Source organism: Melanerpes formicivorus, unplaced genomic scaffold (genome assembly GCF_026170545.1).
Source record: "Melanerpes formicivorus ecotype bairdi unplaced genomic scaffold, bMelFor1.0.p_v2 SCAF_109, whole genome shotgun sequence".
Classification (NCBI taxonomy): domain Eukaryota; kingdom Metazoa; phylum Chordata; class Aves; order Piciformes; family Picidae; genus Melanerpes; species Melanerpes formicivorus.
Genome location: NW_027142461.1, coordinates 1,204,199 through 1,348,377, shown reverse-complemented (window position 1 = coordinate 1,348,377; position 144,179 = coordinate 1,204,199). Strand labels below are relative to the sequence as shown.

General features: G+C 45.6%; 1 protein-coding gene and 1 long non-coding RNA gene across 2 annotated transcripts; both read right to left on the bottom strand.

The window, feature by feature from the left end:
* Positions 1-20,947: 20,947 nt before the first annotated feature.
* Positions 20,948-36,509, bottom strand: TMEM170B (transmembrane protein 170B). The gene is made up of 3 exons (XM_068166874.1): positions 36,306-36,509; positions 30,905-31,075; positions 20,948-23,114 (listed from the first exon to the last, which is right to left on the bottom strand). Exons 1-3 carry the CDS (start codon positions 36,400-36,402, stop codon positions 22,984-22,986), a joined length of 399 nt encoding a protein of 132 aa, XP_068022975.1. The 5' UTR covers positions 36,403-36,509; the 3' UTR covers positions 20,948-22,983.
* An 11,693-nt stretch (positions 36,510-48,202) lies between these two features.
* On the bottom strand, positions 48,203-139,027 carry LOC137455781 (uncharacterized). The gene is made up of 3 exons (XR_010990907.1): positions 138,955-139,027; positions 117,853-118,015; positions 48,203-48,288 (listed from the first exon to the last, which is right to left on the bottom strand). It is a non-coding gene; the product is annotated as an uncharacterized lncRNA (long non-coding RNA).
* Positions 139,028-144,179: the final 5,152 nt, after the last annotated feature.

Here is a 144,179-nt window from a genome sequence, read left to right as displayed (position 1 = left end):
AACCAGTGCAAATAATTCCATTTTTCTTCATTTTCAAATAACAAGGACAATTTTTTTAAGACACAAAATTGTTACCAAAGGTTTCCAGCAACATTTTATGTAGGGTTGTTTTGCTTAGGGTTTTTTCTGGTTTGTTTGTTTTTGTTGTGTTTACAGCCTTCAATTCAGCAGGCACATAAAAATGTCATAAGAGATTAGAAAAGCAACAACAAACTTCAAACCACATCCATTAAACATTTCCCTAGAGGGAAAAGGCATTACTGACATTTTCATTGTTTTGTTTTTAATAGGAAGAAAGCACAGCAGCTTTGTTTCAAGAGTGAGTTCTGAGGACTTGTCAGAGCAAACATTATGATGTAATAACAGTATCACAGTATAACTCAGGTTGGAAGAGACCTCAAGGATCATCGAGTCCAACCTATCACCACAGACCTCATGACTAGACCATGGCACCAAGTGCCACGTCCAATCTCCTCTTGAACGTCTCCAGGGATGGTGACTCAACCACCTCTCTGGGCAGCCCGTTCCAATGAGGAATGACTCGCTCGGTGAAGGACTTTCTCCTCACCTCGAGTCTAAACCTCCCCTGGCGCAGGTATGTGGCAATAAGTGACTGCAATTAGATACAAGCATTCCTACCTGAAGACCTTAGTGTGCAATCAATGCAAACCTACATGGTTAAACAAAATATCAAAGGATTAACGTAAAAATCTGCACAGGAGCATATAACCATGTTAGACCAGAGCCTTACTACGTCCCTGGCTTTCAGTATCCTAGGAATAATGTCAAGAATGGAGCTCTTGAGAAAGGTGAAGAGGCTTCCCTGGCTTCAGCTTGACATGCAGCAGCAACAGGATGGCCTTCAAGGATAAAACCAAGGGAAGATTTCACAGTTTTAAGGTCTTCTCCCACCCCAAAACCTGCCCATCACCATCAAGGCTGCATTCAGTCCTAAAACATGCTGAGTAGCAGGAGGGAGTTGGTCTCTTCTCTCAAGCAACCAGAACCAGAACAAGAGGACACAGTCTCAAGCTGCACCAGGGGAAGTTTAGGCTCGAGGTGAGGAGAAAGTTCTTCACTGAGAGAGTCATTTGTCATTGGAATGTGCTGCCCAGGGAGGTGGTGGAGTCGCTGTCCCTGGAGGTGTTCAAGAGGGGATTGGACGTGGCACTTGGTGCCATGGTCTAGTCATGAGATCTGTGGTGACAGGTTGGACTTGATGATCTTTGAGGTCTCTTCCAACCTTGGTGATACTGTGAAGACTGAAAAAGCACATACCTGGGGACGTAAGCCTCAGGCTCTTGGTATCAGCTTTGTCAGTGCTGGAGATAAATATCTGAAGAGAGCAAGATTTATAGTTTGGAATATTTCTTGCATTAAAATGATAAAGGAAAAAACTCCTGCAGTCAAATGACTTTTTTTTTAGTCACTAATAAGATTCAAATTGCCTTAAAAGCTTAGCTGGGGAAAGGCTTCATTTCAAAGACAGACCAGGGTATGAACTTTTACCCAGGCTCTGAGGGAGGTGGGGGAGTTTTTTTTATCATCATCATCATCATCACTTTGTTATTGTCTTGAGATTAGCCTTAACAACAAGAGCTATTTTTGAAACCGAGTCGCAAGTGAAAAATGCCTGGGAGGTGAGCCGAGGTTTCCTTGGGCACAGGTCCTTAACTGGGCTTTCAAACATATAAAACACACTTTAATAAAAAAGGTTTTGATTTTTAATCATTTTTCTTTGAACAAGATACACTGTTAGCTGCAGTGCCACACTCTTTGAACGAGCTCAATTATACCAGGGGGAAGATGCACATTTGCAAAAGGATGCAGACGTGGCATAGAGTCGTAGAATGTTTTGGGTTGGAAGGATTCTTTGAAGGTCATCTAGTCCAACGCTCTCACAGTGAGTAGAGACATCTTTGACTAGAGCAGGCCCCAAACAACCTGACCTGGAGCGTTTCCAGGGATCATAGAATCACCCAGGTTGGAAAAGACCTGAGAGATCATCAAGTCCAACCTATTACCTAATACCTCCTGACAATTGAACCATGACTTCAAGTGCCACATCCAATCCTTTTTTGAACACTTCCAGGGACGGTGACTCCACCACCTCCCTGGGCAGCACATTCCAATGACCAATTACTCTGTGAAGAACTTTCTTCTCACCTCGAGCCTAAACTTCCCCCAGCGCAGTTTGAGACTGTGTCCTCTTGTTCTGGTGCTGGCTGCCTGAGAGAAGAGACCAAGCCCCACCTGTCAACAACCTCCTTTCGGGTCGTTGTAGACAGCAATAAGGTCACCCCTAAGTCTCCTCTTCTCCAGGCTAAGCAACCCCAGCCTCTCCTCATAGGGCTTGTGTTCCAAACCCCTCACCAGCTTTGTTGCACTTCTCTGGACATGTTCCAGCAAGTCAACATCTTTCCTAAACTGAGAGGCCCAGAACTGGACACAGGACTCAAGGTGTGGCCTAACCAGTGCAGTGTACAGGGGCAGAATGACCTCCCTGCTCCTGCTGGAGAGGAGACAGTGAGCACCTGCTCCTAAAAATCCTAACAGCTTTGTGTGCTCAGTTAAGATAATTGTGTATTGGATTACAAATGTTTCTGTAGGGACCCTGCCAAGCCTACAAATATCTTCATGTCTACAGTCTTACAACTCCAAGATGGTTGGAAAAACAGTTCCTAAAAAGGGATTACTTCTTTTCTTTTCTCTCAAAACTGAATTCTTAAAAATAAAAAGGCACACACACACACAAAAAAAACCCTAACCCCTGGCATCTGCCCAACTGTATGCTGGAAATACATGATGAGTTTGCAAAATGCAAACTCAGCCTGTGTTGTGGAAGCTGGAGTTTAACGCCTTGCCCTGTGCGTGACGCTAGGCCCTTCTGCACCTGTTTCATACTGTACATACTTGGAATTTTTCTGTATTCTTCATCATTTCAAAGACAGGAACACAAACATCTCTGCTTTTCCTGAGATGACTGTGTTTGTGTGTGTGTGTGTGTACATGCATCACTGAAACTTCCTAGACTTAAGTGCTGTTTTCTCTCGCCAGACACCCCTGTGAGTCTTCCTGAACAGCAGGCACTTTTCAATAGCAACTCGGAGATACTGAGGGAGAATAGAAGGTCATTCTCTAAGACAGGATGCCAAGAGGACAGGAATTGAATGGTGCTGGCTGGCCACGAGACGCCATGCAAATCAAGAATGCAGCATGGTCCCCAGGAAATAGTTCATGAGCCTGGAGTATATGATAAACCTGCAAGCAAAGCCGCCTTAGGCAACTGCGATAACAATGTGTCACATTCCAGAGGAGTCAAAAACAAAGGTTGCAAAATCCTTGCAAAAGCAGCATGCCCTCAGACATCTGTGCTTTCAAGGAAAAGGAAAGATTTGGCAAGTTTTGTCACTTCTGGCTATTTTCTGAAAACAAAACAGAACAGTTTTGGGGAGTCTGCCCCCAAAGCCTTAAATAGCAGCAGAAAGTAGTTCTAAGGATCTGTAACTGGTTTAAAAAAATATATATTAAATATGCATGTGTTTATATTGCAAATAAAGTAAATCCCACAATAAGAAGGTGGTAAATGGATATTTCCACAGTATACTACAGATAACTACCAGAATATAGTATTAGCCACTAGCTAGGAAGATTAAACCCATCTCTTGAAACTGCCTTTCTCACCCTTTTCAACTAAAGCATTGATAAGCAGTCACTTCATTGCTGCCCATAAATCAAGCATAAACAGTCCAAGATACTTCTCCTATTTGTCATTGCTCAGTGACCAGACTGTGCAAAGAGATTATGAAATAACTGCAGTGATTATTTGTTACTCAATGTTAATTATTGATGTTGCCTGACCGGCCAAATGCCACAGGCTGTGGGAGAGGATGGGAAGGAATGGGACACCAAAGAAAACATCCTCGCTAAGGTGACAGAAAATTCTCTGTCAAAGTATGTGATGCAGAATGAGACTTCACAAGAGAAATATAACTCAGAGTGTCCTTCTGAGAACCAAGGAAGGAAAGATCAACAGGGCCTCAGAATTCAGAAAGCAACGAGACCGCACTTTTGGAGCTGGTTCAAGCTTAATACATCAGCCTGATTTCAACCTTGGAGTTTGCTGCTTCTCTGTCAGATCTGAGGCACCCAAGAGCTCATGTGCTTCTTCATTCCAGATATTCCTGTCAATAGCAGTACAAACAGCACAGATCTTACAAAGCAACACCACAAAGAATTCTTTGATACCATCAAAGATCACTTCTCTATAGCAGAGCATCACAGTGCACCTCATGACACACCCTTTCAAGTAGGGGGATGAAGGCCTCTGTGTCAAGGCCTAAAGCCAGGGATGAATTAGCTGAATTGTAACAAGCAAACAAAGCACAAGAGCAGAACAAATACTCTGGAAAAAGGCACCCAAATTACTCCATGCCAGGTAGGAAAGCTACACACCGAAAAAGAATGTGCTGAGAAGGCTGCCAAGACAACTGTCAAGCTGTCTGTATAAAGGTTATGTCTTTCACAGGGAACACCAAGAGCAGTTCAGTCAGGATAGGGTAGGCACAGTCTTCTTATTTCTCAAAGGCATCCAGAATATATGCACAGGTGAGTACAAAACACACATCCACAGCTGAAAACATCTATAAAGAGAGCCTCTAGAAAAGAGGCTCTGCAAGGGTGTAGTGCCATATGACCAAAAACCCATCAAGGTTTGAGTACAAGTAGGTGTCCTGTACAATAGCTTTCACTTCTTAGGGCACATTTCTGCCTCTGTTTGTAACTCCAGTTGCATGATGACCTCTCACAGACCTCAGAAGGCACTACCTAGAACATCACAATTTAAAAACTAAAGGTTACCAAGTTACTAGTCATTCTCACCTTGCAAGGACAGAGAACTATTCTCAAGCACTCCAGCAGCTTCTAATTAAGAGTACATAAAGTATCAACCTGATCAGAGGGAGTGCTAGAAAGCAGTTTAACAAGTGCAATTTGCTTGTATAACTCTCTCCTAAGGAAAAACTCAAAGGTTCCTACTAATCTTGCTTTATATTTTCAGAAGTGCATTTAAAACAATCAGCTCTTGGCTTCACTGGTTATCACATACTAACAAAGCTTTCCTCTGGTCCTCATCTGTGCTACAGAGATGCCATCGAAACAAAGAAAAGTTGCAATGTCAGTAGCTTGCTCTCATAGCTGTCAGTGGACAGTTATGAGCAGTAGATGCTTGGGAAGTCAGGACATTTTGTTATTTCCATCACTAGGTCCTTCTGAGCACCTAAGTGCAAGACTCACTGGTGTCTCTATCTCCATCCCATGACAACGCCACAGCTCCTGGTCAGTCAGCTGATTTTCCACCAAAGTTCCAATCTCCAGGTGATTCTTTCTGTCAGTCTCACATTCACCAGAGATGGATATGAATACTGGGTTGGCAGCCTGAATTTTTGCCAGCATTCAGAGTTACTCACATCTAATTTTCCAGTTTAGGCTCACCTGTAGAGATCAATACATTTGGGGAAACCAATAAAAGCATGTTGAAATGGTGATATAAAGCCTGTAAACATAATTAGGACAATTTCTCATGCAGACACTGCTTGCAGAATCAGAAGAGTTGAAAGAGGTTTAAGATCATCAAGTCCAACCATTATTAACCCAGCACCGCACAGTCAACACTAAACCAAGTCCCTCAGCACCACATGGCTTTTAAATCTGCCCAGGGATAAGGATTCCATCACTTCCTGGGGGGTCTGTTCCAGGGCTTGACAACCCTTTCAGGGAAGAAATTGCTCCTAATGTCCAACCTAAACCTCCCCTGGCAGCCACTTTCTCTTGCGCTCAGCACCTCAGCATCCTCCTTGCAGTGAGGGGCCCAAAAGTGAACACAGTATTGAAGATGCAGCCTCAGCAGTGCTGAGTACAGGGGGATGATCACTGGCCTAATCCTGCTGGTCACACAACTTAAAGCTGAACTTGTACATTTATCACAAATCTGTTTTAAACCTGACTCTTGATTTCTGCTTCCTCATACTCAAAAGCCTCATATGCAACTATTTCCTATATGACTCTTTCCTTCCTACCCACTCCAGCCACTGCCCTTCCTGGTAGTGTGCCAGTTTTGTTACTGCTCAGAGGTGAAAAACAAAATCTGTCCAAGGAATTCACCCCAGCAAAGCCTACCATAAAATGATGAATTTGAGCAGAATAAAATGGCCCAATGCAGGGGGCTCTGCTCCCTAACAGGGCACAGAAAGCCTTTCTGCTCTGACAGAGATGAGTCTTGCAAGTCCAGAAAGCCGATCACATTCAAGGAAGTTAAAATACACACACACTTAGACTTATGATTAAGTTCCAGGCACATAATAATGAGGATGCCACAAGGATGCTCTAGGGTTTGAGAATAAAAAAAGGAGGGTGAGCCATTCAGTCATGAAGGGAAGCAATGCTTCCCTCCCACACAGCTAAAGGTTTCCTCCGTTTACACAATTTGTGAACCAACCTGACTAGGCATCCAGATCGCCCTGGGGGCAACCTCCAGCTTCTGTAAAGCCACCTACGAAACCCAGCTGAAAAATGAAGCTCTGATTATTTGCACCAACTGCAGACTCGCTTCCCTGAGGCTTATAGGCACTCTAAAAATGTCCCTGTTGAAATTCAGCAGTTCCCTTTTCGGCTCACCAGATCAACACCCCTGGTGATTTGTTTTATTATCATTTGCTTCTAAGAAAACAAGAGGCCACTACCTGTCAGTGAATCAGCCTTCATTCAAAACATGTTTTGCAAAAGGTTTGATCCCATCCAGTGCCAACCAGGAGACAGTCAGCAATCTTGTTTTTGAAGGCTGGATCTATTGTCTAGGTTTAATTAGCTGATTATTAAGACTTCCCATTTGTGTTATTGCAGATCATTAATTCTTTTCCTAACATGATGTGCTCTAACAAATATTTTCCAAAGAAAGCAGAAGACATTTCTATTTGTCCTCATTGTTCAGGAAATTAAAACTGGCCAATTTTTTCCCAGCTAATTAGCGTGAAGTACCTTGCTCTCCCTGCCAGAACCGACCTGTAACATCTTTCTCACTCTCTCTAAATCACCAACTGCTTCTTTTGCATCCTATGTCACTCATCAACGTTTTCCACAGGCCATTTCCTCTCACCAGTTGTTCATTTGCCCATAAGAAAACATCTCCTAATGGACACCCTGAGCTTTTTTTTTCCTCTCCAGATATTGACACAGCATAACTACTGTTGACAGCAGGAGTCCCTTCTGGAGGAACAGAAGGTGACGCGTCATGGAGGTGCAGGGCAGTAGGGATGTGCATTGTGCCACCATGCTGCAGGCACAGGTAGGTAGGATCACAGAATGTTAGGGGCTGGAAGGGACCTCGAGAGATCATCTAGTCCAACCTCCCTGCCAGAGCAGGATCATCTACACCAGATCACACAGGAACTCATCCAGGCAGGTTTGGAGTATCCCCAGAGAAGGAGAATCCACAGCCCCCCTGGGCAGCCTGTTCTTTTCCTCCTGTTTCCATGGAACTTCCTATGTCTCAACTTCCACCCATTGCCACTTGTCCTGTCATTAGGCATCACCAAGCAGAGCCTGACTCCATCCTCTTGGCACTCAGCCTTTACATATTTATAAACATGAATGAGGTCATTCCTCAGTCTCCTGTTCTCCAAGCTGAAGAGCCCCAGCTCCCTCAGTCTGTCCTCACAAGAAAGGTGTTCCACTCCCTTAATCGCTTTTGTGGCCCTGACTGGACTCTCTCAAGCAGTTCAGGATGCTGAAAAGGTACTATATTTTCACTGGATTCTTAAAATACTGTGATTGTAGGGAGAAGAAAAAAGGTTACACCTTTTAAGACTTTGTCATTGCAGCTTTAGGCAGTAATTAGTGTGATCAACTACTTTTTGGAAGTCATCTGTATCTATGGATAATTCTGTCTGTACCATTATATATATATATATAAAAATTATACATATGTATATACACACATGGCCTGAAGAAGACAAGGAGCTGGGGAGACCTAATAGCTGCCTTCTAGTACCTGAAGGGGGCTTACAGGAAGGATAGAGAAAAACTATTTACAAAGGACAAGGGGCAAGGGCTTCAAACTTGAGAAGAGCAGATTTGGGACTCAACCACCTCCCTGGGCAGTACATTCCAATGCCTGACCACTCTTGCTGTGAAAAAACTTCCTAATGTCCAGTCTAAACCTACCCAGTCATAACTTGAAGCTGTTTCCTCTTGTCCTATCACTAATCATCTGTGAGAAGAGACCAGCACCAGCCTCTCTACTACATCCTTTAAGGTAGCTGTAGACAGCAATGAGGTCTCCCCTCAGCCTCCTCCTTTTCAAACTAAACAGCCCCAGCTCCTTCAGTCACTCTTCATAAGGTTTATTCTCCAAGCCCTTCACAGTTTCTCTGCCCTCCTCTGCACTGGCTCCAGCACTCCAATATCTCTCTTGTACTGAGGTGCCCAAAACTGGACACAATACTTGAGTGGTGGTCTCAACCCTCCTACACAGCGTTTCTGATACAAGCCAGGATGCCATTGGCTTTCTTGGCCACCTGGGCACACTGCTTGCTCATATCCAGCTACTTTTTGATTGAAACCCCCAGGTCCCTTTCTGCTAGACAGCTTTCCAGCCACACTTCCCCAAGCCTGTAGTGTTGCTTGGGGTTGTTGTGACCCAAGTGCAGGGCCTGGCATTTGGCCTTATTGAAGCTCATCCCATTAACATTGGCCCATTGAACCAATCTATCCAAGTCCCTCTGTAGAGCCTCCCTAGCCTGGTGCAGATCAACATTCCCACCTAACTTGGTGTCATCTGCAAATTTACTGATGACACACTCTGTCTTCATCAAGGTCATCAATAAAGATGCTAAACAGAAGTGGTCCCAACACTGAGCCGTAGGGAACACCACTTGTGACCAGCCACCAGCTGGATTTTAACTCCATTGACCACCACTCTTTGGGCCCCTTCACCCAGCCAGTGCTTTGTCCAACAGAGCCTGTGCACATCCAAGCCATGAGCAGCCAGTTTGTCCACAAGAATTCTGTGGGAAACAGTGCCAAAGGCTTTTTGAAAGTCTAGGTAGACAATATCCACAGCCTTTCCCTCATCTAATAGTCAGGTCATCTCATCATAGAAGGAGATTAGGCTCATAATACCACTGCCTTGGAGGGTAATGAATGCTCACAGGAAGAAGGAAAAGATAAACAATGGGAATCTGCCCTGGTGAGGCTGCACCTGGAATATTGTGTCCAGTTCTGGGCTCCTCAGTTCAAGAAGGACAGTGAGCTGCTTGAAAGAGCCTGGTGCAGAACCACAAAAGTGATTAAGGGAGTGGAACATCTTCCTTATGAGGAGAAACTGAGTGAGCTCTTTAATTTGGAGGAGACTAAGGGGTGACCTCATTCATGTTTATAAATATATAAAGGGTGAGTGCCAAGAGGATGGAGTCAGGCTCTGCTTGGTGTTGCCCAATGACAGGGCAAGGGGCAATGGGTGGAAGTTGAGGCATAGGAAGTTCCATGGAAACAGGAGGAAAAGTTATTTCACTGTGAGGGTGACAGAACACTGGAACAGGCTGCCCAGGGGGGCTGTGGAGTCTCCCTCTCTGGGGATACTCAAAGCCTGCCTGGATGAGTTCCTGTGTGATCTGGTGTAGGTGGATCCTGCTCTGGCAGGGGGGTTGGACTGGATGATCTTCAAGGTCCCTTCCAGCCCCTAGCATTCTGTGACTCTGTGTAATCTTCTGTCACTTCTGTGTTAGTTTTTTGACAGCAGGAACAATGGCCCATGATACAATCTCTTGCTTTTAATAAACACTTACTTTACTCTCTCTGTTTAATTAGTGGAGTAATAAATCTCTCCCTTAAGGTTTATTTAAAGGACCTTTCAAAGACATGATCCACGTGCTCATTGTCCATGCTCAGAGGCCCCTCATCAAAAGCAAGAACATTCAACTATTGCTTTGTGAGCTTACCAGAAAACTCATTCCTCAGACTGATGGCAGAGTATTGCTGTTGTTGGCATTGTAGAAAGTTTACAACAGGGACTCAGCATTTATTTTTTCAACTGGAAGTTTCCACAGGATATCATGAAGATGTTTATAGCTTAGACTGAACAGATTTCACCCTGCTGATATTAAGTAGTTGGTGACATGGTTAGAAGCACTTCAAAGACTGTTTGGTCTCACTGGGAAAAAAAAAAGCCCAACCCAACAAACACAAACCAAACAACAAACAAAAATCCCCCACACTTTTTAAATTCAGTCATCTGAAGTCTTCTTTATATTATTAATCTACCTGAAATCTGTACTCAGCAGCTGACAAACAGAGGAGTGACTGTCTTCATGATACAAAGAGTTCACTTTAAATGCAAAGGGCTGCCAAAGTTCTTTCTTCCTCCTCAATTCTTTATAGGATAACACACTATAATGAAATAAATAAAGGGAGCATGACCAAACTTGTCTGCTGTGTTAATACTACACCATACCATACTTCTCTAGCAAAATATCAAGATACAAGCGCTGCTATTTCTGTTGTGATAGTGGCAAGATATTTCAATAAAGACTGCAAGTGAACCTTTGTACATCAGTTATTCTGAGGCACTGATCTAGCCAGAATAGAATAGAATTAACCAAGTTGGAAAAGACCTTTGAGATGAAGTCCAACCCATCACCCAATACCATCTGATCAGCTAAACCATGGCACCAAGTGCCTCATCCAGTCTCCTCTTAAACACCTCCAGTGATGGTGACTCCACCACCTCCCTGGGCAGCATATTCCAATGGCCAATCACTCTATGAAGAATTTCTTCCTAACATCCAGCCTAAACCTCCCCTGGCACAGCTTGAGACTGTGTCCTCTCCTTCTGACACAGGTTGTCTGGGAGAAGAGACCAACCCCCACCTGGCTACAACCTCCCTTCAGGTAGTTGTAGACAGCAATAAGGTCTGCCCTGAATCTCCTCTTCTCTAGGCAAAGCAACCCCAGCTCCCTCAGCCTCTCCTGATAGGTCTTGTGCATAAAGTCAGGTACATAAGATTCCAGAAGGAACTTAATTGAAACCAAAACATTCAAAGGATAGGAGGAAAGGGTCAGCAGAGTTGTAGCTTGAAATTTTCCTTTAAGTTCCTAGACTTTTTGTTCACAGTGTTTTCTTCTGCAGCCAAATGCATCTACACCAAGCTGAAGAACTAGAATTTGAGCTTTGTTCATATCTCTGAAATCACACTTTTGTAAACGCTTCATATTTAGAGCCAGAGGAAGCTAATTAGAAAGCCAAAGGGGGTGTTCTGTTCCAAGCCACAAAATGAAATGGTAGCAAGTGTCAATTCAATGGTTGTGCACTACAAAAGTGAGGTCAACATTGGCCTGCGGGAGTCTGAGCCTCAATTTGCACTAGCAAGGCAAAACTGTTACACGTTCCTGCAAATGTCTCTCTTGCCCAGTCTACTCTGTGGGCCTATAAAAGGTGTTGAATTTGACCTCCACTGCACAGAAAGAAAGTGTACCAAAGAAAGCACTCCTTGCAGCAAGTCAAATAGAAGTCAAGCCTCAAGGAGAGACACTTCTGTCCCAGTTTGTTGCCCACTCCCACTTCTATTCTTTCTATACTGTCACCAGGCAAGTGTTTTTGCCCTGGATTCCCAAACCAACATACTACTGCCCTATTGCTGTATTCTAAAAGCCCATTTCTCCTGCTAGTCATCTAAAAAGTAATTTAACCTGCAAGTGCTCCTCTGCTCCTGCAGTTTTTATATTGACTGTTAAGAAGTCATGTTATATAGCGTGACATCAAGCATGCTATCAGCCATAAAGAATAACTAATCCTTTGAGTACCAGACATCAGGAGCAAAGATAAAGCTGAGAAGAAAAATATATGAGAACAAATAGTTTGACTGCCCCAAGCCTTTAAACGTCGAGATTTTTTTTACCTTTGTAGACATAACATTCAGAAGCAACATGAAAACAGGATTATCACTGTAGTCATGATCTCGAAGCAGTGTGGGAGGAAAGAGGGAGAAGGAAGCAGGAGAGCAGCCTGCACAGGCCAAGATCACCATCTAGCGGCCGACCTTTTACTATGCAGATGGTTTTCTTGGACAAGTCACCGTGCCAAAGAAACAATCCTTTTACAACAATAATAATAATAATCCTCTAACATAAGGATTATATATTCCTTCAAGGTTAGGGAAAAATCCAGAGCATACAACCTGGTATTTAATACTTGTCTAGTTGTGTTGAAATGCACTACCTGTTAAGTAGGAAGCTATACACTCCATGGAAGCTATATGCTCAGATGACTGATGACTCTGGATCCCTTCCTGCTGATAAAATTCTGAGCTGCTGTCCTACAACAATATTTTCATTCAGCTTTTAAAGGCTTTAAGAGCCCTGCTACTGCCAATATCTATCCTGCCTGGCATGTCAGTAATCAGTGCTGTTCTGTAATGTGTCAGTGCAGCTGGGCTGATGCATGTCATAATTGAATTTGGACCAAAGGAACATATTTGAAAGAAAAATCAGGTCTTCAAGCTCCCTGAATAATTTAAACAGTTGAACAAGCTCCACCTCCTCTGTTCTTCTGTGCCCCAGCTTACTCAAAATACTTGAATAGGTGCCATGGGTTAGTTGTTTAGGTGGGTTGGATTGGTTGATAGGTTGGACGTGATGATCTTGAAGGTCTCTTCCAACCTGGTTTGGTTTATTCTAAATAAAGCTTTATTCTAAGTTTATGCTAAAAATAAAGGGCAAAATTCCCCATTATTTATACAAGTATATCCAGTATGAGTTCAGCTAAACATGATCATACAGATAAAAGTCTGTATTACAAATCATAGAATCACAGAATTGTTAGGGTTGGAAGATCATCTAGTTCCTACAGATATGCATGTAGACATTTTATCTTTTACAATGCATATTAATGTGGAGTTTTAGCCTTTTAATTAATAGAGACTAAGTCATTTTACTATTAAAAAGATGCAACTTTCTCTTGCATGTCAGGAAGAGTGAATCAGATCCAAAACCCTTCCTGTGAAGCAATGCTGGATGCAGCGGCTGAACACCATTCCCTGAAACTGAGCTTCCCAAAAAGCAAGCTAATCTGCTCCTGAGGAGAAAAATATGTTAAAAATAACCACATCTTACTTTTAAGGAAGCAAAACAAATGCCCAGACTAGTGCTGCATGAGCTATTGTGGCATACTAGCAATGACATTTGGACATAATTCTTCCTGTAGAGAGGGCTTCAGTTTTTTAGTGTAGATGACTTACCTTGGAGCAGCTCCAGTGCTTGTGGCTCCTGCTGTCCCACCCCTGGCTCCTGATGAGGACACAGCTCTTTTCCACAGATGTTTCTGAGATGGTAGAAAGCACTGCTGTGTGAGGCATCCCTGCTGTGGTCTGTAGTGCATGTCAGAGGTACCCTGCTGTTCTTCAGAAGCAGTTTGTCCATGCAGGTCACCAAACTGAAGTAGCCACTTGCTTCTGACAGTTCCTTTTTAAAGGCACCCAGCTCAAACTGGGACACCCTGATAGCTTAATCTTTCACACAATACTGCATTGTACCTTAGACAAATTCCTCCAGAGTTTATAGTCAGAAGATTGAGGTATTTTGAATCTTTCCTTCCAAATCAATTTCCCTTCTTCTGCCTCCAGCATTTGCAATAAGAAAATCATCTTGAAAGCTACTTTAATTTACAATTTTAAAATACAAAACACCAACAAAACACCAAAACAAACAAATACCTCAAATGCACTCAACAAAGAAACCCCAACCCATCACTACTTCAAGACAGAAACCTGTGTTTATATTCTCTAAGCCCTTAAGCACTTCATGCAAAGTTGGTGTGATGCCTTCTCTAAAAGCAGTATATTCAGTCTGCATGGAAGAGATGCAGATTTACTGGGTGAATGCTCTCAGACTGATTTAATGAAAGATAAAGGCAATAAAACTGCAGCTTTGGTTTAAAGCAAGCAATATAAAGTGTGCTAACAGTTGGAATTAATGATCTTGAAGGTCTTTTCCAACCTAATCAATTCTATGATTACACATTGCCAATGTGGTATCTCCAGGAGGTCATGACTAATATAACCACAGAATTATAGGTGTAAAGAGACCCTTAAGATTGAGTCCAACCATTAGCCCAGCATGGAAAGATCACCTCTGAAGTACATCCCTCAGCACCACATCTACATGGCTGTTAAATCCCTCCAGGGATAGTGACTTCATCACTATGCTGGGCAGCCTGGTCCAGAGCTTGACAACCTTTTCAGTGTACCAACAGTCATGGTGACTTAAGATTTCCTTGAAAGCAAAGCATGTGATGAAAGCAGGAATAAATTGTATCTACACAGCTCAGCAGCTCAACAACAAAAAACTAGATGAAAGCATTTACATCATGTTGACTCTGCCTATTTTCCCCCAGTGGCTTAACTTGATGAACTAAGTCAATTCAGTTTTCATTTCTGCAAACAACTTGTTTTCTAAACTATGCATCTACAGTTGCACAAACAAATCCTTATTTTAACCACAGAAGCAACTGCCTCAGTTTTTGTTGCAGCTAGTCATTTGCATAGGTGTCATTCACTCAGGCATTTTTTCCCCCACATGCCACAATTGAAGTATCAGAAACAGAGACCAGAGATATTAAAACAATGGGTGAAAGGAGAAATCAAAATCTCACCCACACCACACTTCAGTCTTGTGCCAACACAGGTCCCACTGAGGGTTTTTTCCTACCTATAAAACAGAAATAAGATGCTGACAGGAACACACCACTACAGACTGGAAGGAAAGTGCATCATTAATAATGAATTTTAGCTTTATTTTACATGTACATTTGCAAATTTCCATCAGGTTCACGAAATGCTAAACTTTTATTGGAGTATTTCATACTGAGGACAATGCAGGGTTTTATGATTACTTAGAACATGCAGCAAGATACAGAAAGTCCATGAAAATATTTCAACAGAAACTTTTAATCAAATAAATGAGCATGAGAAACTGTGTTTGACTTGTAAATCCTGTATATAAGCTACTACAAAACATTTCCTGTCACAAAATCAGACAAACACTACTTAAAAGACTCTTGAGATCCTTAACAGTTGGGACTGGTGTTCCACTGTGTCTCTGCTGTAAAGCACACAGGTGGAAGTTGTGCAGAAAAAGGTTTTCCTTTAAAAAACTATCCAGCTGTTATTGCTGCTTTTTGAAGAACCTGAAAGCATACAGTGAGAACTTGGGACTGAAACAGCAAGTCAAATGTAAAAAATAGCTACAGAAGTTTCTCCAAATGCTGTGGTTTTGGTTTTCAGATGTACACAGGGAACTGTATGCCAACAGGGAAATAAAAAAGTTGCTTAAGAAAAAAAGATAGATAACAATATACAGTATTTACAGCTTCAGTATCACCCTTTCCTCTTTTAGCTGGGGCTAGTCTCTTACATGGACATGCAGTACACCAACTCAAAGAGAGTAACTTTTCCACAGTGGAATACAGTCCTGTACAAAGCATAAATCAACTGTATGATAAAGCACTCTCTGCCATTACTGCTCTTGCTATCTTTGAGTATCATAACCTCCAGATCACAATCCTTCAGCTCAGGGAACTTCAAGTGAAAAGAAGAACATTTATTTCCACTACAAATTCACAGAACACATACTATCCTCAAGACATTTTACAGAGAGATATTATGCTGCATTCACAGAATCACAGAACCATTCATTTGGAAAAGACCCTCAGGATCACCAAGTCCAACCAATAACCCTACTCTACAAGGTTCACCTCTAACCATATCCCCAAGCACCACATCCACATGACCTTTAAACACATCCAGGGTTGGTGACTGCACCACCTCCCTGGGCAGCACATTCCAAAGCCTGACCACTCTTGCTGTGAAAAAAATTTTCCTAATGTCCTGTCTAAACCTACCCAGCCACAGCTTGAGGCCATTCCCTCTTGTTCTATCACTAAACACCTGTGACAAGAGACCAGCACCAGCCTCTTCACCACATCCTTTCAGGTAGCTGCAGAGAGCAATGAGGTCTCCCCTCAGCCTCTTCTTTTTCCAACTAACCATCCCCAGCTCCCTCAGTTGGTCTTAATCAGATTTATTCTCCAGGCCCTTCTCCAGCTTGGTTGCCCTTCTCATTGTGTATAAGTAATTCTTCAAGTCATGTTTTGGAAATAGGGCACTGGAAGGGCACAATTTTGTCAGTGGACTAGCAGATACTTTTGGCCTTTTCCATTTATAAAGATTTTTCAGAGTCCCTTTTTTCCCCTCCCCTCCTTTGCTCAGCCAAGTAATACTGATTGTATCTGTAAAGTCTACAGTGCAGTGCTTCTAGCTATCAATACAGATTCAAAGAATGGTTTAGATTGGAAGGGACCTTAAGGATCATTTAGTTTCAAGCCCCTTTCATGGGTAGGGACACCTTGCACTACACCAGGGTGCTCAAGGCCTCATCCAACTTGGTCTCGAATACTTCCAGGGAGCGGTGTAACGGTTTAGGGCCTAGGTGCCTCTAAACCACAAAGTTACAGACCTCCAGGAGGTCCAGGATGTCCATGAGGGGAACTGGAAAGTGATTTTCACTCCCATAGGTCCTGCATCCCTACCAAACTGGCTGCAGATGCAGTTTTCTTCCCTTTTCCCTCCCTCTCTCCTTCTGAGAGGACGCACAGGCTGTTACCTCTTGTGTCAGGCTCGGCAATGCTGCCAATTAGGCTCGGAGCAGCCTAACCAAGGCCTGCAGCTGCCAAGCTGGATTTTTGCTGTGTCACCAAGGCATGGCATGAGGGGTAGAGGCCTGGTAGCACAGAGCATGAGGGCTTGGGTTTGTTGGCCCTGCTCCTCACCTGCCTGACTTTTTTTTGGCCATTGGAATGGGCTGCCCAGAGAGGTGGTGGAGTCACCGTCCCTGGAGGTGTTCAAAAAGGGACTGGATGTGGCACTTGGTGCCATGGTTTAGTAGTCCTGAGGTGTTGGGTGACAGGTTGGACTTTTGATGATCTTTGAGGTCTCTTCCAACCTTATTGATTCTATGAGTCTATGAATTTGGAATGCACACCAACACTGCCCAGCTGCAGATTTCACTGCTGTAACAGAGAATCCTTTTCTCACTGACCTTAAAGGTTGTGATGGTAGTGACCAGGGTGTGATCTGACTTCTAACCCAATTCAAATGTTCAGCTGTGTTAAATTCACCTGTACACAAAGAGAGTTATTCCTTTTGAAGCAACTGCTGAGGATTTAAGCAGTTTTTTTCCACCCCAGGCTGCTCCCAGCCTAAAGGCTAAACAAAGGAAATAATTCAAGAGGTACTCTGTCAATATGCTGATGCAGTTGGATGCTGAATTCTGGTAACACTGAAACAAAATTACATTCAAGCAACAGAAACCATTATAATTTCTGATTAAAATTCAGAATTCCCTGGACTTGGATTAGGTTTCAGCTGTGATTTTACCAAGAAATCTCTTGAAATACAGATATCATGGAAAAAGCATGTCTCTGAAAACATTCTCATGTTCACAATTGTTTCTTGAAGTCATATGCCTTTTCTTAGCCACACTTCACTACACCTAAGAATAGGTCTAAAGGACTTAGGACACCTAGGAATTACATCTGAACAAGCAAATTAACTGCTTATGTGCAATTGCACATGTGATGTTGGATGACTGCATACAAAACCCATGCAGCTTAATATACTCATGATATAATATCGAGATTTAATGCATTAAAGGCATTATTATACCAGGCTTAGTGCACACAATACATAAATTAAACAGGAAAATAAGAATTAAATCAGTTCTTACAGTTATTAGAGCTCGGACTCCATTAAATCTTCTGCTCAAATAGCATTATAGATGTCCCCCCTAAAGAAGAACTCAAACACAATCAAAATAATCCAGGTGCAATCTGTTGAGGAGGGAATATTATTTCCTTTAAAGCAACAAAACCAGTGTACTTCAAAAATACAAAGCTACTTTACACAAAATCAGGCCTACTGTCTTTGGTCCACATTGCATGTTCCAAAATGATGAAATTATTGTTTTCATCCATAAAATGTCAACATCAAACTTCAAATTCTGTTTGTCATGGTTCCCAGATGAGTTTAATAAACTGAGAATTACCCACAAAATGAAAGTAAGTAATTCAGAGTATTATTTTTCTTTCCCTGCAGTACAGCTAGGAGGTTTGAGAATCACAGTTTTGATCTAGGGGATAAACCACACCAACCAAAGCACTGACAAATGTTCCTTAGGGGCCTCTCATGGTGAAAACCAGACCAACCACCTCAAGCATATCTATGCCAATGCATGCAGCCTGGGGAACAAACAGGGGGAATTGGAGTTCCACCCCTAGCCAGAAAATTATGTTACCACAGGAATCACTAAATCATGGCAGGGCAACTGACATGGCTGGAGGATTGTGATGGATGGACACAGGCTGTTTTGTATAAACAGTTAGGGACAAGAGCAAGAGTCATCATGCTCTGTGGCATGGAGAACCTTCGATGCATTAGAAGTCAACTATGGTTATTATAGAAGCCCTATTGAATGAATGTCTCTGGGTCAAGACCAGAGGGGGTGTCTCCAAGTGGAATCTTACAGTAGGCATCTGTTAAAACCTCCAAATAAAGACAATGGGGCCACAGAATTAATAGCTGGATCACTTAAGCAAGCTTTGGGTCAATATAATGTGGTTCTTATGGATGATTAAAGCACCCAGGCCTTTGTTGGAAGAACAATAAGCAGCTCACATGTTATCCATCAAGTTTCTGGGATCTGTGGAAGACTGCTTCCTCACACAAGTGTTAGGTGTACCAGCCAGGAATGAGGCACTGCTGGACTTGCTACTCACAAACCAAGAAAACCTGCTTTGTAGTACCAGACAGCAATAACCTTGGCTGCAGTCATCAGAGCACTGTGGAGTTTGGGATCTAGCTGAGCACAATGACAGGTAATAACAAGATAAAGGGTTTAGATTTTAGAAGAATGAATTTCAGCTGGTTCAGAACTCAGCTGGGAAGGATTCCATGAGAAACTTCCATGAAGGATGAAGAAGCTATTGAGTGCTGGGAGTTTTTAATGAATACTCTTCCCAGAAGCACAAGAATCAGTTCATCCCCTTTAAAAATATGGGTAGTAGGTAAAGCAGGAGACTCCCTTGGCTTAACTACAAACTTCTGAGTCTGTTCAAAACCAAAAGACAAGCATACCAGAGATGGAAAAGCAGACAAATACATTGAGAACTACAAGAGCATTGCCAGGGTGTGCAGAGATGCAGACAGAAAAGCAAGAACTCAGTTTGAATTTGAATTGGCCAGATGTCAAAAAGTACAAGAAATTGATCTTTAGACACATAACAGGCAGAAACAGAAGGAAAATAATGGCACACTGTTGAACAGGAGAGGTGAATTAGTGGCTTGCAGCATTTAAAGGAGGGGCTACAAAGAAGGTGGAGGCTCCCTTTTTATAAAGGGGTCACATGGAAAAGCAAGGGATAATAAGTACAAGTTACTTAAGAAAACATTTTCACAATGAGAAGCATTTGCCATCGGAATAATCTCCCCAGCAAAATGGTAGATTTCCCAGTGTTGGGCACTTTCAAGACTGAGCTGGACCATCTCCTCTAGACCATGCTTTTGCCAAGAAAGGTTTGGACTAGATGATCATTGAGTTCCCTTCCAACCTGGTATTCTACATTGCTATGCTCACTCCATGAAATTGGAAGTGTGTGGAGTGTTTCTAACAAAGCAATAAAAGCTTCTTTACATTAAATCTTATATTCAGTGCTCTTCCCTCCTCCATAGATTCAGTTGTGTTGATGTATTATTAGTTTTCCAGTAGAAATTAATAGTTAATAAGATAGAATGTGCCCAGTGATAGAATGTAGAGACAGGCAGAGCTATTTGAAGGCAGTGCTAAAAGATCCTCTGAGGACATCTGCACAATACTGTATTGTCCAAAGGGAACCAAAGTACCATCAGTGCCATTCACACACAAGACATCTTTGTAGCCCTAATAACAAGGGGGGGGGGGGGGGGGAGGATATGTGAAGTAATTGTGTCTTGGAAAAGGTATTTCAATTGTTATTATGTGCAAGGTATAGAACATATGCCCAAACCATCACACCCATATATATATCTATGCACACACACATGCACACATTGCACTGAACATCTTAACTTCAACAATGCTGTTTCTAAGGATGTGGCATAAAACTTCAACACTTCACAGACTTAAGGCCACTTAGACTCTCCCTGCAAGAGTTAGTCTGTAGTAAGTTCATGCTCTGAGCAAAGAATGTTTCTTGGGCTATTTGTCTTCATACTCCTCACAAGAAAAAGATAACAACAATTTCCTATCAAATGCATACCTTTGTCTCTGCTGAGCCACTCCAGCATTGTATTATCTGCCTATTAGCTGTTGCCAGGCAATAATGCCATATAAAGCAGAGACAATTAAGCACCTAGCAATGGTTTAAAAGTGATTACCACGATCTCCACAATAACAATGATTTGGAGGAAGGAAACATCTGCAAAGACACCTCCTTGTCAAAGGAGAAAGGTTAGAGCAACAACAATTTCACTGGCACTGCAGTTAAAATGGTGAATGGAGTGAAATCAATGAAGGGTTTATGTGCATTTCATAATTTAGCAGTAGGCTGTAACTTAGTAAAGGACAGCAAGCCACTGATTGGTGATAGCATAATAGCCTCATACAATAAAGAAGAATCAGGAAGCTAAAGGAGGTGGGGAAACTAGGAAGAAGCTTCAGTGTAAGGTGAAGTCATGAGACAACCTACAGTAGTTCATGAAACCTTTGGGTTTGATTCAGACAGGTGTTTCTAGGCTGTCAAACAGAAATATTTTAATGTCTGTTAAGAAAGAGACTGTATCAAATAACCAAATCAATTAGAAACAGAAGTGCAACAAGAATGAAGAAACTAGTTGTTAAAAATCCCCTCTGCTAAAAACACACAGAACAAGGCACATTAGGAGAAATATCTTCAAATATTTTATTATTCAACTTGACTTTAATACCTGAAACCAGTTCTCATCATTTAAGACATTGGGGGGGAAAGTTTTAATTGCCTTTTACAGATGTCATAATTTCATTATCTAAAGTGCAATGCTTGTTATACTAACAAGTATCAGCAGAAAGTAAAACCCACAAGACAGACAAACCCCAGCCTGTGAAGAATAAATAAGTTTCTGAAGACATTCAGAATAATGAGAACATATTCAACCACAGTTTAAAGCAATTCAAAGCCAAAAAACATAACAGAGAAATGGTGTATAGACCTGTATTTTACCTTGTTCCCTGCAAAGCCTGTGACTTCACACTTTTCCCCAAACAAGACATGTACCTTTAAACAAATATCAGCCTCCTTAACACTTAAAAAATGTCACCAGTTTATGTGGAATAAAATAAAGGCAGACAAGTTAATTCTATTTTTTCTGAAGCAATGACTGGATTGTAAGTTGTATTTTCACCATATTTTTTGGCTGTGCAGTAGGTGCCCAGGGTTTTCCACAGTCCTGAAAGTCTTCTTGACATCTTAACAGCAAAACCTTTGAGCAATTTACTCTTCCTGTCAGCATTAAAAGCCAGCTGCTGAAAAGCATTCAGTTGAAGGATGTAAAAAGTTCTTCACTCCTCACACAGAAATTGTTGTGCCCTTTAAATTTTGCATTTCATAAATAGCAATTAAGACTTAAAATGTATATTCACTCCAAAACATTCACATTTAAGACACTTCACATGCACAACACTACCGTCCCTTTTGAACTAGAAAAGCACAAGTTCTACTGAAAGCTAAGTTATTTCAAAGTTCCAAGTACCTTAATCTGTCCAAAGATACAAAGTGTTCAGAAAAAAAAGGTAGTAAATACATCAGTGCTGCCCCACTTCCAAACTTTTGGAGTATAGTTACAATGATGAGACTCGACATTTTTGTTTGCTAGAAAACCAGTATGTTGTATTTTTATATCCCTTTCCATTTTCCTCATAGGTATGTTCTCCTGAAGTCTGTGAGATTTGTGTGTTCTTGAAAGAATATGCATAGGGTTAAGAGTCCTCTCAGTGCTTAAATAAATATAGAGAGCTTATTTGCAATGAGCAAACCCTTTCTGAGGTTTTCAGAAGGGCTGGTAACCATCTGTGTGTTTAAGACAAAATAATTTCAAGGAAAGCATCAATTTAAGATTTGTTTGTGAATACACACCAGATTGTACTTAGCCCTCATACAGCTTCCTTAAACAACTGATTTCTGCTGAGCTAAACCCAGGAATAAACGATGTGCTGAGCTTCAGAAAACTGCCATGAGCCATTCTACACATCGTGCTAATTATAATTACATCAGAGTTGTTAAAACTGTGGTTCTTAAGCCCCCTCAAGATTCAGCTACACTTGGAAACAGACTGAACAGTTGGCTTGAATAAAAATATTCAGCACTCAGCAAGACTTTGCTAATACAAAAGACAGCTATCCGGCTACTTCACCCAAATTCAGACAGAGTGTATGCTCGCAGCACCCTTCTAGAATTACCATTTCAAAGCTCACCCAGCCAACTAACCACCAGGTTTGGCACGTACAGCAATTTCCAGCAGTGTCCCTTTATTTCATTACAACACTGTTAAGAACAATAATACCATCAACCAAGCATTAACTGGCAGCTACTCAAGGTGCTTTGTCTCAGCTTTGACACACGAGTTGAACCTTGCCTATGACTGAGGCACATCAGGCGCAGTGCAGAAGTATGACAGTTCAGACACTAGAGGACAATCTACTCATTTGACTGAGCCTCTAGGTTTGTAGTGCATGTTCCACATACCTTCCTTTCTCTTGCACTAGAATTCAAGTTTGTAGCTGATGAATCCACTCTTGGCAAGTTTCTTTCCAGAGAAATGATTTCTTTAAACTAGTTGATGGGTTTTTTTTCCTCCTTGTATGCAAGTCTCAAAGTGTTGCAAGAATCCTTGAAAACGAGATAATTAGCGTCAGTACTGTCTGTCCAACACCAAAGACAAGGGCTTCTAGGGGAGCCATATTCTTTCCTGCTACTCTGTAAATTCCAGCTACTGCAGCACCTGAGAACCACAAGAAGAAAAAGAAAAGAACAACTATCAAACCACAGAAAAGGCCAAGGCTGAAAGAGATGACAAATTATTTACAGTTTCTATACAACAGCTGTTTACAGAACATTTCCAAGTACCACATTGCTTTATGACACTATCAAATTATTACCCTTGCTTGTATTCTTTAAGTTAACTAAGCCTTTCAGCAATAATTTTTCCCAACAGAACTGGATCAACTCTTTCAACACCAGTTTGATTTAAGGAAAATTAAACCTTGCTATTTACCTGTAGAAAAATATTTTGGCTTCTATTGTCTATGGTTTTGTTGTTGTTGGTTTGTTTGTGGGTTATTTTGTGGGGTTTTTGGTTGGTTTGTTGTTTGGGGGTTTTTGTTTATTTTTATCATTTTTGCCTCCTTATTTGACAAGCTAGCAAAAAAAAACAAACCCAAACCTCTAAAAATTCACTGAGTCCAAAGGGTAGTTTAAGAGTGCTTGTACAGGGAGAAAGCAGCAACAGCAAAATTGCTACTGCCTGCAAAATAACTGTAAGCACTTACACCACAGGCTGGGGTCAGAGCGGCTGGAGAGCAGTCAGGCAGAGAGAGACCTGGGGGTGCTGGTCGATGGTAGAATGAACATGAGCCTGCAGTGTGCCCAGGCAGCCAAGAGGGCCAATGGCATCCTGGCCTGCATCAGGAACAGTGTGGCCAGCAGGAGCAGGGAGGTCATTCTGTCCCTGTACACTGCACTGGTTAGGCCGCACCTCGAGTCCTGTGTCCAGTTCTGGGCGCCTCAGTTTAGGAAGGAGGTTGAGCTGCTGGAACGAGTCCAGAGAAGGGCAACGAAGTTGGTGAGGGGTTTGGAACACAGCCCTGTGAGGAGAGGCTGAGGGAGCTGGGGCTGCTTAGCCTGGAGAAGAGGAGGCTCAGGGGAGACCTTATTGCTCTCTACAACTACCTGAAGGGAGGTTGTGGATAGGTGGAGGTTGATCATTTCTCCCAGCCAACCAGCACCAGAACAAGAGGACACAGTCTCAAGCTGTGCCAGGGGAGGTTTAGGCTGGATATTATGAAGAAATTCTTCATAGAGAGAGTGATTGGCCATTGGAATGGGCTGCCTGGGGAGGTGGTGGAGTCACCATCATTGGAGGTGTTTAGGAGGAGACTGGATGGGGTGCTTGGTGCCATGGTTTAGTTAATTAGATGGTGTTGGATGATAGGTTGGACACTATGATCTTGCAGGTCTCTTCCAAACTGGTTTATTCTATTCTACACATCTCTCAGCTTCATTTAATATTTCACTTCAATAACCTGGGCATGTTTTATCAATTTACTTCTGACTTAAAGCACTAAATTGTTAACAATTGTCGAGCAAATCAAGCAAAACATGAACAAGTTCAAAGCACTGGATTGTCGTCCATGAATGTGTACAAGAGGAAATTTCTAACCCACATGATGGCATTTTGGGCTGCAAGTTAAAAATTAAGACCATAATCATGTGCAAATTCCCATTTGAAGTATAATGTCAAACAGCCAAGATAAAGCAGGCACAAAATACCACACTGAAAAGACAAGACAGGTGCAACTGAACTCCCTTCTGCTGCTGTCTTTCAAATACTGGATTTATCACACATTTGAAGAACAAAGGTCCCAGAGCAAATGTAAAGCTGTGATGTCTTTGAGCAAATTCCTGTGAAAAAGCTTAAGTCTCTGTATGAATCAGCCAAAAAAAAAAAAACCATGCTAATGATGAGTAACATTTTCTGCTCACCTTCTGAGCTTTGAAAGGAAACTAAAATGTTCATTAGAACAAGAAAAACAGGCTTCGATACAGCTGTGTTCTGAAGTAAAGAAACAAAAAGGTGCTCAATCTTACCTCAGATGTTCACCTAGAGTGAAGCTTTTATTCAATACTTTCTGACCTGGTATTTTCTACACAGTGCATCTTGCCTTGACTGAAGAAGAAACATTGCTTATGGTCCTTTATTCAGAGGTTTTCATGAATACAAAAAAAACCCCTCTCCCAGATTTATAGCCTCTCAGTATGTATCATAGTAGTATCATAGTATCAGTCAGGGTTGGAAGGGACCACAAGGATCATCTAGTTCCAACCCCCCTGCCATGGGCAGGGACACCCCACACTAGATCAGGCTGGACAGAGCCTCATCCAGCCTGCTCTTAAACACTTCCAGGGACAGGGCCTCAACCACCTCCCTAGACAATCCATTCCAGGGTTTCACCACTCTCATGGTGAAGAACTTCCTCCTCACATCCAGCCTGAATCTCCCCACCTCCAGCTTCATTCCATTCTCCCTAGTCCTATCACTACCTGAGATCCTGAGAAGTCCTTCCCCAGCCTTCCTGTAGGCCCCCTTCAGATACTGGAAGGCCACAATTAGGTCACCTCGGAGCCTTCTCTTCTCCAGACTGAACAGCCCCAACTCCTTCAGTCTGTCCTCATAGGAGAGGTGCTCCAGCCCTCTGATCATCCTCGTGGCCTTTCTCTGGACACCTTCCAGCACCTCCAAATCCCTCTTGTAATAGGGGCTCCAGAACTGGACACAGTACTCCAGGTGGGGTCTCACCAGAGCTGAGTAGAGGGGGAGGATCACCTCCCTCGACCTGCTGGCCACACTTCTCCTGCTGCAGCCCAGGATCTAATTAGTTTTGCGGGCTGCAAGTGCACACTGAGAGCTCATGTTGAGCTTTTTGTCCACCAGCACCCCCAAGTCTCTCTCCTCAGGGCTACTTTCCAGCCAGTCACTGCCCAGCCTGGATTTGTGCCTGGGATTGCCTCGACCCAGATGCAGGAACCTGAACTATGGTCTCAGATGCTATCTAATCATAACTAAGCACTTTCAGGGATCACAGAGTCTTTTTTCAGGCTCAAGGGAAAGTGAAAAAACACCACAATTCTTTATTTTTCAATAATAAGGAAGGGTTAAAAACAAATACAGAATTTTCTTGGTTGGGCACAGTCACTAACAGGAACAGTCTGCTGAGGGGATCAAAAAGTCATCAGGAACATGGAAATACATTTAAGGGCCAACATGTTTTCTGCAAGTACAACCTGTATCTGAACCATGTGACATCTAAAAAATGCAACCCTTAAAGTAAAAGGGGGGAAAAAATAGGAACAGCATTGAGAAACAACTAATTTATGTTGTGTTTCAAACTGTTCTTTAAAACAGAAAAAACATTCTGTGAAGTACATTTTGTCAGAGATGTCTCACCAGAAGGCCAGCCTTCTGCTGTTACACCCAGCTACCTGGCATAAGCTTTTCCATTTATCCCTTGACTATCTGCTGTCCAAAGCTGAGAGATCCTTTAATCAAGCTCAGTACTGACATTAAGATTATGTTAGGATTGAACTCTAGAGTAAATTCAAACCAGGTAAGTGAGACAGCAGAATTTCACAGAATGCCACCATGGTGAGGGTTGGAAAGGACCTCTGGAGGTACGTGTCCAGAGGAGGGCAACAAAGCTGGTGAGAGGTTTGGAGCACAAGCCCTATGAGGAGAGACTGAGGGAGCTGGGGTTGCTTAGCCTGGAGAAGAGGAGGCTCAGGGGAGACCTTATTGCTCTCTACAACTAACTGAAGGGAGGTTGTAGCCAGGTGGGTACTGGTCTCTTCACCCAGGCAACCAGCACCAGAACAAGAGGGGACAGTCTCAAGTGTGCCAGGGGAGATTTAGGCTGGATGTTAGGAAGAAATTCTTCATAGAGAGTGATTGCCCGTTGGCTGCCTGGGGAGGTGGTGGAGTCACCATCATTGGAGGTGTTTAGGAGGAGACTTGATGGAGTGCTTGGTGCCATGGTTTAGTTGATTAGATGGCGTTGAATGATGGGTTGGACATGATCTTGAAGGTCTCTTCCAACCTGGTTTATTGTATTCTATTCTATAATCTAGTCCAACTGTCCTGTTAAAACAGGGTCACCCAGAGCAGGTTACCCAGGATCACTTCCAGGCAGGTTTGGAATCTCTCCAGAGGAGGAGACTCCACAACCTCTCTGGGCAGCCAGGTCCAGTGTTCAGCCACCCCTCACAGCAAAGTCATTTTTCCTTATGTTTAGGACAAAGATTTGATGCTAGTAGTTGATCAAGAAGCAGATTACTTCTGTTTCCCGGGGAAAACAGCGAGATATTTGTCAAGCTACCAAATGTTTGGGTTTATTATCAATGTTTTCTAGAATGTGTATTTATACTCAAATAGCAGGGCACAATACGACCTGTAATGCATAACCCAGCACAGCTGGAACAGAGCCACAGTGTACCACAATAGGCTGCCAAGGAGGGAAATGAGAACATAGCACCAAAAAAGACTGTGCTTGGGGAGAGAAGGAAGAACAGACCCTTCTGGATGAAATAGAGCTAAAATGCCTGACATTTGTCTGCTCTTGATTAATTTGTTTGGTTTGTTTTAGACAGTCTCCAGTGCTATTTAGTCAATCTTTTATAACTTTTATGTAACCATCAAGTTCTGTGTTTTTGGTTTTTTTCAAAGCCTAGAAATTGAGATGCTTCCTGCTTTTCTCTGTGCTGTTAAAAGGATTCCAGAAGGCCAGAAAATTTGAAAGATGGCATTGTTTAATGATCTCTGTTGTATTCATTCACCTACACAAATGATGCAGGGGACTGGAAATACAAAGTGGAAGTTGAAGTTAGTTTTCTATTTCAATTTCTTCCCCACTAGACCAGGGATATCTACATAACAAAATCCTTCAACTTGCAGTGCAATAGCTATTAAAAACCCTCTCTTTCATAATTTATCACCATAATTTGTCTTCAGAAGCTCCCCACAGAATCTCTTTCAGTATGAAACAACCCAGTGCTGTCCAGAAATAAAAATACCTGATAGTAAAATGATTTGGCTAAGCAAACTGCAATGCTCTGTGCAAAGCCTTTGGGAACATTATAACAAGTCTAAAGGCTAAGGCTGGAGAAATTCTCAGGTGAATTTACACAAAACCAGGACTGCTTATTTGTTAAGTGTTTTAGCCTACAAAACTGAATGCCAAAAATACATCTGTGTTGCTCCTCTTTTTTATGCATAGATAAAAGACACGAAGTCCTTTCATCTGAGAAGCACTGAGCCTGACCCTTTCTCACCACAGAATGGCATAAAAGTCTCTGCTTGGATATTCCAGCATCACATTTCCTATCTTTAGTTCTTCAGGAATGCTGATGCACAATTGCCCTTGTAAAAGGACCACTGGCATTGTAATCTTGGAACAAAAAGCAGCAGAACGTGTAACATAAGGCACTCCACTGGTTTCATCTCACCTTGGCTAAAAAAAAGGATGGGTTACACTGAACTACACTGTGTTGAATGACAGAATTCTAAGCTGAGAAATACATGGCAATTAAAACAGACTTTTGAGGGAAGGCTTAATGAAACTTCTCATGACATTAGCATTTTCATTTAACCTTGAAAAGCAACAAGATGGACTTTCAGTAGTAATAAGAAATTATCTGACACAGATTACCCGTGAGTGTGTCCGAAGCTGTGGTAACAGCATCATTTTGCTATCTGAGCAGTGCATGGAAAAATGGAAATGAACAGCAGAAAGCCTTGCCTACAGACTCTTCAATGGTTGCTGGATTCACAGTTCCTTACCCTCAAATGCCTTTCAGATTAGAACATCTTGTCAACAACTTGTTTGTGTTAGAACAGAACTAATTCTGGCCAGTGATTTTAATATTCAGCTCAGATTCTTCTCACTGAAGTTGACAGCATGTTTTCACAGATAGCATCTGCTTCCAGCAGTGATAACTCTGATGTTCACAGCTACTACAAAGGGCTGGGGTGCAGAAAGGCTTATACTTGCTCCTATGCAGACCAAGGTCACTGCTAAATCTTGGGTGCCACACTGGGGCACAGAATGTAAAAGGCTGCACCTGCAGAGAGGAACAATGACCCTAACCAGACCATCTATGTCATGGTCAGCATAAAGCTGAGGGATCATGAAGGGTCAAGCCTCTTCTTCAATGGCTGGCATCAGAGGACGACTCGGTCCATACTGCCTTTGATCCCCATCCATATGTTCCTGATTCCAGTTGCAGGATTAAGCTCCTGAATCTGATTCCTGTCTGCCACTGAGTCCAGTCTGGGACTTCCGCAGTGCCTGCGCCCAGCACCAGTTGCAATAGTGACATAATTGGCACCAGGAGGTTGGGTTTGATACTGCTTTGTATCTGTTTCATGTTATTTTTATTATTTTGATCAAAGCTGCTTTAGTTTTCTTTTCCAACACATCAGTCCCTCTCCCTTATGCCCTTTGTCTTCTCTTTGGGAAGGAAAAAGGTTTATAAGAGAGCATCTGCCACTGATATTAGTGACTAGCCAAGACTTAACACTGAAGATCTTTAGGCAGCAAGTACTGCTCAGGTTTACATGAACTTCATTCAACCCACTGATGTTCATGTCAGCTTTCCCATAAAAATAATATTCACTATTTCTCTTTCCCCTCCCAAATAGAAAACTCACTGTGTTCTCATTCGCTTGGCAAAGCCACTGCAGTCTGTAAGTCAGGTAAAAGTAGCTGCATATGACACAGCCAAAGACTGAATAAAGTGTCCTACTGCTCTCATGGCACATTTTTCAGTATTGACACAGATAATGGAATTACTTAGGAAAGATGGGAACCCAGTTTCTGATACCAGTAGCTCTAGATGAAAACAGTGAGGTAACACTTCCTCAAAATGCCCTTGGTGACACCACTTCTGTGCCACATTTGGTGAAGTGCAGCACTTCTGCACTTTACCACACACAATAATCTTGCTTCCTGCAACATTCTAATGAGGAGTATAGGTTTTAACTCTAGTTCTGTGAACCTGTCAGCATGCTGCTTTAAGAGGGAAAAATGGTTAGGATCTTATCTATGGATACAATGACAAGTCATAAAAGAAAAGGTATAAAATACGTCTTGAGTGGTAGGCATTAGACTAATACCATAAGAAACTGCAACAGATGGCCCAGCCAAAGAGCATTTTACCTAGAACAGCAGCATTTTTTTTTTTCCCCCTCCAAAAACTTAAGCTATGTCTAATGGCCTTCCTCCCCATCCCAAATAAAATAGCATCATGCCCAAGCCAAGAATTGAAAGTTCTTTCAAAATCATGAGCCAAGTGTAACTTCCACAAACAAACAAATTTTCTTAGCTATAAATAATTCCCTGCATTGCATTTCTTTTAGAAGAGCTACATCCTGTCCAGGTGTAATTTAGAAAACACCAGTAGACCAAAGGAGAGGAGCAGGAAGTCAACCTTGCAACCAATGGAATCAGGGCCTCATTTCCAAAAGGGAAGGCTTTTAGGGTACTAAGAGGTGATCTCAGTCAGAAACCTTTGGCAAAAACATCTGTGAGAAGTATGGTAGGACAGGATTGCTCTTCCTGAGTCCAAAAAGCTGTTGCCTGTTGAGTGTACACACCTTTTGAATGGCTTGATGTTGAGTGTACACACCTTTTGAATGGCTTGATGTTGAGTGTACACACCTTTTGAATGCCTTGATGTTGAGTGTACACACCTTTTGAATGGCTTGATGTTGAGTGTACACACCTTTTGAATGGCTTGGTATTTCTGTCTAACTCTGACAATTTATAGTGGCTTTATCTTTACATAATAGAAGAGCAACTCAGCTGTCATTATTAACTACATAACTAAGGCAAAGCCCTTAACAACCAGTCCCTAAGAAAAAGTTGTTTGTTTGGGTTTTTTTTAATGCTTTTATTATTTTAGAAAGTAGATGTAAAATAAGAAAGAAAAAGAAATCAAAGAAAAAAACCAAGACAGACTTACTGGTTATCATTGCTCCAGTTACAGAACCCAGAAATCCAATGCTGACCACAATGACAGAAATCAGCCTCCCCTGCCTATGCCTCTGCAGCATCACAAACATTAGTACTCCCACAGCACCATGGACAAAGAGAGAGGAGAAGAGAGCCCAGAGGAAAACCCAGTACCACATCTCTGAAAGAAAGCAGTCAAACAAAGGGTTAATATTTCTGAGACCAGAACTTCATAAGTAAGAAACTTTCAAACAGAACATATAATCAGCAGCAAGAGGAAAGCAACACTGATTTGCATCTTAAAAAGAATCAATGTGACTGCACTGGCACATGCTCAAGACTCTCTCCCTCTTCTAGCAGTCCATCATGAAGGAATAACTCTATAATGATAAAAAAGAATTATACACAAAGGATCCTGGCACAATTCTTAATTCAGATGTGCTATTATGAGAAATTCATCATTCTTTTATTGGTTTCTTTAAACAACACTGATTGCAATTTCTTACTGGGCATTGTAACTATTCCTCCATAATGAGATATTATCTGAAACAAAGAATTGTTTGGGAGTTTGATTCTGGGTTTGTCTTGTTGATACGTTTTTTTTCCCCACAACAAACAGCACCAGGAAACATCAAATGGGAGGAAAACTAACATGAAAGACTTCAGTTTATTTACCCAGGAGTTGCAGTAGTGTTTTCCATTGCATTTCCATTTCAAAGGCACAAATAAATACAGGACAATGTCCACAAGAAATTTTAAACACATCTACCTCCTTGCTTCTAATTGCTCAGCACAGAGCTTCACAGAGGCAGCTAGCCACTATTTTTGAGATTACTAAGAAGGAACAAGAGTTCTTGAGAATGTGTGAGTACCCATATTTCTGTGAGGAAAAGCAGACATCATCATCATTGAAAAGATCAGGATCCATCCACGAATCAACATAACAATTAAAAGAACCTTTATCCCTTGGCAATCTTCTAAAAACATTTACTGAAACTCAAAAAAAGGGTTAGATGAGATGGTTCTTTTGCTGTGATTTTCAAAATGACTATGAAGTAATCAGGAATGAATTAAAACTGAGGACAGTGAGTGATATTTTCCCCCTCTGTGCAGGGGATATTTTCACAGAATCAACAAGGTTGGAAGAGACCTCAAAGATCATCAAGTCCAACCTGTCACCCAACACCTCATGACTAAACCATGGCACCAAGTGCCACGTCCAATCCCCTCCTGAACACCTCCAGGGATGGTGACTCCACCACTTCCCTGGGCAGCCCATTCCAATGGCTAACAACTCTCTCAGTGAAGAACTTTCTCCTCACCTCAAGCCTAAACTTCCCCTGGCACAGCTTGGAAATGCAACAGGAAATCCCAGGAAATGCAACAGAAGGGGGAAAAAATAATTCAGCAAATTGGGGCACACTTTTCTGACATATCCCCTGAAACTGTCACTAATTGGAGTTTTTGCTGATCCCCCTCAAAAAACCCCACAAAGTACAGCTTCCTTACAACAGCAGGATACTTTGCTCTTGAGGCAAACCTGTCATTTTACAGCTCGCCATACATCGGTCATAGGAGCTAAAATATGACCCAATAAATGAGCTTTAATAATGTTTAGCAGCTCAAACAACAGAGTGGTGAAAGGATTCTGAGAAAGAATGTTTGCTACAGAATAACCATGGTACTTTGACTCAAGAGCCAATATTGTTTGTACATCCACAGCATGAACACAGTTTAAGCTTTTTCCTTTACCATCGCTTTGAGAGCAGACTCAACCCTTTCCTTTTCCCAAAAGCATGAAAGGCAACACTGTCTCCTAGGGCTTACAACTCTGAAACATTTAAAAACCAAGCTTCTAGAAGGTGTGCTCTGCTGGATACTGAATTCAGGCAGGTGTCAGGCAGGTTTGTAAAACTGCATTAGCCCAAGAACAGAAGACTCAGGTGAGAGGGGATCTGTAATTACAGCAGCCTGTTCAGCAGTGAACAGCCAACATTTAGATATGCTATGGAGAGGAGAAGTGAAGTTCTTGGTAGTCTCCCTCTGAATAAGTCTGAAGCACAGTCCCTGGATGCTGAGAGCTGCACTTTCAGTCATTCTCCCCTAAAATGCCATTGCAGCTAAAAATCTTGTAACTCAACCAAGAAAATCTGTGGGAACCTGACTCTGTTAGACACAATCATTCCCTGTAGTTCCCATGGGGTTCACTAAGCACTGCATCACCTGTTTGGAAATCAGTCTTTGTGGTCATCACTGCCCCTCACCAAGCAGAAAAGACAACTGATTTCCACTCTTAGGAAGACTCACTGGGATGACTGTATTTTCAGGAGAAAAGGAAAGATTATGTGAAGGCTAACTTACTCCCCTGTAATTAAGAAACCAAAAATGTTGACAAACCCTTCCACAACAAAATAGCTGCATAGTGAGCAACTAGCTCAGGTTTTATTTACGTCCCAAATAAGACTCAAAGAAAATTAGCTTTACATTTAGGGCAGGAGACCTGAGAATAGAAACAGCCTCAAAAGGCCTGTTGTGTAAAAGAACACTTTTTTCTTCTTCTCCATAAGAGCAACACACACTGAATCCATCCTAACTGACATTAGACAACTGTGATGGTCCTCCTTCCAGAAGGCAGACAGCAGGATGAAGGACAATGGCAAACAGCGCAAATAACTTCCAGATCATCCTCTACCTGGAGCTGCTTTTTATTTAAGCAACTCCAGCAAGTACATAGGCTCTAGATTATCTACTCTCCACCAACTCACACACCTGAATTAGTTAAATGAAAACATCTGAAGAGCTTTTCTTTACCAAGTTACTAGACAAGATATGAGCAGAGAGACCAGGAGCAGTGGGTTTTGTCCTTCCCCGCCCCTCACACACAGTCTTGTAAAAGATTCTCACCTGCTGTAAGAAGAAATGGGTTTAAAAAAGTGGAATGAAAGGTAAAGTGTCCCTGAAGAGGGAATAAAGTACAACTCTGCCACTTCCTTTTGTGCCTGGAACCATTCTAGCATACCTCCTTAGTAAGAGGATGCCTCTCATTTCCTAGTGATTAATTATGAGGTTTTTATTCTTTAATGGTTGCAATAACATATACTGTTGTATCCTGACACAAAATAAGGGAAATTGAATAATCACACATATATGGTAGAAAAAGAACAGTTCAGCTTAATTTCAAGGGGAAAAAGCCCAACAAAATGAAACCATTGAGGTTTGAAGCATTCCTGGGTTAGGCTGGAGCTCATATCAGGCTCCTGCTGAAAGTTGTGGAAAACAAGGGTATTTTCAAGCAGAGCGCTGATAAAATGTTACGACTCTGCACAAACACAACCAGCAGTGTTTAGATGGAGAAGATAAATTTTTACTTGGGCAACCTAAAAGCCACATCCAGACCACAACTTTGAAGTCCAAAAGTAAACACAAAGCAGTGATAAAGAAGATTTTAAATCCAGTTCAAGTTATTAACTGCCAACAGCCCTTAAGAACATTGAGTGCAGGAGCTTAGGGCTTTAAGGGCAACCTGTGTTTAAGCATCAATTCACAAACCACTGTGCAACTACAACTGCCACAGACACACTCTCTACTAATTCTACAATGGGTAATTGATTGCTTTTATTATTAAACTAAAAAGGAAATCCATTCCACACGAACAACTTCTTGTGTAACCCCTGCTCATGTTGCAAAAGCACCAAGGAACAAACTGGTTTGCTTACTTAACACTCAGCACTGAATTTCATAAGAAACACCTCTGTTGCATAAGGCTCTAAGAAAAACTTCCTAGGGGACACTGTCATGGAGAACAGTTAAATCCATCATGAACTTTTCCATCTAAGAGCACAAGATGTATTTTTGCAGTAACTATGCAAAAATAACTACAAGGGGAAAAAAAATTAGTTGTATTAATGTGTCACCACTTTTAATGTCTGGACAATATAATCAGCAGACATACATCTTTAGGCAAAATGATTCAGAGATAAGCTTTTCATTACATTTATAAAAGTATCCTGGAAGTTAAATGAATAAGAATGACAATAAAGCCTAAGATGATCACTTTGTTTGCTACAGCTTCCACTTCAGCTACACCACTACTTCCCCATCACACTTCTTCCACCTTGAATGGATTTTAAAAGTAAAGCTAGCAATCATCACTACACAAGAGAGGAAAAGGTAACATAATTTTCACAGATACTAGAAGATTGTCACAAATACCTGAAACAAATCCCCTGCACTCCATTTTCCACTAATCACTCACCGCCCCTCTACCAAGCAGAATTGATTTACTCAGTCACATCTCTGCTACTGACATCAAATTCCTGTTTATTCAAAGGTGGGAGCTTAGGCTTTTCCTTACACGTGGACAGAAAGGAGAATCAGCAGAAACACCTCTCCTGCCCTGGGTCTTGCAGTAACCCACACCCCTTTTTCAGCATGAGCTTGAGCAGAAAAAAACAGCCAGTTCCTGCCAAAACTAGCTAAAGCTTCCACCTCCTAACACAAAATGAAGACCTGAACTCGACTTGGGCTCACAGAATTTTTTCAGAACAGCTCAGTCTTCAAGAATCCCTGATGCTTAAGATTATGTCTATTTGTCAGGAAAAAATTGACACCTCAACTCCCACAGTGATCTTGTCCAGGAGTATACTTGGGGTGGGAAGTCTTCAATTCTCACATTCCATTTCTTTGCCTTTTTATGTTTTCTATAGCTGGATATATAAGATATGTGAGCTTATACCCACGGGGATAAAAAAAACAGGCAAAACCCAAACCATGCCTCCAAACATACTCCAGTCTTCCATATATATTTACATATTCACACACTTTCTACAACCCTTTACTCACACTGGGGTACCCATCAAATTCGCTCATACTCTACACCACTAACCTTTTTTTACGTACATGGGTACAATAGTGAGCAAACACATCCATCGCTCCTTCACTCATCCAGATACCAGACACACACACACACACACCAGTCCCCCCAGCACCTAACCCGCACAACCCCTCTGGTTTCTCCGGACGTACCATCCCCACAGCCTGGCTCTGCCTGCACACTCAGACACGATATAGGTGCTTACGGAAGCAGATACGCACACACACAGACTCTGGAACACCAACACCAGCCCTCCGCAGGTGTAACACACCGGGAAACCACCCCAGCCCCGCGCCCACGTCCTCCATTGTGCACCGCGGGTGTGCGATCTCCACCCGGAGCGGTAGAAGCCCCGAGCTCCCGCACCGGCGGCACTACTCCTTCACTACCTCCACACAGGGGTGGCACATGCGTAACCCCACAACTCGCCCCCACCCCCGGCAGCTCGCCCTGCCGCCTCCATGCGTGGGCCGGGGCCCGCCCGCCTTCCTCCTCCTCCTCCTCCCGGCACACCCACGCCCAGCTGCCGCCCGGTTACCGGTGAGGTTGCGGAGGACGGTGCCGTGAGCCCAGAGACTCAGCACTTGCTGCACCGACAGGTTGATCATGGAGTTGTCTCCCGCTTCCACCTTCATGGTGGCGAGTGGTCCAGCGGCCTCCGCCGCTCCTCAGCCGGGCGGGACAGGGGATGGGCGGCAGCTACAGCCTGACAACGGCAGGCCGGACGCCTCTCGCCACCAGATCGCGGGGCGGGAGGGCTGCGGCAACGAGGAGCAAAAGGGCGGGGAAGCGGCGAAGGAGCCTTCGCGCCGCGAGGGAGACATCGAGAACCGAGGGGGTGAGATGGCGGCCGGGGGCGGGCGGGGAGAAGCTGAGCGGTCAGGCCGGCCACTGGCGCTTCCCCGCAGCTCAGGGGCACGGCAGGGCGGCCCCGAGGTGCGAGCCAGCGGCGAGAACGGACGAGCAGGCCCACTCAGACCCCATCTCCATGCCCTCCTTCTCCATGGGGCACGGCAGCCACCGCCTCGCCAGCGGCGTCGTCACCCCGGTCACCGGCATCACCTGGGGCATGGGCGGGGCGCCGGCCAGGCTCCGCCCTCCCTCAGGCGGGTAGCCCCGTGCTCATCTCGGTGGGCGGGACAAAGAGGGCGGGGTTCCAGTGACCGATAAGCGGTGCGCGAGCTGCACCCCTCTCCCTGATTGGCTCTCGCAGTAGGGACTGGCTTACCCCGCGTGACCGTGGCTCCGCCTCCGCTCTCGGGGGGTTCCTCGCCGTTCAGCGGGTGCGGAGCGGCAGCTGGGGCATCGTACTCCCGTCCGGGAGGGGCCTGCCCGCTCCCCGGGGTGCCGAGCAGAAATGGGACTGGCTTCTGCGCGCGGCGTCAAAACTTTGTTAGCAGCGTAGCAGGCCGAGGCTCTCCGGACGGCCGACGCTGGCCGTTGTGGGGGAATGGAGATACTGCGGGTGAGAAGACAGCGATGAGCTCCGAGAGGGGACGGGGGCAGAGGTAGATGTGCTTGGGAAGGCCGCAGCTGTCTGAATTCGGGTGGCAGCAGTTCGTGGAGCAGAAGGCTTTCATCCAGAGGTAGCACCCAGGCAGTGCTGTGTAACACAATCCCTGCATGCTTGGGGGGAACATTTGGGGACCATCTAGTTCAATCCTTCTGCTAAAGCAGCGCCGCCCAGAGCAGTTTCCTCAGGACTGCAGTGTCCGGGTGAGTGCTGAATGTTTCCAGAGTAGCAGGCTCAATAGTCTCTCTGGGTAGCCTTCTCAGTGCTCTGACACTCTCACAAGAAAGAAGTTTTTGCTTATGTGCAGGTGGAGCTTACATGTCTAGTTTGTGCCCCTTGGCCCTTGTCCTGTTGCTGGACACTGCTGAAAAGAGTCCGTCCCCATCCTCTTCATACATGCTCTTTAGATACTGATAAGTATCGAGGAGATCCCCTCTCAGTCTTCTTCAGGCTAAACAACCCCATGTTTTGCAGCCTTTCTTCATGAGAAAGATGTTCCAGTTCACTCAGCATCTTCAGAGCCCCTGCTGGAGCCTCTGCAGTAGTTCTCTTTTCACTCTTGAACACCCAGAACTGGACTCAGCACTCTAGATGTGGCTTCTCTAAGGCAGAGTAATAGTTCTGCCTGTTCCTTTGAACCCAAGAGCTCTGCACTCTGTACTGCTGCAGAGTCAAGCCCTTGAAAGTTGCAAAACAATGCTTCAACAGATCTTAATTCTGTAACCGTGCTTAGTGCTTCTATCTTTTAAGATGAACATTGCCTCTTTCAGAGCACAGGGTGCATGATGCTCGCTGACTTAAATGGCTGCAGCTGCTCCCCCCCTTCATAAAGATATATTTATGCCATATTCAGTGCCACGTTTCCTCACTGGCTTATCTTCAGTAGTGCTTGCTATGGTGCTTCATAAACATAATTTTATGTCTGCGTTCTTTGATGTATGGGGTTGAAGAGGTAATTTGCAATTTATAGATGAAGAGCCATGACACACAAATCAGCTAGCATCCTGCTTGATGCCAATGACCTGATTTTCTTTTTATTTTTTTTAGATAGACTATTGTGGGATGCTTGATTCAGTGGACTGCTCCCAAAGCCTTTTCTTTGCAACTGAAAACACTTGGCATTTCTACAAATAGGTACCAAGCCAGGCAACAGACACTCACAGTGAAGGACTCCCCAGAGGACTCTGGCTTCTACTGATTAAGCGTAGGATCATCATGATGGAGAAAGGACCCAGCTGCTGGGTCAGGTCCCTGTTCTATGATCATAGAAATATGAAGGGTCAGGGTTGGGACAGCCACTAAAGGAGTGACAGACACTCTCTCTTAACCCCTCTTCCTTCCCAAAGAGAAGGGCAATAAAGGAGAGAAACTGATGGCTTGGGAAAGAAAACAGCTTAATGAAAATAACAACAGTAAAATGAAATAGATACAGGTATATACAAAAACAACATGGATGCCAAGCCCTGATGGCAATTACGTCACCGTCACCACTGATGTTCTGGGCAGGCACTGAGAAAGTCCCAGGTGGGACTCAGTGGCAGATGGGAACTGGATTGAGGAATACATGAATTGGGATCAAAGGCAGAACAGACAGTCCTCCTTGGACACTGGCCATTGGAGAAGGAGGTTAACCTCTTAGGATCCTTCAGCTTTATACTGAATGTGGCATAGATGGGATGGAATCCCTAATTGGCCGGTTTAGGGTCTCCTATTATCCTCCTCCCTGCAGGTGCCAGGTCTTACTTACTGCATCCCAATGTGGCACATAGGTTTCAGCAGTGACCTTGGTCTGCACAGGAGGAAGTCTAAAGAAGAGCCTTTCTGCACCCTAGTCCTTGGCAGTATCTCCAAACATCCAGAGAAGGACCATGAAAATGATCAGGGGTTGGAGCACCTGTGCTGTGAGATCAAGCTGAGGGAGCTGGGGTTGTTCAGCCTGGAGAAGAGAAAGCTCCAGGGAGACCTAATAGCAGCCTTCCAGTACCTGAAGGGGGCCTACAAGAAGGCTGGAGAGAGACTGTTTACAAAGGCCTGTGGTGATAGGATGTTTTGTTGACAGTGCAGAAATGACAAAGGGGCAGAGACTCACCTTACAAGGGGACATAATTTATCTCATTTTATTCAATTTAGTCCTCAGTCCATCATCCACCAGGTAAGCTGGGTACAAATTTGAAACACTTCTGTCACATAAATACAAGGCTCCCTGGATCATCAAGGAAAATACTGTTATTCACCTTAAAGCAAAAAAATGGTGCATGGTGTCATGGTTTAACCCCAGCTGGCAACTAAACCCCACACAGCTGCTCATTCACTCTCCCCTGGTGGGATGGGTGAGAGAGTTGGAAGGGGGAAAAAAATGTGACTGCTTGAGGTTAAAAACAGTTTAAGGCAAAAGCCACATAAACAGGCAAAGCACAACAAGAAATTCATTCACCACTTCCCATCTCTAGGCAGGTGCTCAGCCATCTCCAGGAAAGCTGGGCTCCATCATGTGTAATGGTGACTTGAGAAGACCCTTTTCCTTCTTCCCCAGCTTTATACGCAGAGCATGAGGCCATACAGTCTCATACATCCCTTTGGTCAGTTGGAGTCACTTGTCCAAGCTGCGTACCCTCCCATCTTGTACTTCCCAAGCCTACTCACGGGTGGGGTGGTATGAGGAGCAGAAAAGGCAAGCACTGCTCAGTGATAGCTAAAACATCCCTGTGTTATCAACACTTTTCATTACAAATTCAAAACAGCCCCATAGAAGCTACTATGGAGAAGATCAGCTGTACTGCAACAAAACCCAGCACACATAGCTATGACATTTCCCAACAACACTGGGAGAACCATGCTGGAGGAAAAGAGTGCCTTGAATGAAGCAGCAGAAGCAGCCAAAATTTATTCCTCCCTACTGTAACTTCATACCAGCAGGGACTTGGGGGCCAGTGTTTTGTCCTCATCAAGATCTCACACCCGGGAGGGGTTGCCATGGAAGGCCTGAGAGCATTAACTCCCTGTGGGGATTATGGTGAGCTTTGTAGACAGCTACATACATAGCAACAGCAATGACATCAAGGTCAACCTCCGATGTTTACGTACAGATAAAACCAACATTTCCACTCCAGTGTGATGTGGCAGGGGCCAGAGTACAGGTCTTGCCATGTGAGGTCCTCTTCATTGAGGGTGGCACCCAATGGCCACCCCTCCTCACAGCTGGAGGCACCAGGGCCAAGCTAAACATGGACTGTCTGAAAACCAGCACTTAGCCTTTACAGCCTTCGGGCAGCCCTTAGCAGTTCAAGCACACCAATGAAGATGTTCATGAGGAACACCTGAAAACTTACACATGGAGTAATGCTTATTCCAGACAATCTCGCTTTCCTCCCAGTATAACTCCTGCTGCCTGTTTCCCTCACAGTAGCTGGGAGATCGCTGCCTGAATGTGAAGCACTGCAAGGAGCCGGCTGTAAACCCTGATTTTGGTCAAAATAAATTCGTTTTACAGGTGGAAAAGTAGGGTCAGCTTAATTTCTCTGCCCCATGAAAGATTAGAATATGTCTACACAAGCTTGTATAATAAGTTCTCTTACTGCTTTCAGGACTTGAAATAATGATAAATGGGATTGAAGAGCCCTTGGCTGAATCATTTTCCACTTGTAAAGTGGAACCAATTCCTTAAGTCATGTCTTTTTAGGAAAACAAACAACATTAAACTTCCTGCAACAGTACATTTTGAAACAAGGAGTTAATTTTTTTTTTCCATCATAAAATCAGCTTTTTTTGGCATAGTGGAAAAGTCAAAATGCAAACAACCTATTTTGATCCCCCTGAAGAACGAAATTTCCACTTGTGGTTTTCTAAGCAGCGCTAGCCATGCAGGTGGACTGGCACTGCAGCTAAAGGGCTGTTCAAGATCTGGTTGTACTGAATGGATAATCCCAGCACTGTTCAAATATCCAGACATTTTGTCCCTGCTTCAAAGGTTTCTCTTTTTTTTTTTTTTTATAGCCCATGATTCAAGTCACTGACAAGGCATTACCAAGTGCAGATAGTAAATTAATACCTCAGATGTTAGCAATAGATTTCTGTGTGCTTGTCCCCCTTCTCAACCATCGTTTTACAGCCAGAAGTTACTATTCAATCAGAAGAATTGGCAACCACAGCTAGCTGTGGTTTGAGAACTGGGTCACTCAGAGATCTTTGGTCTCGTAATCCCAGCTCTTAAAAGGCTGAAACGTGATCTCAGCCCCAAGTCTTGGTGATGGATGAAGACGCCTTGACAGTTATGTACGAGAGGAAGGAAGTAAGGTGATATCATGGGCTAAATATCACCACTCTCCTCAGCGTGAAAGCAGCCTCACAGGTTGATCTAAGATACACACACACACAAAAACATTCAGAACCTTCTTCCCAGGCTGCCGGAGGTGGAGGTGCCCAAGAGCATTCTCCTACGCACCAGTAGATGGAGCGCTGTGGTGCTGAAGATCTGGTCGGCTGCACTCTGCAAACAGGACTTCGGCGGTGACAGGTGGCATCTCCCTCATGCTATCGTGGCTTTGTTATTTCAGCACAGTATTTGTGGATACTTAGAATCCACAGTCATAATCTTTTTAACTAAAGCTTTGAATGGAAATTCTGCTTAGTAGCGTCAGAATAGCCCTCTGAAAAAGACACCTCTAACCAGCAGCTCTCATGTCTTAAAAAGCCTTAAAATTATCAAAGTATCATAGTATCATTCAGGGTTGGAATGGACCACAAGGATCATCTAGTTCCAACCCCCCTGCCATGGGCAGGGGCACCCCACACTAGATCAGGCTGGCCAGAGCCTCATCCAGCCTGGCCTTAAACACCTCCAGGGACGGGGCCTCGACCACCTCCCTGGACAACCCATTCCAGGGCTTCACCACTCTCATGGGGAAGAACCTCCTCCTCACATCCAGCCTGAATCTCCCCACCTCCAGCTTCATTCCATTCTCCCTAGTCCTATCACTACCTGAGATCCTGAGAAGTCCTCCCCAGCCTTCCTGTAGGCCCCCTTCAGATACTGGAAGGCCACAATTAGGTCACCTCGGAGCCTTCTCTTCTCCAGACTGAACAGCCCCAACTCCTTCAGTCTGTCCTCATAGGAGAGGTGCTCCAGCCCTCTGATCATCCTCGTGGCCCTTCTCTGGACACCTTCCAGCACCTCCATATCCCTCTTGTAATAGGGGCTCCAGAACTGGAGGCAGTACTCCAGGTGGGGTCTCACCAGAGCTGAGTAGAGGGGGAGGATCACCTCCCTCGACCTGCTGGCCACACTTCTCCTGATGCAGCCCAGGATCTGATTGGCTTTGCAGGCTGCAAGTGCACACTGAGAGCTCATGTTGAGCTTTTTGTCCACCAGCACCCCCAAGTCTCTCTCCTCAGGGCTACTTTCCAGCCAGTCACTGCCCAGCCTGTATTTGTGCCTGGGATTGCCTCGATCCAGATGCAGGACCCTGCACTTGCTCTTATTGAACTTCATGAGGTTGGCTTGTGCCCACCTCTCCAGTCTGTCAAGGTCCCTCTGGATGGCCTCCCTTCCCCCCAGTGTGTCTGCTGCACCACACAGCTTGGTGTCATCAGCAAACTTGCTGAGGGTGCACTCAATGCCACTGTCCATGTCACCCACAAAGATGTTGAACAAGACAGGTCCCAGGGCTGATCCCTGAGGGACTCCGCTTGTCACTGGCCTCCACTGGGACATGGAGCCATTGACAGCCACTCTTTGGGTGCAGCCATCAAGCCAGTTCCTTATCCATCTAGTGGTCCACCCATCAAACCCATGGGTTTGATGGACCCATCTTGAGGAAACTGACTACTCTAAAAAGCCTTATGAAGTGCTGTCATAAATAAGCTCTCGCCCAAAGATCTCTAAAGTGGGATCTAAGTTTGTGCCTTTGGCATTTAAGTCTGCAGTGCTAAAAAGACCAAGACCAAGGCAGGTATTTGTTTTAAACAGTATCACCAGGCAGAAAAATAGAGCTTTCTTCTGCCCTCTTCACAAACACACCTGCACTCCTACACACAGCAGTTTTAAGTCAAGGCTACTGTTAACATCAACTATGCTGCTATTTACAGAAGGAATATTTTACTCTTTGAACACATCTAAAGGAAGCTTTTCTTATGATTGAGAACATTATCAAGGTTCACATGAAGTCTAAATTGTCTAAGTTGTTGTCATTATTATTATTCTTAATTATTACCTGTGTTTCCCCTTTTAAGCTGGTGGAAAGCAGGAAATTACCTGTGAAAACTGTCATTAGAAAACATTTGGAATAGGCTGGGAGAAAAAAAACCTGTCTTTCAAACCATGGAAGAAACTAGTTTCACTGTTCCCCTCAGGAGTTAGGAGTAAAGTTAAAGTGGGAAACAACCCTTGTCCCTTTGTTCTCTTCAGTGCAGTGTTCAAAACCATTGTTTTGCTAAAAAGTAAAAAGCTTACTTGATGCATGATGGCCACATCAGGTTTCTTATATGCTCAGGGCTGGGGTTGGAGTGGCTGGAGAGCTGCCAAACAGAAAGGTACCTGGGGGTGCTGATTGACAGCTGCCTGAACATGAGCCAGCAGTGTGCCCAAGTGGCCAAGAAGGCTAATGGAATCCTGGCCTGGTATCAAGAATAGTGTGGCGAGCAGGGAAGTCATTGTGCCCCTGTACTCTGCACTGGTTAGGCCACACCTTGAGTACTGTGTCCAGTTCTGAGCCCCTCAGTTTAAGAAGGACATTGAGACTCTTGAACATGTCCAGAGAAGGGCAGTGAGGCTGCTGAGAGGCCTTGAGCACAAGCCCTATGAGGAGAGGCTGAGGGAGCTGGGATTGTTTAGCCTGGAGAAGAGGAGGCTCAGGGGAGACCTTCTTGCTGTCTACAACTGCCTGAAGGGTGGTTGTAGCCAGGATGGGGTTGGTCTCTTCTCCCAGGCAACCAGCACCAGAACAAGAGCACACAGTCTCAAGCTGCACCAGGAGAAATTTAGGCTTGAGGTGAGGAGAAAGTTCTTCACTGAGAGAGTTGTTTGCCATTGGAATGTGCTGCCTGGGGAGGTGGTGGAGTCACCACCCCTGGAGGTGTTCAAGCGGGGACTGGATGTGGCACTTGGTGCTGTGGTTCAGTCATGAGGTCTGTGGTGACAGGTTGGATTTGGTGATCTTTGAGGTCTCTTCCAACCTTGGTGATTCTGAGGAAGGGCATTGTCAAGTTACTAATTTGGAAATACCCTATTTTAATTTGTTTGTTTGAAGTCACTGAAACTTTGGTAGAGAAGTCTGCTCATTAAACTAGTTCTATTTAACTCTCACATAAGTATGTTACTTTCCAGACAGTATACAGGCTTAGCTTGTATACACAGTCCTAAGCACTGGGATGTCTGACTTGCAATAAATGTTTGCATTTCTTGTATACTTCAGCATTTAGGAAAAATCATCTTCAAAATACCTGAATTTTGTTGAAATAGCTGTAATCCCAGCCTGCACAGTTAGCAATACCTGCAAGTAATGTTAACACTGAGCTCCATCTCTCCACAGAATCACAGCATGGTTGGGGTTGGAATGGATCTCTGGAGATCATCTAGTTCAAGCCACCTAGTAAAACAGGTACACTCAGAGCAGGTTGCCCAGAATCACTTCCAGGAAGGTTTGGAATATCACCAGAGACTCCATAACCTTTCTGGGCAGCCTGTTCCAGGGCTCTGACACCCTCACAGGAAACAAGTTTTTTCTTATGTTTATTTGGAATTTCCTGTGTTCTAGTTGATGTCCACTGCCCCTTGTTTTGTCACTGGGCCATGCTGAAAAGAGACTGGCTCCACCCTCTTGACCCTGACCCTTTAGAGAATGATAATCATTGAGAAGATCCCCGCTTGGTCTTCTCTGGGCTAAACAGCCCCAGGTCTCTCAGCCTTTCCTCCAGTCCCCTAATTATCTTAATAGCCCTCCACTGGACTCCTTCCAGTAGTTCCTTGTCTAACTCCCCATGGGAGTCCAGAAGTGGACACAGTATTCCAGATGTGGCCTCACTAGGGCAGAGTAGAGGGAGAAGAGAACATCACTTAATTTTGCTCCTCAGTCAGTGTGCAGAGATGAGGTGACCATCAGCACCACAAAGCATGACATTTCCTCACAACTCCTTGTTCTTCCCCCAGGGCAGCTGATCTGCTCACAAATCATTCCTCTGCTTTGCAATACCACAGTCAGTTCCTAAGCAGGTTCTTCCCTCACTGACCAGTTGAAGTAACCTGGAAATAAGTCACTGATTTCAGTGGACCTCACATCAGTGATGAATGATGAAATTATCTGACCTGATTTTATCTTCTATCCAATCTGACAACTATCATTATGATTTGCAGAACTGTTTCTTCTCGCCTTAGGGAAGAAATGGTCCCTTTCTGTCAGCACAGGCCATTCATATGTATTTTTGTTCCTCTATAGTAGAGGCCAGTTTTATCTCATCTTACTCAGTTCTCAATTACCCCTACATGTTTGTAGTGCTGATTTGTATAGCCTGATTGTCCATTTCATCAGTACAGCCTACTTCAGACAGCACCTCTGAGGGCATCTCCTTTCCTTCTTTAAAAAGCACAACTGTGTTGCCATCATTTTTTAATGTCCCCTGGTTCCTCCAGCCCTGATACAACACTCTGACATTCTAAAGTTGATTCCTGTCTTGGTTTTGATTTACTGGTTAATTGGCAGGATTTGCTATGTGAGGTTCCCACCTGAATTCCTGGAATTTTCAAGATGCTTGAACAAGCCTCTGAATTCTTGTCACTCCCTTTAGATTTTTCCTCTCCTGGTTCACAGTTGGAGCCAATCATATACACATAGAATCATAGAACTGTTTTGGCTGGAAAAGGCCTGTAAGATCACCAAGTCCAACTGTTACCTAACTCTGCCATGCCTGGTGTTAAACCATGTCCCTTAGCATCATGTCTGTGCTCTTTTAAACATCTCTGGGGATGGTGGCTCAGCCACATCTCTTTGGAGCCTCTTCCAATGTTTGATAACTGTTTTGGGGAAGAACTTTCTTGTAATATCCAACCTAAACCTCTCCTGGTGCAACCTGAGGCTGTTTCCTGTCCTCATATCACTTGTTACTAGGGAGAAGAGACCTATGTGGCACTTGGTGCCATGGTTTAGTAGTCATGAGGTGTTGGGTGACAGGTTGGACTTGATGATCTTTGAGGTCTTTTCCAGCCTTACTGATTCTACGATACATACACCTCACTACAGTCCCCTTTCAGGTAGTTGTAGGGAGTGAGAAGGTCCCCCCTGTGTCCCCTTTTTACCAGACTATGCAACCTCAGTTCCCTCAGCTGCTCCTCACAAGATTTGTTCTCCTGATCCCTCACCAGCTTTGTTGCCTTTCTCTGGACCCACTCCAGCACCTCAACATCTTCTTTGTAGCAAGAGCCCCAAAACAACACTGCTGAGTTCACCTAACTATACCACACAATGATGCTTTCCAAAAGTATCCACCTGTGGGTTGCTGAAGAAAATTACTTAGGGTAGAGAAAGCAGGGGGGAAAAAATCTGCTCATGCCTACAGCAAGGGGATCCCACTGCTCTGAGGAAAAGAAAACTAAGGTCATGTGGAATCACTGGTAGTTACAATTGCTAAAGCAGCACATATGCAGAGTCTTGCATTTATTTTGGATCAGGCCTTGTTACCTCAGAAAATTCTCTGTGTGTGATCCAATCACACCCCAAAGTTCTTCTGAGGGCTTGTTTGTACTGTCTTCAGTACTACCTGACTCTTCCACAGCACTACTTCTAAAGAGAGAAAAAGCCAGCAGTGTAACTGCAGCACACAACCAACAATCAGGACATACAGCATCTCTGTCCATTTCAACCTCATGTTACAAGGTAAGTGACACAGCCACATTCACGTGAGACAGCACCATGCTCTGTGAATACTCCTCTTGTCTTCAGTGGATCCCAGGGCTTGAGTAGTGCTCAAAAGACAAAGAAGTCTCCAAATTCTATTTATAACCCCTTTGGTTTTCGGTTTCTCCAAGTGGAAAAGAGAGATAACCTTACTTGCAAAGTTTTGTTCACCCAGTTTAAAATACACTGAAAGATTCTGTGTGTTTTAAGATAGTCAGCAATGAGAAATACAAAGTATTGCCAGCAAGAAACACTTCCAAGGTGGCTTTGTTATTTTTCTGGCTACCTTCCTACACTGCTTTGCATGCAATTTAATATGATCAGTAGGAGAAATATTTGATTTACTAAATTTGTAAGCTCTAGCTGACTAAAAAACCTAAGCTGGGGGGGGAAGGGAGGGGGGAAAAGAGAAAAACAAAGTAAAACAAAGAAGTATTTGACTGAGCCAGTATTTAATACCCCATTGAGAAGAATTCTTCTGGTGCCTTCTAAATGGGCTGCTGCTCAATGGTTTTAGAAGTAAGGGAAAAGATTCAGGTGAGAATGGGAAGTGTGTTCTCCCACTCAAAGGATGACCTTAGTCACTGTGTCTGGGCTCAGCTTCCTTCTGTGATCTGCTGTAAGGAACCTCCTTCGTTCAGGAAGGGAATGTTTTACTGTTTGGATGTATAGAGCACCTAGCTGATAGAGGCTTGAGAAGACCACACAGTGCTACACCATCTTGCCTGGGTCTGGAAGCAGTGTGGCCACATTTGCACAGAGCTGTGTTAGAGAGAGCTCTGCCTCCTGCTTTTCATCTTCCTGCACTCCCATTTCAGGGATTAGTGCACACTGAACTGCAGGGAAATGCTCTGCACCTCTCCATGGAAATGCCTTAGGCCAGAGAAATTTTGCAAGCAAACATAGTGACACCAGTGTAGTAAGCTGAATGGTCTGGACCGTACCTGCAATGTTGTGTACAGCTCTGGAATCCTCAGCACAGGAGAGACGTGGAGTGGTCCAGAGAAGGCCCCAAAAATGATCATAGGACAGGAAAACCTCTTCCATGAAGATAAGCTGAGAGAGTTGGGGTTGATCATCTTGGAGAAAAGAAGGCTCCAGGGGTTTCAGTACTCAAAAGGGGCCTAGAAGAAAGATAGAACAGACTTTTTAACAGGTCTCTTGTGACAGGACAAAGGGTGATGATTTTAAATTAAAAGAGGGGTGATATAGACTAGATAAAAGGAAGAAATGTTTTCCAGTGAGGGTGGTGAAACACTGGCCTAGGTTGCCCCATCCCTGGATACATTTCAGGTCAGGATGTTTGGGGCTCTGAGCAACCTAATCTAATTGAAGATGACCCTGCTCACTGCTGGGGAGTGGATTAGGTTATATTTAAAGGATCCTTCCAACCCAAATCACTCTATGCCTTCCAACCCAAACCATTCTATGATGCCATGTTTCTAATGTACCTGTCAGAGAAGGAGGGAAGGAGTATTAAGGTGGCAGGATTCTTTTACAATTGTAGACAGATCTGTACACAAGTGTGTCATAAGTCCTTGCATCATGTGCTAATAGGGGAAGGAAAAGAAAGTAATACAGACTTATGCATACTAAGAAAGGCAAGATCTGACCCAAAGTGGCCAAGAATGCAATGGCAATACTCCCAGCTTACATGAGGTCAGCTTTTGACTGCATTTTCTGTGGAGTAGTCCTAAAAATAATTCAAGTCCTGATAAGAAGATAAAGATCATCTCACAAACATTTTCCTTACCTTATGCTTGCTTGGTAAGGAACAGGAAGAGTAGAATTAGTGTGTTCAAGTGGCAGTCATCACAGGAATTATTAAAAGAAAAAATAATACATAAGGAAAATAATCATCCCAAAGACATCTGGATTTAAACAGGTTTGCTTGCAATGTGCACTGAATAATAAACCTGCTTTTAAGCAATAAACCTTTGTTTAGAATAAACCAAACCAGGTTGGAAGAGACCTTCAAGATCATCGCGTCCAACCCATCAACCAATCCAACCCACCCAAACAACTAACCCATGGCACCAAGCACCCCATCAAGTCTCCTTCTGAACACCTCCAATGACGGCGACTCCACCACCTCCTTGGGCAGCCCATTCCAATGGGCAATCACTCTCTCTGTAGAGAACTTCTTCCTAACATCCAACCTAAACCTCCCCTGGTGCAGCCTGAGACTGTGTCCTCTTGTTCTGGTGCTGGCTGCCTGGGAGAAGAGACCATCATCCGCCTGTCTACAACCTCCCTTCAGGTAGTTGTAGAGAGTGATAAGGTCTCCCCTGAGCCTCCTCCTCTCCAGGCTAAGCAACCCCAGCTCCCTCAGTCTTTCTTCATAGGGCTTGTGTTCCAAACCCCTCACCAACTTCGTTGCCATTCTCTGGACTTGTTCCAGCAAGTCAACATCCTTCCTAAACTGAGGGGCCCAGAACTGGACACAGGACTCCAGGTGTGGCCTAACCAGTGCAGTATACAGGGGCAGAATGACCTCCCTGCTCCTGCTGGCCACACTGTTCCTGATGCAGGCCAGGATGCCACTGGTCCTCTTGGCTGCCTGGGCACACTGCAGGCTCATGTTCAGCCTACCATCGACCAGTACCCCCAGGTCCCTCTCTGCCTGGCTGCTCTCCAGCCACTCTGACCCCAGCCTGTAGCACTGCATGGGGTTGTTGTGGCCAATGTGCAGAACCCGGCACTTGGATGTGTTAAATCTCATGCCATTGGACTCTGCCCATCTGTCCAGCCTGTCGAGGTCGCTCTGCAGAGCCTCTCTACCCTCCAGCAGATCAACTCCTGCCCCCAGCTTGGTGTCGTCAGCAAATTTACTGCTGATGGACTCAATGCCCTCATCCAGATCATCAATAAAGATATTAAAGAGCACAGGGCTCAGCACTGATCCCTGGGGCACACCACTAGTGCCTGGCCGCCAGCTGGATGTGGCACCATTCACCACCACTCTCTGGGCTTGGCCATCCAGCCAGTTCCTAACCCATCGCAGTGTGCTCCTGTCCAAGCCATGGGCTGACAGCTTGGCCAGGAGTTTGCTATGGGGGACAGTGTCAAAGGCTTTGCTGAGGTCCAGGTAGACTACATCCACAGGCCTCCCCACATCCACCAGGCGGGTCACCTGATCATAGAAGGAGATCAATCCACTACTCAGGGGAAAACCAAAATAAGCAAGATCCAACAATTAACAACAAAATCAAAAATAGCCTTACTAAAGGGAAAGGACCACAACTAATATAATTGATTTTGTACAGATAATTTTTCCTGTCCCTCCTCTGACATCAGCAAAACAAACAAACAAACAGAAATCTGTCTGGTTGCAGGTAGACATTGTCCTGTCCTCAGATAGCCTTGGAGCGCTGAGAGCACAGGAATCACTGTGTATAAATACACAATTGAAAGATGTTAACTGAAGTTGGGAATAAACTGTTCTCTAATGTAGGTCTCAGACCTGATTCACAAAGAGAAGAGCTGAAGGAGATACTTTCTGGGGGAAATGTATACAACAGAACCGTTCCAGGCTTTTATGACTTGATCTTTAAAACTAGCCAAGAGGAGATTTCATTTCATTTATTTAAACAGATTACAAAGGGAAAAATATCTCACTGTTCTACCCCTCTGTCAGACAGACTCCAGAAGAGAGGATTAGCTAACAGTTTGGTCTTACAGCATGTATACATGTCCAACCTCACACTGGAAGGAGGAACTTGGTCAGTTTGAAAAATGAGGAGAAACACACGTTAGTTAAACTTCTCTGTTTCTGTCAGCTTCTGTGGGTAAAGCAGCACAGTGGGTCAGGACATTGGGGGAAAGATTTTAAGTGCTGGTTGCCACTTCTCACTGCATACCATGACAAAATATCCTTTCTGATTCTACTTTTTGCAGGAGCAAACAAATACAGCTCCCGTGAAAAGCACAGCAGTACTGTAAGTACTCATAGCATCAGTATTACAAACACGTTAGTAACAAAATCCTCCTAACTAGGGGCTGAACCCCTGTGCCAGCATGAACTCTGGCACAGAGCCTGCCAGACAGACTGTCTGTCTGGGAAGGAAATTGGAGTGAGTGGCTGCAACCCTCTTGCAGCCAGAGCTACCAAAGGAAAGCAGTGCTGCTCAGCAACTGGGTGGTTCTGGCTGAAGAGAGCCACGCCACCAGGGTGCAATGATTCAACGCCTTCCACCAGCAGCCACTTGTGCCAGAACTCTTCTGTAGGGCTGCCCAAGATTTACAGCTGTCCCACCTTCACCCACCCTGCTTTCCAGTCTGCAGGGCATAGTGCTGGAAACTTGAACTGCAAGGCTTGCTCAGGGTAAGGTGTGCACTGAAGACACAGTATTGCCTCTCCTGTGGATGGAGTCCTCCCTGCAATTCTCCACAGCCATACAGAACAGCTTTTGGACCACTCTCTCACCTCCAGTGCTTCTACAATCTGGTTTTTATGCCAGGGGCATGCTGATAATATTAAATTTTGATTTTTCAGTTTGGAAGGCATTTCTAAAACGACAAAATCACAGTGTCACAGTACATTAGAGGTTGGAAGGGACCTCCAGAGGTCATCAGGTCCAACCCCCCTGCCAGAGAAGGATCACCTAGGGTAGTCTGCACAGGAATGCATCCAGGTGGGTTTTGAAAGTCTCCAGAGAAGGAGACTCCACAACCTCTCTGGGCAGCCTGTTCCAGTGCTCTGTCACCATCACTGTTTTATGTTGAAGTGAAATCTTCTGTGTTTGAGCTTGAACCTGTTGTTTCTTTTTGTCTTACTGCATGCAACTGAAAACAGCTTGGCGCCCTCCACTTGACACCCACCCCTCACATTTATACACCTTGATGAGAATCCCTCTCCATCTTCTCAAGATTGAACAACCCCAGGGCTCTCAGTATCTCTTCACAGGGGAGATGCTCAAGTTCCCTAACCATCCTTAGCTCACTGCTAAATAAGGAGATGACTGGGAAATCAGAGCATCACTCACGTTTTCAGACTAAGCTGAGATCTCTCAGTGAATAACATAGGCAAGACTGGATGCTGCATAGTGGTGAGCTGTATCCAATGCTTTTCTGTGAGGTAACAGAGTAGTTTGCCAGAAGGATGTCTTGACAGAGCAGTAATAGTGATGATCAAGATAAGGAGCTCAAGCGGATGGAGATTAACAGTTGAAGTGAAAGGCAGACACAGAAATCCACTGAAGTAATTGAAAACAGTATTGGTACAAGAATGCCAAAAAGAGAATTGCTTTAAAGCAAGACTCAAGGTCTTTCTGCAGAAATATACCTGTCTACATTATAGATAGCATTCTGTGAACAACTGTAGTGCAGCTGGCACCTGCCTGCTGACCTTTGTAGATAAGGATTATCTCGCCGATACATAACAATTGTTCTATTTGCATATGCGGTAATTACATGCACTTGTTTCCCTCTGCACCTTCCCAGATAGTCTTCCTGATGAGGGCTGTGATAAAATGTCAGCTGTGCAGTTACAGAGCTGGAAGCCTGCTCTTCCTTTAACAGAGGGAGGACAACATCTTACTGCCATGAATTTGTTGCTGAAAGGCAGCTGCTGTGTGTTTATAGCTGGGTAAGAATGCGTGCACAGCCTGTTACCGCAGGTTAAATTGGAGGCTATGAATGCAATCTCCGCTGACTTGCTCCTGGGCACATACCTTTCACACTGATCCTAAATGACCACAGCTAGAAAAACTGATTTTTCACAGCTCACCAAGGAATTACAAATAAACTCTGGATTCTGTTCAGCTAGAGCTTGAAGTTTTCTAACTTCATTTCTAATGAAGCTGGTGAAGTCAAGATCTCCAGGGAGCTGTCATCTTTAACTCCGAGTGTCTTTTCCACAGCTCTGTTCCAAAAATACAGGGAGCTGAAAGTTGCTTTAATCATACTAGTTCTGTTGAATCTGTTAAAGCTCAGACAAACATGATGTCAGCTGCAGGCCCAGCAGGGCACTTTCAGGAGATCAGGTTTCTTTAAATTACAAAACCACGCTCTTTACAAGGAGCAGCAGACCTTTAACATCAACATTTGATAATCCAGGTCATGGTTAGTTTTTTCACCCTGTCCTTGGAATAACAACCTGAGCTTGGTCGACCTAAAACTATCATGCAGATGCCTGATGTAGAAAATTGGGTAAGAACATTAAACAGAGCCATTAAAGCATCTTGTGACTTTTGGACCAAGACAAATATTACCCTGTTTACTTTCAGTGCTTCCCAGAAGATGAAGACTATTATTTTTCATCAGAATTTTGTTTAGAGTTATTTAAGTTTAGTCCTTGTACATTGTTTTTCAGTGTTCAGCACAGATTATTGCTACTTTGGGCTCTGATGCCACAATCTGGTGAAAGCTAATCATATCCAGACTCAGTAAGAACAAAATGCTAGGCACATCTTAGAAGACCACCTTAAGCATGAACAAAATGTTAGATAGATCTTAAGAGCCCCCAAAAAGAGAGGCAGACAGAGGGAAAGGGATAGATCCCTTGGTGGTGTACATTACATTATGGTTCATCTTTCACTACAGGCCTTACAGCTGCTACAAGGTGCTGGGAGATGTTTGTTAGGCTCTGGTGCACAAGTAGAACTTGGTTTAGTTAGGTAGTTGCAGGGATGGGATAATCCCCAGAGCAGACAATCCCTTCAGTTCTACACCCCATGGAGGTGAATCCCTGTGCTCTTTTTGCTAAGCAGGAAGTTATGCTGATGTTTGATCTGGTGGCTTCAATGTCACCATTTCCGCTGCTCACTCTGACCTTCATGGGCTAAACCATAAATACAATAAGAATCCAAAAGAAACACACAGCCTGTGTGGTGAAGGCCAGTTTCTAACACTAATTCTTTTATTCTGTTACAGGCTTCAGCATTGACAGTGCTGCTATTTGTAAAACACAAAATTGCCCAACAGGCTTCCTCTGCCAAGGCCTTAAATAGGACATGCTGATCCCCAGTGCTTAAACCACATATTTCAATATAAACTTTTTGTTCTGGGATGCTAATTGGAAAAGCCCAACCACAAGAACAACTAACACAATATCATGGGCTGTTTTATAACCACCTGGGCAAATAAGTTACAGCAGCTGTGCTTGTTTTCTGCAGAACACACCCTAGTTTGGTCAGTGCTTTCAGGTAGATGGGACTAAATTTTACATAAAAGTGTCAGCAGCTGTAAACGTAGCCAGATAAGAAAAGCAAAGATGTCAGCTTCAGGGAGGCATATTTGGAGAGTGCAGTCATATTCAGACTCTGTTTTCACCAGGCTTTTGCAATGAAGCATGATAATATAAACCCAAAGGGTGAAATTCCACACCAGAGTGAGTAATCCGAAAGCACACTACTCTGCTAGTGTTCCAAACAAGTCAAGGGCTAGAGCTTACATGGCCTCCAAGTACTGCAAAGCTTTAGTCAGGTTCTCCACATAAGGCTGAAACATCATCCTCCATGAAAACAGAAGCAAAAATAACAACAAAAAGTACATTTCTGAAGCTGAGTCATAGAAGAGTTTGGGTTAGAAGGGACCTTTAAAGATTATCAAAGCCACTCCCCCTGGAGTGAGCAGGGACACCTGCAGCTAGATCAGGCTGCTCAGAGTCCCATCCAACCTGACTAGGAATGTTTCAGGGATGGACTTTCTACCACCTTTCTGGACAACTTGGGTCAGTGCTTCGACACCCTCAGTGTAAAGAAGTTCTTCTTTGTATCTAGTCTAAATCTAACCTCTTATAGTTTAAAACCATCACCCCTTGTCCTGTCACAACAGGCCCTGATCAAACAACTGTCCCCATCTTTCTTCTAGGCCCACTTTAAATACAGAAAGGCTGCAGTAAGATCTTGCTGAGCCTTCTCTTCTCCAAGCTGAACAACCACAACTCTCTCAGCATTTCCTCATAGGAGAGGTGAAGGACATTGACTTCAAAAGAATCCTTTTGAGTAGTGTAACCAAATATTGATAGAACCATGACTAATTCAGCATTTACTTAGTGGCTAGCACAGCAAATGATACCAGAGAATTAACATCTCATTGCCTAATGCAGCTGGAGGGAATGATTGCATGACGAGCAGTAGTGAGGAAGAAGATGCACTTAGCTTACAAAGCATTATGTCACTGGAGAACTTCTCTCACTTTCTAAGTTCCTTAGAAGCCAGCAGTTCAGTTTGATTTCACAGAGAAGTAACATGAGATCCTAGAAACATTTGATGCACCATAGATTTCTGGCGCTGCTTACTATTGCTTTCCAAGAACTTCAACTGTTGTCACATAACTTTTCTTAGGCCACAGAGTGCTTTTTGTCTTGCTCAGGAGCAGGTTACTACTCTAATGAAAAAGCTCACAAGAATACCTGACATTATTCAGGAGGCCATCAGTGACTCTCTATATCCCTCCATACCTTACAGCTCTGTAAGGTATGGCCTGAAATCTGCCCCCTTCCCTGGTTTATACTTCAGGGCAATTAGAATATTCATTAGCAAAAAGATGTTTAGTCTACACAGTGACTATGACAAGTACATTGAAGCTGTAAAAGAATAATCTGTGCACAGAAGATAGGAATTAAGGAGGGCCAGGCATGTGTTATTCCTGCAGGGCAATTGAAATTTGCTGAATGTTTACACATCTAAACTTTCCTTTGCATCCACAGGACTCAGTGCAGCTCAGTCTCTACCTCTTGAAAAAAAAGGGAAGAGAAGGGGCAAGTGTGATTCACAGGGCTCATATCAGGAAGGCAGGAAGAGGAGATACTGGATATCCCAATGTGCTATTTTATGCTTCTGGAAATGGGTAGGCATGACCAGAGACCTCCTGGGATGTGTTTTGTGAAGTAAAGTAATCTTTGCAAACTTCATAACCCACTTGTAGCAGAAATCAGAGGTCCATGCACGTCCTAAGGGCTTCTACTCCAAGAGGTCCTTCCACCTCTGTCACTGAATCATCATTCAGATTTCACAGAATCATGGAATGTTGAGGGTTGGGAAAGAACTCTGGAGATCATCTAGACCAACCCCTCTGCTAAAGCACGGTCACCCAGAGCAGGTTGTACAGGATCATAATGTGCAGGTGGGTTTTGAATCTCTCCAGAGAAAGAGACTGCACAACCTGTTCCAGTGCTCTGACACTCTCACAGGTTTCTGAATAGAATAGACCAGACCAGGTTGGAAGAGACCTTTGAGATCATCAAGTCCAACCTATCATTCAACACTATCTAATCAACTAAACCATGGCATCAAGCACCCCATCCAGTCTCCTCCTGAACACCTCCAGTGATGGTGACTCCACCACCTCCCTGGGCAGCCCATTCCAATGGGCAATCACTCTTTTTATGAAGAGCTTCTTTCTAACATCCAGCCTAAACCTCCCCTGGCACAGCATGAGACTGTGTCCTCTTGTTCTGGTGCTGGCCACCCAGGAGAAGAGACCAACCCCCACGTGGCTACAACCTCCCTTCAGGTAGTTGTAGATGGCAACAAGGTCTCCCCTGAGCCTCATCTTCTCCAGGCTAAGCAACCCCAGCTCCCTCAGTCTCTCCTCATAGGGCTTGTGTTCCAAACCCCTCACCAACTTTGTTGTCCTTCTCTGGACACGTTCCAGCAAGTCAACATCCTTCCTAAACTGAGGGGCCCAGAACTGGTCACAGTACTCAAGGTTTGGCCTAACCAGTGCTGAGTACAGGGGCAGAATGACCTCCCTGCTCCTGCTGGCCACGCTGTTCCTGATCCAGGCCAGGATGCCATTGGCCAATTATGTTTAGGTCCAGCCTTGCACATTCAATTTTTTTTCCATTGGCCCTTGTCCCTTGTCCTGTCACTGGACACTACTGAAAAGAGTCTGGCCCCATCCTCTTGACTCTAACCCTTTAGATATTAAAGGCTAAACAATCTCAGCTCTCTCACCTTCTCCTTGCCAGAGAGATGCTCCAAACCCCTCATCTTCATAGCTCTCCACTAGACTCTGCTGTGACTGTCCAGAAAAGCCTGTCAAGCTCTTCAGCATGACATCCAGTGTTGCACATGGGGTAGTCAGTGGTCTTCCATGTCCCTTGGCAGGGGAAACTATTCAGCATACAGCATCACAGATGGTTGCACTGACAGAGCTGAGAGGCTGGCATATGGCAGCAGAGTCATGGCAGCAAGAGGTCAGCACTCGCTGGGGATGAGACTTGCCAACAGAGAAAATGCTTCGTGTATCTACATCCTAAAACTTAAACACTTCGAAAGATAATTGGGGTTTTTAAATGTTTTTTGTTTAGGTTTCAGGGAAGATTCTACGCTCGGATGTCTAGATTCTTTTATCCAGACTTTCTGTTCCCTCTGCTCTAGAGTCATAGAGTGGTAGATGTTGGAAGGAACCTCCAGAGATCATTGAGTCCATCCCCTTGCCAAAGCAAGGGCAGGAAGGTATCCAGGTGGGTCTATAAAGCCTTTAGAGAAGGAAACTCCACAACCTCTCTGGGCAGCCTGCTGCAGTGTTCCATCACCATCACAGTAAAGAAGTATTTCCTCATGCTGATGTGGAGCTTGCTGTGTTCCAGTTTGTATCCATTGCCCCTTGTCCTATCACAGGACAGCACTGAAAAGAGACTAGCACCACCTTCTTGACACCCACTCTTCAGATAATTATAAACATTAATAAGTCTTCTCTTTTCCATACCAAGCACCCCAGGCCTTTCCTTCTAGGACAGATGTTCCATTTCCTTAACTAACCTCCTACTCCTCCATTGGACACTCTCTAATATATTCCTATCCCTCTAGAACTGGAGAGCCCAGAACTGGACACAATACTCCAGATGCAGTCTCACCAGGGCAGAGTAGAGGGGCAGGAGAACCTCCCCTGACCTGTTAGCCACACTCTTAATGCATCCCAGGATACCTTTTGCCTTCTTGGCCTCAAGAGCACATTACTGTCCCATGAATAACTTCCATGCCCCTGATGGTTAGGAACATCTCATGCTGCCCAGCAGAATAGTAGGAAGCAAGTTTTAGAATTCATCAGCAGTTTTATTAAACAGTTATGCTCTGTGCTGTGCCAGATGAATTGCTGGATGGTGAGAAGGATCTTTCAGCACATTTCTCCTATAGTATAATTGTCACAGATCATCATGCTCCAGGCAAACAATTATGTGATATTTGTTCACTGCTTTAATCCATCTGAAATCAAAGCAGCATGAAAGAGTGAAGGAAACTCCATTATCTGCTCAGGAGAGGAAGGTTCTGTAACAGTTTACTGGCTTTTATTCACCCTCCTTTTGACTGAGGCACTGTTGAAACACCAGCAAGGTGCATGTCAACACAGATACAGAAGACCTTAGAGAGGCTCAACATGAGCCACCACTGTGCACTTGCAGCCCAGAAAGCAAATCAAATCCTGGGCTGCATCAAGAGAAGTGTGGCCAGCAGGTCAAGGGAGGTGATTCTCCCCCTCTACTCTGCTCTAGTGAGACCCCACCTGGAGTACTGCATCCAGTTCTGGAGCCCCTATTACAGGAAGGATCTGAACATGCTGGAAGGTGTCCAGAGAAGGGCCAGGAGGATTATCAGAGGGCTGGAGCACCTCTCCTATGTGGACAGACTGAGGGACCTGGGGCTATTCAGTCTGGAGGAGAGAAGGTTCCAAAAAGACCTAATTGTAGCCTTCCAGTATCTGAAGGGGGCCTACAAGAAAGCTGGTGAGGGACTTTTTAGGGTGTCAGGGAGTGATAGGACTAGGAGGAATGGAATAAAACTAGAAATGGGTAGATTCAGATTGGATGTCAGGAAGAAGTTCTTCCCCACGAGGGTGGTGAGACACTGGCACAGGTTGCCCAGGGAGGTGGTGCAAGCCTCATCACTGGAGGTTTTTAAGGCCAGGCTGGATGTGGCTCTGAGCAAGCTGATCTAGTGTGAGGTGTCCCTGCCCATGGCAGGGGGGTGGGAACTAGATGATCCTTGAGGCCCCTTCCAGCCCTAGCAATTCTATGATTTTGTTTCAAGCAGTGCTTTGCTGTGTTCCCATTGTCAGTTAATGCCTTAGTTTCACTGGAGTTACTTTCAAAACTGGATTTAAGGTGAGTAAAAGAAGGAATCTAAGGAAGTACATCTAACAGCTTATTTGAAGATAAAGCAAAAGAGCATCAAATAACTTTTTTGGGGTTTAATCTTTCCCAGGTTTTGCTTCTGTTGCATGGATATTTATAGCTGAAGTTTTCAACTCAGCTGATGCAAGAGGGAATACCCTTTGCTTGCCAAAGAGGTAACTAGAAGACCTAAATCATCTGTAAAGCTGCATTATGCTTCCTTAGTCCAGACCTGACACCTGCTATGTAAAAGGAGGCAAAACAAGCTGAAGTAACCATAAACCATGGGTGGGGACAGGAGGGAGGAGGTGTTAAACCAACCTACATCTGTGGTTTCCATCATGAACAACATCACTCAACACCTAAACGGGGGGGGGGAAAGAAGGGATATAACCAGGCCCCCATGAGTTTGAAAGAACTTCAGAATTCAGCAGACTACCTAAGGACACCCTCCCACTCTGCCCTTACTCCTGCCATCAAAGAAGACATGCACAGCCAAGAACATTCAACATAGAAGAAGACTGATGGAAAAGATGAGGCTAGTGGTAGGTAATGCAAACAAACAGAAAGCCCACTTGATGGTGGAAGTGGCATATTATACATACTCCTCTCAGGAGAAGTTAAAAAAAATGAACAGGAGCCTGTTGTCTCTGGTTTTTTATACATCTAAAAGTCCTTTGCACTCACCTATGGTCTTACAAATTCCATGCAGATCATTTGGTTGGCAAATGCTACCCTGGAAAAACAGGAGATCTTGGCTCTTTCTCATGGCAGCCTGAAGTCCTTTTTGCTGCCCTGTCCTCAGCTCCTTAATAGAACACAAGGAGAATCAGAGTCATCATTCTTGCCATTCCAAGACAACTACTGGTGCCAAGAAATACCTAGTTCATGGCTATAACTTCACTGTTCTAGTAACCTTTTTTTGTTTGCTTGTTGACTGGACTCCATTGTGTCCCTTCAAATTAGCCCTTCTGGGAGGATTTTAGTGAAGATGGTGAGAATATTGATTTTATTTCCAGAATGCAAAGATGCAGTAAGAAAATGATGTACGGCACAGTGGATTCTGGTCACAAAACACAGCCAACTGACAAATCAAGACTACAGAGAAGTAAGCAAGTAACCTTGATTAACACAGCTCTACTTCTTGTCCTGTTCTGCTGCCAGTGCTGTACTAGATTGTGGCCTAGCCTTGCCCTTCTCACTGGGAAGCTGATGCCAGCCCAGTCACCCAGAACTGGTAAAACAGATTATTTCTGAAAAGTGTATTGTAAAGGTTGATTAACCTTGGTTTGCAGATATCAAAGCACTACCTGAGATCATCTCATGCATTATTACTGGTGGATTAAAAGTTGGACCTGAGTCACCAATGTGTACTTGCAGCCCAGAAGCCAGCCATATCCTGGGCTGCCTCAAATTCAATGTGGCCAGCAGGTAGAGGGAGGGGGTTCTTTCCCTTTGCTCTGCTCTCTTGAGACATCACCTGCAGTGCTGTGTCCAGCTTTGGAGCTCCTCAGCACAAGGACCTGTTGCAGCAGGTCTAGAGGATGGATAAAAAGTTATCAGAGGACCACAACACCTCTGCTATGAGGAAAAGCTGAGAGATTCTGAGTTGTTCAGCCTAGAGAAGTGGCAGCTTCAGGGAGATCTTATTCCTTATTGCCACATTGCAGTGTTTAAAGAGGGCCTACAAGAAAGATGGGGACAGTCTTTCTAGTAGGGCCTGTTCAGAACGGAGAAGGTGTGATGGTTCTAGACTATAAAGTAGATTTAAGCTAGATCTAAGGAAGAATGTTTTTAGGATGTGAGTGGTGAAACACTGTCCCAGGGTGCCCAAGAGAGGTTTGAGATGCCCAGATCAGGTTGTTTGGGGCACTGAGCAACCTGATCTAATTGAAGATATCCCTACTGACTGCAGGGGAGTTGGGTCAGATTACCTTTAAAAGTTCCTTCCAGCCCAAACCATTCTATTTAAGCACAGTAAGGTTTGGATGTTCTTATGCTGGCTTTGAGAAACTTGAAAAATGCCCTCCCTGCCTGTCCCCCCCCTCCCCCCCTGCCTTTTCTTACTTGCTAATTGTGTGAGGTTTCAATCCAGCCAGAAGGCTTTGTTCAGACGTTAACTGTTGCATGTGAAGCTGTGCATGCAGGTGTCAACATTTACATCAACACATCCCGACTCCACTAGGAGCCTCACTTCATCACAGCTTTGAAATTCAAAGCCTTAACAAAGGTCACTTGTGCAGACAGAACCCTTGGATGAAGAACTGGCAGAAAATGTCCTTTGTAAGCAGTAACTGTTATTATACATTGTACTTTTTAGAGTCTTCTACAAAAAAAATGAAAATAAAAGTGCATTTGAACTGTGTAACTTCAGTGCCTGCTGCTATTGGGTAACCCTGTAGTCCATCTTCCCCAATGTTGTTGTATTTCCCCCCCCCCCCCATTATGTAATCAGAAATATCTGCAACATTTTGTAAGCTTACTTATGTATGTGCTAACACAGTGAAGAAATGATTTTGCTTTTATAAGGAAGTCTGCTTTGTATGGCAGAATTTCAAACTCCTTCTGCTGCTCTTAGTAACTTATATTCCCCCCTGCTGCTGGTTGTCTCTTTGTTTCCTCTCACTCCCAATTCCAACAGCTGAAAACAAAGCATTTCATCAGAACTGCTATAGGCATCCCCCATTCCTAGCTTCATTCAAGGCAGAGGGTAACAACCTGCACACCAAAACATACTGGGACTAGCCACTCTCCATCCTTTTTCAGCAGTCCTGGCTCACTGGAGACGTCCCAGAGGACTGGAAGCTGGCCAGCGTGGTGCCCATCCACAAGAAGGGCTGGTTGGATGAGCCAGGGAATTGCAGGCCTGTCAGCCTGACCTCAGTGCCAGGCAAGATTATGGAAGAGGTCATCTTGAGTGCAATCACACAGCACTTGCAGGATGGCCAAGGGATCAGGCCCAGCCAGAAGGAATTTAGGAAGGGCAGGTCCTGCCTGACCAACCTGATCTCCTTCTATGATCAGGTGACCTGCCTGGTGGATGTGGGGAGGGCTGTGGATGTGGTCTACCTGGACTTCAGCAAGGCCTTTGATACTGTCCCCCACACCAAACTCCTGACCAAGCTGTCAGCCTGTGGCTTGGACAGCAGTACTTTCCATGGCAGTATTTCCCCAGGACTTGCTTTCTTTGAGGGAGCATCAATATAGAAGAGCCAACTCAGTTTGGAAAGGAAAAACTTCCTACCTTTGAGGGTGACGCACCACTGAGCTGCCCAGGGAGGTTGTAGAGTCTCCTTCCCTGGAGAGATTCCAAACCCACCTAGACATGATCCTTTGCAACCTGTTCTGGGCAACCCTAATTTATCAGTGAAGGGTGGACTAGATGATCTCCAGAGGTTCCTTCCAAACCCCACCATGCTGTGATTCTATTTTGAAAAGACCCCAAACAAATCAATGCAAACCCCAAAAACTTAACCAGAACAGCACCTGGATACCCAAAGCTCTGTTACTTCACTATTCACCTTTATCTTGTAGTGGACTAGAAACAGCATGAAGTGTACTGGAACTTCTACTTGTAGTCTTGGGTGTCTTCTGCAGTATCTAACAGTTGATACACAAGGGGATTATGACCACTACACCAATTAAGAAACCACCACCTCAGGAAACAGTGGCAAGAACAATTTGCCAGTTGATATTTTTGGATATGTTCAATATAAGCATTTCTTGGCAATTTCTTTCTTAGAAGAAAGTTTCATTAGCCCTTACATACTTTTCCCTACACACCTCCAAAAGCATCATCAGTTGTGGTGGTTCTTCAATTTTGCTGGAAGCAAGCCCACCGGCTGTCCCTTTTGAGGCATTTTAACTGCAGCCTTAGAACATCAGCAAACATACCTCCAAGAGAACAGAATAGACCAGGTTGGAAGAGACCTTCAAGATCATCACGTCCAACCTATCAACCAACACCACCCAACCAACTAAACTATGCAACCAAGCACCCTGTCAAGTCTCCTCCTGAACACCTCCAGCGACAGCAACCCCACCACCTCCCCAGGCAGCCCATTCCAATGGGCAATCACTCTCTCTGTGTAAAACTTCCTCCTAACATCCAGCCTGAACTTCCCCTGCCACAGCCTGAGACTGTGTCCTCTTGTTCTGGTACTGGCTGCCTGGGAGAAGAGACCAACCTCTGCCTGTCTACAGCTTCAGGTAGTTGTAGAGAGCAATAAGGTCTCCCCTGAGTCTCCTCCTCTCCAGGCTAAGCAGCCCCAGCTCCCTCAGCCTCTCCTCACAGGGCTTGTGTTCCAAACCCCTCACCAACTTTGTTGCCCTTCTCTGGACACGCTCCAGCAATTCAACATCCTTCCTAAACTGAGGGGCCCAGAACTGGACACAGTATTCGAGGTGTGGCCTAACCAGTGCCAAGAGAAAAGAGTCTAGGTGTTGGGTAGCTCTAACTCAACACCTATAGCACAAAAAGGGTCAAATTCAAGCACTGCTGTTTCTTCACAGGAAATAGAGGGCATACAGCATGGTCCTGTTTCCCTGGGAAGAGAGTTGTTTGCCATCACGAAGGACTCTCTCTCACTGCTTATAACATGGCACAATCTGACCACAGAACTCCTCCTCACAGAAGGTAGCACCACAATGCTAGAATTGTCCCTGGCTCCCTCCACAAAGCTTCCCTCTGTTGTGATATGGTGGGCTGATGCAGCTGGAAAGCCTACCACTTACTTTGAAGGCAAGGGAGGAGCTTTCTGTAAATCATGATTGCGTTTCTTACCCTGCCCCCTCAGCCTGCTCTTGACTTAGAGTCATTAAAAATTACCTTGATTTGAAGCAGGAGTTTTTCCAATGTTTTTTATTTCCTCCTTTAAAAGCCTGCTCTGTCCCTTCAGGCTTACCATAGAGCCTCAGAGGACTCTCTGTTTCCAGCAGGGTCTATATTGGCAGAGCCTGTGAAAAGCAGCCTTGATGGTGGGTGGCTTTCAGCTGTGAAGCGTGACAACCACCTCCACCTTCCTCTGGCACTCACACCTGCTCCATACACTTCACATCATGTTCCTAAAACCAGTTCAGAAAACCCTTTGATATGAGTTTATCAAGGTCTTACTCAGCCAGAGGGATACACATGATGTACTCACCATGAACCTGCCAGGAGACCAATCTGCTTAGAATAGAATAGAATAAACCAGGTTGGAAGAGACCTTCAAGATCATCGCGTGCAACCCACCTAATCAACTAAACCATGGCACCAAGCACCCCATCAAGTCTCCTTGACAGTGGCCTGCAGTTTTAGACCAGTGGACTTCAGCTGAGAACCAAACAGGTGTAATGAGTCAGGCACAATGTGCCCACTGCACCAAACAGGCATCTCCTGAATAATAAACAGGTCATGGGAAGCTTACAGAGCTCTCTATCTGTGTCACACTGAATGCAGTAGATACATATCCACAGCATGTTATTGTATTTTGGCCAAAAAGGAAATCCAAAGCCAACAACAAAAATTGGGGGATGATGTGACTGAGAGTAACCCTGTGGAGAAGGACTTGAAAAACTGGGCATAAGTGAACCATGTGCACTCACAGCCCAGAAACCCACCATATCCTAGGCTGTATCAAAAGCAACATGGCCAGCAGATTGAAGGAGAGGGTTCTGCCTCTCTGCTCCAATCTGGTGAGACCTCACCTGCAGTGCTGTGTCCAGCTCTGCAGTCCTCAGCACAGGAAAGATGTGGATCTGTTGGTGCAGGGCCAGGGAACGGCCACAAAACCAATCAGAAGGTTGCAATACCTCTGCCATGAGGACAAGCTGAGAGCTGGGCTTGTTCAGCCTGGAGAAAGCTCTGGGGTGACCTTATTGCAGCCTTTCAGTCTTTGAAGGGGCCTATAAAAAAATGGGGACAGACATTTTAGCAGAGCCACTTGTGACAGGACAAGGGGTGACAGTTTTAAACTAAAAGAGGGGAGATTTAGACCAAATATAAGGAAGGCATTTTTTACAATGAGGGTGGTGAAGCATGTGGTGAAGGTGGTGAATGTCTTCCAACACCAAACAGTCTATCATTCTATGAAAAAAACACACCACAGAAAGAAGAGAAAAAGGTTCAGGACTGATCCTTCTGCCAATGAAGTCAACAGCAGTTTTTCTCTGTTCATCAAAGATGTTTGGCTCCTGCTACCACATCATCTGCTCAAAATATCAGTAAGAGACAGCAGGACAGTTTGGGTGGTGGGGCAAAAAGAAGGCAGAGAGGAAGAAGCTGTTAAAACTTCCCTGCAGTCATGTATATTAACGTGGGGTCAATTTACAATTAACACTGAAGCAGGATGAATAGAATAGAATAGAATAGAATAGAATAGAATAGAATAGAATAGAATAGAATAGAATAGAATAGAATAGAATAGAATAGAATAGAATTAACCAGGTTGGAAAAGACCTTCAAGATCATTGTGTCCAACCCATCATCCAACACCACCTAATCAACTAAACCATGGCACCAAGCACCCCATCCAGTCTCCTCCTAAACACCTCCAGTGATGGTGACTCCACCACCTCCCCGGGCAGCCCATTCCAATGGGCAATCACTCTCTCTATGAAGAATTTCTTCCTAACATCCAGCCTAAACCTTCCCTGGCACAGCTTGAGACTGTGTCCTCTTGTTCTGGTGCTGGTTGCCTGGGAGAAGAGACCAACCCCCACCTGTCTACAACCTCCCTTCAGGTAGTTGTAGAGAGCAATCAAGTCTCCCCTGAGCCTTCTCTTCTCCAGGCTAAGCAACCCCAGCTCCCTCAGCCTCTCCTCATAGGGCTTGTATTCCAAACCCCTCCCCAGCTTTGTTGCCCTTCTCTGGACCCGTTCCAGCAATTCAACATCTTCTGACCCATATGTTGCATGAACATAAAATAAGCCAAGTAGAATCACAGAATCATAGAATCACTCTGGTTGGAAGAGACCTTTAAGGTCAAGTCCAACCACTGACCAAGCACTGCCAGGTCACCACTAAACCATGTCCCTCCACGCCACATCTGCACATCTTTTACATGCCTGCAGAGATGGTGATGCATACTTAGAGATTCCTGAAGTGTCAGGCTGGAAGTGATGCCAGTAATGATTTGGGAAAGGATGAAATTAGTTTCTGAGTAATACCTGGTGTAACACGTAGGTTTCTGTAGGTTTTCCAGAGATGACTCAGTGCCCTATGAGCAATAAAATAGGAATTGTAACCATGATTGTCCTCTAAGAGTTGCAATATTGATTGCCTCTACACCCATAACTTGTTCCCCTTGGTCAAAGATTCTTTCCTCATTCACTTAGCAGATGGTGCTCACAGCATGATCACACCTTGTATATGATTAAGAACTGTTTCTAATTGTTTCTATCTAAAAAGGCTCAAATTATGGGGAAAAACAAAGCATCTTTTGACCTTGGAGTTCTTAGGTTTCAAGCTTCCCTCATTTTTAATGAATACATTGTGATTCCTTAAAATCACACACAGAATAAGAGAACATTAGGGGTTGGAAGGGACCTTGAAAGATCATCTAGTCCACAATCCCCCTGTCAGGGCAGGATCACCTAGAGTAGGTCACACAGGAATGCATCCAGGTGGGCTTTGAATGTCTCCAGAGAAGGAGACTCCACAACCTCACTGTGCAGACTGTAGGAGCAAGGAAAGATGAAGGAGGGACCCTTACCCTGCTCTTTAAATGCTGCTTGTTCTTCTCTTATGCTCTCTCTATCTCAGCCTGTGACCCAATGCCTTTGCCCAGGAAATTTAAGCCCTTTCCGACCAGTCCTGAGTCCCACTTTCTTTCCAGTCTTCCCCAGTGGCTTCCAGCATTCAGGGTCACAACTTTTCTCCTTGTGTGAACAAAATTCTCTTTCACCTCCTCTTTCTCCTGTGTACTAGCAGCATCTCAGCCTTTCAGGCTGGCATTTCTCTAAAGAAATTTCTAAACCCAAGTTTGAGGCATGGTTTCTTTGCCCCATGGACAATATGTGGCCAAAAAGTGAATCTGGTGAAAGATACTGCCATTTCTTGACAGGCTTGGCCTGAGACAGGCAGCATCTAATGAAAGGTTATGAATATGATGAGGGGACTGGAGCATCTCTCTGATGAGGAAAGGCTGGGAGAAAAGGGGCTGTTCAGCCTTGAGAAGACTGAGAGGGGTTCTTATCAATGCTTATTAACACCTGAAGTGCACATGTCAAGAGGATGGGGCCAGGCTGTTTTCAGTGGTGCCCAACACCAGGACAAGGGGCAAACCTGAACACAGGAGATTCCATCTGAACATGAGGAAAAACAGCTTTCCTGTGAGGATGCCAGGGCACTGCAACAAGCTGTCCAGAGAGGATGTGGAGTCTCCTTCTTTGGAGATACTCAAAACCTATCTGGACACACCTTGAGTACTTTGTCCAGTTCTGGGCCCCTCAGTTTAGGAAGGATGTTGACTTGCTGGAACATATCCAGAGAAGGACAACAAAGCTGGGGAGGGGTTTGGAGCACAAGCCCTATGAGGAGAGGCTGAGGGAGCTGGGGTTGCTTAGCCTGGAGAAGAGGAGGCTCAGAGGAGACCTTATTGCTGTCTACAACTACCTGAAGGGAGGTTGTAGACAGGTGGGGGTTGGTCTCTTCTCCCAGGCAACCAGCACCTGAACAAGAGGACACAGTCTCAAGCTGTGCCAGGGGAGGTTTAGGCTGGATGTTAGGAAGTTCTTCATAGAAAGAGTGATTTGCCTTTGGAATGGGCTGCCCAAGGAGGTGGTGGAGTCACCATCACTGGAGGTGTTTAGGAGGAGACTGGACGGGGTGCTTGGTGCCATGGTTTAGTTGATTAGGTGGTGTTGGATGATGGGTTGGACACAATGATCTCGGAGGTCTCTCCTCTCCTCTCCTCTCCTCTCCTCTCCTCTCCTCTCCTCTCCTCTCCTCTCCTCTCCTCTCCTCTCCTCTCCTCTCCTCTCCTCTCCTCTCCTCTCCTCTCCGAACCTCTCCTCTCCTCTCCGAACCTCTCCTCTCCTCTCCTCTCCGAACCTCTCCTCTCCGAACCTCTCCTCTCCTCTCCGAACCTCTCCTCTCCTCTCCGAACCTCTCCTCTCCTCTCCTCTCCGAACCTCTCCTCTCCTCTCCTCTCCTCTCCTCTCCTCTCCTCTCCTCTCCTCTCCTCTCCTCTCCTCTCCTCTCCTCTCCGAACCTCTCCTCTCCGAACCTCTCCTCTCCGAACCTCTCCTCTCCGAACCTCTCCTCTCCGAACCTCTCCTCTCCTCTCCGAACCTCTCCTCTCCGAACCTCTCCTCTCCGAACCTCTCCTCTCCGAACCTCTCCTCTCCGAACCTCTCCTCTCCTCTCCGAACCTCTCCTCTCCGAACCTCTCCTCTCCGAACCTCTCCTCTCCGAACCTCTCCTCTCTTCATGTTCCCATGCAACCTTTTCTAGGTATCCCTGCTTTAGCAGAAGGATTGGACTAAATGATCCCCAAAGGTCCTTTCCAACTCCTACCATTCTATGATTCCATGAGAATAAGGGTTTGGGGTAGCCTCTGCAGTAACTGGTGCCATTTATTAGCCTCTAATGACACAAGTCAATAAGAAACAAGCTAGTTGTGCCCAGGCAGTTTACTCTCTGACGTAAGGGAACATGCACGGCTGGCTGGAACGAGCCCTTTCGCTTTGATGAACAGGCAGTAATGGATTTGCTGTACCCAAAGCAAAGCTTTATTTCAACAGTTGGCTTTAAAAAAAACAGTAACCAGTTGCCCATGCCCCAGTGGTCTGCGTAATTGAGTTCATGACATGATATCACAATGTTTACTGAGAGAGTGGCAGATGGTAGTTACGGTGGGGCTTTCATTTAAAAGGGCACATATGTATATCATGACTCTGCTCAGGGTACTCCCGTTGAAAACAACACTTTCTTTACCTCAGTTGAGGATGTTGAAGTTTGTTTGAAAAACACATACTCCATGAGAAGAGTGGCAGATGGAGTTAAGAAGCTCACCTGCTGTTTTACTTAGTGACACTATCTAATCATAGGATCATCAGATCATAAGATGTTAGGGGTTGGAAGGGACCTTCAAAGATCATCAAGTCCAACCCCCTGCCAGAGCAGGACCATAGAATCAGGTCACACAGGAACACATCCAGACAGGTCTTGAAAGTCTCCGGAAGAGGAGACTCCACAACCCTTCTTGGCAGCCTGTTCCAGTGCTCTGTGACCCTCACAATGAAGAAGTTCCTCCTCATGGGGTGCAACTGGGCAGAGTCTCAAGCTGTGCCAGGGGAAGTTTAGGCTTGAGGTGAGGAGAAAGTTCTTCACCGAGAGAGTTATTCGTCATTGGAATGGGATGCCCCAGGGAGGTGGTGGAGTCACCATCTGTGGAGGTGTTCAAGAAGGGATTGGACGTGGCACCTGGTGCCATGGTTTAGTAGTCATGAGGTCTGTGGTGACAGGTTGGACTTGATGATCTTTGAGGTCTCTTCCAACCTTAGTGATACCATGATACTGTGAGCCTGTCCCCTGCCTCTTGACACCCAGCCCTCAGATATTTGTAAACATTTATTAAATCCCCTCTGAGTCTTCTCACATACACAGTTGGATGTAGTCTACATGCGTAAATACTAGTAAATAGTTCCATTGCACTAAAAAAGATGATTTTCCAAGTGTTCTTCCATCCAGTGAGAGTCTGCTCTTCCTGCAATGTGTGAGGATAATTAACACCAATAAACAGAACCCACAAAGGCCAAACCAAGATCTGATTAAGTGGCAATTAGCAATAAAGACAAATAGAACATTAGATCTGTTTTCTCCAGTCAGTGTCATTTTGGTCTAACTAGAGATGCCTCCAGTAATAATAAGAGGTGGTGTGCTCTAAAAAATGCATTTGTGCTATAATTTGTGTTCCTTTCCTGGGGAGAGGATATAAACATGGGGAGGAAGGTGGCATGGCTCTGAGGAGAGGGCACATGTTCATGGCAGAAGGCACTTGGGATAAAGGAAAGGTTGACTGTTCTTTAAAACTGCTGCTGAATCTTGAAGGGAGAGAGAAAAAAGGGCACACATATCATGCAGGTTTATGATCAGCTCCACTGAAATGACAGATAGAGATCTCAGCTTCAAGGTGCCCATGAAGGACAGAGATTTGCAGACTGTGTTTGGTCATTTGAAAGGACAAACTCCTGTCCTGGTTTTGAGCCACGAGCTACTCCAGACCAAGGGCCAGGAAAGATATTTTACTCCTTTTTAGGGAGAGAAAATGCTGCACACTGAATGGAAGTTTAAATGGAGATTCCATTTACAAATATACTCACAGGATATTCAAGTAGAATGAATACATTTACCTGCGCCGAGCAGGCCAACACCTTCCAGAGCTTTCCAGAAACCTCCACCCCCTCAGGATCCAGATTCTGGAACTGGACTCAGAAACACATGAATGGGAATCAAAGGCAGAATGTTGACTCTTGTCCTGTCACTAAGGACCACCAAAGAAAGACTGGCACCATCTTCCTGACACCCACCCTTTAAGTATTTATAAGTGCTGATAAGATCCCCTCAGTCTTCTCTAAGCTAAAAAGCCCCAACTACCTCAGCCTTTTTCTTCATATGAGAGCTGTTCCAGTCACCTATGATCTTCCTAGCCCTTTGCTTTACCCATTCAAGCAGTTCCCTGTACTTCTACTATGCAGCCCAGAACTAGACACAGTACTACTCCTCACCAAGAGCAGAATACAGAGGGAGAAGAACCTCCCTCGACCTGCTGGTCACAATCTTGCTGATGCATGAGACAGAGCTGAAAATCACCGAATGGAATTAGTTCTGTCCTAACTCAAGCCAGGACAATTAATGCAAGCTTTTACAAAGATTCAGTACCTCTCTGAACTGTTCACCCAATACTTACAGGAATATATCTAAAAATAAACCTTAACATCCTCGGAGTGAGCACTGGGGCCTCCCACCACACAGGCAGACTCCGTCTTTCACGTGCGTCTGTACTTTAACAACTACACATGCTGTAATTGAAGAGTTGTACCAAAGGGAGCACCACTTCAGAACACTTTCTGGTTAGGGAAATGAGATACATGGATTCAAATGTCTTTGGGCAGTAAAGAGGTAGGAATGTTTTTCTCTCCCCTTTCAAAAAGGGAGTGGATGAAAAGCAGCCGCCCCCATTGCAAGCAGAGCTCTGATATAATTGCTGAGGCCTGGAGTTAGGTTTTCTGCTCCCCTAGGACAGCAAAGAGGTTTGAAGGATCTGCATTTAGACAGAAGGATCTCAAACCAATGTTGGGTACCTGAATCTTTTTGGATGCAATCTGCCACCTTACTGACACCTCTTTGGTTCAGGCAAGGCAGGTGCTGCTGAAGTAGGGCCCAAATAAAACCCCAAACGATTTAATTCCCTTGATTTTATTTTTAGAAAGAGAAGAGAGAGAGAGAGAGAGAACCTGTTCTGATTTCATAGAATCATAGAATCAGAAAGGTTGGAAAAGACCTCAAAGATCATCAAGTCCAACCTGTCCCCCAAGACCTCATGACTACTAAACCATGGCACCAAGTGCCATGTCCAATCCCCTCTTGAACACCTCTAGGGATGGTGACTCCACCACCTCCCCGGGCAGCACATTCCAATGGCTAACAGCTCTCTCTGTAAAAAACTTTCTCCTCACCTCGAGCCTAAAGTTCCCCTGGTGCAGCTTGAGACTGTGTCATTAAACAGTTTCTTTTTTTACACCAGCTCTGCTTTCAGCAGCATCCTCTGCTCCATTTAGTGAACATCTGGTTTTCAGTTTTGCAGATCAGCAATTGTTTGAATTGCCAAAACCCACACTTTAATGGATGGCTCTGAGAGAAAGGCTGTGCTGTGCCCACTTGGGTGGCTAGTGAGCAAGCAGCAAGAGAGTGACAAGTGCAGGACGGGAGCAGAGACTTTGCTGGCAGAAATGTAAACCCAAGGGGCAAGAGCCTGCACTCCAGGCTACTCTCTGATACTTAAAAGAAAAACAAATACAAGCACTTTAAATACTACATTTGAGGAAAAATGTAAGAGTGGGAGTTGACAGGGAACAGATTGTCTGCCCAAACACTTCAGAAGCATCAAAAGAGAAGAAAACCAGAAGCTGGAAAAATATCCATGCTATATCTGACATGTTATCTGATAGACCCAGAAGCAGTATTCACTCACCAAAGCTGGGGTGAAGTTTCCTGGGGTGACATCTTGATCTGATAGGAGATTCCTGGGCTGCAATGCCATTGCCCAATGCAGGATCAATGGAAATCAGACGTTTGTACCCTTATTGAGTCTGACCTGTCATCATTCTAACTAGATGGGGGAAGACTGGGTTTTAATACTTGGTACTGGTGAGGTCACATCTTGAATACTGTGTTCAGTTTTGAGCCCCTCACTACAAGAACACTGATGTGCTGCAGCATGTCCAAAGAAGGGCAATGAAGCTGGTGAAGGGGCTAGAGCTAGAGCACAGGTCTTATGAGGAGCAGCTGAGGGAGCTGGGCTGGTTTAACTGGAGAAAAGGATCTGGAACTGGAGAAACAGAGGCTGAGAGAGATCTTCTCAGTCTCTATAGCTTCCTGAAAGTTGCAGAGAGGTGGGGTAGGTTTTATCTGCCAAGAAGCAAGCAATAGTAGAAGAGGAAATGGCCTCATGTTTGCCAGGGGAGATTTAGGATGGATGTTAGGAAAAATTTCTTTACTGAAGGAGTTGTCAAACCCTGGAACAGGCTGTCCAGGGAAACGGTGGAGTCTCCATCCAAGCCAAGACAATATTGTGCTGAGGGACATAGTTTAGTGGTGACCTGGCAGTGCTGGGTTAACCACTGGACTTGATCTTAAAAGTTACTTCCAGACAAATCAGTCCTACAATTCTATGACGCTTATTAACTGTATATCAAAGTTCCACACTTGGCTTCTTGCTCTCTTTGCCATTGCTGCAAGAACTTCTATGTGAAGCCTTGGTGGCTTATCACAGCTGCTAGGACAGTATGAAGACGTGGGGCTGACAGGACTATGGCGTCTGCTTCCAAGGACCATGAATGAATGTGACACCTCCACTTCAGTACTCATTGCTGAGCTCTGGAGCTGTAAGCATACCATACTCATCTGCTCTTATTTTGAGAACAGAACTCACCACTGTCTGGAGAGCTCAGCCCAGCCCTGCAGGTGTTACCTTGGTGTTTGCTGTTGAAGGAGACTTAGGGGAAGAGGAAAAGGGTGGAAGTGGAGCTTAAGAACTTGAGGAAGTGGAGCTTAAGAACTTGAAAGTAATTTGAATTAAAACAAAAAGACTTTATCAGTCTGAGTTCAGTTCTAATATTGGTCAGTTTACATAACTGGAAGCAATTACATTGAAATAATTTACTGAGCAGCATCGTAGAGTCATTCCCTGCCACACAAATCAAGCATTTTAGACATTTCCATGTTAAAATAGCCCATGACATCAGCTCTGTTTTTCATTGGCTCCAGATAAAGCTGTGGCTTGCAAGGGATATGTGCATGGGAGCAGTTTTTAGGTGCACTTCAAGGACCCAAAATATGGTACTAAGTCTGGTTCATTCATCAGGGAACAAAATTTACTAGAGGGGGAGGAAGAAAGCAGAAGCAGCTGATTTCTCTCACACCACCATGCTTTATGTCCATTCCCTGCACTGCCAAACTTGAGAGGGAAATGGCAGCTCCCCCTGGAAGAGCCAATTCATGTTTTCTCTCAGCTGACCTTTAAGGGAGCCCAGAAAGACTAAACAAGGGTGGAAGAATTCAGACTCCTAGGCTAAAGAGAGAAACTTTTCCAAAGTGCCCCAAGAGCCACCCGGTACCAGCAGCTCCACCAACCACACTGTTAGCTGCGAATATCTCATGCCAGGTCTCCTCCTCTTCTTCACCTTCTCCTCTCCCACAAGAAAAACTGTATTTGGCCTTTTAGGTGCTATTTTCTATCATGTTCCCAAGATTTAAGAAATCCAGATTTTCAATTCTTTGTCTACAACAAATTCTGAAGCCACAAAATAGCCAAACTGAATGAAACTTAGAGCTACATTTTCTCATCAAAAGAAACCACTACATAATTTGTAATGTAACTGATAGCACAGAGCACAAGCTTGTTTCATTAGTAACAAAACCACAACAGTGATAAAATGACATGTTCTTGAATCACTAATCTCATATTAAGGACAGCAGTGTGTTCTTATGAAAGACACCAGACTGATTACTAGGTGAGATCATGGTGTTTCCACACACAAGGCTCAAAAGAGTATCTTTATCAATGGTCTGGATTGAGTGCACCCTCAGTAGATTTGCAGATGACACCAAACTTGGCAGGAATGTTGATCTGCTCAAAGGTAGGAAGGCTCTGCAAAGGGATCTGGATGGGCTGGATTGATGGGCCAAAGTCTGTTGTATGAGGTTTAACAAGGCCAAGTCCTGAGTTCCTGCCCTTGAGTCACAACAACCCCATACAACACTACAGGCATGGAAGAGAGTGGCTGGAAAGCTGCCAGTCAGATAAGGACCTGGGGGTGCTGATTTACAGATGGCTGAAGATGATCCAGTCTGTGCCCAGGTGGCTAAAAAGGCCAACAGTATCCTGGCTTATGTCAGCAATAGTGTGGCCAGCAGGAGTAGGGAAGTGATTGTGCCCCTGTACTCAACACTGGTGAGGTCACACCTTGAATACTGGGTTCAGTTTGGGGCCCCTCATTACAAGAAAGACATTGAGTTCCTGGAGCATGTCCAGAGAAAGGCAACAAAGCTGGTGAGGGGCCTGGAGAACAAGTCTTATGAGGAGTGGCTGAGGCAACTGGGATGGTTTAGTCTGGAGAAGAGGAGGGTGAGGAGGTACCTCACTGATTTCTACAACTACCTGAAGAGAGGTGGGTGTTTAGGCTGGATGTTAGCAAGAAGTTCTATACAGAGGGAGTGATTGCCCATTGGAATGGGCTGCCCGAGGAGGTGGTGGAGTCACCATCATTGGAGGTGTTCAGGAGAAGACTTGATGGGGTGCTTGGTGCCGTGGTTTAATTGATTAGGTGAGTTGGATTGGTTGATGGATTGGACGCGATGATCTTGAAGGTCTCTTCCAACCTGGTCTGGTCTGGTCTGGTCTGGTCTGGTCTGGTCTGGTCTATTCTATTCTATTCTATTCTATTCTATTCTATTCTATTCTATTCTATTCTATTCTATTCTCCCTAGTAACAAGTGACAGGACAAGAGGAAATGGCCTCAGGTTGTGGCAAGAGATGTTTGAGTCAGATATTAGGAAAGATTTCTTTACTAAAAGAGTGGTCAAGGATTGGAACAGGCTGCCCAGGGAGGTGGTAGAATAACTGTCCCTGTAAGTGCTCAAAAAATATGTAGACATGGCACTCAGGGACATAGTTTAACAGCCATGGTGGTGTTATGTCAGTGCTTGGACTCAGTGATCTTAAAAGTCTTTGCCAAGAAATGATTCTATGATTCCATTAAATTAATTTGTGGGAAAGCCTGGCCAGGGGATGCCCCTGCATCTTTGCTCCTTTCAGAAATTTCAAAAGAACAAGACAGTTTTTCCAGAGTATGGGATAGGAATATCTGTCTGAACAGGAGGAAAGCTTTTCTGTAAGGGTGACAGAGCAGTGGGCCAGGCTGCCCACAGAGTTTGTGGAGTCTCCTCCGGAGAGGTTCAAAACCTGCCTAGACATCATCCTGAGCAACCATCTCTAGGTGAATCTGATGCAGCAGATCTCCAGAGCATGATCTCCCAACCTCCAACAATTCTCTGATTCTTTGAGTATTCTTAAAATAGGAGCTATGAGAGGAAGGAATGTTGCTAAAGAAAAAACTGTCAGTCTGAAGATTAAGGAAGTAACATTGAACACAATATGCTCAGTACACTTCTATTAGTTACATTTGCATGTAGTGCTTAGCTCATGAGTGTAAGTGCCAAATACCCTGTCTGCACTGAGAGTACTTCTTCGTGCACACCAGATAACAACTCCTCTTTGTCCTTGGCTGCTATCAAGCCTCTGACCTGCCAGAAGTCCCACCATTGCCTGCTTAGCCAGCCATGAGTCATATACCATCAGAGTCTAGGTATTGGGAAGCCAAGCTGCCACCCCACCCATCTCATGCCACCATACCAATGTGCAGGTTGGGCTTTTGCTTCTATCTACCTCCTGGTCCCAGGGAGGTTGTGCAGTCTCCTTCTCTGGAGACTTTCAAGACCCATCTGGATATGTTCCTGTGTGACCTGTGCTAGACTCTATGGTCCTGCTCTAGTAGGGGAGACTGGACTTGATGATGGTCGAAGGTCCCTTCCAGCCCCTAAGATCCTCTGATCCTATGATCTTAACTGCCACACACTAATGCGTACCTCTCAGTGTGCGACTCAGTTACAGGCAGGGTTAAGTGATGTCAAGTGTAGCAAACAGCCTCAGAATGGCTCATTTTGCAAACTGGTCAACAAATACCTACAAATAAGGGGAAAGCTGAAAGGAGTCAGGAATTCCCTGCAAATGAGTCACAAAACCTGCCCAAATTTGGCATGTATTTTCCAAGGTGAAGTAGCACACCAGTGTGAAATATTAACGCCTGCAAAGGCAACTCACCTCTGGAATTTTGCCACAGATTTGAGCTTAACTTAATTATTAATATGTTAAAGTAATTTTTTTTCTTCCATATCAAATATGTATTTAAAAAAACTTCATAAGAGAATCTGTGTTTAAGCCAAACCCAGTCACACCTGCTGTAATTAGTCCTTAGGTCCACCAGGCAGGCAGCCAGCAGTTACTGTTTAAATGGCTCCATCTTCCTCAGAACTATGAAAACAGGCCATAAACAAGTTCAAGGATCATACTACTGAATGCCACAACAGAATAGTCATAGGACACAGAGACCTTGCATTGGCCAGAGAAGGCACAGGAAGAATCTCTCTGTTACTGTTCCACAGCGAAAGGCTGGTTCGCAAGCTCACGGAGCAGTGAAATACGTCAACACAGAGCAGAGCTATGGGGGAGAAGGCAGGAGCAGGGACAGGGCAGATTATGACAACATTGGCCTCAGAGAATAGCCCATGCAGAAAGTCACAGTGGTGACTCTTCTCTGGAGTAGAATCCTCCAAGATCATTGTCACCAAGGTTGGATGAGCCAGGGAATTATAGGCCTGTCAGCCTGACCTCAGTGCCAGGCAAGATCATGGAACAGGTCATCCTGAGTGCATTAACACAGCACTTAGAGGATGGCCAAGGGATCAGGCTCAGCCAGCATGGATTTAGGAAGGGCAGGTCCTGCCTGACCAACCTGATCTCCTTCTATGATCAGGTGACCCGCCTGGTGGATGTGGGGAGGCCTGTGGATGTGGTCTACCTGGACTTCAGCAAGGCCTTTGACACCATCCCCCATAGCAAACTCCTGGCCAAGCTGTCAGCCCATGGCTTGGACAGCAGCACTCTGAGCTGGGTTAGGAACTGGCTGGATGGCCGAGCCCAGAGAGTGGTGGTGAATGGTGTCACATCCAGCTGGCAGCCAGGCACTAGTGGAGTCCCCCAGGGATCAGTGCTGGGCCCCATCCTCTTTAACATCTTTATTGATGATCTGGATGAGGGCATTGAGTCTATCATCAGTAAATTTGCTGATGACACCAAGCTGGGGGCAGGAGTTGATCTGCTGGAGGGTAGAGAGGCTCTGCAGAGAGACCTCGACAGGCTGGACAGATGGGCAGAGTCCAACGGCGTGAGATTGAACACATCCAAGTGCCGGGTTCTGCACATCGGCCACAACAACCCCATGCAGTGCTACAGGCTGGGGTCAGAGTGGCTGGAGAGCAGCCAGGCAGAGAGGGACCTGGGGGTGCTGGTTAATGGTAGGATGAACATGAGCCTGCAGTGTGCCCAGGTGGCCAGGAGGGCCAATGGCATCCTGGCCTGCATCAGGAACAGTGTGGCCAGCAGGAGCAGGGAGGTCATTCTGCCCCTGTCCACTGCACTGCTTAGGCCACACCTCGAGTCCTGTGTCCAGTTCTGGGCTCCTCAGTTTAGGAAGGAGGTTGACTTGCTGGAACGAGTCCAGAGAAGGGCATCGAAGTTGGTGAGGGGCTTGGAACACAAGCCCTATGAGGAGAGACTGAGGGAGCTGGGGCTGCTTAGCCTGGAGAGGAGGAGACTCAGGGGTGACCTTATTGCTCTCTACAACTACCTGAAGGGGGGTTGTAGACAGGCAGAGGTTGGTCTCTTCTCCCAGGCAACCAGCACCAGAACAAGAGGACACAGTCTCAGGCTGCACCAGGGGAAGTTCAGGCTGGAGGTCAGGAGGAAGTTTTACGCAGAGAGAGTGATTGCCCACTGGAATGGGCTGCCCGAGGAGGTGGTGGAGTCACCATCACTGGAGGTGTTCAGGAGGAGACTTGACAGGGTGCTTGGTTACATGGGTTAGTTGATTAGGTGGTGTTGGATGATAGGTTGGACGCGATGATCTTGAAGGTCTCTTCCAACCTGGTCTATTCTATTCTATTCTATTCTATTCTATTCTATTCTATTCTATTCTATTCTATTCTATTCTATTCTATTCTATTCTATTCTATTCTATTCTAAATGCTGAGAAGTGCAATCAGGCAAGATGCTTGAGAGGTGAAGGAGAGAGTTGAAGAGGTGAAGGGTAGGTCTACTCTGTTTGTCCTCCTCAACTACAGAAAGCAGGGCCATAGAATAATTAAAGCAACTCCATGAGATTTGCCAGCAAAAAATTTAACAGTGACTGCCTTGTTTCACTGAGCATTTTTACAGAAGCTCATAGTGGGGATGGTGGAGGATTGTAGTGCATGAGCAAGATGCTCCATTTCTCAAGGTCCCTTTTCAATCTTTCCCAGGAAATTCACTGGTACTGAAACAGGTGAATTCATATGATGCCTAAATCTGCCTATTTTAGTTTCTTTCCCTATCTTCCGGTCCAGATTCTTACCCCATTATGCAGAATGCCCATCAAGCACTGATAGTCATCTATGTTTAGCCCATACCCACCATATCAATGGCAACATAAACTACAGAGGCTCTACTCAGCCCACTGACTGTACAGTGGTCATAATAAATGGGACAGTAGTCCTCAGGAGCAGAATGGTAAGCAGGCCCTTCCAGGGATGGAGAGAAGAAGGAGGAGAAGGCAAAGCAGAACCAGGATGAAGAGAAGTCTCCATCCTCAGCAAATCTCTCCCTTCACACCTAGTGACATTTCTGGTCTGCGATGCACCTGTAGCCAGCTCAGGTCAGCTTACCTGGCTGACTCCAAACTGCTAATGGCCTTCAGACCATGGCTGGCCAAGGATTCTGTCCCAGCAAAACCAGGACACCGTGCAAATGGGAAAAGGATGCTGTCCTGCCTCCAGCAGAGCTGACTTGGCCATCAACTCTATGAATGCTTTTACTTTCAAGTCCTGGGAAGTGGTACCAACAACAACAACACAGCTTGCTTACAGCATGAAAACATGCTCTGCTACAACATCAAGTCCACCTTTCTCACAAGCATGGGAGGAGAAGAAAGGTCTTGTGGCCTCTGTATGTTTTGTATGTCCAGAACTAGTCAAGAACTGCCTGAAAAAGATACTAAGCAGACCCCTTCCTGCAACCAGCTTCAAAGGGGATAGGATATTTGTCCAGTATATGAATATTGGAATATATGTGTCCAATATATATATATCCAATATATATATGTCCAATATATGAATATATGGAATGGAATGAAGCTGGAGGTGGGGAGATTCAGGCTGGATGTGAGGAGGAGATTCTTCACCATGAGAGTGGTGAAACGCTGGAATGGGTTGTCCAGGGAGGTGGTTGAGGCCCTGTCCCTGGAGGTATTTAAGACCAGGCTGGATGAGGCTGTGGCCAGCCTGATCTAGTGTGGGGTGTCCCTGCCCATGGCAGGGGGGTTGGAACTAGATGATCCTTGTGGTCCTTTCCAATCCTGACTGATACTATGATACCATGAAGTGGTCTCTTATATTGAGTTTATTGAGCAGGACAGACAGATTTTTATACACTCACATTTTTGCTCTTAGAAAGGCTGCCAGGGAAAGCTGTCAGTGTCAGAAAAAAAGACACCACTTCCTCCTCTAAAAGACAAGCCCCATCCTTGCAACAACAGTACACTTGATGATTTTGAAGGTTTTTTCCCTAACCTTAATGAGTTTATGTTTCAATGAACAACAAATTGTTTTGGTTTAGGGTTTTGGGGTTTTGGTTTGGTTTGTTTTTCACTCCTGCCCATAATCAGTTGCCTGGGCAATATTTATCTAATCTCTGTTTATGATCAGAGGTTTCCAGTACATTATGACATGCCAAGATAAGTAGAGGCAAGACTCAGATCTCAGCCAAAGTAGAGTTCAAGGAGCAACCTTTGTCCATTGCTTTTATTGATGGTTGTGAGGAACTGAACCAAACAGAAGCAGAAACTTTAACCTTCCACTGGAATGGAAAACCACCAGCCCAGCAATACTTACACTACCAGTCATCAACTTCGGGGGTAAAGGCATACCAAAAGGGTGCAAAACAAGGAAGATCCCATGGAAGAGCCACCACTGCTTTTCTTCCAATGCTTTCACTCTGCTCTACAAACACTGTAAGAGAGTCTCTCAGCTTGCAGACTTGCTTGCCCTGTGCCCATCTACCCTTTAGCTGAGACCCTGGACAAAGAAAAAGGCTTATCTAGGGAATGTTTAAACTCCTTTTTCTGCATCTTCAACCAATCTCTTACTAAGGGCCTGAAACCAGAACTTCTAAGGCTCCTTTTGTGCAATTCCTGGCCCAGAATATTTATTCTCTGCTTTTGTCACAGGACACAGGAGGGTTCTTGCTGCTAGATTGACAAGGAACCTTATTACTTCACTAATTTCCAAAGGTTCTGCTGTGTTTAGGACAACTTCTTCCTTTAGGCCATCCCAGGTCAGTGCTATTCTCAACAACATCTGAGGATAACACACATCCCTTGCTGCCTGCTTTGTTGCTCCCTGCACTAGTTCCCAGTAGCTTCAAGGGGAGCTGTGCAGTGCTGCCCACCTGGGGGAAATCACATTTCTCTTTGCAGGGCATAGCTGAGGGTTTGCTTTGAAAATTATAGTGTAATTTTTATGATGGAATGGGTTGGAAGGGACCTTTAAAGGTCATCTACTCCAACTTCCTTGCAGTTAGCAGGGACATTTTCAACTGGAGCAGGTTGCTCAGAGCCCCATCTAACCTGATCCAGAATGTCTCCGGGGTGAGTCTTCTTGCACATCTCTGGGCAACTTGCCACAGGATTTCAACACCCCCAGTGCAAAAAAAATTCTCCTTATACTAAGTCTAAGAGTCCCTTCTTTTAGGTTAAAATGGTTCTTTGAAATGAATTAATAGCTTTCATTTGGGGTTTAAGAATTGGATGTGGAACTCAAACTCTATCTAGAGTTGCTGACCAGTGATATGACATGGGGTAACAGGCACAAAGTTGAACATAAGAAGTTCCATCTTAACATGAGGAAGAACTTGTGTTATTTAAGGGTGGCAGAGCACTGGAACAGGCTCCCCAGAGAAATGGCGGAGTGTCCATCTCTGGAGACATTCAAAACACACTTGAATGCATTCCTGTGAGACCTTCTCTAAGTGAACCTGCCTTGGCATCATTCTGTGATTATTTGGTGGTTTACAGAAGACACACAAAATGTTTCCCAGAAATGCCAGGAAGTCCCTTATTACTGTCTGATAAATAGCTGCCAACCATTAATAATGGTGTTTTGCAATAGCCCAGGGCAAGGAAGTAACATTTTCCTGGCCTTCAGGGCTTAGAAGCACAAGCATGCCCAACCCAACACTAAGCAAACACTGAGGAGCTTGCCCTTGTTGGATAGTTTCATGACACATGCATTGCTCTCTACAACTACCTGAAGGGAGGCTATAGGCAGGTGGGGGTTGGTCTCTTCTCCCAGACAACCTGTGTCAGAATGAGAGGACACAGTCTCAAGCAGAACCTCAAGGGGAGGTTTAGGCTGGATGTTAGGAAGAAGTTCTTCATAGAAAGAGAGATTGGCTGTTGGAATGGGCTGCCCAGGGAGGTGGTGGAGTCACCATCACTGAAAGTGTTTAGGAAGAGACTGGATGGGGTGCTTGGTGCCATGGTTTAGTTGATTAGATAGTGTTGGATGATAGATTTGACTCAATGATCTCAAAGGTCTCTTCCCACCTGGCTAATTCTATTCTATTCTTTCTATTCTATTTATGCTTAAGTGACCTCTCTTTTCCTCAGAAGAAAATAAGTAGGGCTCTTTTTCTTTTCCATAAATACATTTTGAGTGTGGAACATGGGCTTCACATCAGTTTGATTTTGGTCTTGTTTTCATCTGGGTTTTTAATGAGATGCACAATGATGTCAAAATCATTGTGTCAAAATCCATATGTCAAATCCCAGTGAGAGGGCAATGGACAATGGGCACAAAGCAGAACACAGGAAGTTCCATCTGAACATGAGGAAAATTGTATTTGCTGTGAGGGTGACAGAGCACTGGAACAGCCTGCCCAGAGAGCTTGTGGAGTCTCCTTCTCAGACTTTCAAAACCTATCTGGATGTGTTTCCCTGCACCCTGCTGTGGGTGACCCTGCCGGAGGGGTTTGGACCAGATATCTCCAGAGGTCCCTTCCCCTCCCTAGCATTCTGTGATTACCCAAGTGGCAGGGCAGGTGTACCAGACCACGTGCTGGGTCTGCCAGCAGCCTGGGCTGCCTTTCACGTTTAGAAAAACTGGTACCCAGAGCTTCAGATCACAGGTGAAGTATCAGTGATTTACTGGAGAGCAACTAGGGGAAGTAGCTGGCCTGCCTGCCTGCCTCACCCAATTTTTGTGTTGTAGTATCCAAACAGGAATTCTCTTTATCTCTTACTCTAAACTCCTTACAGGTCACCTCAGGTTAGCTTTGTCAGACTAACAACAGATCGTTCCACGTACCCAGGGTTTGACTTCTCCGAATTCCCCTGAATGCTGAAAGCTATTAAGTTGATATGTTTTCCTCCCTGTGATTCTCCTGGTATGGCTGTGTGGTGGTCTGATCTCATACCTAACCACAAAAGACCATGACCTAATATACCATAACTGTCAAAAAACACAGTGTCCGACACGTTGGTTTCCTAACCTCACGTGGAAAATATTTATGCCATAAAACTTCTGAACTTTTACAAAAGGCCCTGAGAGCTGGTATTTAAAATACCATATGGCATGTATGGGGAATAGGAATATGAAATGGGTGACTTTACTTCTGGTTTTTATTATTTAGAATAAAGCCAGAAGTATTTGGTGCTTCTGGAGAATAAGGACAATAGATCGAAGGAGGTGCTGCTCCCCCTCTGCACTGCCCTAGTGACACTTGGAATATTGCATCTAGTTTTGGGATCCCCAGTTTTGGAGGGACAGGGATCTACTTGAGAGAGTCCAGCAGAGGGCTATGAGGATCATTAAGGGACTGGAGCACTGCCCTGTAAGGAGAGGCTGAGAGACTTGGGGCTTGTTAGTCTGGAGAAGAGAAGACTGAGAGGGGATCTAATAAATGCTTATAGATACCTGAGGGCTGGGTGTCAAGAGGGAGGGACAGCTTCCTCTCAGTTGCACCCTGTGAAAGGACAAGGGGCAATGGATGAACCCTGGAACACAGCAAGTTCCACCTCCACATGAGGAGGAACTTCCTCACTGTGAGGGTCACAGAGCACTGGAACAGGCTAGCAAGTTCCACCTCAACGTGAGGAGGAACTTCTTCACTGTGAGGGTCGCAGAGCACTGGAACAGGCTTCCTAGAGAGGTTGTGGAGTCTCCTTCTCTGGAGACTTTCAAGACCTGTCTGGATGTGTTCCTGTGCGACCTGCACTAGGTTCTATGGTCCTGCTCTGGCAGGAGGATTGGACTCGATGATCTCCAGGGGTCCCTTCCAACCCCTAACATCCTGTGAGCCTGTGATATTCTAGAGACATGAAAGAATGAGTTTTTAACATCCAGGTCTGTTTCATCCCACAGTGGCAGTTGGGCAGGTTGGAATTGCTGGAACAGTGTCAAGCAGATCTCTGGGTGAGAATTAGGTTCAGGAAGCACGGAATTGCAATTCAAGAAGTCAATCATCTACAGGCTTGACCTGGGGAAAACAGCTACAGGAGAAGGACACAAAGAAACACAATTAATCTCTTACAAAATGCTGTTGGTGAGGGTAAGGTGGCAGAAGGCATTTGCAGGACATTGTCTTGAAGAGTTTGTCTTTTTTGATGCTTTTGTCTCTTCACAATCTCCTGCCTGCAGACAGACTTCAAGACCACCGTTAATCGCTGGTTTGTTTTCAGCAACTGAGATTCTGTGCAGCTTTAGAGATGTGCCATTTGTGTTTGGAGCTAAATGGATTTATCTTGAAATGCAGCCCTTTCCCTCTGGGCTTGTGACTTGGAAAGCTTTCTGTCTTTTTTTTTTTAATCATTTTTTCTTCTTCCTTTGCCTGGCAATGGCTGCATTCCCAAGTATAACTGAGGTGAAAGCTGGCAGTACCCCAAGGCAGGGGAAGGGCTGGAATTTCCCAGGTCGTGCTTAGGAATCCAGCCTTCTGCAAGGCACAGGATACTACCTCAGAGCAGGACAGATGCTTACAGTTGCTGTCTGTTCTGGTTTTAAAACATCACTGTATAGATATATTCATTCTCTGAAGACCAAGAAATGCAATCTCTGCTACCACCTCTTTATGCAGCCTGTGGCACTGTCTTGCTGCAACAGGCCCTGCTAAAAACACCATCCCCATCTTTCTTATAAGGCCCTTTAAGTACTGAACGGCTGCAATAAAGCCTCTTTGGAGCCTTCTCTTCTCCAGGCTGAACAACCCCAGACCTCAGCCTGTCCTCATAGCAGAGGTGTTCCAGCACTCTGGCAAATTTTGTGGCCTCCTCTGGACTTGCTCCAACAAGACTGTGTCCTTTCTATGCTGAGGACTCCAGAAGCAGACACAGCACTGCAGGTGGGGTCTTACCAGAACAGAGCAGATCAGAGGGGCAGATTTTCTGTATTTCCTTCCCTCGACCTGCTGGCCACACTGCTTTGTATTCAACCTAGGATACAGTTGGCTCTCTGTGCTGTGAGCATGTGGTGCTGGCTCATGTCAAGCTTTTCATTCATCAGTACCTCCAAGTCTTCTTGGAAGTGCTCTTAATCCCATCATCTTTCAGCCTGTATTGATATCATGGATTGCCCTGACCCAGGTGTAAGGCCTTGTACTTGGCCATTTTGAACCTCATGAGGTTGACACATGACCACAGCTTGAGCTTGTCTTAGTCCCTCTGGATGGCATCTTGTTCCTCAAGCATACCAACTGTACTACTCAGCTGCCACTGGTGATCCTGAATGCATGCATTTCAATTTCTCTCTCCCTGCCATGGGGCAAGAAAAGGGTGCTGTTAATTTCTTTCCTCACTAACATGTCACAGGCTTTTCCACCATGATGGTCCTGCAGGTGGTTATGTCATTTCACTGACCTCAAACCCAGAGGTGAAGGTGTGGGGGAAACCAGAGGAGTTTTGGAGCTTGGGCTTGGACAAAGCTTCATAGTTTGCAGGTGTTCCAAGTAATTCCTCACTGCTATCCAACCCGAAGCTGCACACCTGGGCCAATGCAAATGCAAGTTTGGACCTGAGCCGCCTGCTCGAGGCCAGCTGTAGCTACAGTGCCCTCGGGGAGCACCAGACTGCCTCAGATCTGGCTGGCAGAACCTGGGGCTGCAAAAGCTGGGAAATCAGTCTAAAAATAGATGTTTCAGGAAAAGTTTGTTTTTCAGCTCTGTTTTGCTGCCTTCCAGTGCATCACGCTAGAAATGTGGGCAAGTGGTTTTTGGTAGAGTGAGCCGCCTTTTCATTTGAAAAGAATGTCCTCACCAACCACATCCCCATGTAAGGAAAAAAGCAGCAACTTACTGGTAAAGCTGTTAAGTGGCAAGGCAGAATTACATCCTCTGTTAAACCTTACTGTTATTTAAGTGAGGCTTTGGTGGTTGTCAATAGCTCCTTCCCAGGAGTGATGTGCGCATGGGGGTCACTATGCACCCCACCCATCCATTCTTGGGCTGTTCAAAAGCAGGAGCCTGGCAAAGCTGCTGGGCACAGACTGTTTTGTTTTATTTGGTGCATTGTGGCTGTTTAGGTTTCTGTGTCTGCCTAAATCAGAGAAAGACTGGAATGGAACAGTGGCTCTTAAGGCATGATATGCTTCAACTAGAGTATTGCCTTCCAGTTTATTGGCTAGTGTGGCAAAACTAATGGTTTGAATTTATTACTTTTTGACCAAAGGAGAAATGTCTCCCTGACAAACTGGAGTGCATGGGGAACATTACAGCAAAAGATGAGAAGAGACATTTCTCTTACCTCATACAGAAATGCGCTGTGTGCAGCTTGGCAGGTCAGTCAAGGGAAGATGTACACTCACAGAATCACAGAATCACCAAGGTTGGAAGAGACCTCAAAGACCATCAAGTCCAACCTGTCACCACAGACCTCATGACTGAACCACAGCACCAAGTGCCACATCCAATCCCCTCTTGAACACCTCCAAGGATGGTGACTCTACCACCTCCCTGGGCAGCCCATTCCAATGGCTAGCAACTCTCTCAGTGAAGAACTTTCTCCTCACCTCAAGCCTAAACTTCCCCTGGTGCAGCTTGAGACTGTGTCCTCTTGTTCTGGTGCTGGTTGCCTGGGAGAAGAGACCAATCCCCTCCTGGCTACAACCACCCTTCTCATAGGCTGTTACCAAAATTAAAGGTTCAGGAGCACAAGGCAGTCACTGATGGGTATTTGAGTGAATAAAATATGAATTATTACCCATGTGACCCTGAAAATAAGAAAAGAGCAGAATATGTCGTTGTTTTTATTCTGTAGACAAACTCTGGTTTTCTAATGGAAGAATCTCAGACTACAGAACCCAGGCAAACAAAAAGCAAAAGGGAAAAACTGGGAGATACACAATCTGGACACAGGATGGCATTTTGGAACACAGATTTCTCTACTGTTAAAAACAAAACCAAATGCTGAACTCTTTAACCCTACCGAAATATCCTGCTGATTCAAGAAGTCCCTCCATTCAAAGAATGTAAACTCTGACAGGAGCCAAGAGCTCTCTTTTATGGAAAGCAGGAAACTTTTCTAAGGGAGCAGTTTATGACCTGGCTGGAGAGCTGGAAATAATTAAGTGTTCTTGTCAAAGGTCAAAGTCAGAGGGTTAAATTCCTAGGAACTCAAAACAATCCTTGGTGACTGTGTCAAGACGGATCATTTGGCCCTTTTCTGCCCACAGTGGGAAGGCAGGGAGTGGGCTGGGACAGAAGCAAGCTGTGCCTTGATTATCTGCCCTTTCCAATTCCAGGTCTGACATTTTGAGACCAGTCACACATTTGTGGTCCAAAAGAAAAATATCTGGCAATAAGAATTACAGCCAAATGACCTATTTATAGCAACACCAAATAAGAACTAAACAGCAAAGGACAAGCTGAGAGCCTGATTCATATTCTACTTCTGATGTAACCCCACTGAATTCAGTGTGACGTTAGACTCTGCAGCAAGTATCTGCCCCCAGATGAAACCAGCAGCGCTGGTTTGGCCCTTGGGGAGCTTTTGTGCTCTGCTGTACACGTGGAAGCTGCAAAGCAATCTATGCCTGTAGGGATCTTCAACTCTTAAAGCTTAAGCTATGTATAGTGAGCAGGGCTCAAAAAAATAACAAGGTGGGAAGGGGAATTCACTCATTGTTTGAGGTTTTTTTCTTAGTTTGTTTTGTGAGGGTTTTTCTAGGGGGTTTTCTTTGTTTTGTTTTGTTTTTTTATCATCTGAGAATGTTATCCCCTCAGAGCAGCAATAACTTGTCACTTTTATGAAACTTCTGCAGTCATGAGTAGCTTGATGTTGCCAACCTCCATAACACAAGTTATAAGCACTTCCTGGTGAGACCCATGGAATGCAGCTCCATTCAATGTACTCACTGGCCTGAAAGCAGATAGGCAAGCAGAGGTTGGAGGTGGAGAGGACCAGTACCTCCTCTGCATTGCCTTTACATAGAATTACATAGAATAAACCAGGTTGGAAGAGACCTTCAAGATCATCGCGTCCAACCCATCAACCAATCCAACCCACTCAAACAACTAACCCATGGCACCAAGCACCCCACCAAGTCTCCTCCTGAACACCTCCAATAATGGCGACTCCACCACCTCCTTGGGCAGCCCATTCCAATGGGCAATCACTCTCTCTGTAGAGAACTTCTTCCTAACATCCAACCTGAACCTCCCCTGGTGCAGCCTGAGACTGTGTCCTCTTGTTCTGGTACTGGCTGCCTGGGAGAAGAGACCAACATCCACCTGTCTACAACCTCCCTTCAGGTAGTTGTAGAGAGCAATAAGGTCACCCCTGAGTCTCCTCTTCTCCAGGCTAAAGCCTTTTGCCCTGGCTCCTCCAAATTTATTTTTTTTACTCCTGCTAATGTCCTTTAAGAGGAAATGAGCATCTTCATAAGGCAAAAATTTCCCACCAAGCCCCATGAAGAATGCTACTCAGCTTTAATTTCCTATGAGGTCCACTTGTCTTAGGCCAAACAGATTTTCACAGATTACATGAGGAGCACAGACTTGTAAATTTACTTGTGTTTCAAGCTCAAAAGCATCTTTACACATCCCTGTATGAGGGATCAGGTCATTCTGTGTCTGAGTCCCTTTGCTTGACTCAAAGCAAATTATCTAGGATCAAATTTATCCATAAAATCAAGTGTAAAACAAAATGAAATCCAAATGTAATGGACATTTGCTTCACTGTGGGATGAACTGAGGCCAAATGACAACTATTGATGAGATTTTGGGATGAACCAGGTCCTGGCACAGCAGAACGGGTCAATCTCTACTGCAGATGGCCCTTCCGCCTACGCCTCTTCTCAAGGCAGTCCAAAAGCTGGTTCTGCCAGTCCACAAGCAACCCTGCTCCATCAGTTCATCCTTGTTCATCCCCCTCCTTCCTCCCTGCTCAAATTTCCTAACCTGAAGAGCAACCAAGACCATGCAGTGACCTTCTGCACTGACCGCTCTGTCTTTTGTGAATCTAAATTGATTTTCCTTGCATGGGAACATCCAGGATCTACCCTTTGACCTTCAGCCTGAGGTTGTGTCTTAAGAGAAGAGAGAATGTGAAAGCAGCATTTGACTGTCAGCATTGGCAAGAAATATGAGCCACCCTTTACTAGAAAACAGTCCGTTTCTGTCCGGTGCCTGGAAATATGGGAATTGCCAGACTTGCTTAGACAGAAGGGTCAATATCCTGTCTCTGATGCTAGCCAGCCCCAGATGCCTCAGAGAAAGGCCTGAGAAGCCTGTAGCTGGCAGATACAGGATAATCCCATTCTTATCCCCCTGCTTTGGAGAACAGTACAGCCGGCACGCACACAAGTACAGGCACATACATGCATGCTGGAAGCTGTCTGCCCCAGAGAGCTCTCTTCCTGGAAATATTGCAGTATTCTGTGTCACATCAAGTATGGCTAAATACCCATTGCAATAGCATGCAACTGACCCCAAAGACTCATCACTGTTGAGGAAGGGAACGAACAAGACAAAGGTTGCTGAGGGTTCAGCAACTGTCTTTAGCACTTGTGCTTCTGTAATCAGTGTGCGGCTAACAGTTCAACTGAAAATGGCCAATAAAAACCAACCCAGGTCGCCAGCCCAGAGCCAGGAGTCCAGACAGGAGCTGAAATATCTTTTCAACAGAAGAACAAAGCTGTTGGAAGAAATTGCCAACCCTTTACCCATGTTCCTGTAACCTGGGCCTATTCTTGATCATGATTTAGTGCCTGTTTTCCACACCTTCAGAGTTAACTGTTAGACTTACTGATGACTTTGGCCACAGCAACCCGTCACAGGCTGGGGGCAGAGTGGCTGGAGAGCTCCCAAACAGAGAGGGACCTGGGGGTACTGATCGACAGCCACCTAAACATGAGCCAGCAGTGTGCCCAGGTGGCCAAGAAGGCCAATGGCATCCTGGCCTGCATTAGGAATAGTGTGGCCAGCGGGAACAGGGAAGTCATTGTGCCCCTGTACTCTGCATTGGTTAGGCCGCACCTTGAGTCCTGTGTCCAGTTCTGGGCCCCTCAGTTTAAGAAGGACATCGAAACACTTGAGCGTGTCCAGAGAAGGGCAACAAGGCTGGGGAGAGGCCTTGAACACAAGCCCTACGAGGAGAGGATGAGGGAGCTGGGATTGTTTAGCCTGGAGAAGAGGAGGCTCAGGGGTGACCTCATTGCCCTCTACAACTACCTGAAAGGTGGTTGTAGCCAGGAAGGGGTTGGCCTCTTTTCCTAGGCAACCAGCACCAGAACAAGGGGACACAGTCCCAAGCTGTGCCAGGGGAGGTTTAGACTCGAGGTGAGGAGAAATTCTTCACCAAGCGAGTCATTCATCACTGGAATGTGCTGCCCAGGGAGGTGGTGGAGTCACCATCCCTGGAGATGTTCAAGAGGAGATTGGACGTGGCACTTGGTGCCATGGTCTAGTCATGGGGTCTGTGTTGATAGGTTGGACTCGATGATCCTCGAAGTCTCTTCCAACCTTAGTCATACTGTGATACTTTGAGCAAGTAGTTAATGATCTTCAACTCTCCGAGGTGCTCTCAGCTTGCATTAATGCATCTACCTCCTGGAAGGAGGACAAATTGGCACAAAGATGGTCTTGGGTGCGTTTCTACACTGCCCTGAACTCTTTCTACCTACGATTTAATAATGGGTTTGGGTTTTTTTTTGTAACGACACTGATCCACAGGGAGAAATAGGCTTTCTTCATGTAAAGCTGCAGCTGGGGATTTGACACGAGGCTTGTCAGGGACCCTGGAAAGCTGCTGGAACAGCCACTGTGGATTTCCTGGCCTGATTTCTTTTGGTGTTTTGAGTTTGTCTGGTGTTATGTAAATCAGATGATTATGAAAACATGGCACTGTTCAGTACCCGCAGCTCAGATGAGAGGCGGGGGAGGGAGTTTGTGCTGACCTGCTAGAGAATTTTGTTATTGATACAGTTGAGGAAAACAGATCTCAGCAAACATTGCTTGTTTCATTAGTGTCTCTTTCTAAGCCTCAGACGTCCCACAGAACACTTTCTGTACCAGTAATTAAAAAAGCATAAAACTGTAGGGAGTTATAAAATGATCATCCACATGATCTGATACTGCTGCTGCTATTTGATAGCTCTTCAAACAAAGTACAAAGTAACCTTGATCTTCATAATGCTCTTTCCTCAGAAAGAGGCCCAACACAAAGGGACGTACAAGTCTGCTTTCTAAAACCAGTAGGCATAAAAAATAGGATTGCAGTTTCTTGGAAGAAAAAAAAAAAAAGTGTTTCCTTGGTATTAAGCTATTTTTAGTTTTGTTCTAAAGTCTTTGTGAGAGGCCTCTCTGAATCGGTTCAAAACCAGAAACTCCTCTTCCCTAATCTGGAGGGTGTCGGGCTCCCTCCCTCTTGCAACGTATGCTATTGAACATTAAAACAACAATCTCCTAGGGAGCCTTTTTGGGGAGAGTTTCCTCAAATGAAAACTCCTGCTGCCCTCTCCCATCCTTTGTAGACACTCTCCCATTCAGTGTTTACCTCGGTCTCTGCAAGCAAAGGAGAGCTGTGTAGGGAGAGTCGGGGCTGAGCTACAGTTAACTCTCTCCTAGGACCCCACTCCAGCAAGCAAACTCATCCTCTCTTTCTCTCCCAGCTCCTGCCCAGCCTTTTTGCAAGTGCAGATGATCAGCAGAGCTGGGTTTTTGTTGTTTTTTTCCCAAGCAGGGCATTGTGTAGGAGAAACAGTACATTCAGATACTGCTAGTCCCATGTGTGAAGCCGTGAGGCCATGCAATGTAAAAGCTGATTTGATAACAAATTCATTTTGCTGGCTCACATTGGTTAAAAAGTGTTGATGGTTACCCTTGCATTGGCAAAATTAATGCTGGAGCAGCCCTTGCCATCAGTATAAAGCCACTTAGAGAGCATGAAATCAGCATAAACCCTGTACTGCAGGGTACTCTGGTTGACTTAGCAGGGCCTGGCCAGTCCATCACATCCAAATGTCAAAGTGTGTCTCTCCCTGGTGGGCATCACTGTTGGGCCCCTCACTACAAGAAAGACAGTGAGCTGCTAGAGCACATCCAAAGAGAGGCAATGATGGTGAAGGTCTTAAAGAATAAGTCTTATGAGGAGTGACTGAGGGAACTGGGGTTGTTTAGCCTGCAGAAAAGGAGGCTCAGTGGAGACTTTCTCTCAACAGCTACCTGAAAGCAGGTTGGAGCGAGGTGGGGGTCAGTTTCTTCTCCCAAGCAACAAGTGATAGGACAAAAGCAAAGAGACTCAAATTGCAAAATGAGAGGCTTAGGTTGGATATTAGGAAAAACTTCTTCCCTAAAAGAGTTTCCAAGCCCTGGAACAGTCTTCTCAGGGAAGTGGTAGCTTGGCAGCACTGTGTTAATGCTTGGATTTGATGGTCTCTTCCAACCAAAACAATTCTCTGATTCTATGATCAGGTATGTACTGATGAGTGACTGTCCCACAGAGTCTTGGAGCAACAGATCATGGCATTGGGCATGCCATGGTCTCAGCAGGTTTAGCGGTGCTGTACATCCCCGCACCCCTGCACAGGGGTTATGGGAGAGGAAAGCAAAAATGCCTGCTTGTCAAATACTTGCAGACTCACCAAGCAGACTCACAAACTATGAATTCATCTTTCAGCCAACTGCCCCTCATCAGAAGGCCTGAGACCATGGGATCTTGAGGGCCACCACTTGAAGGTTTAATTCCTAAATGCCCCCCACGATCTGTTTTGCCTGGCAATAGCAGTGTTTGATACAAACCTCAGATTACAAGCAAGAAACCTCTCCTTACATCTCAGTCCATCTTGCCTTCTCTGAGCAGCACAGTCCAGAGCTGGTTCCTCACCTATCCTCTGCCAGAAAATCCAATCCTCCCTGGTCCAGAGACTGTTTCCTGAGCAGTTCCAACAAGCAATGGCTGCCCCGTAACTGATCCCACCTGGGTTTTCCAAAGGGAGCAACCTCAGGATGTAACAGGAGAAATTAGGGGGCCTCACAGGCTCAGAGCCGGAGGATGCTGATCCCTGTAACTATTAAGGAATAAACTGCTGTTTAAAGTCGTGCCTCAGTCAAGCAGAGCCTCAGGAACATGATGGTCACCAGAGAGCTGTTTGAGTCCTTGTAGCTACTTGCTTGCTGTTAGAAACACAGCTGAGGTTATAAAAGCTTACAAGGAGTACACCCTCCCCCCATAAAATCTGCTGCTGGGACTGAGCCTGCATTAGGTCCCTTGTCCTCCTGCCATGCAGCCTGCTTTTCCCACTTTTTCCATTGCAAATAGCCTCCAATGGAAAAATCAAGGGATTGGGTTATATGAAATTATCCATCATGTACATCTAATAGAGAGTAAAATATTACCATTTGGGCAACCCCCACCCCCCATCCCATATGGTTCCAAACTCAAAGTTCAGCCAAAAGACTGCAGGTTTTGATAGACTGCCCAGCTCAGTGTTTTCCACACAAAATGTTACAAAAAGAGAGATCATCTGTTCTAGAGGGTCCCTCCATGTTCCTCTTTTCTCATCAAATGGTTGGGGTCATACCACTGTTTTACTGTTAGCAGGGAAACAAAAAGTTATGTAGTCTGCTCAGAATCTGCCCTTTTCCCTGCTTGACCACTCATGACAAATTATACTTTGAAGAAAAGGAAAGCCATATGAATGTGGAATTGGTTGGTGACTTCTTTACCTGGAAGAAAATAGAGATAATTGCTTTATTTTAATTTTTAAATTAGCCTTTTTTTTTTTCCTGGAGACAGCAAGAAGAATTTCCTGTATTTTTCCACTGGCCATGCCCTTGCTCTGCTTGGTGCTTTTCTGTCGTGCTCCATTCTCAGGGGCCAGACTCACCCCTGTGCCAAAGCTTTGCCTTCCTGCCTTCCAGTTTCCTCACTAACTCCACAGAGCTGAAGGAATGAGGTGAACTCTGTGGAGTTTTCTTTTAGCAAGCTGAACAAATTTCATGCTGAAGAAATGAGGTGAAATGGTTCTCTGAAATTCAAATGATGTCCCCTGAAGAGTATCAGTCTCATTGGGCTTACCATCCACCTCTTAGCCCTCATCTTTGTCCCTGCCAATTGAGTCCTAACCTAAGGATGGCAATAATTTTAGTTTGAACCAGGGAATAACTGTGCTTTTTGTTACCATTTCCAAACTTTCAGTTTGCTCTCACTACAAGAAAGATACCAAGATGCTAGTCCATGGGATCAGAGGATGTTAGGGGTTGGAAGGGACCTCTGGAGATCATCGAGTCCAACCCCCCTGCCAGAGCAGGACCATAGAACCTAGTACAGGTCACACAGCAACACATCCAGACAGGTCTTGAAAGTCTCCAGAGAAAGAGACTCCACAACCTCTCTGGGGAGCCTGTTCCAGTGCTCTGTGATCCCCACAGTGAAGAAGTTCCTCCTCATGTTGAGGTGGAACTTGCTATGTTCCAGGATGTATCCATTGCCCCTTATCCTATCACAGGGTGCAATTAAGAAGCTGTCCCCTCCCTCTTGACACCCATCCCTCAGATATTTATAAGCATTTATTAGATCCCCTCTCAGTCTTCTCTTCTCCAGACTAAACAGCCCCAGGTCTCTCAGCCTCTCCTTACAGGGCAGTGCTCCAGTCCCTTAATCATCCTGGTAACTCTCCTTTGGACTCCCTCGAGTCCCATGGAGGTCCAGAGAAGGTCAGTGGAGCTGGTGAAAAGTGTAGAGAAAAGGTCTCCTGAGGAGGAGCCAAGGGAACTGGGGTTGTTTACTCTGGCAAGGGGAGACCTTCTTGCTCTCTGCAACTCAATGAAAGGAGGTCAAAGCAAGGTGAGAGTCTGTCTCTTCCCCTTAGTAGCAAGGGACAGGTGAGAGCAAAGGGCCTCAAGTTGCACCAGGGGAGGCTTAGGTCACATATTGGAAGAAACTTCTTCACTGAAAGGGTTTTCAAGCACTGGAACTGGATCCCCAGGGAGGTGGTTGAATCCTCATCCCTGGAGGTGTTTAAAAGACACAGAGATGTGGTGTTTAGGGACATGGTTTAGCACCAGACTTGGCAGAGCTAGAGAATGGTTGAACTCAGTGGTCTTAAAGGTCTTTTCCAACCAAAATGGTTCTATGATTCTGCGATTCAGTTGATTTCTAACTTTCACAGTATAACTAAGGTTGGAAGAGACCTCAAGGATCATCGAGTCCAACCTATCAACACAGACCTCATGACTAGACCATGGCACCAAGTGCCACGTCCAATCTCCTCTTGAACACCTCCAAGGATGGTGACTCCACCACCTCCCTGGGCAGCACATTCCAATGACGAATGACTCGCTTGGTGAAGAACTTCCTCCTCACCTCGAGTTTAAACCTCCCCTGGTGCATCTTGAGACTGTGTCCTCTTGTTCTGGTGCTGGTTGCCTGGGAAAAGAGGCCAACCCCCTCCTGGCTACAACCACCTTTCAGGTAGTTGTAGAGGGCAATGAGGTCACCCCTGAGCCTCCTCTTCTCCAGGCTAAACAACCCCAGCTCCCTCAGCCTCTCCTCATAGGGCTTGTGTTCAAGGCCTCTCCCCAGCCTTGTTGCCCTTCTCTGGACACGTTCAAGTCTTTTGATGTCCTTCTTAAACTGAGGGGCCCAGAACTGGACACAGTACTCAAGGTGCGGCCTAACCAATGCAGAGTACAGGGGCACAATGACTTCCCTGCTCCCGCTGGCCACGCTATTCCTAATGCAGGCCAGGATGCCATTGGCTCTCTTGGCCACCTGGGCACACTGCTGGCTCATATTCATGCGGCTGTCGATCAGTACCCCCAGGTCCCTCTCTGTTTGGGAGCTCTCCAGCCACTCCGACCCCAGCCTGTAGCTCTGCGTGGGATTGCCGTAGCCGAAGTGCAGCACTCGGCACTTGGACTTGTTAAATGCCATCCCATTGGATTCTGCCCATCTGTCCAGTCGGTCGAGGTCCCTCTGCAGAGCCTGGAAGTCCTTAAATTACAGAGACAGGAACATGCATGCAAACTGCAGTGCTCTGTTCTAAACCAAAGCCCAAACACAGACTCCTCGTATCTGCAGAGCGATAATACCAAAGCTATTGCTGAAGCACAGCTTGACAGTGAAGAATGGTGATTCCTAGCAGTGCCCCACGTCCTTCACACGAACATAAAACGTGAATAATGAAGACACTTGCAGGTATGGACTGGCTCTGCAAGTGCTGCACGTAACCATCCTTCCCCCTGGAAGTGATTAAATGCAGATGGCCAGCAGGAAAGCTGGGTTTTGCAATAGCAGTCGTATAGAACCCTCCAGACTATTTGGCTAGTAATTTAAGTTAGCAAAGCTATTTGCAGAATGTGACCTCTGGAATGTAGTCATTCCAGGAAGATGTAACATATTATCAGGGAGTGAATTCCAGGCCTGAGTTATTTCTGGTAACAACTGAATGATGACAAAAATATTTACAACTAACTTATAAACCCCCCAAACCCGTTCAAATCTCTGTCACGGAGTTGATTTACAGCGAACCATTCCTGCAGATCTCATTATGTTCTACTTAGGGAAGGAATAAATGGATGGAGAGGCTTTGGAAATGATCCTGTGTGTTCGTTTACAAGAGACACACAGCTCCCATTAATTTTAAACAACGGAGTAATAAACAGCAAAGGCTAACAAGACACGCAAGCCGCAGAGCTGCTGCGAGTACCCTCCCACATGCCTCAGCCTTTCACAAAAGTTCTCCATTTCTTCACAGCTGATCTCCATATGAACCAATAGCTCAATCTTGATGCACTTTTCACAGTATCACCAAGGTTGGAAGAAACCTCAAAGATCATCAAGTCCAACCTGTCACCACAGATCTCATGACTAAACCATGGCACCAAGTGCCACGTCCAATCCCCTCTTGAACACCTCCAGGGATGGTGACTCCACCACCTCCCTGGGCATCACATTCCAATGACGAACGACTCTCTTAGTGAAGAACTTTCTCCTCACCTCAAGCCTAAACCTCCCCTGATGCAGCTTGAGACTGTGTCCTCTTGTTCTCGTGCTGGTTGCCTGAGAGAAGAGACCAACTCTCTCCTGGCTACAACTCCCCTTCAGGTAGTTGTAGACAGCAATGAGGTCTCCCCTGAGCCTCCTCTTCTGCGGGCTAAACAATCCCACCTCCCTCAGCTTCTCCTCCTAGGGCTTGTGTTTTTATCCTTCTCCAAATCAACCTAAAGCAAAGGTAAGTCAGAACAATGGCACTCACCAGATCTTTGTGGAGGAGCGTGAAACTGTGCCAGCACAAGGCACTACAAACATGAGGGAAGTTCAACAAGAGCCAGTGTACAGTGCTGCACCTGGGGGGGAATAACCCCATGCACCAGTATAGGTTAGGGGTTGACCTGCTGGAAAGTGGCTCTGCAGAAAAGACCTAGGAGTCCTAACAGACAAGTTCACCACAAGCCAGCAATGTGGCTTCAAGGACAGTGGTACCCTGGGGTGCATTAAGAAGAGATTGAGGAAGGTTCTCCTTACTCTGCACGGGACAGTAGTACCCTGGGGTGCATTAAGAAGAGATTGAGGAAGGTTCTCCTTACTCTCCACCCTGCTGTGATGAGACCACATCTGGAGTACTGTGTCCAGTTCTGAGCTCAGCAGCCAAAAAGAGAGAACACTGGAGAGACTCCGGCAAAGGGCTACAAAGATGATGAAGGGACTGGAGCATCTTTCTTACAAGGAAAAGCTGAGAGGCCTGGAGCTGTTTATCCTACAGAAGACCAAGAGAGGATCTTCTCAATATTTATTGATATCTAAGGTGTCAAGAGGATGGGACCAGACTCTTTTCAGTGGTGCCCAGCAACAGAGCAAGGGACAACTTGCACAAGTTAGAACACAGGAAGTTTCACCTAAATATGAGGAGAAAGTTCATGATGCTGAGGATGGCAGAGCACTGGACCAGGCTGCCCAGAGAAGCAGTGGAGTGTCTTTCTTTGGAGACCTTCAAAACCCACCTGGATGTAGTCCTGGGCAACCTGCTCTGGGTGACCTTGCTTTAGCAGGGAGTTGGATTAGATGATCTCCAGAGGTTCCTTCCAACCCCCATCATTCTGCCATTCCATGGACATCATAAACTCTTGCTCAAGCAATGCCAGTTACGTCCTTCATTATTTTAGGGAAAACATTTTGCAGTAGCTAAGGATAGTTCTTGGGGTTATGTTATTTACTTAAGTACATGTTGAGCAATCCAACCTTAGCACAGATAAACAAAGTATCCCAGAGAAATTTTACTGCAATAATCTCTCTGCCCTGAGAGAAAGTCATGCCTCAGAAGCTTTCAGTTAAAAAACAGCAAGATAAGGAATTTAAAGTGCAGCTGACTATAAGTGATGAAGTTATGATCCCAGTCTCCCATTTTACCATAACTTATTGGTATTATTTCCTTTGACTGCAAGCATCCCAAGGGTGGGAGGTGAATCAGAACCCAGAGCATAACTGAGGGGGATCTATGGGGCCATTTCCAATAGCTTGGCTTGTGCTGCATCTTCTCTCCTCGCTGGTCTCACTCCTGTCTCATTTGCTAAGCCCTGCAGCAGACTTGCCGAGCTGAGGCTGCTCTGCACCATTTGTGCTGTTGCATGCGAACTGCTCCTGGGTTTAACTCACCCTGGCACAGAAGAAAACTCTGCTTACCCTTTCCTAACCCAGCAGTGTGTCATTCAGCTTGACAGCTTAGACCATGCTGCTCAGAACCAGTCTCTTGAAACACATCTTTCCAGCTTTGTGAAAGCCACCAAGAAGCCACTGTTGTCTTTTCTCTCAGAGCCACCACTTCAGCCAGCATCCAAACCAACAGAAGTCTGGGCTGTTCTGTCTCCCCCAAGTGCAAAACATACCAAGTGCTCTGTGCTGCAGCTTCCCTAGCAAGACACTCTCTTTAAAAACGACACTCTTTCGAACTGTACCCATTTCCAGACTGCACTGTCAAACCAGACGTGGAAACAGATCTACTGTAAAAGGGCCACGAATTTTCCAGCAAACCTTTAATGCCCTCAGCACAACTTGGAGCACTCGTTACAGCCTTGCTCATCAGCCCAGTGAGACATCATTTAATGTAATTCTGACATGAATCCAGTTGAAACTTTGATTTGTTTTACTTTTTTTTTGGTATTTGCTGATGCTTCAAGGCAGCTCCAGTCCTACAGCAGAGAAATTAACTCAGTGCTATGAAATGAGAGGGAGACTCCAAGTAGACAGTTTGTACCTCGTTTCAGTATCTCTTGGGATTCTTTCACTGTAGATTTGTGTTCCAGTGAAAGAGGAAAGAACACTTTTTGGAGCGTTTGATGGGGTCAGGCTCAAATGCCTGAAAAAGGTCTGTCTGAAACAAAAGTTTTTCAGGAAAACCAAAGAAATCTGTCCCCAAGAGCTCACTGATAGAAACTGATGGAAATGCAGACACCCATGAAGCAGAACCTGTGTGTCTTGGCTTAGCCAGACTGGGAGAAGTGCAACATGGTTGCATGGGCCCTGCTGAACAGCTTGCTCCTTTTAAGTCCTGCAAACAGCTACTGAAAGTCCTACTATTAGCACCACAATCCATATGCTGCTTCTCTAGAAACTACTAGCACCTATGGTCTCCTAGGATACGGTAACTTGGGGTAATACACTCAACCATACTTGCCCACTTTGTGGTTTTAGATGAGCAGCCAGACCTCATCCCAACTCCATACCAATGAAAGGTGGCATGCCAAACCTCCATCACTCCCTATCCCTACCTTCATGGGAAGGAAACTTTTGTTTGCAGCAACCTCACTATTCCTTAACTCCATTTTAAAATGTACTTCTGGTTCCTATCTTCTTCATTGTTCATGATAATGAGAACAAGGTTCCTGAAGCAAAGAGGCTTTTCTTACTGACCATGACCATGGAGGTGCCACAAGCCATCTCACCACATGCTGCACTGCTGGGCTGGGGCATGGAAAGCCCAAAGCCCATGATCTGGCTTTAGATTAGAAATAATCCTCATGAACTGGGACTGCCAAGTAAATCATCATAATAAAATGAAATCATTACTCAGGGTAGCTCCACTGAATGAGGTGCCTATGAGACAGATGACCACTGAGCTGCCCCATATTCAAGGAGCACCCAGCTTGAGTATCTGACAGATCCTGTCAAAAAACCCAAGGTTTGCCAAGCAGAGAGGAAATGACTAAAACCGGAAGAACAACATTTGTGGTTTCTTTTACAAGAAAGAGGAGAGGTGCAGTGAAAATGCACTCCAGCAGCCAAGCCTTCCCTAACACACCAATGGGCAGGCAGTGTTTCCTAGGGCTATGTTAACCTTTCTGAGGATCAGAGAAGCCTGCTGAAAAGGGTTGGAGGAGGGCATTAGGAGCAGCATCCTTAGCAAGGTAAGTGCCTCCTGGCGAAACCCCTCCATTGCAATTGCTGGCGTTTTGGAGAGGGGCTGCTAACAGCTGAGCCTCAACCTGCAAGTCCATGAACAGTCTGGTCCCTCCCCATTGAGACATGCAGCAATCACCTTAATTGGTTTGGACAACCCTGATATGAGTGCTGTAGAGGCTAAATTAATTCCTGGTTTACTCTCCTGGGCTGTTGTTGTTGTTGAATTAATATTTTCTGTGTGACAGCTGGCACTGGAATGCACTGCCCAGGGAGGTGGTGGAGTCACCATCACTAGAGGACTTTAAGAAAAGATTGGATGTGGCACTTGGTAGCATGGTTTAGCTGATGGCGTGGTGTTGGGTCATAGGCTGGACTCGATGATCTCAGAGGTCTTTTCCAGCCTCAATAATTCCATGATTCTGTAACTGATTTATCCTCCTCTGACTATTTAGATTCCTGACTGATGATGCATTTCATGAGAAACCTTCTAAGTACTGCCCCCTTCCCTAAGGCGGATCAGGAAGCTGGCTGGCAGCAGTGAATTTATTTGCAGAGCTGCCGCTTCTGTTCAAGAATATTGAACATACAGTATTGAATAGACAGTAAACTCTGCTTCATTCAGTGCTGGATGCATCAGCACATATTGGTAGTTCTCTACACAGAGGTTTAGGATGCAAGGAAAAGCAAAGATAGTTTCAAAATGGAGTTTTAAAGGCAAGTGCAGGTTTCACCATGGGCCTGCCTCAGCCCCTCCTGCTCATTTCTAGACTTTCTACCCCATAAATATTTTCACATGGTCAAATTCACATCACAATTTTCCACCTTTATTTGGGCTGTTCATAGTGAAGTGGGAACACAACATGATTGCTGCTTTGCTAGCCTGTGGTTGTGGGCAAACAGTTTGCTAACATGAATTGAAGAAGTAAAAACTTTAGCAAGAAGCCATCTGCAGCCATTGTTTGAGTAAGGAGGACAAAACCCTGTCAGCAATACATGCCCCTCTCTTTCACTTTCTGCAGGTGGTCACAGCTGAGCTGTGGTTGTACAGAGACCCAGCATGACTGCTCAGGGAGCAGAAAATGGTGGTGTGCACCAAGCAGTTCAGCCTCTTTGAGACTGAGATACACAAAGAAAGGCTGAGAGACCTCAGGCTCTTCAGCCTGGAGAAGACTAAGAGGAGACCTTACCAATGCTTACCCATACCTAAAGAGTGGGGATCGAGAGAATGGGGCCAGATTCTTTTCAGTGGTACCCTGTATAGCAGAAGGGGCAACAGGAACAAAGTAGAACACAGGAAGTTCTACCTAAACATAACGGGGGGGGAAAATATCTTTTGTGTTAGAGTGCCAGAGCACCAGATCAGGCTGCCCAGAGAGCCTGTGAAGTGTTTTTCTCTGGAGACTGTCATAATACCTGAAGGGAGGTTGTAGCCAGGAGGGGGTTGGTCTCTTCTCCCAGGCAACCAGCACCAGAACAAGAGGACACAGTCTCAAGCTGTGCCAGGGGAGGTTTAGGCTCGAGACGAGGAGAAAGTTCTTCACTGAGAGAATCATTAGCCATTGGAATGTGCTGCCCAGGGTGGAGTCACCATCCCTGGAGGTGTTCAAGAGGGGACTGGACGTGGCACTTGGTGCCATGGATTAGTCCTGAGGTCTGTGGTGACAGGTTGGACTTGATGATCTTTGAGGTCTCTTCCAACCTTGGTGATTCTGTGATTCTGTAATCCACCAGGGTGCAATCCTGGGCAACCTGGTGTGGGTGACTCTGCTTTAGCAGGGGGGCCTTGGACTAGATGATTTCAAATTGCTGTGATTCTGTGATTCAGTGCACAGTAGGATATGACAGAAGAGTCACTTTGTGTGCTGTAAGCAGAAAATTAATTGTTCTATCATCCCCTGGCCTATTTGAAGGAATATATGCTTGTATAAAATGCTTATAGGATAAATTCAGATCATTTGCAACACCTTGTGGATTTTTAAAGAGGGACTATTTCTTCTATTGCACTGAGCAATTCCTTTGTACTTCTTCTTTGCGACCTGTCTGTATTCATCCATGAGGACAAAGAAAGGCTGAGGACATCAGTGTAGCAGCCAAACCTCACTAAAAGCAGCCCCCAGAAAGCTCTCTGCAGGTTGCTGAAGTTTGAATCTACCAGCTGCAGATAGGACAGCCCCCCCCCCTCTAAAGCAGAAAATAACAGAAAGAAAATCCAGCTCTGCGCTGAGGCTTCCTCTGCAGGTAGGTTCCTCCACAGGGTCAGTTAAAAAAACTTACCTATGCTGGTAAAAACATTGTATAAAGAGTAGGCAAAGTCTAACCAAGGATGGGTATGGCTGTGTTGTGCTGAGGCTAAGCGTCTGGAACATGACATTTTTTGTCTGCTTCTCTGGAAAAAACCAAACAAAACAAAAACCCCACAAAACCCAGCAACAAAACCCAAGGCTGATAATAGCAACTTGTGTTTCATCAGGAAAGCCACGCTGCCTCTTGGAAAGAGCTCTGACTCTTCTGGGCCAAGAGTACACTGAGACAGCCTGCACCTGATAGCAGAGAAAAATGAACATCTTGTCATAAACATGTTACCAATACCAGCTGGCTGAATATGAGCCAGCAGTGTGCCAGGTGGCCAAGAGGAAGAACAGCTTCCTGGCTCATATCTGAAATGGTGTACTCAGCATCTTAAATAGTAGGTTCAACTTTGGGCCCCTCACTACAAGAAGAGCACTGAGCTGCTGGAACATGTCCAAAGAACAGCAGTGAAGCTGGTGAAGGGTCTAGAGCACACATCTTTAGGGGAGTGGCCAAGGGAATGGGGGTTGTTTATCCTGGAGAAAAGGAGGTTCAGGGGAGACCTTATCACTGTCTACTATATTCCCTGGGAATGCTAGGGACTGAAACATCTAAGAATGTTTGCCACACTGAGCCTGCAGTGTGCCCAGGCAGCCAGGAGGGCCAATGGCATCCTAGCCTGCATCAAGAACAGTGTGGCCAGCAGGAGCAGAGAGGTCATTCTGCCCCTGTCCACTGCACTGGTTAGGCCACACCTCGAGTCCTGTGTCCAGTTCTGGGCCCCTCAGTTTAGGAAGGATGTTGACTTGCTGGAGCGTGTCCAAAGAAGGACAACAAAGTTGGTGAGGGGCTTGGAACACAAGCCCTATGAGGAGAGGCTGAGGGAGCTGGGCTGCTTAGCCTGGAGAAGAGGAGACTCAGGGGTGACCTTATTGCTCTCTACAACTACCTTAAGGGGGGTCGTAGACAGGCAGAGGTTGGTCTCTTCTCCCAGGCAGCCAGCACCAGAACAAGAGGACACAGTCTCAGGCTGCACCAGGGGATGTTCAGGCTGGAGGTCAGGAGGAAGTTTTACACAGAGAGAGTGATTGCCCATTGGAATGGGCTGCCTGGGGAGGTGGTGGAATCACCATCATTGGAGGTGTTCAGGAGGAGACTTGACAGGGTGCTTGGTTGCATGGGTTAGTTGATTAGGTGTTGTTGGATGATGGGTTGGACACGATCATCTTGAAGGTCTCTTCCAACCTGGTCTGGTCTATTCTATGCTATTCTATTCTTATGTAGTCATGAAAAGAACTGAATAGGGGAAAATGAATCTTATAAAATAAGATCACCTGAAAGGAGGTTCAGGTGATGGAGAATGCTGTACCTTCCTCAAACTACTTCCCTCTTCCTCTTTTTGCTTCCCCTTGAAACACAGTTCCCCCTTCCCTATTTGCACTCCCCCACCTCTGCTGTCACGGGCATGAATTTTGAATGCTCCTGCTGCAAGACATTGTGTCTCAGCAACCTTCAAAACTTTGTCCCAATATAGAGTCACAGACTTGTTTTGGTTGGAAGAGTTAGGATCACAAAGTCCAGATATTAACTCAGTACTGCCATGTCACCACTAAACCAGTGTCCTTCAGCAACACACCTACGTGTCTTTTAAAAGCTCCAATGATGTTGACTCCACCACTGCCTTGGGCAGCCTGTTTCAAGGCTTGACAACCCTTTCAGTGAAGAAACGTTTCCTAAGATCCAACCTAAAGCTCCCCTAGCATAACTTAAGGTAATTTCCTTGTGTCCTATATCCATGCATCCAGCATGAGCAGGGAAAGCTCCAAGGGATTTGGCAGCCCTTAGGGATAATTAAAACAGAGCTGGTCTCAGCTCTGTGGCATTTTCCCCTTCTCTAAGATAGCTTCTAAGTCTCTTGGCTTCTTCCCGCTGACTATCTGACTACTTAGAGAGAGGGTTCTTCTGGTGGGTGGCAAGGAGTATTAGGGACTGAAACACCTGAGAATATTTGTTCATGTAGTCATGGGAAGACTGAAGAGAGGAAGATTAATCTTATTTTATAAAACCATCTGAACTGCAAGAAATTTTATGTTACCATATTCCATGGTTGAGGGAAGCTGTCTTGGCACTCTTGTGTGGGCAGATTGTTTCTCTTCACCTTTCTGATTCTACATGGTACAGAAAAGATTTTCTAAGGTGCAACCAAGCAGTCCATTGCTGAAGAAAAAGAATGCCCAGGCAGATTCTTCTACCACAATAATTGGTGAGTTTTGACCCCTGCAGACTGGTTCAAATACTAGATAAGTGATCCTGTATGCTACACACCCTCAATGCTGTGCTGACCTCTTCTTCTGAGCACAAGCAGTCAGGGTAAGAAGCATCACTGACTATGAACTATCCCAGGTGTGTGTCTCAGAAGGAGCTGTGCTTCAGAAAACCCCTCTGAGAATCAGACTTTCTCTTTCCTCTGGCATTAACAGGGAGGTGGTTGAATGCCCATCCTTGGAGGTGTTTAAAAGACATGAATGTGGTACTAAGGTGCATGGTGCGGCACAAGACTTAGTAAAGTTAGATAATGGTTGGACTTGATGATGTTAAAAGGTCTTTTCCCACCAAAATGATTCTATGCAGAAGATGTTGGCAGTGAATTATGCTGTTCTCAAGCCAATTAAACAGTAAGTTAAAGGTAGCACAGAGGCAGGACTCCTGTCACTCCCTGCCCAGGCCCCACAAAAACATCTCTCTTAACCCAGGATGTCCCAGTGAGAGATGAGGGAGGAGAAGGAGGAGTTTTTATGGTCATTTAAGGTAAGGTATACAGCTCACTTTGCAGTGGGTTCAGCAGAGCTGAGAACAAAGTTCCTTTCTTGCCTTTAGTGAGACAGACATTCTTCAATTTATTTCATGGCTACAGATGACATCGCTGTCTAGAGGCACTCGGGTGAGGAGAAGCAAGAAGGAAAAGAGACAGTGTGAGGGTGGAGAGCTGCAGCTCTGCCCCTCCACTTGATGTGGTCACTTTTAAAGGTCACCCACTGGGGACCCGATGTCCCTCAAACTATTTTTGTAGAAACAACAGTGATCCTACTGAAGATTTATCTAACCCATTTGTGCTATAGCCCTCAGTTCCTTTTCCTTGAATTACTTACAGCAATATAATAACTTTCACAGGCCTATCATGGGAGACTGCCAGCATTTCAAACATTTCCTTGATGTAGGATGATCACAATTGAAAAGAATGTGAATTCTACCCAGCCGCCGGCATGGTTTTGTTTTCTTTAATCCCTGAGACTAAATCATTGGAGAGTTTTCAGCCTCAAAGCTAAATCTTAATTGAGGTTTGCTGTCATCCACGCTACCACATGACTCTGATATACCAAAGTGCCACCACACCTGCAAACTGCTATCTAAGCTGTCAGCTCGTGGCTTGGACCACTACACTCTGTGCTGGGTTAGGAACTGGCTGGAGGGCCGGGCCCAGAGAGTGGTGGTGAATGGTGCCACATCCAGCTGGAGGCCAGTTACCCGTGGCGTCCCCCAGGGATCAGTGCTGGGCCCTGTCCTCTTTAACATCTTCATTGATGATCTGGATGAGGGGGTCGAGTCAGTCATCAGCAAGTTTGCAGATGACACCAAGTTAGGAGCAGATGTTAGTCAGTTTGAGGGTAGAAAGGCTCTGCAGAGGGACCTTGACCGCCTGGACAGATGGGCAGAGTCCAATGGGATGGCATTCAACAAGTCCAAGTGCTGAGTGCTGCACTTTGGCTACGGCAATCCCATGCAGAGCTACAGGCTGGGGTCGGAGTGGTTCAGAGCTCCCAAACAGAGAGGGACCTGGGTGTGCTGATTGACAGCCGCCTGAATATGAGCCAGCAGTGTGCCCAGGTGGCCAAGAAGGCCAATGGCATCCTGGCCTGCATTAGGAATAGTGTGGCCAGCAGAAGCAGGGAAGTCATTGTGCCCCTGTACTCTGCATTGGTTAGGCTGCACCTTGAGTACTGTGTCCAGTTCTGGGCCCCTCAGTTTAAGAAGGACATTGAGACACTTGAACGTGCCCAGAGAAGGGCAACAAGGCTTGAGCACAAGCCCTATGAGGAGAGGATGAGGGAGCTGGGATTGTTTAGCCTGGAGAAGAGGAGGCTCAGGGGTGACCTCATTGCCCTCTACAACTACCTGAAAGGTGGTTGTAGCCGGGAGGGGGTTGGTCTCTTCTCCCAGGCAACCAGCACCAGAACAAGGGGACACAGTCTCAAGCTGCACCAGGGGAGGTTTAGACTTGAGGTGAGGAGAAAGTTCTTCACCGAGCGAGTCATTCGTCATTGGAATGTGCTGCCCAGGGAGGTGGTGGAGTCACCGTCCCTGGAGGTGTTCAAGGGGAGATTGGACATGGCACTTGGTGCCATGGTCTAGTCATGGGGTCTGTGTTGATAGGTTGGACTCGATGATCCTCGAGGTCTCTTCCAACCTTAGTTATACTGTGATACCTCTGAGGAAGAACCAGGACAGGGACCCTTAGCTGTTCTCATTGCTGATTGCACGAGAGAGCTCTTCCATACTTAGGAAAAATAAATGCATCAAAGTTCCTTTTTAGTACTCAAGATTCTTTGTTTGAAGTGGTCTCCTGGTGAAACCTGTGAACAGTGTAGCCCAGACAGGATTCACAGTATCACTAAGGTTGGAAGAGACCTCAAAGATCATCAAGTCCATTCCCACAGTCTGGAAATAAAACTGGTGATTTGTACCCTAGGGTGCTGCCATTCAGCTTTGTGTTGTAAACACATGGGTGATCCTTTCCCCTCCTCACCAGAGCACAGCTTATCTCTTAAGAATGATACAAAACAACCCCCAGATCCTTCCCTCCCCCATCAAAACTCACTAGCAGTTGGGTTTGGTGTACATGCCTGTGAAGCTGTTGAAGAAAGCAACTGACTGCTGCAAGGGGTATGGGAACTCTGACAGTTGGTTATATGTGCCATGTGTGTACCACATACACACTGGCAGCTATGAAAACTGCACTGACAGGAGCACAGCAGAAAACATGGGGGAGTGGTTATTCCCCTTCATCCTGCGCTCATTAGAGCATATCTAGGCACTATGTTTTGTTTCACTCATATAAACTCTCCCTCCAGTGCAACCTATGGCGAGTTCAGTGTAGGGCCAGCCACAGTCATTACAGCTGGAGCACCTAGAATCATAGAATCAATAAGGTTGGAAAAGACCTCAGAGGTCATCAAGTCCAATTTGTCACCCAACACCTCATGACTAACTAAACCATGACTTCAAGTGCCACATCCAATCCTTTTTTGAACACCTCCAGGGACAGGGACTCCACCACCTCCCTGGGCAGCACATTCCAAAGGCCAACAACTCTTTCTGTGAAGAACTTTCTCCTCACCTAAAGCCTAAACTTCCCCTGGTCCATCTTGAGACTGTGTCCTCCTCACCTAGCCTATGAAGAGAGACTGATGGTCTTGGGCTCATTCAGCCTGGAGATCTGGCTTTGGGGAAATCTATCAGCAGCCCTACAGCATCCACAACAAGGTTATCATGAAGAGAGAGCCAAGCTTTTCAGAGGTGCCTGCCGGAAGGATGAGACACAAATGTACATTGCATCAGGGGTTTCTGATTTGGTGTGAGGAAAGTCATTCCCCCCATGAAAGCAGCAGAGCAGTTTGTTCAGAGAGAGATCATGAATTCTCCATCCTCAGAGGTTGTCAAGACCAACTGGACGAAGCTTTGAGTGAACGTTCTGATCCTGTATCTGGCCTTGCTCTGAGCAGGAGGTCAGGCTAGGTGAGCTCAGGAGGTCCCTTTCCTAGCTGAATTAATCTGAGATTCTCATATTGCAAATTGTCATTTACCATTAAAGGTATAGAAATATCAGACATCACTGGGAGCTCTTGAGATCACACAGGACAGTTAAAACATAATAATCTGTGGGCCTTATCTCCATTTAGTTACAGATCTTCTGAGGCAAGAACTCAAGGGGTATGGTCATGATAGCTACGTGAGTGGTCATGACCTAATACAGACCTGCCAAGACCTGGTCTGAAGCCAAGTGAAGTAACTGGAAAGTTTGAGGGTACACATCAGCTGACTTGAGATGAAGTTATCCAAACCTGAACTCATTATTGGCAACTGAATTACTCTCTGTGAAGAGATGTTAAGTCCACATATTTAGGCAGAAAGCTAAAGCAGGTTAAACTGATTAGTGCCAGCACACATTTACTCTCCCTGACTACAAATGGAGTCTGACTACTCCAGATATAGTTATGTATATTGCCCACCTGTGAAGTCAGAAGAGATGGATCCTGCCCCTACTGACTTCAGCAGTGGGGTGGTTTATGCTTGCAGCCATGCAGATTCAGAAGCAAAACACACACACACACTCCATGCAGAAATAAATTCCTGGTGCACTCTCCAGCTGAGAGTTTTACTGTGACAATTTTGTGATGGTAGAGGTTGTTGGAAAGGTATTTTCCTCCTTGACTATTACAGGTGGAACAGTTTTGAGGTCAGTAACAAGGGATTGAGTGAAATGTCACGGTGAAAACCATGCAGAAGGCACATGAGAAAAGGACCCAATTCAACTAGCACGTATTGAAACTTATCAAGTCACATTTCACTGGAGCCTACATACATTGTGTCAGGCTTCTGAGTCCACAACAAGAGCAATGCAGATTCAGAGAACACAGAGCTGGAAAGACTCTCTGGGGATCATCTAGTAAAATCCTGATGCTTAAGCAGGGTCACCCAGAGCAGGTTGTACAGGATCACATCCAGGCACATTTTGAATATCTCTGGAGGAGACACCACAACCTCTCTGGGCAGCCTGGTCCAGTGCTCTGTCATCCTCACAGGAAAGAAGTTTTCCCCTTATGTTTAGATGGAACCTCCTGTGTTGCAGTTTGTGCCTTTCTCCTGCACTTTCTCCTGCTACTGGACACCACTAAAAAGTCTGGCCCTATCCTCTTGTCCCCCTGCCCTTTAGATGTTGATAAGCTTTGAGAATCACAGAATGTAAGGGGTTGGAACAGACCTCCAGAGATCCTCTAGTCCAACTCCCCTTCCAAAGCAGGATCACCCAGGCCAGGTCCCACAGGAACACATCCAGGTGGGTTTTGAAAGTCTCTAGGCAAGGAGACTCCACAACTTCGCTGGGCAGCCTGTTCCAGTGCACTGTCACTCACACTGTAAGGAAGTGTTTCATGTTGAGGTGGAACCTCCTGTGTTCTAGCTTGTACCTCCTGTTTCTTGTCCTACCACTGGGCACCACTGAAAAAAGACTGGCACCTTTACACCCACCTCTCAGATACTTGTAGACACTGAGAAGATCCCCTTTCAGTCTTCTCCAAGCTAAACAGACCCAGATCTCCCAACCTTTCCTCCTCAGAGATGTGCTCCAGTCCCTAACATTCTTTGCAGCCCCTGCTGGACTCTCTCCAGGACTTCCTTGTTTCTCCTGAACTGGTGAGCCCATAACTGGCTCCAGAACTTCAGATATGGCCTCACTAGGGCAGAGTGGATGGGAGGTCCTCATGTGCTGTGGCAGTGGAAAAGTCTGTTGCCATCTTCCATGTTACCAGGGGAGATGCTTCCAGCAGGTGGGGATGAGCTGCTCAGGGTGAGAAGGGCTGTGAGGAGCCTGAAGCAGTTGGGGTTAGCTCTCTAGTTTCACAGCCTGTTTCTGTTGGCAGAAGCAGGAGGCCACAGGGTGACGTGAATTGAGACGCCAATCCAGGTTAAAAATAACAGCATGAGAGGGGAGGGAGGTTGGAGGGCAGTGGCTGGCTCTGCTCCCAGCTGGGCAAATGCCCAGCAGTGAGATGAAGGATGGGACTGCTGCACTCAGCAGCCACCAATTCACACTGTTTGGGACCTTCTGCAGCAGAAAACCCAGCGGGCCAAGGAACTGAGCCTGAGTGAGGGAAGGTGGAGGAGGGTCTAACTGCTGCCCAAAAACACCCCTCATGGGGACACACAACAGAAAAGAGTAACTAAGGGTGAAAGACAGTGCTGTTCCCACACTCTGCAAATGTGTTTCATCAGTAATACATTGTCCCTGTTCTCTGCAGGGGGGTTGGACTAGGTGACCTTTAGAGGTCCCTTCCAGCCCAGACAATTCTATGATTTAGGGGTTGGAAATTAGAATGAGGTTTCGTTTCCTCTTCATTTCACTTACTTTTTTTCTTCAGCATTTTTGCCTCCACAAATAAAACAATGCCCAAACCAGAATCTCTTTTGGCATCCACCCACTGCCAAACAACCTCTCTGTCAGCATCCCAGTGATAGGCTGAATGAAAGAATGCCAATGACAAACAGGTCTCAGAGATGCAGCAGCTTACTTCAGGCAAGCTGAAATTCAGAAGAAAACAGACAAGTGCTCAGGTACACATGTCTGAAGAAATGCTGTGTGCCCAAATCTGATGTTTTTTCATGCCAGCTTACTAGAAATTGAGGACTCCACCTATCAGCCTTCCCTCTTTTCAGTGTTGTATAGTTTTCAGCTCCCACTGTCCATGTTTCCATCTTATTTCGCATAGTTTAATAGTGGCTGGTGACTTTGTTCTCCCTGTACTTACTCAGCCACCTCCAGACACCCTCACCTTCTCTCTGCCTATGTAATGGAGATCTGAGAGAAAACATTCAAATGGGAGAGAGATGATCAGGAGCCATATAGGTCCTCCATGCAGTCACTTGCCTTTTGTACTTCAGAAACCCTTTGACACAGATTGGCCCCTCAGTATGCAGGTCTCACTTCCAGCTTTCTCCCTGCACATTTTCCTGCTCTCCTCCTGCCTCAACACTTGTTCTCCATAGTATTTGGCTAAGAAGCTGGCTTGTGCTGCAGACAGAGCCACAGGAAAACACACACTGACAAGCCCCACATCTAGAAGCACATCCACCCTTCCAGCCCCAATAAGAAAGTATTACAATTACCAACATTAGCCACTGCCTAACATGACTTTCAACTCCTGAACACACCTAGCAAAAATTTCAGCTCCTGTCAGACCTCCTTTGTCCCCTTTTGGAAAGTAGCTTTGCAATTCCTGTGTAAGTACTCAGAGAAAAAAACAAACCAAACCCAACCAACTCTCACACACACACACAAAGTAACCAAGACAACAACAAACTAAACCCCATTATCTTCTCCCTGAGTCGTGCCACTTGCTGGCTGAGCACTGCAGAGCATCAGCCTGGATTCCCTGATCAACCCAAATGAGACTCCTCCATGGAAAACTGTTTGGGAATGCCAAGCCAAGCAAACAAAGAGTTTATCAAAACAAGCTTTTCCAGATCTGCTCCATGAAGCAGAGCAAACATGTGCAACAGGATTGCTATGGACGGATGATAAGTAGTCCTTAAACCTACTCTGTCCTTCAGCTTCAACATGGCTGTGAAAATGAGTAGATAAAGTCAACTCATCAAAAAATTTTTGTCACAGCAAAGGCCCCAGTGTAGAAACAATCAATCTAACATCAGAAGTCCTCTTTCTACTGGAAAGGTTTGTTTCATGTGGGGAATTAGTGGCCAGCAGGTCAAGGGATGGGATTTTGCCCCTTTGTTCTGCTCTGGTGAGACCTCACTTGCAGTGCTGGATTCAACTCTGGAGTTCTTAGCACAGAAGAGACATGGAGCTGTTGGAGCAGGCTCAGAGGAGGCCATAAAAATAGTCAGAGGGCTGGAACAACATAGCTGTGATGAAAGACTAAGACTTGGGGTTGTTCAGCCTGAAGCCCCCAAAGGGTGGCTGTCAGGGGGTCCGTGTCCAAGTGGAGGCCAGTGACAAGCGGAGTCCCCCAGGGATCAGTACTGGGACCTGTCTTGTTCAACATCTTTGTGGGTGACATGGACAGTGGCATTGAGTGCACCCTCAGCAAGTTTGCTGATGACACCAAGCTGTGTGGTGCAGCAGACACGCTGGAGGGAAGGGAGGCCATCCAGAGGGACCTTGACAGGCTGGAGAGGTGGGCCCATGACAACTTCATGAGGTTCAACAAGACCAAGTGCAAGGGGAAGAACATAAAACCTTGTCTTCACCAAAATGAGCGGCTTTAGCTTCTCCCTGCCTTTCTGTAGACAGTTCAACCTATGCTCACACCGCTCAGCCATTCTCTGTTCTCTGTCCATCTGTTCTTTCAAGCATGTAAACACCAGGAGCAGAGTCAGTGTTTCAATAATGGTCTCACTAATGCTGTACACATGGAAATATCACCTCCTTGACCTTTACTCAGCAATCTGCTCTAAGCTGGGATGGTAGCATTTGCTTTCAGTAGACTTCATCACACAGGGAGCATGTGTTTAGCTGATTATCTGTTGCAACAACAAGCCTGACTCACTGGTTTCCAAAACACAGTCAAATGTCACAGCTCTAAAAGAACATTTTTGGTCTGTAAGTACCTGGAATTTAACTAAAGATTTAAATACACATTTTGTTTTCATAAGATTAGTTTACCAGGTGATTCAGAAGACCCTGAAGAACAGCCCTGTCCTTGACACTGGACTTTACTACTTCATCAGTGGTTGTATCATCGTTGTTGCCTTTGCCTAATGAAATCCAGCATGTGCTCACAAGTCAAAACCTAAGTGACTAAACAGCTCTGAGCCTAAGAATGAACCCTTGGCAATATCTGCCAGAAGCATCCATTCTGAATGCATCCTCAATTAACATTACTTCAGAAAGTGTGACTACAAGTCATTTGATGTCTTTAATTAGTCCTGTGTGTTTATAGTTTAAGGTTTGTTTTTTTTCTCAGAACATAGACTGGTTTGAATTGGAAGGGACCTTTAAAGTTCATCTAGCCCAACTTCTTTGCAGTGAGAAAGAAGATCTCCAACTAGATCAGGTTGCTCAGAACCCCACCAAACCTGACCTGGAACATTTCCAAGGATGGGGCATCTACCACCTCTCCAGGTAACTTGGACCAATGTTCCACCAGCTTCACTGTAAAGAATTTCTTCTTTCTGTCTAGCCTAAACCTCCCCTCTTTTAGTTTAAAATCATCACCACTTGTCCTGCTAAGAAGAATGTCCTCATCTTTCTTATAGCCCCCCCTTTTAAGTACTGAAAGGCCACAATCAAGTCCAACTGTTAACCCAGCACTGCCAGGTCACCACTAACCCACATCCCTCAGCACCACATCTACATGGCTTTTGAATCCCTCCAGGGATGGTGACTCCACTGGTTACCTGGGTGGCCTGCCCCAGTGCTTCCCTTCTGAGGAAGGCATTTTTCCTAATACCCATCCTAAAGCTCCCCTGGTACAACTTAAGTACATTTCCTGTTGCTAGTTACTTGGGAGAAGAGACTGATCCCCCACATTGCTCCAAACCTCATTTTGGGTAGCTGTTGAGATTAAGAAAGTCCCTGTTGAGCCTCCTTTTCTCCAGACTCAACAGCTCCAGTTCCCTCAACTGCTCCTCATAAGAGTTGTCTAGATGGCTAACCTTCACCAGATGTCCCTTTGTGTTTGGTGCTTCTCTGTGCGTTGTCATTACCTTGGATCCGTCCAGCTCAGACTATTTAAAGAAGGGATAAAGCTGTGACAATGTGAGATTGGTTGCCTATGTAATATGAGAGCAACAGGAACATCCCAGCCTCGTCCCAGTAAAATGGATTAGTAAAGACCAATATACCAAATTCCAGGCTGGAGTCAGCTGCTCTTTCTAGTTATGTAAGTAACATGATGCTTATCAACTCCCATCCCAGCTGGCAGTGCTGCCCCCCACCCACTCCTTGCTTAAATGCCTGCAACAGGAGCTCAGGTGACCTTCCAAATTCAGGTGGAAGGCTTTAAGAGCTGAATTATTAGTTACATACCACAGGGAAAGTAACTGATACCCTGAAGTGGCTTTGACTAATGCATTTTGTCTAACATTTCAACCGCTCCAAGATTGTGGCCGATTTATCACTTCTGGCCAGAAACAGGATCGCCGGTGTGGCAAACTTTGCTGATTAAGGTGGAAAACAATTTGCACAATGTTATTACCACCTGTACTGAAGAAGGAACAGCTGCTACCCCTCAAGCCAGCTTTAAAGGGTAAAGCTGGAAAGCTAGAAAGCTGCATGGACATTCATATGGGAAGCACGAAGAAGGGGAATCACAGAATCAACCAGGTTGGAAAAGACCTCAGAAATCATCAAGTCCAACCTATTACCTAACACCTCAGGACAACTACACCATGGCTTCAAGTGCCACATCCAATCCTTTTTGGAACACCTCCAGGGATGGTGACTCCACCACCTCCCTGGGCAGCCCATTCCAATGGGCAATTACTCTTTCTGTGAAGAACTTTCTCCTCACCTTGAGCCTAAACTTCCCCTGGCGCAGCTTGAGACTGTGTCCTCTTGTTCTGGTGCTGATTGCCTGGGAAAAGAGGCCAACCCCGACCTGTCTACAACCTCCCTTCAGGTAGTTGTGGACAGCAATAAGGTCTCCCCTGAGCCTCCTCTTCTCCAGGCTAAACAATCCCAGCTCCCTCAGCCTCTCCTCATAGGGCTTGTGCTCAAGGCCTCTCCCCAGGCTTTTTGCCCTTCTCTGGACGTGTTCAAGAGTTTTAATGTCCCTCTTAAATTGAGGAGGCCAGAACTGGACAGAGCACTCAAGGTGTGGCCTAACCAGTGCTGAGTACAGGGGCACAATGACTTCCCTGCTCCTGCTGGCCACACTATTTCTGATACAGGCCAGGATGCCATTGGCCTTCTCGGCCACCTGGGCACACTGTTGGCTCATGTTCAGCCAGCTGTCAGCCAGTACCCCCAGGTCCCTTTCTGCTTGGAAGTGCTGGCAAGACCTCTATTAGAAGCACATCTGGGCTCAGAGAAGAGATACCCACTATTTAAGGAATGTCTCCCTGATGCTCAGCTTTGGAAGTGGAACAAATATTGAGTGCTGCCCCTGGATTTTCTAGCTTTCAAGTTTAGAACAACAAGAAACAGCCTTTTCAGCATGGAGCCATTCCACACCGACCTGATCATTAGGTTTAGCTTATGGAGGTACTATGGGGATGGCCAACCTTCAAGCAGTGATCCCTTACATTTTGGATGGCTCCAGAGACAAGCCAGCAAAGATCAACTGAAGGTTTCCAGAAGCCCCAAAACCACTTGGTTTAAGCACCATTTTCTTGTTGATGGCAATGCTTGGGAATCTCAGCAGGATTAAAAGACTTCCTGAGAAGTGGACCAGTGTGAAACTCACGAGGTTCTGCAAGGCTAATTGCAAGTTCCTGCACATGGGTCAAGGCAATCCTTGGTAGCAATTCAGTCTGGGGCATGAAGGGATTGAGATCAGTTCTGTTGGCAAGGACATAGGGGTGGTTGTGGATGGAAAACTGGACATCAGTCAGTAATGTGCACATAGCTGCATCAAAAGAAATGTGGCCAGAAGGTCAAGGGAGGGGATTCTCCTCCTCTGTTCTGCTCTCTTGAGACTTCACCTGCACTGCTGTGCAGCTGTGGAGTCCTCAGCACAGGACAGACATGGACCTGTTGGAGCAGGTCCAGGGGAGGTGACAAGAATGATCACAGGACAGGGACTGCTATGAAAAAAAGGCTGAGAGAGTTGGGTGTGTTCAGCCTGGAGAAGAGAAGGCTCCAGGGAGACCTTGTAGCAGCTCTCCAGTACTTAAGGGGGCCTATAATAAAAATGGAGACAGTTTTTCCTAGCAGGGCCTGTTGTGACAGGACAAGTGGTGATGGTTTGAAACCAAAATACAGGGTATTCAGACTCGGTAGAAGGAAGAAACATTTCATAGTGAGGGTTGCCCAGAGAAGTGGCAGATGCCCCATCCATGGAAACATTCCAGATCAAATTGTTGGGGGCTCTAATCTAGCTGCAGATGTCCCTGCTGATTGCAGGGAAATTGGCCTAGGTGACCTTTAAAAGTCCCTTCCAACCCAAACCATTCTATGACTCTATTAATTAAACAGAAGGAACCAAGGGTGTGACACAAGATGATTAAAGGGATTTTGGGAGGGGGCCTTGCTCTGAGTCTTGCTCTCCACCTTCTTCTTTCTTGTCAGAGACATGCTTCCTCTTCTACAGACCTGCCCTGCCATTTTCCCCTTGCACACACCCACTCCCAGCAGAAAGGGCAGCAACAGCCATCACAACAAGAGGGTAGCTCAGGGGCAGGGAAAACTTGCATGGAGCTAAGTTGTTTGGAATAGAGCATGTTTATCAAGAAGCAGGAGGCACACTGAACTGCTGGAATGGGCCTTTTTGAACTCAGGAAAGGGTGAGGACCACTCAGCTGAACAGAACATTACATAAACTTTCAACCCACTCCATGTCTTAGAGCAAGTTCTCTGCTGCCATGCTCCCACCTGAGACACTCTTCCAGAACTGTAAGTTGGAAATTCAGAAACTTCATTCTGGAACAAATAATGAAAGAGACCACCACTTGGATTTGCTCAGGCTCTGTCCATAGCAAGTCCAAAGCTATGACTGTTCTCAAAACACAAAAGCAGCAGAAAGTAGGGAAGATAAAAATAGTAACAATAACACTGCAAAAGAGGAAAATGGGGGAATAAAGCACCAAAGCAAAGAAACAGAGAGGAGGACTTGAAATAAAGTCCTACAGGAGACAGGAAAGCAGAGGAATAAAACAGATCACTCCTTACCATTTCCCTCCCCATCAGCAAACACAATATCACTACCAGGATCTCATCTGAATTATTCACAAGCACAATGGTGCCAGCACAGACCACCCAGTATTACTGGAGGCTGTGGGCCAAGCTGTGGGCAGGGAAGGTGAATGATTGCAGTCCCACTTGGTGATCCTGGACTGATGGAAAACCTTTGGAAGTGGGACACCACTGGCACTAAGCCTATTTATGACCATCACAGAAGACCTGAAGATGTTTCACCTTACCAATGTGCATCTTCTGTGGTGTGTGTGGGCAGCACCTGCAGTTGTTTCACCTCACTCTTCAGCGTGGCACAAAAGGGTCTGGGCACAGCTAAAATTGCTGGACCCCCAGTTCCTCTAGGGAAGTCTCTTCTCCTTTCTTGGAGGGTGGGAATTTCAGAGAAGTCTGGAGAGGAAAAGAGACATTAGAAAGGAGCAGTTAGAATTGTGGTGGAGCTCAACAAAACTCAGTCTTCGTGTTGCCTGGCCTCTGGGTGCATGTTCATCAGTATTCCACTGCATAGCCCAAACTTCTGCATACCCATATTCTCTTCAGAGACACTGACCCTTTTTCTTCATAAGTGCTGTCTGGAAAACATCAGAGTGAAGGCAGGTACCAATAATGTCATGTAGGAAAGGCCTCTGGTTTGAGTAATTCCACTAAGAAACCAACTGGGTCAGATTTCCTTCCTTCCTCAAACAGTATTTACAAGGATATCTTTGCATTTATCCCTTCTTTACCCCACTGTGGGGTTTTTAAGCTTTGAGCACTTCAAAATACACTGATTTTCCTCTTGTTTCAGGGTTCTTCTAATTAAGTCAAGTGTTAAAATGATGGTCATTTTGAACTAGAGTTTTCCACCCAAAGTTACCAACACAGGACATTCAAATTTAAAAATAGGAAAGAAAAAGGTTTTTTAAATGGGAATTTTACAGGTAAGTCTCTTACAACTGCTAATTCTCATAGTATCATAGTACCAGTCAGGGTTGGAAGGGACCACAAGGATCATCTAGTTCCAACACCCCTGCCATGGGCAGGGACACCCCACACTAGATCAGGCTGGACAGAGCCTCATCCAGCCTGGGCTTAAACACCTCCAGGGACGGGGCCTCAACCACCTCCCTGGACAACCCATTCCAGGGCTTCACCACTCTCATGGGGAAGAACCTCCTCCTCACATCCAGCCTGGATCTCCCCACCTCCAGCTTCATTCCATTCCCCCTAGTCCTATCACTACCTGAGATCCTGAGAAGTCCTTCCCCAGCCTTCCTGTAGGCCCCCTTCAGATACTGGAAGGCCACAATGAGGTCACCTCGGAGCCTTCTCTTCTGCAGACTGAACAGCCCCAACTCCTTCAGTCTGTCCTCATAGGAGAGGTGCTCCAACCCTCTGATCATCCTCGTGGCCCTTCTCTGGACACATTCCAGCACCTCCACATCCCTCTTGTAATAGGGGCTCCAGAACTGGACTCAGTACTCCAGGTGGGGTCTCACCAGGGCTGAGTACAGGGGGAGGATCACCTCCCTTGACCTGCTGGCCACACTTCTCCTGATGCAGCCCAGGATCTGATTGGCTTTGCGGGCTGCAAGTGCACACTGAGAGCTCATGTTGAGCTTTTTGTCCACCAGCACCTCCAAGTCTCTCTCCTCAGGGCTGCTTTCCAGCCAGCCTCTGCCCAGCCTGGATTTGGGCCTGGGATTGTCTCGACCCAGATGCAGGGACCCTGCACTTGCTCTTGTTGAACCTCATGAGGTTGGCTTGTGCCCACCTCTCCAGCCTGTCAAGGTCCCTCTGGATGGCCTCATGAGAAGGGTTAGTTTCAGACAAAGTAGGACTTTGTTTTGTTACAAAATGACCTAGAGACAAACATTCCCAAACAACTTATCTCTAACGAGGATGTCAAATGCCTGGTGTTTGTGTCCCAGGGAAACTGGTCTGTAAACTGAAACTTGCTGCTGCTGCAAAAGCAGGAAGAGATTCCTCTGCCTTCCACGCTTAGGAAAGCATGTTCCAGTGCCACAAAGGAAAACAGAAATACCTCTAATAATACTGTTTTGAATGCAGCCTCCTCCTCTGCCATCCATCCAACACCACCACCAAAAGCTTATACAGAATCACAGAATGGTGGGGACTGGGAGGGCCCTCTGGAGATCAGCTAGTCCTGACATCCTGGTTGGAGTCTGTTACAGACCACCCAACCAGAATGAGGAGGCAGATGACACATTCTATAAGCAACTGGAGGCTGTCTCAAGGTCATCAGATCTTGTCCTAGCAGGTGACTTTAACCTGCCAGATATCTGCTGGGAACTTAATTCAGCAGAGAGGAGGCAGTCTGGAAGATTCCTGGAGCGCATGGAGGACAGCTCCCTGATGCAGCTGTTAAGTGAGCCTACCAGGGGTCAGGCTCTGCTTGACCTGCTGCTCTCCAATAGAGAAGGGCTGGTGGGAGACGTGACGGTGGGAGGCTGCCTAGGGTGCAATGACCATGAGACAGTGAAGTTTTCAATATGCAGGGAGATAGGGAGGAGCACTAACAGAACCCTCACCTTGGACATGTGTATATATGAGGAGAGGCTGAGGGAGCTGGGGTTGTTTAGCCTGGAGAAGAGGAGGCTCAGGGCAGACCTTATTGCTGTCTACAACTACCTGAAGGGAGGTTGTAGCCAGGTGGCCTCCTCTGGACCTGCTCCAACAAGTTCTTGTTCTTCCTGTGCTGAGGGCTCTAAAGCTGGGCACAGCAGCTCAGGTTCTCAAGAGAGTGGAGCAGAGGAAGAGAATCCTCTTCTTGACCTGCTGGCCATGCTGCTTTTGATGCAGCCCAGGATATGGCTGACTTCTGTGCTTTGAGTGCACTTTTTTCCTTCAAATACTGAAGCCAGCTCTCAGCTGTGCATGTGGGAGCCCAGCATCTCTCCCTACACGAGCATTGTCCTCACCTGGTGCTAGGATGTGAGGCTGCAAACTGCCTCAGGCAGAAGGGAGCATGCTGCATCTCTTGTCATCTCTACCACAGTGGCAGTTGCTTCTGGCAGATGGGTTGAGCACACCAGCACAGCAACATCATCTGCTGCTGCTACAAGTAAACCTGAGAGGAATTGCAAAGCCATGTCTCAAACCTGGGAGGGGCATTTAAGTGTTTGATGTTTGTCTTGCCTTAACTGAGAATGGCTCATTGATAGTATTTAACTGAAGGAGGGGGTGGGTGGGTGTGGAAAGGCACTTCTTTCTACCATCAGCTTTGAAGCCAAAGAGAGCTACTGACCTGCAACCTTTCCTTCTATATTCAACACTACATACAGCAGTGTATGATCAGGCAGAGAATCACAGCTGTGTTTCTGTGTTATGGTCACACTGGCAACAGCAGCCTGTGACAATGACTTCCTCAAAGATCTTTCCTCTGTGCTATGGGTGCCAGTCAGAGGGTTCCCACCCCTTACAAATGCGTGGGCTTGCACAAGGTAGAACAGCATCCTCCTAACAGCTGCCCAGGCAGAACCTGATGAGTACCTGCAGCTCCTCCTCACTGCCATGTCAGCCTTTATTGCTCTTTTATTACGCAGGACCAAGCTGCTCACTAATAATCATAGAATCATACAATCAATAAGGTTGGAAAAGACCTCAAAGGTCATCAAGTCCAACCTGTCACCACAGACCTCATGGCTACTAAAGCACAGCGCCAAGTGCAACATCCAATCCCCTCTTGAACACCTCCAGGGATGGGGACTCCACCACCTCCCTGGGCAGCACATTGCAATGGGCAATCTCTCTTTCTGGGAAGAACTTTCTCCTCCCCTCCAGCCTAAACCTCCCCTGTCACAGCTTGAGACTGTGTCCTCTTGTTCTGGTGCTGATAGCCTAGGAGAAGAGACCACCCCCCACCTGGCTACAACCTCCCTTCAGGTAGCTGTAGACAGCAATAAGGTCTCCCCTGAGCCTCCTCTCCTCCAGGCTAAGCAACCCCAGCTCCCTCAGCCTCTCCTCATAGGGCTTGTGTTCCAAATCCCTCACTAACTTTGTTGCCCTTCTCTGGACACATTCCAGCAAGTCAACCTCCTTCCTAAACTGAGGGGCTCAGAACTGGACATAGTACCCGAGGTGCAGCCTAACCAGTGCAGTGTACAGGGGCAGAATGACCTCCCTGCTCCTGCTGGCCACACTGTTCCTGATACAGACCAGGATGCCATTGACCTTCTTGGCTGCCTGGGCACACTGCTGGCTCATGTTCACAGGACACATCTTTCCCCATCCATTGAGAGGCAGCTCAGCTGAGAAGCCTGATGGCAGGTGCAGCACATCCTGCCCTGGATGATGCTGAATTAACTTTGCTTCTCTTTGCTCCTTCCAAAATACCATTTTTCATCAGTAGGCAGATAAACACCGTTTGGACATCTACAAGAGCAGCAACTATTGGACAGCCAAACAAAATTACTTCTGTAGTTCAGGGCTGAGGAGGACATCCAGTATACAGTGGAGTATGTGTGGAGCCACACAGCATGAAAAGAACACAGAAAGTGAGTGGTTCCCCTGAGAGATAAGGAGAAATGTTCTATGATTTAAGCAAGTTCACCTCAAGTAAAGGTCATATAGATGATGACTTTAGCATAGCTTCACTTTAAAAAGTCACATTAATATCATAAAAGCCCTATCAGTTGAACAGGATTCAGAGGATGCTTTTAACAGAACTTTCTTGATGTTTTACAATAAAAACATGGAAACAATAGGTTTTTACTTGTAAAATGGGCTCCTCTGAGCAATGTTTACACCTTTCTACTAGAGCTAGTGTAGCAACCTGTCATTATTCCCTTTATAGTCCTCCCAGAAGGTAAGACAGGTCTGAACCCTATTACAGAGAAAAGAAATGCAGCCCAGACCTCTGCCAAGTCCTGAAGGATAATGATTTAAGGGGTGTGGTTAGTAGGGGGAGAGAGGTTCTCCTCCCCCTCTACTTTACCCTGGGAAGTCTCCATCTGGAATATTGTGTCCAGTTCTGAGCCTCCCAGTTCAAGAAGGACTTCAGGGAACTGCTTGAAAGAGTCCAGTGCAGAGCCACAAAAATGATGAAAGGAGTAGAACATCTACCTTACCAGGAGAGAATAAGGCAGCTGGGGCTCTTTAGCTTGGAGAAGAGGAGACTGAGGGCTGGCCTCATGAAAGTTTATAAATATGTAAAAGGTGAGTGGCAAGGGGATGGAGTCAGGCTCTGCTTGGTGATGCCTAATGACAGGACAAGGGGCAATGGGTGGAAGTCAGCAATGTGTTCAGGTGGCCATCAAGGCAAATGACATCCTGGCCTAAATTAAGAATAGTGTGGCCAGCAGGAGTAGGGAAGTAATCACACCCCTGTACTTGGTACTGGTGATGCCACACCTAGAATATTGTGTTTGGTTTTGGTCTCCTCACTAAAGGAAGGACATTAAGGTGCTGGAGCATGTCCAAAGATGAACATTGAAGCTGGTAGAGGGCCTTGAATGCAAGTCTTATAAGGAGCAGCTGCAGGAACTATGATTGTTTAGTCTTCAGATGTTGAGGGAGTGCTTCATCACCCGCTACAAGTACCTGAAAGAAGGTTGGAGCAAGGTGGGGATCAGTCTCCTTTCACATGCAATGAGTGATAGGACAAGAGGAAATGGCCTCATGTTGTGCCAAGGTTGGCTATGAGGAAAAAAGTCATTATAGAAAAGAATATCAAGCATTGGAACAGGCTGCCCAGGGAGGTGGTGGAGTCACCATCCCTGGAGGTGTGTAAAAAATTGTGTGGATGCTGTGCTTAAGAGCAGGGTTTAGCAGTAGAGGTTTAGCAGTAATCATGGGATTGTTAGCTCTAAGCAAGTGATTGGAGGTGATGATCTCAAAGGTCTCTTCCAACCCAGAGAGTTCTGTGATTCTGTAATCTCTCAGCTCCTGCACACTTTCTCAACAGTGAAACAAAACAGTCATTAATCGAGGTTTATGCTTCAGCCATATAGATATCCCTGTGCTTCATCCCGACCTACTAAGAGCTTTCTTGCCATCTCTGCGTCAAGCCAGAACTCTTGCAGCCAGTCCCCTTCCAAGCAGAGCAGGTGGGATGGTTATTTGCACCTACAACAGTGTCTGTTTTGTGTGGTCTTGAAAATCCTGCCATCCAGAGCTGTAAAATAGGAGACCACCTTATGATGCAGAAAACAGGGACTCTGTTCCTAATGCAACCAGTTCTTGTATGAGTCATTTCAGGTCCCCAGCAGTGCTTGCCCTCTCTCTGTTACTTGCTTAGGTCACAAGGACTGCCTGTGTAGCCTGTCCCCAAGGCTGTTCTGCTAATTAGAAACTAGTAACTCCCTGCAACACTTCATTCAGCACAGAGAAGCATTTCTCAGTACTGGCAAAACAGATACCTGAAAGGGTAGCTTTCACAGAATCACACAATGGCAGGAGTTGGAAGGGACCTCTGAAGATCATCTAATCCAACCCCTCCTGCTAAAGCAGGGTCACCCAGAGCAGCTTGCCTAGGATTGCATCCAGGCAGGGTTTGAATCAGTCCAAAGAAGACAACTCCACAACCCCTCTGGGCAGCTGGTTCAGTGCTCTGTCACCTTCACATGAAAGATGTTTTTCCCCCCCTTCAGATGAAGCCTTCTGCATTCCTGTTGTGTTCATTGACCCTTGTTCTGTTCACTGGGTGCCACTGAAAAGGCCCCATCCTCTTGCCATCAATACCCTTTAGGTATTGATAAGCATTGAGCAGATCCCCTCTCAGTCTTCTCTTCCCCAGGCTAAACAGCCCTAGGCCTCTCAGCCTCTTGTCAGAGAAATGCTCCAGTAATACAGTGATGAAAATAACATAGCAAATAAAAGGGGAATTCAGTGTCAGGCAATAAATAACCTGTTTGTGAAGCAAAGGCACAGAGTGTTTGTTCATTATGGAGCAAGAGGGGAGGGGGAAAAAAAGCCCTCCTTCTGGCAGATGTAGAAGGCCTGTGGGCTGCACCTTATTTTCTTTCCTCAGTCCTATGAAAGGGTACAAAGTAAAATTCTGCAGCAGTTAGTCCTTTAGTACAATGTTGTCCTTCTTTTAGAGGAGAGGGGCTTGAGATTATGTTTGCCTTTCTTCCTTGCACACAGCTGACAAGAATGTCTTTAATGTTTCTGGCTTTAAAAGGATTTTAATTAGATCTGTCTCTCCACCATTTTTTAGTACTGTGATTTACCCTGGAAAAACCACACAGCTCACAGAAGCATAGTTTTGCTCTTGGCACCATTTGGCAAAGTAAATGTTTTTCTGTGTGCCTCAGACTGTGTGACAAGAATGAATGTAGTAATTGAAAGGTAAGGGTAGCAACCCCCCAAGCACTCATTTGAGAAACCCTCTTTTGCTTTTGGAGTGCTATTAGGTTGCTTAAGCTATGAAGTCAAGTGCTGGCTGAAAGCTCAAGTATCCTGCAGCCTTTGGTTCAAGAGACTTAACATGAGGTCACCTCTGCCTAATGTGAAAGCAAAAAAAAAGAGAATCTCAGAGGAAGCTGCTGAAGTGAGCAAGAGGGAGGAATGCTGTACACTCTTCAGAGAGACATTTGGTGCCTAGCTCTTGGGCAGTGGAAAACAACCCCACAGCAACAGATGAGCTAACCTGCCAACAGACTCTTACGTGACCCCATTAGCATCAGGCACTCCTGCTTGCTCCCTCAGCTATCAATCCCCAAGCAAAGGAATTGGCAGTGACATCACTGCGCCCTGCAGCTAGGCCTGCAAGATTCCTCACATCTAGAAAAGTGCAGCAGTGCTGACATCTCTCAGGTGACAGGAGAGACACAGACTGCCTTTCCTCAAGGTGCAGAAGAAAAGTTGGTCTGGTGGGATAAGAGGGCTGTCCTCTGTGAGAGAAAGGGCCACAAACAGTGCATGGCTCACATTACAGGGGCTGGAGAGGAGGAAGAGTAGAGGAAAGGGCACTGGCCTATTGGAAAGCATCTCTGCAGAGAACAGCCTGGGAGTCCTGGTACATAACAAGTCCACCACAAGCCATCATTGTGCTCCTATGGCCAAAGAGGCCAATGATCTCCTGAGGTGCATTAAGAAAAGTGTGATCAACAGGTCAAGGAAGGTTCTCCTCTCCCTCTGCTCTGCCCTTGTGAGGCCATACCTGGAGCACTGTGTCCAGTTCTGGGTTCTCCAGTTCAAGACAGACAAAGAAATACTGGTGGGAGTCCAGCAGAAAGCTACAAAGATGATTGGAGCACTGGAGCATCACTCTTACAAGGACAGACTGAGAGCCCTGGGGCTGTTCAGCCTGAGAAGACCAGACAGAGGAGATCTGATAAATGCTTATCAATATTTAAAAGGTGGGCATCAAAGGGGTGTTGCCAGATCCTTTTCTGTGCTGGCCAGCAACAGGACAAGGGAAAAGGGGCACATACTAGAACACAGGGGGTTCCAATTGAAGGAGAGGAAAGCCTTTTTTCCTTTGAGGGTGACAGAGCACTGGAACAGGCTGCCCAGGGAGGTCGTGGAATTTCCTCTAGACAGATCTCAAACCCACCCGGATGCGATCCTGGCCAACCTGCTTTGGGTGACTATGCTTTAGCAGGAGGGGTTGGGACAGAGGATCTCCAGAGGTCCCTCCCAAGTCCCACCATGATTGCATGAAAAGTTAGTGCTACAGCTTCTACAAAACAGAGTCCAGAAAGATGAACTAAGCAAATACTCTTTTCATGGAGCTCCCCTGAAGTCCTTGTCTCAATGTCTGATGACAATTCTGGACAGGTATTGAGCTAATAGACTGGGCTTGGTGTAACAAGTCACCTCTGTCCCCTTCACTCCTCAGGCCATTTGCTGTATTTGACACATGGGGAAGTTTTTGATCCTATTCTTTAAATCCTCTGCTAGTTGGATGAGGGGTGAGAAATTGAATTCAATGTTTTGAACACATTTTAGAAGTTGAGGGGGAGCAGACAACAAAACCCCACAACCAGCAGCTGCCTGCTATTTGCACACAGAAATACCATTTCTTTTTCTTCCCTGGGAAGTGCTGCTTCTGTGCTTAAGACCCAGACAGACAGGAAAAGTCCTTGCCAGAACATCAGTTTTCCTCATTTGCTGGGAGCAGAAAAAGGAGACTGATGTGCAACCTTTAGCAGAAGTCTCACTGTCAGCTGAAGGACCTTACAGCTTACTCAGTGCCTCTGCAATAAATATGTTTGGTAATGCCATGAGGTGAGCATATTTTAAGGCAGCAGTCATTTCTGCCTCTTTCTGTCTAGTTGTGTCCTCTGCAATTTTTGGACCAGGCCTCACTGATGTCTAGAAGAGTTTGTTGGCAGAGGGGTGGAACATCATGGCTCCTGGATCCCCTTTTGAAGTTCTGCAGTCACTATCACGCCTCAGAGACCTCCCTGACAAGTCAAGAGAAACAGATCCATTTCTGACAACCAATTTTATGGATTTGGAAGCATAGATAGTGAAAGCTACTGAGTTCTTCAAAAAACAAAAAGTGTGCTCCATTTCCAAGGTTTTCTTCAAGCTGACTCTCCTGGCAAATGGAAAAGATCCCAAAGCCAAGTAACTCTGCTCAACCCCCAGCTCATCCTGCTCATTGCATGCTAGAAGGATTACGTTATAGCTTACTGCAGCCATACTCTGAGCCCAGCTGAAACTTCACATCCTCCACTGTGTATTCAGTTAACTCTCAATCTCCTCAGCTACTTCATGACAACTCCCAAAGGTAGGGGGTTTGGGGGTTTATGTGCAGTTCAGGTCTTTCTTTGAAACATGAAGTGTATCAGAACATTTGCATGGAGGAACTGGTCATCAGTGGACATTCACCTGTATCACACAAGCCAGCGGTGTGCCCAGGTGGCCAAGGGGGCCAACAGCATCCTGGCTTGTAGCAGAAATTGTGTGGCCATCCTGCTGTGCTCAGCACTGGGGAGGCTGCACCTTGAATACTGTGTTCAGTTTTGGGCCCCTCAGTAGGAGAACACTGACATGCTGGAGATGTTCCAAGAAGAGCAACAAAGCTGCTGAGAGCTCTGGAGCACAAGGCTTCTGAGGGGTGGTGATGGAACTGAGGTTTTTTTAGTCTGGAAGACAGGAGGCTGAGGGGAGACCTTCTTGATCTCTACAGCTACCTGAAAGGAGGTTGGAGCAAGGTGGGGGGGTGGTCTCTTCTCCCAAATAACAAGTTATAGAACAAGAGAAAATGTCCTCAAGATGCCCCAGGAGGGGTTTAGGCTGAACGTCAGGAAAAATATCTTCTCTGAAAGGGTTGTCAAGCTCTGCAACAGGCAGCCTAGGCAAGTGGTGGAGACACCACTCCTGCAGGGATATAGAAGATGCATAGATGTGGTGCTGAGGGACATGGTGTAGTGGTAGACTAGGCAGTGCTGGCTTAATGATCGGACATGACGATCTTAAAGGTCTCTTATGACCAAAATGATTCTATGATTCCACCTGCATGCTCAGGAGGCAAATTCCATGCATGAGAACAGTGTTTTTATACCCCTTATCAGAAGCAGGGAAAGGCCTCAGCAATATTATGTTACTCAAGACAAAAAAATCAGGTTTATAAACCAAACCAAAACAACCTCCAAAAGCACAACTGGTCATTTTAAACCTAGATAAGCGATCTCTGATGTAGAGATTAACTCTTCCCCTCCCCCCCAAAAAAAATGTTTGCATAATCCATATGGTGGTCAGGCTCTAGGCACTGACCCAACATGAAAAGCAACAAAAAAACACTTTCAGAAAAGGCTAAGCTATTCAAACTCATAAAACATCATATTTCCAATCCACAGGGTTGTGCTTTGGTTTATCAGAAGTATTTCCCTCAAAGACCACAATGATCTGGATGAGGGTATTGAGTCCATCATCAGTAAATTTGCAGATGACACCAAGCTGGGGGCAGGTGCTGATCTGTTAAAGCATAGGAGAGCTCTGCAGAGGGACCTTGACAGGCTGGACAGATGGGCAGAGTCCAACAGCATGAGATTTAACACATCCAAGTGCCAGATTCTGCACATTGGCCATAACCACCCCAGGCAGTGCTGCAGGCGGGGGCCAGAGTGGCTGGAGAGCGGCCAGGCAGAGAGGGACCTGGGGATGCTGGTTGATAGTAAGCTGAACATGAGCCTGCAGTGTGCCCAGGTGGCCAATGGCATCCTGGGCTGTATCAGCAACAGTGTGGCCAGCAGGAGCAGGGGTGTCTTTATGCCCCTGTACACTGCACTGGTTAGGACACACCTTGAGTCCTTGTGTCCAGTTCTGGGCCCCTCAATTTAAGAAGGACATTGAGACCCTTGAACGTGTCCAGAGAAGGGCAACAAGGCTGGGGAGAGGCCTTGAGCACAGCCCTGTGAGGAGAGGCTGAAGGAGCTGGGGTTGCTTAACCTGGAGGAGAGGAGGCTCAGGGGAGACCTTATTGCTGTCTACAGCTACCTGAAGGGAGGTTGTAGACAGGCAGAGGTTGGTCTCCTCTCCCAGGCAATCAGCACCAGAACAAGAGGACACAGTCTCAAGCTGCACCAGGGAAGGTTTAGGCTGGAGGTTAGGAAGAGGTTCTTCATGAAGAGAGTGATTGCCCATTGGAATGGGCTGCCCAGGGAGGTGGTAGAGTCACCATCTCTGAAGGTGTTTAGGAGGAGACTTGATGGGGTGCTTGGTGCCATGGTTTAGTTGATTAGATGGTGTTGGATGATAGGTTGGACACGATCTCGAAGGTCTCTTCCAACCTGGTTTGTTCTATTCTATTTTATCCCAGATGAAGCCTGTTTGACCTTTTGGTTCCTCCAGCACAAAACTGCAACATAGGGCTGCATACCTGCAGATGTAGGAACTGCTGGAATTCACATTCCAGAGCTGTTGGACAACTCTGGATATCAGCCTTTCTGATAAATGCATTTGGAGCAGTAAAGTAAGACCATGCAGCATGCAGCAGTTTATGATACCTGCCAACATTCCTCAGCCCTTAACAGGGATATAAAAAAAGGTCATGCTGCTGATTAAAAACATATCACTGACAGTGGTGAAGTTATTTAATCATGTTTTAGAGAGAATCAGACTCTTTCCCTGAGGTCAGTCTTGTGCATCATCAGGAGAGGCTTACAGGGAAACCCTGTACACTGCAGAGCTGTTTGAACTGGCAGAATGGCAAGTAAATGAAAATACATTTTCCTGCTTTGTTTGTCTTAACTTTTTCTTGCAGAGGAAGGGGGGAAAAAAGCATGTGGGTCTGTGAAGAAATACTTGGAACAAGGAAATCCTACAAGTGAAAAGAAGTCCTACAAATGGGAAAAGCAATGGCCCAGACAGTGTAACCACAATGCTGTATTTCCTATGGAGATAACCATCACTGATGCACAAATCTCCAGTGTTCCTTCCTTGGTGGAAGGCAGAATCCCTGGATAATGGTAAGTTTCACTTTCTACAAAGTCAAAAGCTTATTTTAATAGAAGTATAACTGCCTTTCTTTTCAGTACAGCAGGAAAAGAACTCTCTCAGAGGGTGAACACCCACATTGTTCAGAAGTCAGGCAGAATGCTCCTTGCTAGGCTCGGTCAAAGTCTTAGTGTCAAACCTATCCTGGGTAGGGATAATTCTGCAAGTCTTGATAGCAGAATCATTTTTGCTAGAAGAGACCCTTAAGATCAAGTCAAAAGTACTAACCCAGCACTGCCAAGTCCACCCCTAAACCGTCTCCCTCGGAATCACATCTATACACCTTTTAAATCCATGAAGGAATAGTGTCTCCACCACTTCCCTAGACAGCCTGTGCCAGGGCTTGGCAGCCCTTTTGGGGAAAGACATTTTTCCTAATATCCAATCTAAACCTTGCCTAGAGCAACTTGAGGCCACCTCCTCTTGTTCTATTGCTTGTAACTAGGGAGAAGAGACTGAGCCACACTCCACTACAGCCTCCTTTCAAGTAGTTGTACAGAACGAGAAGGTCTCCCCTCACCTTCTTTTCTCCAGGCTAAACAATCCCAGTTCCTTCAGCCATTTCCTCAGCTCTGGCTTTGCTGCCCTTCTTTGGACATGTTCCAGCACCTCAATATCCTTCTTGTAGCGAGGGGCACAGTATTCAAGGTGCAGCCTCCCCAGTGCCAAGTACAGGGGAACAATCACTTCCCTAATCCTGCTGGCCACACTTTCTGAGAAAAGGCAGGATGCTGTTGGCCTTCTTGGCATCTTTTCTAAACACACTGCTGGGAGGATTTTCTCCAGTGAAGCAGGGGGAGATTTGTATCTAGTGAATGATGTCACGGGAGATTGGTACAGCCCATTGAGGTACAGTATCACACAGTATCACTAAGGTTGGAAGAGACCTCAAAGATTGAGTCCAACCTGTCTAGGTATGAAGATATGATGATTTCTATTAGACAATCTCTAAAGTCCCTTCCAACCTAAACTGTTCTCTCCATTAGAGCAGAATTTCTGAAGACTGTGCTCATCACTTCTCCTATTTAAAGGGAAATGTCCAGATGTCAACAGGAAGAATTAAGCAGCTCCTACGGACAGAGTAAGACACTTTAGGAAGCCTTGTACCCCAGCACTCTGAAACCTCCATAAGTCCCCAACTTGACAGCCCAGTTTGCTAGTTCACAGGACCACAGCAGCAAAGTTGCCATGCAGATGGCAGCACTACAGGCAAAGCAAGTAGGCTCAGGGCTGAGACAGTGAAAGACAAGGAGGTAAGAATGCTGCTGATCTAAGGATAGAATTGTAGAATGGTCTGGGTTGGAAGGGACCTTTAAAGTTCATCTAATGCCACTCCCTTGCAGTGAGCAGGGACATCTTCAAACAGATTTGGTCTTCTCTGTATCAGCCTAGTATGCAAATACATAAGCATGCCTGTGCATTACCACACACCTACTCTCCAGCATTTGAAGTCTGGCCCTTAAGGCAAGAGTCACGTCATGAAGAACAAAGAATGTGTCAATGCTAACTCCATGCCATAATAAACATTTTATCAGTAATGAGACTAAATTGAAGCCCAACTATGAGCTTTCAACCCCCCAAAAAACAGTCTTGGAAGGTACATCCTTCTGCAGGCGCTAGAAAAGATAAGGAAACGCATTTACGACGTAATTAAGTAAATCGTGCAGGCCTCCCAGCAATGGACCCACTTCTAATTATCCTGGAGTCTTCTTATCTTGCATGTGCCATTTGAACACTTGTTTAAGGTGATGCCAGGGTGCCTGCCATCAGTAGAACAAGGTTGCCAGTGGAAACTCTGCAGCAGAAAGATGAAGACAGGCTTGCAAACCTGTCTCTTGGCCTCCGGCACCACATTCGCTCTTGAGAAAGCTAAAAGAAAACCACAGTGTAATTTTGAGAGGGGCCTGGGTGAGAGAGATCAAACATGACCTCAGAATCAATGGTTTCATAAGCAACATAAAAGAAGATTCCTTCACTTGTTAGTACTCTGAGAAAATAGATGTTTTCCAAGTTTCAACATCCAACAGCAGCGATGCAAGATTGTTTTCTGGCTTGGTGAGGTAGGGGACAGGAGAAATCTCCAAGTTTTTCTTGGAACCCCTTAGGATCCCAAAGCCAACCTGCAACTCTTCATCTTTTCCAATGACTCTTTTAACAGAGGTCCATTTCCAGCAGCCACACTAGTTTAAGGTTTACCGTTTGTCCTTCGCCACATTTATTTTCCTCACCTTTCCCTGTCCCCACTATAAATGACAGCCATGGGTCTTTATGCCCCTTTTAAAGAAGATCAGTACATAAATAACCACCAAAAATGTGCCCTGCCTGAGTCATGTCAGTATTACAATTAAACATTTTCTCCTTCTCATGGTGTGTTTTATTGAGGTATAAATCAAGACAAAAATGCAACTTAGCACAGACAGGAATTTCATGGAGGGGGGGTGTGCAGATTCCCTGGGCTTGCCTGGAAAATGAGAAACATACTCCCAGCCGACGCATCTCACCGGGTGCAAGACTCACAGGAGCTAGAGAGTGCTCTGTCTAGACTGAGATTTAACTTTCTGATTTAAATCAAGTGAAAGGGGACTGTGCTGGATGCAACTGCATGACGTCTGTGTTGGACTAAGGAGTTTTTTACAAAGCCCAGTCACACTGAGGAAACTGGGTGGGCAGGAAAGAGCCTTGACAAGTCACAGGGACTAAGCAGGACCTGAAAGGTTTCAAGTGACTCTCTCCATTTAACAAGGCTTTAGCTGTGATCACTTTCAGCCACCAAGCAGAAACTTTCTGGAGCATAAGCCCTGTGACGAGCAGCTGGGGGAGCTGGGGTGGTTTAGCCTGGAGAGGAGGCGGCTCGGGGAGACCTTGCTGCTGTCTCCAACCACCTGAAAGGAGGTTGTAGACAGGTGGGGGTCAGTCTTTTCCCAGGCCTCAGTCTACCAAAGAGAAGAACAGAATCACTCCATCCCCAATCAATGGAAAGGGAACAATCCCTTTTTCCTCAGTGTCTGTCCATGCAGACATCCTCTCCTATTATATAGAATCAATAAGGTTGGAAAAGACCTCAAAGATCATCAAGTCCAACCTGTCACCACAGACCTCATGACTACTAAACCATGGCACCAAGTGCCACGTCCAATCCCCTCTTGAGCACCTCCAGGGACAGTGACTCCACCATCTCCCTGGGCAGCCCATTCCAATGGCTAACAACTCTCTCTGTGAAGAACTTTCTCCTCACCTCAAGTCTAAACTTCCCCTGGTGCAGCTTGAGACTGTGTCCTCTTGTTCTGGTGCTGGCTGTCTGGGAGAAGAGGCCAACCCCCTCCTGGCTACAACCACCCTTAATATCCCCCAATCCCACGTTCAGGACTTACAGAAAGAAGTGTTGTTCCTTGGCTATCTTTGTATTTAATTTTCCAGCCAGCCCTGCATGCAAGGATCTGGGACATTAGTATCCACCTCATCTGACAGAAAACTAGCCTAGTTTGTTTCCTCCACAGTCAACAGAAGCCAGTATTAGACTGAGTAAATCCTAGAGACATGAAGCTCTCAGCATCTCAGCTGGGCAGGATAAATTTCAGCTTCCCTACCCTGAGAAATAATTTATACCTAACATCAGCACCTTCCAAACAGCAGCCAGCTAAGCTCTGCCCATGTGTCAGTACTTTTGTGGTAATGGGAGAAGGGCAACATTTTGCCTTCTGTGCACAACCCAAACCACTTGGCAAAGCCTTGCCCATGCCTGGGTTTGGGGAACTGCATAACTAAATGAAATTGTCCTCTTGGCTGCTTGTTTGAAGATAGATGGCAGAAACAAGGCACAGCAGTCAGTAACAAGCTGAAACAAGTCTGCAGGCTCTGATGGCCCCCAAGCAAGTTATATTCTAAGCAATTATCTCCCTCTTGCATCTTAAAGCACCATCAATGTTTTCTACTCATGAGTCTTACACTGTCCAGCACTGACAGTTAAAATAAATGTCTTGAAGCACAAGAATAAGAGTATGTGCTGGTTTCTGCAGGGCCCTGCTAGCTCCCAGGTTTTTCAACAACCACAGTGTTCAATTACTGTTTTGTTCAAAGAAAGCTCAGCCTTCAGTTCATGACCTGCCTCTGCAGTTCAGGCAGCAAAGCCAACCCACCTGGTTTGTGCAAGCAGCAGCACAGTATCACAGTATAACTAAGGTTGGAAGAGACCTCGAGGATCATCGAGTCCAACCTATAAACACAGACCATGTGACTAGACCATGTCACGAAGTGCCACATCCAATCTCCTCTTGAACACCTCCAGGGACAGTGACTCCACCACCTCCCTGGGCAGCACATTCCAATGATGAACGACTCGCTCAGTGAAGAACTTTCTCCTCACCTCGAGTTTAAACCTCCCCTGGCGCAGCTTGAGACTGTGTCCCCTTGTTCTGGTGCTGGTTGCCCTTCCTGAGACTGCCGTCTCACAATGTGTCACTGGGGATTTTCACTGCACATCCCCTGCATGGTCACAGGAGGGGATTCTGTCCTTTTACTCCACTCCAATGAGAGCCTGCAGTGCTGTGTCCAGCTCTGGTGTCCTCAGGACAAGAACATGGACCAATTGGTAAGTGTACACTGGAGGCCACAAAAAAGGTCAGAGGGCTGGAATACTTCTGCTGTGAGCACAGGCTGAGAGAGTTGGAGCTGTTCAGCCTGGAGAAGAGACTCCAGGGAGACTTTATTATGGGCCTTTAGTACTTAAAGGAGACCTAGAAGAAAGATGGGGATAATTCATTTATCAGGGGCTGCTGTGACAGGAGAAGGGGTGATGGTTTTAAACTGAAAGAGGGGAGATTTAGACTAGTGAAGGAATAATTTTTTTTATATAATAAAGGTGGTGAAACACTGGCACAGGTTGCCTGGAGAGGTGGTAGACGCCCCATCCTTGGAAACATTCCAGGTCAGGTTTGATGGGGCTCTGAGCAGCCTGATCTAGTCAAAAATGTACCCGCTGATTGCAGGGAAGTTGGACTGGATGACCTTTAAAGGACCCTTCCAACCTATTCTGTGATTCTGTGCTTTGCACTACAATAAATGGAGCTGCTCTGTGACACTTAACCAGCAAATTATCCCCAGCCTCTGACCTCCTGCAGAAGATCATTGGATTCCAGATGAAAATATACATCCTGGCTAATTATTAGCATTTCCAAACCATAGCTAATTGCATCATCAGTGTGTTCTGAATCAGGCTTCAGCAGCATTATCTGACCAAAGACTGGCAAGGGGTGAGGTGAGGCTTCTTGCCAAGGGGGATGGGAATTTGAGATGAATAACAGTATTAAAACCCATGAAAAAAAGGCTGTGAGGGATGGAAGAGGGTGAGAGTTAGTAAGGGAGCACAGTACCTTTCAACCTTTTGTTTTGTACTTTAAAGGTGCAGTGAAACTTATTTATTACCAGTTCCTTAATTTGCAAGGAAAGCAAATTGCCTTGCAGGTTTTTAAAGTGGCCTCAGCTAAGCAGCAGTTCTCCCACCCTGGATTTTGAAGATTACATCTCACTCAGTGAATAATACTTGCATTCATGAGGGCCATGGTTTTCCATCTATAACCTCTACCTCCAGCTGAAAAAGATGGCTTATTTTCCACTCATCTGGCATATAAAATGATGAAGGTCTGAAGTAACAGCTCTCTGAAACACACTTAGTTACCAAAATGTTGTGCACAGAGCTTTAGGTCATTAAAAATTATCATGGGGAAATTTGGGGTTAGTGTCCAGAGAAGCAGTTGGAAAAACAGACTGTCTCCTAGTGGATCTTGAAGAAAAATACTACATGTGAGAGCCTCAGACTGTGTTAGAAGTAGAGGCAGAAAATAATCACAGAATACGCATGGTTGGAAGAGACCTCAAAGATTATCCAGCCCAAACCTTGACCCAGCACTGAAGGGTCAACACTAAACCATGTCCCTAAGCACCAGGTCCACACTCTGCTTAAACACCTCTAAAAATGGTGACTTCATCACTGCCCTGGGCAGACTATTCCAGTGTTTGATAATCCTTTCAGTGAAGAAATATTTCCTAGCATCCAGCCTGCACATCCCCTGGTGCAGCTTGAAACCATTTCCTCTAGTCCTGTCACTTGTCATCAAGGGGAAGCATCTGTCCCCCTCCTCAATTCAACCTCCCTTCAGGTAGTTGTAGAGAGTGATGAGGTCTCCCCTCAGCCTCCTCTTCTCTAGACTGAACAACCCCAGCTCCTCCTCATAGGCCATGTGCTTCAGGCCCTTCACCAGCCTTGCTGCCCTTCTCTGGACATGCTCCAGCACCTCAATATCCTTCTTGTAGTGATGGGCCCAGAACTGAACACATTACTTGAGGTGTGGCCTCACCAATGCTGAGCACAGGGGGATGATCACCTTCCTATTCCTGCTGGCCACTGTATTTCTAACACAAGCCAGGAAAGCCTTTGGCTTTCTTGGCCACCTGGGCACATTGCTGACTCATATTTAGTCAACTGCCAACCTACTCCCAGGTCCCTCTCCAAGCTGCAGCTTTCCAACCACACATCCCCAAGCCTGTAGCTTACCATGGCATTGTTGTGACCCAGGTGGAGAACCTGGCACTTGGCCTTGTTGAACTTCATGTAATGTGAGCAGAGGGGTTTGTATGCTATCTATTTGTTTCCCATCTGCAGTGGGAGTAATTCATCAACACACATTGGCCATGGTTTATCCTTCAAAGAAGCCTGGCTTTGGGAGCAGCTCCTACATTTGTGCTCTTCAATGTGGCAGTAAGGCCTCAGGGACAACTCATAAGTAAAGAAAAATTTCTTCACTGCAAGGGTTGTCAAGCCCTGGAACAGGCTACCCAAGGAAGTGGTAGAGTCACCATCCCTGGAGAGATGTAAGAAAAAAAATGTGTAGATGTGGTGCTGAGGGACATGGTTTAACAGTGGACTTGGCAGCACTGGGTTAACAGCTGGACTTGATGATCTTAAAGGTCTGTTCCAACCAAAATAATTCTTTGATGCTAAGCCCATTCCCTCACAATCCTCATGTGGTAGATTAGTCCTCAAGAGATGTTGGCAGACAAAACAAAGTGTGGAAAAAAGCCTAAACCTGTTCTGTTTTATGCTTACATCCAACCTGGTAAGTCTTGGACTGCAGCCAGGTACGAGTTTTAAGCCAGCTTAATTCTTTCTTCTTATCAAGTATGACAAAGTGCAAGGGAGGCATATTTCAGGCCCTAGTCTACTGAAGGGTAACAACAGCTAGAGATGCAGGTATTTAGCTGAAGTTTGGATTATGGGTTAATGCAGCATTTACCCAATGAAGAAAGTATCACCAAATTACAAGGCAGAATGCAGAAGGGAGAGCCTGGGGACCTAGATGACACACTCATCAGCTGTTGAGTAACCTGCTATTTAAAACCTGGGTTGGTCCAGCTTTGGTAATGGCTTGTACAATTGTTTGTTATTACCATGGCAAATTTAAGACAGCCTCTAGTTATAGAAAGGTTTGGGTGGGGAGGAACCTTTTAACATCATCTGGTATAACCCCGCTGCAGGCACCTTCAACTAGATCAGGTTGTTCAGAGCCCTGTCTAACCTTGAATGTTGTTTCTGGGCACCTACCACCTCTCTGGGCAACTGTAAAAAAATTTCTTTCTTCTGTCTAGCCTAAAACTCCCCTTCTTGAGTTTAAAACCATCATTTCTTGTCCTATTGCAACAGGCCCTGCTAAAAAGCATGTCCCCATCTTTCCCATAGGCCCCTTTAAGCCCTACAGGGCCATTATGCTTCCCTGTTGTGTAGGGCTACCACAGTGTGTAAGTGGATCACTAGGATTCACGTGAGAAGCAGCCAAAGCAAATCCATCTTGTAGCAGTATATAGCATTTTTTGGATGGCTGTTTTACATAAACTCCTATTGCATGACCACCCACCCCTTGGAGAAGGGGGGGGATCCAGAGCAGGAAACTAAATACAGATACAGAGAAAAGGGCTGGAACAGACCAGTGCTAACACGTAGTGCTTAGAAATAATAGTTTTGTCATCAGCAGTCAGACCCTGGAGGGAATTCAGGGAGGAATCCCTTTTGCTTTATCACAGTATCACCAAGGTTGGAAGAGACCTCAAAGACCATCAAGTCCAACCTGTCACCACAGACCTCATGACTAGACCATGGCACCAAGTGCCACGTCCAATCCCCTCTTGAAGCCCTGCAGGGCTGAAGCTATTGGTACTGGAGGAGGGGCGGGAAAGAGCAAAACAACCCCACTGCCTTGCAGAGTTTCTCCAACCTAATGCAAGGTAGAAATGCTGCGGATTTTCACAGGAAAGACAACCTACAACACCCCCAAAGGCAGAAGCTGAGCACGGTGAGTCAGGCCACCCTGTCAGCTGCTGGCGTGTGACAGGCCCATGCAGGTTAACCTCGGCTCAGACTCAGGGTAAACATTTGCCTTTCAAAACAAAAACGAATGAAAGGCTTTGGGCTGCCCTCAAGGAACATAAATATTTTCCTCTAGGAATTCTTTTGTTTTGTTGTTTTGCTAAAACTAACAAAGAGCAGGCTAGCAATGAAGGGGCTCTCTGGAAATACCTGAAAGCTTTATTTGCTTTAATCCCAAAGGAAGAGGATCCAGCATCTCCTTAAGTCCCATGAATAAGTGCATTTCTTACCAGCAGCATTACAATGCCATTAAAGAACAGAGATTCACTGCTCTCCCAGAATATTTTTAAGGAGCTTCATTTAATTTTATCCCTTTTTCTCCCTTCTCTCACTCATGACACTTCCATATGCTCACAATTGTGTATTTGGCATCTTGTTGCAAAGGAACAGCCAAGCCCTGTGTGCATACATAGCACAGAATTTCCACTTAAGAGAGCTAAGGTTTGTAACTCATAGATGGCACAAAATATAACTTGGAAGAGTTGGTAACCTTAAGCTTAGAAAAGTTGAGAGGTGTTACCTGTGTATGGCTTTTGGCAAGTCAAAGTAGTCACATCATCACCTGCAGCTTTTAATAACATTTGCTCTGGACTCCAATGCCAACAGGAACCTTTCTGCTACTGAGCCTGAAAAATCAGCTTGACTCTATGGAGCTAGCCTGCTTGTGCAGACTCCAATGCCACCAGCACCCCAAACCTACTCAAAAGGAGACAGGAACCACATAAGAGGGCTTATCTCAGACCCTCTGCTTTTGAGTTCAGAGACAGACACATCACTGTAATTCACCCTCAGACACCCAGAACTCCTCCCAGACCCTGGTCAATGCTTTTCTGGATTGAGCCCATTTGTGACTAGCAGAAAGACTTACACTTTTCACTAGGTTGCAGAACTTGCTTCACTGTGAAGAGAGCACCATCCTTGTCCAGGCCATGCAGGAAACAAGTCCCTCTCCCTTTCATCACACAAGCAAAGGACAGAAGGCCTCTCTTGCCTGCCCACAGCGATGCAAACCCTAACTAATGCTGGCACCTGGAAAAGGAACTTCTGTTTGTTTCCTTCCTTGTTATTGAACCATCTGAGCCACAGCCATTGTTTATTCAAGGACCTAATAAGAGATGTCTGTGGCTATTTTCCACTTAGCATCATTAGTTAAACACAAATCAATTGCAGGAGGAGAACAGCTGTTGTGTTTTATTACCAATGATTCATTTCCTGGCATTTCAGGGCAGATACAGGTTGGCAAATCTGTTGCCTTAGGCTGTAGACACTGCAAGGTGTGGCCACACTGTATTTTCAAGCTATTAACACAGTTCATTGTTGGCTTTTTCAACTCCAGGCATGTTAGCAAGATTTAAAGACTGTGAGAGAGTATGAGAGGAGTTTGGTTTGTCTGCTATCAGCCAAGAATTGCTGACATGCTTTTACTATCTCTTAATAAAAAAGTTATCCACCACAGGCAATCATTACATGCTTTCAACAGAAGACCTCAGCAGCCTTGAACAGAGATGGGAATAAAGGAAACTAAATGGAATTTGTATGTTTTAAGTGAAACTCAAGAGATAACCCCAACCCACAAAGAGATAAACCCCCAAGTTTAATTTGGCTGGGTGTTGCTGCTCCACTTATGATGCACCGGCCCAGACCCCTGGAAATATGCCTGCAATAACCATGATGCAAGCTCAGCCTCTGTCAGGCTCATCTTTCTGCACTGAGACTGAAATGCATGCAAGATCCCACTCAACATTTTCATCTGGGGCCCATTAAAAGTGAGACTGAGCTAATTAAAACAAGCAGTGGTTGTGTACTATCAAACAAATATCTTCAGAAATCTTCACTGGCTCCCAGAATGTTGTGGGAAACAGTGCAAAATACCACTGACAGAAGTCTCTCAGATTTGTTTTCCATCAGATTTCCCCATTCTGTGGCTTTTCCCCCCTCTGCTGCTCAAACAGGTGCTCCAACTTCCCCTTCTGCAAGGTATGGCATACCCTCCATTTACACAGACTTCAGGAAATGACAGCACGGGCAGGGGCATGCAGGACCTGATTCTCAGCATTGAACTATACTGCAGAGGGGTGAGCTAGATGACCTTTGAAGATCCCTCCCAACCCTTTCTATGATTCAATACAGGATATAGAGAGCTGTTGTGAGAAGTTACTGGCAGATCTCATTTACAGTGTGCTTTCACCATCTGACTGAGCTTCCCTACCCAGCCCAACAGCTGGAGTACACAGGAAGCACCATACTGGGTACAAGTAACTGTCCACCTAACCCACATGCTGCTTTTGGTGTAAGACCAGCTGCCTTCCTGAGATACAAACAACCCAGCACTTTCTCTAAAGGAGCAGCTTGCCCCTAAGCTCCATCAACTATGCTTCAGTACATGCCTCAAGACTGAAAATTCATAGCCCTTCCAACAGCTTCTACTCCACTGTGGTGGGCTATGCCCACCCTGAAAACAGGGGGGGAGGGCTTGTAAGAGTTTTTTGCCCTCCCTGGAGGGTGTTTTCACCCCGGGAAACTGACTTGGTCTGTTCCACTACACCCTCCCCACCCCCCCCACCCCGCCTTGTCCAGCAAGGGTACAAAAGGGAGGACATTGCAGCCCCTTGCCCTCTCTTTTTTTTTCTGCTTTATGGGGATGAAAGAGAGGTGCTACTGGCTTGCTGCTCCCATGCCACGTGGTCCTCCCTGCTGCTTCCACACTTTGCAAAGGACTGGTTCTGTATCTCATATTTTTCTCTTCCTTTCTCCATCCATCCTTGTTCCTTACCCTTGTGAACCCTGCCTGTCATTGTTACATAAATATATATATATACACACTGTTTGAAGAAAAATTCTTTGCCTTTCTACTTCCAAGCTGAACCCAAATTATTTCTTGGTGGATTTGCACCCCTCCCTTTTTTCCCCTCTCTCTCTATAGGAGAAGGGGGGAGGGGAGGGAGGAATGGGGGAGGGATTCTCAGCCTTGCCCCCATCTGAGCTTTTAAGCCCCAGTTAAGGCTCAAACCACCACACCCACACCTACCAAAATGTCATCAAACACCTCATGGTACCCAGATTACCACTGGGACAGATAAACTCTCCTGAAACAAATAGATAGATTCTCTTTCTGGAGTCCCCATGGTCCACATGAACGATTGCCACACTGAACCTTGCCATTCTCACTCCTCGTGGCCATCTACAAAGTCAGACCTTCAGGAAGCCCAGAGACAGCAGGAGCATAACTTGTTATTTCTTTAGTTTTTCTCTTTTTCCCCCTAAAACAAAGGTTGGGGGAAGTTTTTTGTTCCAGAAAGTCACTGAGTCCAACTGCAAAATGCTTTCCATAGCACCACATCCAGCAGCTGAGAGCAAATACCTGACATAAATTGTAGTATCACCTGGATTGTAGTATCCAGCTGTGGAGCTCTCAACACAGGAAGGACATAGACCTGATGGAGCAGGTCCAGAGGAGGGTCATGAAGATGATCAGGGGCTGGAACACCTTTGCTGAGAGGACAGGCTGAGGGACCTGGGGTTGTTCAGCCTGGAGAAGAGAAGTATCTGGGGAGACCTAATAGTGGCCTTCCAGTACCTGAAGGGGGCATACAAAAAGGGCAGAGAGGGGCTGTTCACAAAGTCCTGTAGTAGTAAGACAAGGGGCAATGGTTTTAAATCAGAGAAATGTAGATTTAGATTAGATGTTAGGACCAAGTTCTTTACCATGAGGGTGGTGGAACATTGAAACAGGTTTCTTAGGGAGGAGTTGAGGCCCCATCCCTGGAGATATTCAGAGTCAGGCTCAACAAGGTTCTAAACAACTCTGATCTAGTGGAGGATGTCCCTGCTCACTGCAGGAGAGGTTGGACTAGATGACCCTTGGAGGTCCCTTCCAGCTCAAACCATTCTATGATTCTGCATTAGATACAAAGCTTGACATTCTGCTCCCTAATGTTACATTTCAGTCTAACATCTGATTGATGACCTTGCTCCAAGCGAAACACAGGACACATTTCCCAGTAAATCTAGATAGCCAAACCTTCACATGGCTGTTTTCAATCCAGTACATATTAAGCACCATAATGGGAAACATTTTCTCATGTGAACCATTTTGTGTTATTTCTCAAAAATAATCAGTTAGAATAGAATAGAATAGAATAGAATAGAATAGAATAGAATAGAATAGAATAGAATAGAATAGAATAGAATAGAATAGAATAGAATAGAATAGACCAGGTTGGAAAAGACCTTTGAGATCATCAAGTCCAACCTATCATCCAACACTATCTAAGCAACTAAACCATGGCACCAAGCACCCCATCAAGGCTCTTTGTAAACACCCCCAGTGATGGTGACTCCATGTGAAGCCCATTCCAATGGCCAATCTCTCTTTCTGTGAAGAACTTCTTCCTAACATCCAGCCTAAACCTCCCCTGGCGTAGCTTGAGACTGTGCCCTCTTGTTCTGGTGCTGGTTGCCTGGGAGAAGAGACCAACCCCCACCCTGGCTACAACCTCCCTTCAGGTAGCTGTAGAGAGCAATAAGGTCTCCCCTCAGCCTCCTCTTCTCCAGGCTAAGCAACCCCAGCTCCCTCAGTCTCTCCTCATAAGGCTTGTGTTCCAAACCCCTCCCCAGCTTTGTTGCCCTTCTCTGGACACCTTCCAGTAAGCCAACACCTTTCCTAAACTGAGGGGCCCAGAACTGGACACAGTACTCAAGATGTGGCCTAACCAGTGCTGAGTACAGGGGGAGAATGACCTCCCTGCTCCTGCTGGCCACACAGTATAAATAAATTCTTGTATCTCAAGACTCAAAAGCCTATCACATCACCATCTACACAGATTGGTATCATTAGGGGATTTTCTCAATGCATGGAAATACCTAAAGTGTGAAGGCCAAGACAGTGGAGCTGGGCTCCTTTCAGTGCTGCCCAATGATAGGATGAGGGGCAGTGGGTACAAACTGGAATGCAGGTGGTTTAACTTGAACATAGGGAAAGATTTCTTTCCTGTGAGGAGGCCAGAGCACTGGAACAGGCTGTCCAAAGAGGTTGTGGAGTCGTCTTCCTTCTCTGGAGACTTTCAAAACCCACCTGGACATATTTCTGTGAAGTCTGACTGAGGTGTACCTTTTTTAGCAGTGGGGTTGGACTAGGTGATCTCTGGATGTCTGTTCCAACCCCTACCATTCTGCAATTCAGTGATTAAAGAATATGTCAGCACTGCCTGCTGTGTGAGTTTGCACAATGGCAGTGCATTCGTTAGCTTGTTCAACAGCATTACAACCAACTCCTGAATTCAGATTTCATAAGGAACAGTTTTTGTTCTTCACCAGCAGGACTGCTGGCAGCATCATGAATGTTGTGGGCAACTCTGTGCGGTGTTTAGAGCAATATTGTCTGCAGGACTCTATCTTAGATCATCCCTGCTGTCCTTTCCAAAATGGGATGAGCCACTCTAAGGGTAAGAATAGATTTTGCAGTAGAGGATTGGGACCTCAAAATAAAACTCCATTTATAGAGAAAGAATAAAGAATCAGCTTCGAATACAGGAAGAGTAATGTGCTGGCATGGCACACTCTGGGAAAGAGCCTAATTAAAAGGTATTTGTGGGAGGTCACGTAGGATTGCTTTCCCCTAAGTGCAGTAGCAAGAGATCTGAGTTATCAATGATTTCTGAAAGTTCTAGGTAAATTTCTAGAAACCAGAAGTGGTACCAAGAAACTGAGTCCTCCATCTTCACTAGCACTGGAAATACGCTCCTA

Bases quoted from the DNA above. Each gene is read 5' to 3' on its own strand.
- TMEM170B (XM_068166874.1), bottom strand. From the start codon at position 36,402: ATGAAGGTGGAAGCGGGAGACAACTCCATGATCAACCTGTCGGTGCAG. The intron at 31,076-36,305 runs GTAACCGGGCGG...GCTTTCTTTCAG, and splicing joins CGTCCTCCGCAACCTCACCG to AGATGTGGTACTGGGTTTTC. The intron at 23,115-30,904 runs GTAAGTCTGTCT...TGTGGTTCTCAG, and splicing joins AACTGGAGCAATGATAACCA to GTGCTGCAGTAGCTGGAATT.